The 140879-nt window shown below is 52.7% G+C and overlaps 1 protein-coding gene and 1 long non-coding RNA gene across 3 annotated transcripts; both read left to right on the plus strand.

The window, feature by feature from the left end:
• The first annotated feature begins 3129 nt into the window (after positions 1 to 3129).
• On the plus strand, positions 3130 to 3956 carry LOC123943221. Its single transcript, XR_006818594.1, has 3 exons — positions 3130 to 3204; positions 3553 to 3744; positions 3841 to 3956. It is a non-coding gene; the product is annotated as an uncharacterized LOC123943221 (long non-coding RNA).
• Positions 3957 to 25606: 21650 nt separating this feature from the next.
• Positions 25607 to 100959, plus strand: SMAD6 (SMAD family member 6). 2 transcript variants are annotated; one of them, XM_046008810.1, is made up of 4 exons: positions 25609 to 27569; positions 35202 to 35258; positions 39178 to 39255; positions 99937 to 100959. In XM_046008810.1, the coding sequence occupies exons 1-4, from the start codon at positions 26753 to 26755 to the stop codon at positions 100476 to 100478; spliced, it is 1494 nt and encodes a 497-aa protein (XP_045864766.1). In that variant the 5' UTR covers positions 25609 to 26752; the 3' UTR covers positions 100479 to 100959. The 2 variants fall into 2 exon arrangements, with proteins under 2 accessions (XP_045864767.1, XP_045864766.1); XM_046008811.1 differs by lacking the exon at positions 39178 to 39255 and having other exon boundaries at positions 25607 to 27569.
• The last annotated feature ends 39920 nt before the right edge of the window (positions 100960 to 140879 follow it).

Raw genomic sequence — 140879 nt, forward strand, 5'->3', positions numbered from 1 at the left:
CTGTGTGTCGTCAGGAAAAGGTGCTGGCCAGCCTGTGAGGAGGCCAGAGCTCCAGCTGGGCCCCAGACCCACCCAGAGCCCCCGTGGAGAGCAGCCCTGCCAGCTGCATGGGGAAAAGGGCCCTGGCTGGAGGGTCTGAATCTAAATCCTGCCCTTGCCTTTTATTAGGTCTATGACTGTGGGCGAAGTGCTTAGCTTCTCTCTGCCCCGGTGTCCTTACTTGTGAAATGTGGACAGCAGGACACACTTCACAGGACCATTGGAAAGGGTAAGTGAGTTCGTATAGAAAGCTTGGAACAATGCCTGACATGTGATGCTCACAAAATGGGTTAATATTATTTGTATTAAGATGACACGGCCTAGTTGCTGTTTAGCTGGTGAATGGTCTAGTGGGGAGAAACACGTGTGTGTGTGGTGCAGGGGTGGGATGGGGAACACAAAGCAGGAGGGAGGCATCTTTTCTCTTGGGGTTGGGGACTCAGGAAAGTCTAGAGGTCCACTGAAGCTTAAGCTGAGCTTCCCCATCGCACACGCACATCCCTGTTCTTTTAGTCATTCAACAAACTTTTATTGAGTCCTACTTTGTGCCAGGTACTATGCTGAGAGCTAGGCATGCGACAAGAGAAAGTTCTCATGTAAATAAGAGAAAGTCCTGGGGAGAGGTGGGGGGTGGGGTAATTGGGTGATGGGCATTAAGGAGGGCATGTGATGGAATGAGCAACAGAGAAATGCAAAAGATCAGGGGGCACAAATGTTCTGATGAAACCACGGGAAGTGAGGGGGTGAGGTGTGTATAGGGGACACTTTATACTGGGTGGCGAAGGGAGCAGGAAGCCATTCCAATGGGATCAGAGTGAATCCCAGAGTTTCATATCCCAGCTCTGCCCCTACCATGAGGCCTTAAACAAGTCCCTTCTCTTCTCTATGCCTCAGTTTACTCATCTGCATGATGGGGATGACAGTATCTATAGGGTTGAGGAGAGGAGGAAATGAGTTAATATAGGTGAAGTGTTTAGACAGTGCCTTGCACATTAGCAAGTGCTAGAAGTGTCTGCTTCTTTGACTTCTACTTTTCTAGGAACATCAAGGGTGAAGGCCACGAGGTGGAAAAGGACTTAGAATGTTGTAGGAGGAACAGGAAGGAAGGTCAGGAGTAAAGAAGAGGAGTGTGGCGAGGAATGAAGTTAGGAAAGCAGGGGTATGGGCCATTGTCGCCGGTCAGCTTGGCCCCCTCACTGCTCAGAAGCTTGCCAGGGCTCCCCACTGCCTATCCACGGAATTCCCACCTCCTGGCTCTACATTTCAGCTTCCACCTCCCACCCCACCCTCTGCTCTGCTCAGTTGGAGACTCTTACCTTCTTCCAGAAGTGCTTGGGATTTGCTCATCCAGGCTCTTCCTTCCATAAGGCGAGCCTGGAGCCCAGAGAGGGATGTGTCGAAGCCAGGGTCACACAGCGGATTAGGGACCAGGTCTGGAGCCCAGGTTTTCATGACTGAGCTGCAGTTTCCAGTTTCCTAGGTGGGTCATTTTAGCAGATGTTCTGTGTATCACAGTGTGACTTGAGTTGAGGAAAGGGTGAGAGGCAGGGCATGAGGAAGGTGGAAGCCACTAACGGAAGTCACTTCTCCTGCAAAAACAATTGTGTCCAGGCTCCTTTAATGCTAAGCATACTGTCCCTGAGAAGGAGAAGCCACTCATGAGGCTGCGACACAGAGAGAGTAGACAGCCTCCACCTGCCTTCGCTTGTGTCCCCCCGACTGCTTCACTGGGAAAGCCGGAGATCCCCATGTGCTAACTGGCTGTTGTTCAGGCCCCAGGGTTATGTGAGGGGGGAATGGCAGAGCCTGCCACTGCGGCCCGAGGAGGAGTAAGTTCTAGAAAGGGGAGATCCTTTGAGAAAAATGCCATTCACCATTTGAAAATCTGTATTAGTCTATGGGGTTGCCATAACAAAATACCAGACTGGGGTCTTAAACAATAGGAGTTAACCTTCTCACAGTTCTGGAAGATGAAAATCTAAGGTCAAGGTGCCACAGGATAGGTTTTCTCCGTGGCATCTCTCTGTGGTTTAGAGATAACCTTCTTCTTGCTGCCTCTCACACGGTCTTTTCTTTGTAGCCACACATCCCCTGTGTTCCTCTGTGTGTACAAAATGTCCCCAATTCTATTAGATTAGGGACCACATAGACAGCTTCATTTTAAGTGAATCACTTATTTAAAAGTCCTATTTTCAAATAGAGTGACATTCTGAGGTACTGGGCAGGGGTCAGGTCTCAACATACAAATTTTTGCGGGGTGGGGGTGGGTAGTGGGGGTACAATTTAACGCATAACAAAACCAAACACCAACCAAAGCTTATTTCTGGGCAAGACTGCGAAGACAGGACTCCCAGGAGGGAGGCATCAAGAGCTGGGTATTCTGGGAAAGTTTCCTGAAAGAGAGAAACTTGGAGTTTTGGCCAAAAGAAAGGTAGTAACAAGGGCCTGGAAGTACATGCTGAATGTATTCTTGGGGGCAGCCTGCGGTGTCTCGTCAGCTAAGGGTCCCACTCTTGGTTTTTTTATTTCACTGCCATTTTGCATTGGAAAACAGGTCCCAAAGAGCTGGGTCTCGCAGAGCGTGGTGCGACAAGCAGCTGGGAGCGAGCCCCAGCAGCCCTAAACAGGGGGCGGAGCTTTCCTGCAGCCGGGTGGGCAGTGTGCCTCTGCCCGCTTTGGCCCCGCCCTGCCTCAGACCCCGCCCAGTGTAGCCCCGCCCCACATGCTGCCCCGCCTCCCTCTGGGTGGTGTCCTCAGCCCGGAGCCCTGAGTGTGGTCTCCCGCCCGCCTGGCTCCACTGGTCTGGCTGAGTCAGGCTCTGTTGCCAGTATGGTGACCCTGGGACAGCTGAGAATGGAGACTGGCGACAAAACAGGAGAGAGAGAGGAAGGGGTGTGGCCAGGTTGGGGAAGGAGGGCTGGATCTGGTAGCCGGCCAACCAGGTTTCCATGGGAGGCTTATTTTGAAGGACTGTGGGACCTAAAAGAACTTGCTGAACTTCTCTGAGCTGCATTCATCCAAAGAAAACTTAGGGTAGATTTGGTGTGTGCCAGGTGCTGGGGATATGGTGGTGAACAGGCCCCATGGTGGCGATCAAATCCTGGTTAAGGGTGTGACCAGGGAATCCCAGCTTTACACCCTACTGACTGGGTGACCTTGGGCAAGGTAATCAACTTCTCTGTACTAAATTATCCTCATGGGTAATTTGGGAGTAACACCTACCTCGTAGGGCTGTGAGGATTAAATATATGCATACGTGTAAAATCCTAGGAATAGTGCCTATTAAGCACTATTATTAAGTGCCTGAGAACCTTCATTAGTAGCTGTTGCTATCTTTACCCTCCTGGAGCTGGTATTCACTGACTTTAATTTCAAAATTTCTTTTTCATTATGAACTGACATATAAAAAAGAACACTAATGCTGTGTTCCCACCATCCTATTTAAGAAATAAAGCATTATAAATACATTCTCTTTGCCCTAACTTGAGTCAAGCCTTGATATTTCCTACACAGGAAGCCTCCAACCCATCCTCTACAGAGCTCACCATGTGTGAGAGATCCAGATAAAGCACAAACTGGACCTGGTCATAACTTTGCTTGAAAACTTCCATCTATAAGATAAAGTCAGACGCACCCCCTTGACGTGCAGACCCTTCACCTCTGATCCTCGCTGACACTTCCTGTTTGGTCTCTGGCACCACTTTGGTAAGTTCCTCTTACCATTTCTCCTCTTCATATATGTTGGTCCCTTGGCCTGGGGTCCTGTGCATTCTCGCTCGCTCTCTCCCTTGCTCATTCTAGGAGAAGTGCCATCCTTTGATTCGACCCAGCCTCCCGAGACCTTCCCACTGGTGAGTGAGCGTCTGTCTTCCCCTAGACTGGGAGCTCCTGGCAGCAGGCCGTGTGCTGACTCATTTTCATCTGCTCCTGGTAAAGGGAAGGCATGTACCACACTCCATGGTTGGGTTGGAGCTGTGTCTGGGGCGCCCTGCTAGGGTGTGGTAAGGATAGTCATCCAGTGACTCCAAGGCCATCCTTTTCATGGTGAATTATAGTCCCTCTGTGGTTAAAACCACTGCGGAAGAATACAGAGGTCATTAAATGGGGGTCCCCATTGTAAAGCCACTCCAGCACAGTGCCAATTTCCTTCCGTGCCCACGTCCCCCTCCCATACCCACGTCCCCCTCCCATGCTGTGCTGACTCTTTCTCGCTTCTTGCTCCATCCCTGTCTCCTCTCTCTGAGGACACTGGGTCCCTCCTGATGAGTAGATCTTCCCCAGGGACTAAGATGTAGGCCATGCAGTGACTGTGGCGTGGATCCAAGAGGCTTGTGGTTTTGGGCAAATCAAGTGGATGCCAAGCCTGGTTCTAGGAGCAGAGAAGAGATGCTTTCAGAGCAGAGGCTCCAAGCTTGTTTCTGTCCTGTCAGATATATTTGCAAAGCAGAGTCTCTTCACAGAAAGAGGGGGGGCCTAAGTCCCCATTTAAGTAAATTGGGAATAAATTGGTCAGTGCCCTCAAACTCCAGGGAGGGAGCTGGGAGCTGGGCGGAGAGGGGTGGGGAGAGGAGAAAAGGGACACTTCTATGTCTCTATGGATATTTTGAATTTTGTACTATATTCACATCTGACCTATTGTTTTAAGAAATGAAATCCTACATTGGATGGAAATCAGAAGAGCTAGCTAGCTTCCAGTATTGCAAATACCAATTACCAGTCTGCTCACCTTGGTTTCTCTGAGCCTTGCTTTAATAACCGCCCAGGTCCCAGCTCAAAGGGTAGGCATAAGGGAGACCTTTGTAAACTTGGTGGGGCTGGGTGAGCTTAATTGGTATTTACCCTTCCTTCAGTTTATGTCCTGGACAATAACCGTGCCCTTCTCTATGGCCGCAGTGTATAGGTCTCTCTGTACAAGTGTGGGTGTGTATGTCTGGGTGTGTGCTCTTCTGGACATGTCAGGGTGGCCTGTGGGATGACTATGAAGTTGGCCATTATGGGGTCCCTGCCCGAAGGAGCTTCGGGTACAGTGGAACAGGTGACCAAGTAAACACTGTCCTCTAACACCCTTGAACTCTGTGAAAGGCTGAGTAAAGACATGAAAAATGTGGGTGGACAGAGGAAGGGACATACATTCAAGCAGGGGCCTTTGCATTGGCTGTTCCTCCTGCTTGGAATGCTTTTCAACGCTTTGAGCAGATGTCCGCTTCTCAAGGAGGCCCACTTGACCTCCCCCATTGAAATAGCAACTCCCCTCTGCACTCCCCAAACTCCTTTTATTTTTAGCCAAAGTCCTTATTTTCAATGGCAGTGAAGTTACCTATACTGAAAGTAACTTAAAATACTCTGCATTTTACTCATTTTAATTGTCTGTTTCCTTCACGTCCTTCATTAGAATGCAAACTCCATGAGGGAAGGGACCATGTGTGTTTTGTTTACTGCTGTGTACCACCCCATTCCACCCGGGCCTAGAACAGTACCTGGCCTAGAGTAGGACCCTTGGTTCCTCTTTGGGAATATGGGGGTGAGGGGGTGGGGTGAGGGGTGGATGGCAGAGCGGCCATGGCCATGCCTGGGGAGGTAGCCAGAGACCCAAGGCTATAGCCACGGACAGAAGGAGCGCCCTGTGATGTGGGAATTGATGGAGATGTGGATGGTGGGTCGGGAATGCTCCAGTGGGCATGAGGTGGAAGACGTGACCTAGAGAAATCCTGAGACACCTTGGGGACCATTCTTATGCTCCCAATTGCAGCTCAGTGCCTATCCTTTCCCTTATCCTGAGAAACGGAGCCTATTGCTATGGGGGAGGGGAGCCTATTTGCTCAGGGGCCCCACTGGTTTGTTGGGGAAGGTGATGGTGGACCCATTTGTGAAAACCAAATGCCACTGGCAGGTCCCTTGCCTATGAGAGAGTACCTATGGGGGCAATGGGCAGTGCTGAGAAGGAAAGAGGCAGCGGAAGGCCCTGTGCTGGTCACAGCAGTGGCTGGACTGTAGACTCAGAGCAGAGATGTTTCTGTGAGTGTCAAGAACAGAGAGCAAGACCCAGGTAGAGGGCACTCTTGGGACCAGAGGCCAGAGAAGGAGGGAAGCAGACACTGAGGCCAGGTTGGGAAGGGCCTCGAAGGCCAGGCTAAGGAGTCAGGAGAGAACTCAGGAGGTCCAGGGAACACACTAGCATCTGGAGCTGAGAGCAGGAGGTGGCAAAGGAAGGAAGCCGTCCGGGAAGAACTGCCATTCCGGGGTCTTTACCAGTCTTTACAGAAGGGGAGGAGGAGACATGCTCTCTAAGGCTTGGAGACTGACAAGGGGGCAGAGTGGCCATTTCACCTGGGTGGCCCATTCATTTACTGAATCAGGCACTTAATGAGTCTGCACTCTATGTCAGGGAATGGGGGTGCCATGAGGAGCCCGTCCTAAACTTTGACCCCACACAAGGGAGAGGGTACCCTGGGAGAGATGTGACAGGTTCAAGGAGGCTGTGGTTACGCTAGCTCAGAGATTAGGGAGGGCTGCCCGGATAGGAGGTTTCTGAGCTGGGTCTTGAATGGTGGTGAGGGGTTTGAAAATCAGCTGATCTGTAAGAGAGGACATTTGACTAGGAAGCTACAAACCAGGGGGCTTTGATGGGCCCTATTACACTGAATTCCCCTAGCAACTCTCAGAAGAGGGAGCCAAGGCAGAGGGGAGGATTTATCTTAGGGGTAAGGATATAAGGATCTTGGGACCAAATCTAGAGAGGGTAAGGGCCCAGCCCTCGGTCACTAGCCTGAAAATAGCAGTTGGTTGGAACCCAGGGCTGTTGGACTCCCAGCCAAGTGCTCACCCTGCGGGTCCACAGCCGCTATTTGGCTGGCTATTTGGAGTTTGATTCACTGTGGCTTTCCAAAGTGCCGCGAAGAAGCTGTCGGCTAATCGTCCACCCCCAAGATCTTGATCTGCCTGTGCCTAACCCCAGCGAGGATCCAGGACACAGACCAGTGACCCAGTCTCGGCTCCTCAGTGGTTGGCCAAGGGCAGGCAGAGGCCAGGATGGAAAAAACTTGTCAGACTCTGAGTCTGAGGGCTTGTGGCTTGTTTCGGCAGCATCATGTCCTGCCTGTACAGCCTCCAAAGCATGTCACCTACCTGCCCTTCCAGTCTGCTTCACCGTCAAACGGGAACCCAGCATTCCCCACCTCCAGTGAGTTGAGACACTGAGGACATGGTGGGCGTGGCCATCCCAGAGAAGAATTAGCTGGTATTCCTTTGAGGGACTGGGGGTTCCCTGCACCACTCGAATGATGACGAGAATGCTGTCACCCTCTCTTCTGCAAGCTGACTTTCTCCAAGCCCTCACCAGGCCCAGAGCTAAGGGCTTTCCCCACAGTAATTCATTGACTGGAATGTGGGTTGGAAAACACTGGAAGGAGCAGCACTACTGTCCATATGTACAGTCTGTGAAGATGATGACGATGAGGAAGGGGCCTCCCAAAGCGCTGTGAGAAATGGATTCAGAAGTCCTTGAGAGCAATGGAGAGTTTTGCCGACAACATGGCCCAACCCCTTGGCACAGCTCTGGTCCTTTGCTTCCTCCGTCTCAGTGACTGACATGCTCCCTGCACAGGCAGCCAGCTCCCTACCCTCAGCCCCCGAACCCTGGAGGAGATATTTAGGCCCCGAGCCAGGCCAGCTCTAGGATTCCTATTCCCGGGCAGCCTGGCTGTAGCCCCAGGAGGACAGCCAACAAGGGGCCCAGCGGCTTATCGCGCTGCGGAGAGTCTCCAGTGGGCAGACTGTCTCCGCTGCTGCTGAGCCAGGCTGATAATGAGGACAGACCCTTGTGTTTACTGTGGCTGGGAGAGTGGGGCCTCTTGGGGGCGGCCCCGGCTCCTCTGGGAACAGACTGTCTGTTTGCTGAGATACCATCGCATTCCTGCAGCCTCAGCCACCCCAGGATGGATGGGCGGCGGGGGGGGGGGGGGGGGTGTGTGCAAGGGGAGGGGAGGAGGAAATAGGACAGCTGCTGGCCCTCGGTTCCCCTGGGGCCCACACTAAGAAGGCCGCCGCCCTGGGTCCTCCGGGCGGCAGGTCTATGGTTTTCTGGCCTGCTTGTTGAGTACTTTGTAAAGCTCCTTATTAGCCAACGTGGGCACCCCACTCTACAGTTTACAAAGCATTTTCTCAACAACGATCTATTTTGCTCTTCCAGGTAACCTTCTGTGTAGGTAGTCTGGGGTGATGAAGTTTCACAGAGGAGAGCTGCCTAGCTGACGGCGAGTATGGCCATCGTTGGAACAGGAGCCCTTGAATGAACCCCCGCTGACCAGTTCCAGCCACTGGGAATGCTTACCGTATGGCAGTGACTGTCAAAAGCACGTTAGATGCATTAGCTTGCTTATTCCTCACCAACAGCCCTTAGGAGATAGGTGCTGTCAGTCTTACGGATGGGGAAACTGAGGTGGATCCAGGCAGAAAGTAGGAGAGCTGGGATTTGAACTCTATAGTTAGCATGACTGGGCTACAGATGTGTCCGGCTAAAAGCCAGCTAGCGATAGGTTGGTTTCTAACTGGGTCGCAGAGGCAGGGGGCATTTCTGATGGCAGAGGCAGCCTAGCAAAGCTTGAACAGGCTTTGGGATTAGGCCTGGGTTCCACTCCCAGCGCTGACACTGGTGAACCCTGAGGCCCACCCTCCCCTGAGTCTCCATGTCCTTCTCTGGAAAGTGGACATAAGACCTGCCTTAGCAGTGGGTATGAGACGTGATGGATGAGAAAGTTCTGGCACATGGCAGATTTTCATTAAATAATTACTGTTATGACTTTGACGGCTGAGCTGGGGAGGCGGCCTGCCCAAAACCGAGACTTCAGAAGAATATCTCTTCAAAGAGAGGCCCAATCTTCCTCGGCTATGGGAGCACCGAGGAGGGAGGACCTCTAGTTGAAGGGACCTGGTGACTTCAGAAGAGGCAGCATGAGAGTGTGTTTGGGACTCTGGCTTCAGAGCCTGATAGACGCGAGTTCAAGTTCTGCTATCCAGTGCATGCTCTCTCTGTGGCTCCTTGGGGAGCCTTGGGGCAGTTGCTTAATTTATTTGAGTCTGTATCAGAACACTAATAGAACCTTCCTCATGGGGGTATGAGAACGGGTGGGATCATTCAGGGAGAGGAGACCTGGGTACGCCAGTGGGCACGTAGCATGTGCTCAACAAAACGTGGCCGCCATCAGCATTTGTGGGTGAGGTGGTGGTAGATGGAGGAACGGCCTCTGGGGAAGGCATCCGTGTATGGTGCCTGGAACCTGCGAGTACGTTCGGTTACATGGAGAGGAGAATTGCACTTGCTGGTGGACTTGAGGTTGCTGGTCAGCCGACCTTGAGGTGGGGAGATTATCTTGGCTTGTCCGTGGGGACCCACTGTAATCACAAGGGTCCTTATGAGCAGAAGGAAGAGGGAGAGAGAGAACTCATGTCCGAGTGAGAAGGAGAAAGACCCCACCAGCCATTCTTGGTGCTGAAGGCGGGTGAAGAGGACATGAGCCAAGCCCTGCAGGCTGCCTCTAGAATCTGGAAAAGCTCCCTTGAGCTGCTGGAAAGGCGTACAGTTCTGCCGATGCTCTGATTTTAACCCAGTGACACTCATTTTGGACTTCAGACTTCCTGAACTGTAGGCCATAAAATCTGAGTTGCTTGAAGGCACCAAGTTTGTGATCATTTGATATGGCAGCAAAAGGAAATTAATACAGAGTATAAGTTGGTCCTCAATGACTGGCAGGATGATAACTGGTGGAGGTGGAGCTTAGATGTATGAGAAGAAGAAACTGGACCCAACAGCCTTTAGGCTAGAAAGCACAAAGCATTTTTGAGGACTGGTGGGAAAGCCTGTTTGGTTCTTTGCAAAAATGGACACAGTTCTTCATCCTTGCCCATATCCTCCTTACAATGTAACTAGGCAGCTCTTCTCAACAAGACATGGCGTGTATCTCCCCTGTGCCTCGAATCCGCACTTGGCCCTGTGGCTTGCTTTGGCCAAACACATGCACGTTCTGAGCCCGGGCCACGAGCGGTCTTACACACTTCTGCCCTCACTCTTGCGGTTTGGAAACCAGTCTATGACCAAGCTCAGGTGTGACCTGCAGCCTCCAAAGTGGCTCCTTGTAATCCCCACCCCCTGAGATGAATGCCTTATGTAATCTCCTGGACTCGTGCCTCCCTTCCAGCGCACAGAACACAGCAGAAGAGATGAGTTGGAGCTTCTGAGATGAGCTTACCAAAAGACCGCTTGACTTCCATCTTGCTTTCCCTTTCTTGCTCTCTTGCTGGCTCGCTTGGGAGGGAATCCAGATGCTCTGCCGGAAGTGCCTATGGAGGACCCCATACCCCATCTGGCAAGGAAAGGGTGCCTCTGGCCAACAGCTAGCAGGACCGGAGACCTACCCAAATCCGGGGGAGTGAGCAAGGAAGATCAGGTCTACCCTTGGAGCCTTGAGATGGCAGAAGCCCTAGCCAACACCTTGACCCTGGGACAGTCCTTGAGCCACAGATACCCAGCTAAGTGCCACTAGGCATCCTGACCCCCAGAGTCTGTGAGAAAATACCAGTTTGTTGTTTTTAGCTATGTAATTTGCTCTGCAGCTCTAGACAACTAGTATCCCACCAGACTGGTTTGCTGGGTGATAAGTGACATGTGGCCCAGCCCCTTCCTTTCACCTAGACAACCGCTAGACAAGGGAGTGAGGCCGTCCTAGACCAACTAGCCCTTAGCCCACCTGTCAGCTGCTGGCAGATGCATGAGTGAGCCAAGCCAGGATCATCTGAGTTTGGCCCAGAGCTGCCAAAGTTCCAGCTGACCTTTGACTTGGTAGCAATAATATACATTGTTATTTTAAGCAACTGAGCCTTGGGATGACTTTGTACCCAGCAGTAGCTGACTGATAACCTATCTAGCCCGGGGGTCCTGCGTGCAGTAAGAAATGGGGCTGGGAATCTGTGTAGCAGCCTAAATGCATAGGGCTTTATGGCCGAGTGAGGGCATTTGGAGTGCAATTAGCAGGCCGTAAGGGCAGGTGTGGAGCGGGAGAATACCATCCTGATCAGAGCTGTGGTTGCAGACATTTCTTGGGGCAGTGGCCTGCCTCGGAGGCAGGGAGATCACCTAGGAGGCTGCTGTCATGCTGCAGATGAGCTGTGATGGAGGCCTGAAATTGGGACAAGGCAAAGAATGGGAGAGACCAGTAGAGGTGGGATCAGCGAAGACTGTTCTGGATTGGGTTGGGGGCAGGGCAACGGGAGAGTGGAAGTCAACACCCAGGTTTTGTTCCTGGGCACCTGAATGGTTGGTGGTGCTGTTGCCAAAGATGGGGAGGTCAGCATGGGGGACAGGGAGATGCCAGCTACCGGGATGGACGGAGGGTGTAGTGCAAGAGAGACCTCTGGGAAGAGGCTCAGGAGACTGTCCAGGCTTCAAAGGAAGCTTTATCCCCTGCCTCGTGTACTGTCTGGTCTCGGGAAGGGTAGAGAATGCTTCAGATGGGCAACTGAGAGAAGTAGAGAAAGGCCTAATGAGAAGGGTGTGTGAAGGGTTTGGGCATTGCACAGGGCTGGTGAATGAGCCTGGGCTGGCAATGGGGAGCAGCTGTTCTCACCCCTTAGGTTGGAGAAGTCCCCGAGGACAGGAGGAGGAATGAGAACCAGGAGAGAGAGTGCATGGAGAGGGCTGCCTTACAGGAGTCGTGGGCCCATGCCACCCAGCAAGGAGGACACAGAGGAATGAGCACCCTGGCCCCTCCTTCTTCCTGCCTGGGAGTACCTTCTGATGTCGCCCATTGGCTGAGTCCAACCTGAAGGTCAAAGACAAGGTTGCGTGTTGATGCAGCCCCTGCTCACCAGCCTCCCAGGACACAGAAGGGGCCGGGTGGGGGAGGGGAGAGTGGCAGGCACCTAGCCACCTAACAGATGAAACTCCTGTAGCTAAAGTCCATTGGTGACCTGTTTCTGGCAAAGGAGATTTGAGGGGATATCCGCTAGGAGTTTCTGGGAAAAGGTCCTTGACTTTTAGGAAGGAGGCTGTAGGAGAGTTATTCTTCATTGTGTCTGCTGTGCTGGCCAGAGCTGCAACAGCTCTCTTGGCATGATGGGGGAGCCAGCCGCAGTTAAAACCAACCCACTGAGGATGGAAAAGCAAAGAGACAGAAAGAACCGGGTCCTTGATGACCTCGTGGAATGCCTCTGAGAACCTGGGGTTCTTTTTTTTTTTTTATCAATGAAATAATAAAAGCATTATTATTATTCTTAGCATAAGAACCACTTCGAGTTGGATTTCCCATTACTTGCAGCTCAAAGCTTCCTAAAGGACAGAGCTGTCCCCCACCATCTCCAGGGCCTTGTGCAAGAGCTCTGGCCTCCCACAGTGTGCTGGCCGAGCCCTCCTATTTCCCTCTCCTGACCCTGGGCTTGCAACCACCACAGCAGATTCGATGCAGAATTGCAAGTGGTTTTTCAGTCTGAAAGAGTCTGAAGTGCCATGGGCTCTTCCCTGCGGTGCTGGCCTGTGGGTGCAGAGGACGTCCGCAGCATGTAGACATCCACAAAGGCAGGAGGGATGGGGTGGTGGGGGCCACAGGCCTTGTAGGTTGTCAGAACCAGCTTCAAGGCTGAGTCCACTGCTTTCTAACTGTGTGACTTTGGGCAAATTAGTTAGCATCTTTGAGTCTGGGTTTTCTCCCTGGAGGTGGTAAGGGTTGAATCAGATAGAAGAAAGAAAAACCAGTCAACCCTGACATGAATCCTAGACCTGAGAGGCCACCTTCCAAAGACTTCCTCCCCTTCCCTCCCTATTCGTTTCCACTGCTGGGTTGGATATGAAGGAGGTTGAGAAGGGTCCAAAGGGATATTGGCAAGAGAAACAACCCAGTGAGTTGACCTGCCACACAAAAAGTCCCTGTCCATGTGTTTGATGTATGAATGTATGAATGAGTAAAAGAATAAATGAGGGGAGAAAGAATGAGAGGGCTAGAAAAACAGGGAAATTTCACCCATAGGGAGAAAGACTGATGGAAGGCTTTGTAAAATTCCCTGGGATAAAATTTGCCCAGCTGAAAAGAAATCCTCATTCTGCTATTAAAGAGAAAGAGGGAGAACTGAGGTTGCCATAGGCACCTACGAGTCTCTGCCAGGGGTTCACAGTCCGGATTGTCTAGACCAGAGCAGCAGATACTTCGCTTACACTGGGCTCTCCAATTTGCCACAGACCCCTCTACTCCCTAATGCCTCCCCCAACCCTTCCCAGTGTCAGTTACTATTTATCAATGGGCTCATGCTGGATTTATCTTTTCTTAGTGGAATTAATAGGAAAAAGAAATATTTCCTATGTCTCTATTAGAAATCAAAAGAGCAAAAGATATACCAACAGAGACACATATTTCAAGAAAAATGAGAGTGGAAGCCTATTTCTTTGGGGAAGAGAAAAATATTCCTAGCTGTGTATCATGCAAACAAGGTGTATTGAGAAAAAAATACATCTTAACACCATTAAGAAACAGCTGACTTGCTTCTACTCCCCACTCTGGCCTGGCAGGCATTTTACTGGTTGTGGAGCTCTCTGGGATGAGAGTGGGCCTCAGATCTCCCCACTTGCGCACAGCTCACCCCTCTCCCTGAGAGGAGAACAGCCCCATTTTGTCCAACCCCTCTTACCCTTCATTTGGAATGATGTCGCCCTTCTTTGTGTTCAGGGCTTATTTTGAGCAAGTTCAAAACCGTCTTGCAAAGTTCAAGATCATTATGGCAGGCAAAAATGCAGTGAAATAGCACACCACTGTCAGTTAATTACTAAAAATCCTTTAATAGCTGACATTATTATAAATTATATACCCATTATAACAGGGACAATTGGGCTCTCTGTTTTTCTTGCCCTGCATTGGAACCCCACACAATGCCGGCTTGTTGGGGAGAGTGACCTGGGTGCACTTAGAGGCAAGTTGGGAGTTTACATGGGCTACCTGTGCTGACCACAGCAGCCTGCGGGCCTCTGAGGACACCCTGTCCCTGGGTGGGGGTCAGGCCACTGCCTGACCAGGCCCCAGAACCCACCTGTCTCCATTCCTACCGGCTGCCCCCTGCTTCTATGGCTGGCTACAAGTCCCTTCCCTGTGGGCCTCCCTACTCCCTCTGTCCTGTTCCGTTCTCCTCTCCACGTCTAGGCTTAGCTCAAAAAGCTCCTCCTCTAGGCAGCCTCCCCGGATTCTCTTTCCAAAGCTCTAGACACATGGTAGGCTGGTTCTTGTTTATTTATTTATTTATAATTTTTTTTTTTTTTAAGATTTTATCTATCTATTTGACAGACAGAGATCACAGCCAGAGAGGCAGGCAGAGAGAGAGGAGGAAGCAGGCTCCCTGCTGAGCAGAGAGCCCGATGCGGGGCTCGATCCCAGGACTCCGGGATCATGACCTGAGCTGAAGGCAGAGGCTTAACCCACTGAGCCACTCAGGCGCCCCTATTTATAATTTTTTAATGATTTTATTTATTTATTAGAATGCGGGAGGGTGGGGAGCAGAGAGAGAGAGGAAGAGAATCTCAAGCAGACTTCCCGCCAAGCAGGGAACCTGACACTGGGCTCAATCTCACGACCCCAAGATCATGACCTGAGCCAAAAATCAAGAGCTGGACGCTTTACCGGCTGAGCCAGTCAGGCACTCCAGTATTTGTTTTATTTTTGTCAGGTGCACCTTGAGTGTCAACTTGGATGATTTTTTTATAGCTGTGAGCACTGCAGGACCCCGTCCCAAATCAAGATGTAGAACCAACTCCAAAATGTTCCTGTGCACGGACATCCCCTCCGGAGCTTGTAAAAAATGCAGCTTCTGACTGAACCCAGAGATGCTGAGTCAGTGGCCCAGGAGGGCAGGGTGACTGCATGAGATCTTCAGGTGGAGGGGGCCCACAACCCCACCTTGGGGAAACCCACTTAGTGCTTGGTGGGAAAGTCCATGGGTTTTAGTCTTTCCCCTCCTGTTAGCTGGGAGGCATGCACTGGTCCTTTCCATCAGTGTGTCTGTCTAGCAAGTTTCCAGGCTGGGAGTGGCCCCCACAGGGGGCATCTTGGCTGGCTGCCCTCTGAAGATGCTCAAGATGGGGGCGCTGTCTTTAAGAAAAGCGACGTTTGCCGCACTGCCTCCAGCAGCCACTGAGCGTCCGTGGGCTTGGACGTTGTCAGGGTGAGAAGCTGTCCACTGGATGAGACCGCATTCCCCAGCTCACTCCTTCCATTTGCAGGAATCCCACGAGAGGTGAGATGCTCAGCCCTGCCCCCTGTTAGAATCCCCAGGGCAGGGTTGGGGGGGAAGCTCGAAACAAAAAACCACGTCTGGTCCCATATCAGTTCCAGTGGGGGCCAGGCTCTAGTAGTTTCTAAAGCTTCCAGGTGATTTTTTTTTTTTTAAGATTTTTTATTTATTTATTTGACAGACAGAGATCACAAGTAGGCAGAGAGGCAGGCGGGGGGAGCGGGGAGCAGGCTCCCTGCTGAGCAGAGATCCCGATGTGGGGCTCGATCCCAGGACCCTGGGATCATGACCTGAGCCGAAGGCAGAGGCTTTAACCCACTGAACCACCCGGGCGACCCTCTCCCAGGTGATTCTAATGCCTAGTCAATGACCGGGACCCCTAAGCAGAGAGGCCTGACTCGGGGATTTTAAGCTCTCTTTATCTGACTATGGTAGGTCCTTGATGCCCACCTACAGAGGTCTCCCTCCAACCTGGGGACAAATCATCCAATAACACTGGGCGATTTTCAAGCCCCTAATCCTCATGGCAGCACTGCTTGTTAGCAGTGGGTACGTTGAACTCAGGAAACTTTTGTGATGGTCTTCAGAGCCCCAGGGGGGTAAGGCGGGAGCAAGGATAGGGCCCATGTGGCTTTCCCCGGCCAGGCTACCCCTAGCAGCAGTGCCTGCTTACTGACCACCAGCTAGGCCCAGGGCCAACTTTATCCTTAGGCCCAGGGAGACACAAGGCCTAGGACACCACGGTAACTTTAGGGGACTGATGAAGTGTTTTCAATTTGCATTTTGTCTGAAATCAGAAAAAGAAATGACTAATAGTGAATGTATTATAATGAGTCTAGCCTGGATTACATTTGTCTTTTTGTCTTTATACCAATACTTTTGTAAAACTTACTTCCTTTTTTTTTTTTTTTTTAGTGGAAGAAGGGGCCCAGGAAGATGGAAGCGTCCAGGGCTCACAGAAGTCACAGCACAGCCCTGCACACTGTCCTGGGCTCTGGAAGGCAGGCTCTGGCAACTGTGTCCCTCAGCCCCTTCCCCAACAGAGCACGGCTGGTGTTAGTGGGGCCGGGTGCCAGAAATGTTTATCACACACCTGCTGGGTGCCTAGCCCTGGGGAGGAAAGGAGAGCATCGGGCGTGTCCTGGTCGGCCTAGGAGGAGAAGATGTACATACGGGGAAACCAAGGGCAAGATAAGACAGGACACACTCTCCAACGGTGGTCAGTCTTACTTGTATCTCTTCTTGTGTTTGTCATTTTGTCTGTCACTGGGTCAGGCCCTCTTTGGTTATAGAATTGTTTCATGTTTTTGATTCTTCAACCATTTTTTTGTTGGTTTATTCCTTTCTTCAACCAATGTTTATTAAATTCATTATTCAGGGGGCGCCTGGGTGGCTCAGTGGGTTAAGCCGCTGCCTTCGGCTCAGGTCATGATCTCAGGGTCCTGGAATCGAGTCCCGCATCGGGCTCTCTGCTCGGCGGCGAGCCTGCTTCCCTCTCTCTCTCTGCCTGCCTCTCTGTCTACTTGCGATCTCTCTCTGTCAAATTAAAAAAAAAAAAATTAATAAAAAAAAATTCATTATTCAGGTTTTTAAAAATTTTATTTTATTTATTTGATAGAGAGAGACCACAAGCAGGGGGAGCGAGAGGGAGAGGGAGAAGCACGCAGAGCTTGCTTCCAGATCTGTGGAATCATGACCTGAGTGGAAGGCAGATGCTTAACTGACTGAGCCACCCAGGCGTCCCTTTATTTTTATTTATTTATTTATTTTTATTTTTAAAAGATTTTATTTATTTATTTGACAGACAGGGATCACAAGTAGGCAGAGAGAGAGCGGGGGGGTGAGGGGGAAGCAGGCTCCCTGCTGAGCAGAGAGCCCAATTCGGGGCTTGATCCCAGGACCCTGATCATGACCTGAGCTGAAGGCAGAGGCTTTAACCCATTGAGCCACCCAGGTGCCCCATTTTTTTTTTAAATTTTTAAAAAAAAAATTTTTTTCCAGGCATTCCTTTAATTCAGGTTTTTATAAAAGATTATTTGTTTGAGAAGGAGAGAGAGTAAGAGAGCAGGCGCATGAGAGTGGAGGTGGGGTGCAGGGGGAGGAACAGAGGGAGAGAGAAACTCAGACTCCATGCTGAGCATGGAACCTGACGTGGGGCCCAATCTCGCAACCTGAGCCAAAACCAAGAGTCAGACGCTTAATGGACTGTACCACCCAGGAGCCACAATTCAGTTGTTTTTTTAAAAAAAATATTGGAGGGCGCCTGGGTGAGTCAGTTGGTTAAGCAACTGCCTTCGGCTCAGGTCATGATCCTAGAGTCCTGGGATCAAGTCTCATTTTGGGCTTCCTGCTCCTTGGGGAGTCTGTTTCTCCCTTTGACCTCTCCCTCTCATGATCTTTCTCACTCTCTCTCTCAAATGAATAAATAAAATCTTTGAAAATAATATTGGATTTAATTATTTTTGAGTGGGTAATTCTTCCCACGGTGCAAAGATTGAGGAGGTACTGAAGAGGGCAAACCAAGAGGGCAGGATGCAGGAGAGAGAGGGTGGCTTCTTTTGGACTGAACTTGGGTCTTGCTTAGATTTTGTACCATGTGTAATCAACACCTATATAACAGAATGACTTAAAACAAGCAAGCAAGCAAACAAAACAACCACTTTGGGGCTGAAAAATAATTTCCGTCTTATCTAGCTGCTACCCCCAGCCAACCTCTTCAACCCCACAGACAACCACCTTGATTGGCTTATCCTGCGTCTTCCCAAAGACATTGTATGCACATGCACACCATCCTTGAGAAAGAATTGACGCAAATTGTCGCATCCTGCGGCATTGTTGTTGGTCATTTGGTATCTTTTCATACTGAAGGCTCCCTCTTTTTAACAGCTGGATAATATGCCATCATTCATTTCACTAGCTCTCTATTGATTAAGTTGTTCACAATTGCTTTCTTCTACAGTGACGTGATAGGACATAACTCCCCACTCTTGACGCGACGCAGAGGTATACATCATTTCAGTCACGAGCAAGCACATCGGGGTGCTCTCTGTAGGAAGTCGAACCCCAGGGTCAACAGCTGTGGGAGGGGATGTCGGGACAGCTGCTATGGGGAGGCCGGTTTGGCCGTATCTATCAGAAATGAAATCCCTCCCCCCCATTTCTAGCACCTTCTGGGTGCTAGAGGAGGGCTGGAGAGATGAGGGGCACTCGGCTGAGCTCCTGAGGGGCTCTCAGATGTGGACAAATCATCCCCAGTCCTGGGAAGGAGGGATGGCAAAAGGCAAGGAAAATAGCCTCGGGCCTCTCACTGGGGAGTGAGGAGACACTTGTTTAGGGGAAAGGAAGGAAGGGCATTCTGGGCAGAAGGTCCAGCATGTGTGAAGACTGGACGTCACAGAGGAAACAGGGGAACTGTGGGGTGTTCCGAGGAGCAGGCCGTCTCTTATTCAGGGTCCATGTGGTGGGAGGGGGATGTGAGGTGGGACCTGTGTGGCTCTCTCTGGCCATGGTGGTGTAGAGGAATGGCTGAACGCAGACATGGCTTTGAATAAATTCCTAGTCCTGGAGGGATATCACATAACTGCATGTATTGTCCCAAATGCCTTTGGCTTCTCCCAAGTTTCCAGGAGAAATGTGTTGAAGTCTAACTAAGCCATATCCCTGGGCATTGGACTCTTCGGTGAGGGTCCCTGTGTTCCCCTGAAGGCTGAGGGAGTGAGCCTTGGCCAGGAGGCCCCGGGTCAGGCCTGGGGTGGTGGTCTGATGCTGCTCGTGATGCCATTCTTTGGAAGTCTGCCTTCTCTGTCAAAAGCTCATGGGAATCTTGCATTCTATTTCTTGATATACCTGGGTTAGCTTTAATGTTAAACATTAGCTTTAATATTAAAAATTACAGTGTAAAAATAAATTTCTCCAACATTTAAAAAAAATATTTTATGTATTTATTTGTCAGAGAGAGAGAGAGTGAGAGAGAGCACAAGCAGAGGGAGCAGTAGGCAGAGGAAGAAGTAGGCTCCCTCCTGAGCCAAGTGGGACTTGATCCCAGGACCTGGGAAATGTGACCTGAGCCGGAGGCAGACAGAGCCACCCAGGCGATCCTCTTCAGCTTTTTTTTTTTTAAGTAGGTGCCACACCCAGCGTGGAGCCCAACACAGGGCTTGAGCTCATGACTCTGACATCAGTACCTAAGCTGAGATCCAGAGCCGGACGCTAACGGACTGAGTCACACAGATGTCCTTTCTCTAACATCTCTGAGTCAAATGAACTCTTTGACTTCAAGAAGCCCCCCCAGTCGCCCTGCCTGAGAAGGATGTGGATTACCTAGGGGTGGGGTAACCCAGCTGCCTTGCAGTAAATCCACAGTCCTCACTCTGATCTCTGTGCAGCTAGCTCCAACCCTCTTAACAATCATGAGACTTGCAGCACTTCACTCATTCATGCCTTCATTCATTCATTCTGTATTTCTGAAAGCAGATATTGGGCAGGGCGCTGCCTTCTCTGCTGTGTCATCCACAATTAGTTGAATGAGAATAGCAGCTCTAAATGCTTTGCATAATAATCTGGGTCTATACTCAGATTGGCCCCTATAAATTAGGTCCAGTTATTAAGGATGGGGAGCTGAAATAATAAGTAAGCATAGGCAAAGGGACCAAGACCACTCTGTAAGGGGCAGAACCAGAGTTAGAACCCAAGAAGTCTGACCCCAGAGCCTGCCCTCCTACTTTCGTCACCACATCTGCTGTGCACTTGGGTTGAGACACCTTAAGCCATGGGAAGAGGGGCAGGGTATCCCGGGAGTCAGAAAAGCCTTGGCCGGATCCCTGGCTCCCTGCAACTGGCCGTGTGATCTTGGGTAAGTAAGCCTCCTTGTCTGGTACTAGGTGATCTCTTTAGGCACCCCCATCCCTGCCCTCTTCTGCTCTGTGCTGGTGAAATGCTGCTTGGAGAGTGGTGGATTGGGTGCAGCCCAAGGGGTGTGATCTGTAGCACAGGAAAGGGATGATTCTCTGGGTTCCCTTAACACAGTCAGTCTTCTTTCTCCAGGTCACATCTCACCATGGGCTGCTGGGTCCTACTGTGTGGCACAACTTAACTCCTCTCACTCCCACCTCAGGCAGGTAGGTCCGCTTTATAGAAGAGGAAACTCCCAGGGGCTAGCTTTAACCACCCTGTTTACCCAAGTTTATCCTGGTAAAGACTGACTCCATGCTCATTTCACTAATCCCAGCTACCCTCATTTACTGAGCACTTACTGCGTACCAGACCCTGTGCTAAGCATTTTAATCTTGAAAACAAGTCTCCCAATATTTTTATTACTGGTTACATCTCAGGCTCCCCACCTGGACTCTACCATCTGGGCATGAGCATAGCACCTGGTTAGAGGGGTAATCCAAGGATTACCTGTGGGGCTTGACAGAGCAATGGTGAGGAACCACCACTCTGTGCTTGGTTGCCTGGAGGGGCTAAGAGTAAATCCAGCATTCAGTGCATGGGGGCTATGGGAATGGGTCCCCTAATTTTAGACAGGATCTAATTATAGACAGGAAAAAGAAATCATCCTTTCTGCGAGAAAGTAGTAAAAAAGCAAGCAAATAAATAAGCAAAAAAGCCTGAAAGTGGGTGATTAGCAACTGGCTGAATCAGTGTGCTAAGCATTGCATGGAGCTAGGTGGTCCCCAGGCTAATTCTAGATGATGTGCAAACATATTTTATGTATTTACTTTATTATTTTTAAAAATATTTTATTTATTTATTTGACAGACAGAGATCATAAGTAGGCAGAGAGGCAGGCAGAGGGAGGGGAAAGCAGGCTCCCTACTGAGCAGAGAGCTCGATGTGGGGCTTGATCCCAGGATCCTAAGATCATGACTTGAGCCAAAGGCAGAGGCTTAATCCACTGAGCCACCCAGGCGCCCCTATATATTTACTTTAAAGTGACAAATATAACTAGCACTTTGGGACGCCATGGATATTATTGCTTATGACAAGGCTAAGTAAGAGTGAATTGATTATAAGAAATTAAGCAAATAAGAGTCAGTAACATGTGTTCACCATAGAGATGTTCTTTCACACTCAGATCTGTAACAGCAAATGATGCTGGTTCCATCTTCAAATATGCCCAGGATTCAACCCAAGCCAGCATGGTCTCTCCAGGGACAACCCCCCACCAAGTCCCTGCTACCGGGTCTGTCCCTTGCACTCTAGTCTCCAAATGGCCACTAGAGGGAGCCAGCTAAAACAAGGCAGAACATGTCCCTCCCCTTCTCAGAACCTCCAGGGGTGCTCTAGGTGCTCAGGGGACAGCCAAAGACCCCACAATGGCTGTGTTACCCTTCTATCTGTCCCCAGTATTTCTCACCTATTATCACCTCTCTGATGGTCCTGGAACACATCAGGCACATTCCCACCTCCGGAACCTTGTATTTGCTGCTTTCTGTGTCTGGAACATTCTTTTGCCAGTAGTGTCGTAGTGGTTCCCCCACCACTATCAGGACTTTGTTCAAATGTTACCTTCCCAAGGAAGCATTTCCTGACCACTTTCTCTGAACCACGACTACCCTCTCCTGGCATTCCTCTCTCCTCTTCTCTGCCATATTTTTAACCTCAGCCCCTTTACCTTCCAGAACACCCTATACCTGATTGTTTTGTTTATGGTCTGTCCTCCCACTAGACTCCTTGAGCTTAGGAATTTTGTGTTTTGTTTATTGCAGGATCCCTAGCCCTTTAAGCAGTTGCCTCTTCCCACCACCAAGAATCAAGTGCTGCCTTGTATGATTTCTGCTGTTTCATGCCTTGTGTCTTCCCAGCTAACATGGAAACTTTCCAAGGGCAAAGGACCATGTTTCCTTTTCCAGGACCAGGTGTTAAGAAGATGCAGCTCCAGCATCCCTGGGTTCAACTCTGAACCCAACTCTGCCACTTATGGGCTGGGTGACCAGAGACAAATTACTCAAGCTCTCTGTTTCCTTCTCTATAAAACATGTCTAATAAGAATGATAACTTCTTCACTGTCTTATTTTGGGGGGGAGGAGGAACTTGATGAGATAGTGCATATAAATGTTTGGCACAGGATGTTACGCACAAAGCTTGGCAAAGTGAGAGATTTAAATTCAGCCATCTCCCAGATTCTTACTGAGTGCCTGCTATGTGCCAGGTGTTGGGCTAGGGACTGGCGAGAAGGAATGGGGCAGGGGCTGTCTTGCATGAATGACCTTTGTTGATGGCACAGGGTGGTCTCAAATGAGCTTTGTTGATGGCACAGGGTCTGACTCCCCTCCCTCAGTGTTGCTGCGGGTGGCTTCATAGTATCACCGTCTTTCTCCACATGGGGCTTACGTTCCAGAAACAGAGGAGAATGGACACAGAATTGTGTGGTTATGAATTGTGAGCAGTACTGTAAAGAGAAGCACAGGGTGCTTCCGGAAAACACTGGAATAATGGGCAGGGGTCAGATTGGACTCTGAGGGGCTAGGATTTGTTCTTTGTGAGGTGCTTTCTGAGAAATATGGCTGCAGAGACCTGAGGAGCGGCAGCTGGGACCCCACTCTCCTCCCCTCCTACATCCCCAGGGAACTGGAGCTTGTGTTCCAGAGGGCTGTCTAGGACGGTGCCCTTAGGCCCTAGCTCATAGGCCCTGCCCTACCGGGCTCTCATACACCCTCTAGTGGTTATAGTGCAGGAGGCCGCTAGGCGGGATGGGCCCTGGGATTCCAAGGACAGTGGAATTGTCACTGCCCTTCCCTTCCTGATACTCTCTCCACTAATAGGCATCTTCCTGTAATGACTCTGGGTCCTCATGTCATTTAATTTTGGTAATAGCCTCAAACATGATTCTTATTTCCATTTTTATAGACGAGGACCCAGAGGCTCATAAAGCTGAGGGAGGTTTAGGAAAGTCAGTACTAAACGCAGGCCTCCCAGATTCTGGTTTCAGTGCTCTTCACATGGCATCCAGGAGGTGCCTAATGGCACCCCACCCCTAATGTCACAGCTTTGCCTGAGCAAGAGTAGAAGCCAAACTTTGAGTTATTGCCCAGAGAAGAAGGTAGCCATCCATAGGATGGTAACCCATCTCCAGTCTGCTGCCCCATGACCATTGCTTCCCACATACCTGCAAACCGCCCCCAACTGGCTGGGTTCAAATCCCCCCTCTGCAACTATCTAAAAGCTTGTGCCAGTTAAAGCCTCTGTGCCTCAGTGTCCTTAACTGTAAGGTAGTGGTGACAATTATATCTACCCCCAAAGTGTAAAGTGGCCTGTGGGGCGCCACCCTATCATACTTTGATTCAGCAGGTCCAGTGGACCACATTTGGAAAGTCACTGCCCTGGAAGGGTGTGTTCTGGGAACACAGACCCACATACCACTTTCTAGCAGTTGAGGGTGAGCATACATACTGGTTTAGGCACTCTCAACACTATCTTCATGTCAGTGGCAAATTGAATGGCAAGTTCCTGCACCTCAGTTTCCTTATCTGTAAAATGGAAACAGTAATAGAACCTATGAGGGTTGTTGTGGGAATTCAATGACTGAATCCTTACCACGTCTGAAACCATTGCCTTGCCGGTAGTAAGGAGTCATTAAGCACTAACTATTGTTACTGCAATCCACAGCCAAACCAGTCATTAAGCACGAACTATTGTTACTGCAATCCACAGCAAACCAGCAACTACCCCGATAAAAGGAAATACTTTACATTGCATTGAGTTTCTTTTTGTATCCCCCTACCCCCACCAGGGGCGAGAAATGACTAAAGGGGCTTCTGGGTGCTGGTTACGCAAGTGTTGTATTCACTTGGGAAATTTCATCTTGCTGTTCACTTGGCTTTGTGCGCTTAAAATGCAGTGTCTCCTAGGATCTTCACGGTCCTGCGAAGATCGTCATCTCCGTTTTTCAAACAAGAAGCTGACAGCGATTTTGATTTGGCCAAAGCAGCAGGGGATGGGGGTGAAAAGAAACTCCTTTCGAGAGAACCACCACCTCTCCCGGAGGGCACGGCGCCAGCAGTACCTGACTCCAGGTAAAAGCAGATGGTTCTGAGTCCTTCCTGAATGTACCGCCCTTCCCCCAGCGCTCACGCAGACTCGCGGCCTCGAGGGGTACTTGCAGAGCCGCACACTCAAAGGGCCAGCCCCACACGTGGGCACTCCTAGGGGAGACCTGCGCGCGGGGCCCCCGCGGGGGAATGGCGCCCAGCCCCGGGCCAATGAGAGTAGCGGAATTTCTTTCATTCAGTGCGGGGCCGGGCTCCCGCCCGGAAAGGGGCGGGGCGTCGTGCCGGGGGCGGGGCCGCCGTGCGCTGGGGAGAGGGCGGTGTCCGCCCCAAGGCCGGACCAATCGGCGCCGCGCCCGGTGGGGGGAGGGGGGACCAGGCCTTTTTTCCCTCCGCGCGGGACCAATCCCGACTTTACAAGCTTGAACTTTTGCCACCCTCGGACGAGCTAGCGCGCCCGAGGAGGTACCCCGCCGCGCCGGCTCCAGGGGCAGGAGCGGCCTTAACCCTTCCCGCGCCGAGAGGCTCGCTGCTACCGCCGCGCCCCCCCCCCCCCCAGCCAGCCCGGGGCCGGGTGGGGCGGGACCCTGCCCCCAACCCACCCTCATTTCCTTGGGGAAAGCACGACCCCTACCCACGTTCCTCTCGGTAGTGTATAGAGTCAGTTGGGGAAAGGGGAGGAGGAAGCACCCGGCCTCGAGGGGGCCCGGGACGCCAGACGGTCCGACTGGCTCCGAGGGAGGGCCGTGGAGACCGTGAAGAGCCGAGGGGGGACACTCCCCGCCTCTACCCCATTCCCTGCAACTCCCTACCTCGAGCAAGCCTGGAGCCCCCGTGCGCCAAGCGTCCCACGCCCCCCGTTTGGCCCAGCAGAGCGACCCCTGACTGAGCATGGGGTGTGGAGACCTTGAGCCATCGCGGAAGATCCCGCTACCCCAACAAATCAGCCGCCCCCTGCTCCCAAGGGACTGGAGCCGGGAAGGCACACACGCACACCCGTATTTATTAGCCTTCCCTGGGATGGGGGTTTGGACCAACTCGAAAGTGCAATGTGTGTTTGCAAGTTTGTGCACAAGCCAGGGAGAGGCAAAGCGCCCCGTTTGCTATAAGTCTCAGTGGATCCACCGAGCCCTCGCGCCGCTCACCCCTGGTTTGTGTAACCCGCATGTGTGTGTCTGTGTGTGCGCGCGCGCGGGCGTGTGCGTGTGCTCGCTCGCATCCGTGCCCGCGGCACAACGCGGGCCAGAAAGCGGGCCGTGGGCGCTGTCAGGCTCGGGGCGGGGGTGCCGGGGCGAGCGTGGGGCGGGAGCCCGGGCTCGGCCCGCCCCGGGAGCCAGCCCCTCGGAGCCTCGGGCTCTGCAATGGGACGTGTTCTCCTTTAAGAGTTAAGAAACTTGAAACCTTGTTTGCGCAACAATCAGCGCCGCGGAGCCGCCAAAGTGTCTAGACTGGCATATGATGGGAGGCAGCCAATGACTCCGCGGCGCTCCTCCGGGGGCCCTCAGTGTGCGTTTGAGGAGAACAAAAAAGAGAGAGAGCCGAGCGGGGGAGCGAGCGAGGGAGCCGAGCCGAGAGAAAGAGCCGCCGGGCGCTGCCTCGCCAGACCTCGCAGGGACCGCGGGGCCACCGGGAGGCACTTTTTGTGGAGGGGGAGGGGGACGACCTCTGCAGCCGCGGCGCCCCGGGCGTCCGAGCGCAGCGTGGGGCGGGCTGCGACCTCTGCCTCGGTGGATTGCATTTTTAATTAAGGATTCCCAACAGCTCTTGGGATTTTTACAGTTTCCACTCAAGTGTTGACACCCGCGTTCTGGAGAAACTTGCTCCAAGTGCATCTAGCGCCTGGGACCTGAGACGGAGTTGGCTTCTCGTGCATGCAATTCCAGGATTTTGGTTTTGTTCGGGGTTTCTTTTTCTTTCTTTCCTTTTTTTTTTTTTTTTCCTTTTTGCAGGGAGTAAGAAGGAAGCTGAGGGTATCAACAAGCCTGCCTTTCGGATCCTGCAGGAAAAGCCCATGTAGTTAAGCGCTTGGGTTTTAAAGGCAGGGCTGCCCCCGACACATCTGGGGGGTTCGGCGCGAGCGCTTTGTGCTCATGGACCAAACGCGCAACTTTTGAAGGCTCGCCGGCCCATGCGGGGTCTTTCTGGCGGGGCGCCGCCTGCAGTCCCCCTCCAGCGCCGGGGCTGGAGTTGCTGAGTAGCCGGGCCGCCGGTGTCCATGTAGCCGCTGGTCCCGCGCGGACTGCGGCTAAGCGCGCGCGTGTTCCCCGCCGTTCGGCCCGGCGAGCTCCCTCATGTTGCAGCCCCGCGGCGCCCCTTCGACGACAGGCTGTGCGCGATCTGCACGGCGCCCGACGGCGGAGCTTCATGTGGGGCTGCGGCCCGCGAAGCCGGCGCCTCGCTGAGGGAACGGACCCCCGGTAACCGGAGACCGCCTCCCTCCCACCCCCGGCGCCAAAGGATATCGTATGTTCAGGTCCAAACGCTCGGGGCTGGTGCGGCGACTTTGGCGAAGTCGTGTGGTCCCCGACCGGGAGGAAGGCGGCGGCGGCGGCGGCGGCGGCGACGACGAGGATGGGAGCTGGGGCAGCCGAGCTGAGCCGGCCCCGCGGGCACGAGAAGGCGGAGGCTGCGGCCGCTCGGAAGTCCGCCCGGTAGCCCCGCGGCGGCCCCGGGACGCGGTGGGACAGAGAGGCGCCCAGGGCGCGGGGAGGCGCCGGCGCGCAGGGGGCCCCCAGAGGCCCATGTCGGAGCCGGGGGCCGGCGCTGGGGGCTCCCCGCTGGACGTGGCGGAGCCGGGAGGCCCGGGCTGGCTGCCCGAAAGTGACTGCGAGACGGTGACTTGCTGTCTCTTCTCGGAGCGGGACGCCGCGGGCGCACCGCGGGACGCCGGCGACCCCCTGACCGGGGCGGCCCTGGAGGCGGCGGGCGGCGGGCGGAGTCGCGAAGCCCGCTCGCGGCTGCTGCTGCTCGAGCAGGAACTCAAGACGGTCACGTACTCGCTGCTGAAGCGGCTCAAGGAGCGCTCGCTGGACACGCTGCTGGAGGCGGTGGAGTCCCGCGGCGGCGTGCCGGGCGGCTGCGTGCTGGTGCCGCGCGCCGACCTCCGCCTGGGCGGCCAGCCCGCGCCGCCGCAGCTGCTGCTCGGCCGCCTCTTCCGCTGGCCCGACCTGCAGCACGCCGTGGAGCTGAAGCCCCTGTGCGGCTGCCACAGCTTCGCCGCCGCCGCCGACGGCCCCACCGTGTGCTGCAACCCCTACCACTTCAGCCGGCTCTGCGGGCCAGGTGAGCGCGCGCGCTGGTGGGGTCTGGGGGTTCCCCTTCCCGCCCCTTTCCGAGGCCTTTTCGGGCCGGGACATCGCCGGCCGGCGGGCGGGCGGAGCTGCGGCTGCACCCGCGGGTGCCCCTGGAGCGTGGGAGTCCCGGCTGGAGGCGCCTCGCCGGGCAGGACAGCCCGGGAAGTGGCACACGTGTCAAATGGCACCTTTTTAAGACTTGGGCAAACTCGAAAGAGCATGCATTGGAGTTTCTCTGCAGCTTCAGGGACCTAATGTAGGCTGCAGCTTCATAGACGGTGAAAGAGGAGGGCAGGCCTAGGAGAAACCAAACACAAGTGTCGTCCAGCCCCCCCCCCCCCCCATTTTACCCTCAGTCCGTGCCCAGGCCTGTAGCGTTTGTGTGCATATGCTTATCCCTATGCTGAACTTCCCTATATCCAGGTAGATACAAGTTGTGAAATTGGGCGTAGACAATTCATGTCTAGAATCAGAAATGTTCATAAATTGTCACATTGGTTCCTTTGTACAATTTGGAGCAAAGCTGTCTCCAGGTGGAGACCACCTTCTTGCCCTGATTGCTGCCAGCATCCGTTGGGTGTCAAATATCAGGGCCCCCCACCGGTGGTGGTCATCATTGTCAGTTCTGTGTCCAGTTTTTCTAGAGTTGTGGGTCCTGGAGGCGACCACAGGTGGAGGAAGCAAGGAAGCCAGATAATTTATTTACCTCTGAGACCTGCCTCCCTTCTTTGTTCTCTTCCTGGGATTTCCCCGCACACACCCCACCCCCAGCCCTGCTTACTGAGCAGGCCCTGGGTTCTGGAGCAGAGGTGAGGACAGCTGGAGGCTCCCCTCCACACCCACTCTGACCTATGCAGTGCATGGCTCACACATTTCAGCCCATAGTATCTTAGGGGCGTAAGCATCTTCGGTGGCATTGGGGATTCTGTGGGGTGGGACTTCTAGAAGATTGAAGGCTGTTAGGCCTGGGTAGGCTCTGAGCTCCTCCAGCCTATGTCCCCTCTGGAGAGTCAGCATCCAGCCTGGGGGCACATAGAGGATCAGATCACAGAACTCCAGACTCCCAGTGTGGAAGGGAACGGTGGGCCCAGGATTTGTCCCTGATGTCTTGTTCACAGGTGTGTGAATGGCTGGGGGGAAAAGCAGGTGTAGCTGTCTTGGTGGTTCCTGAAGAGAGAGCACTGATGGGGGTGGGGGGTTGGGGAGAAGCACCATGGATCTGGCTGCCCTGATCCCTGCATGGTCACTCCAGGCCTGACTCGGGGGCTTTTGGTAGTACCTGACCTGTGGCCCATGGGAGGCTTTCTGTGCTCCTGTTCCTCTTCGGGACAGCTTCTTCTGGAAGTGGCTTCCTCTTGTATGGTATCCTGTCTCCTCCCTCACTCTGGGGCAAAGGTCCCTGTTGGTGGTTGCCCTGTCGCCGGTCATTTTGGTGCATGGGAGGTCATTGGTGGGGCCCACTTTGTGCTTTCAGCAGGCCCTGGCAGCTTACTTTCTCTCTTCCCACGTCAGTGTGCACACAGATACATGCTGAGCACTTACTGTGTGCCAGGCATGGTGCTGGATGCTGTATAGCAGAGAGAGTAGAAATATGAGTAGGGTGTATGCCCTTGAGACACAGTCTTCCCCTGGGAGATGGGTCAGCGATGGGGGAAGAAGGGCCAGGTCTTTAGGTCTGAACTATCTGAGCGCTGTGGGATGTGGAGGTTAACAGGATCCCCTCCTGGAGCTCCGTAGTCTGTCTGGAGACAGCCTTGGAGGGTGGGTCGGGGAGGTGGGCAGAGAGGAGGAGGAGGAGAGGGCCTGCTGAGAGTCAAGGTGCCTGGTCTGCTCAGGTGTCTGAGAGCCAGAAGGGATGCACACCCCTCTCTCCCCAGCTTAGATGCCAACTTAGGTGGTGGTTTGAGTTTGGCCAACTTGGGGGCGGGGTACAGGTTGAGGGCCGAGCTGTAGTGGAGCAGTTCTTCCCCATAGCCCTGGTCCCAGGGTCTTTAGTAAGCTTGACCTTGGATGAGTAACCTGCCCTCACAGTCTCCCTACTAGTTCTTGGGAGGCTCTAGGAACATTCTCCATGTCTGATTCTACCCTGAGCACTGGCACTTGACTCCCTCCCTCCTCCCCAAAGGAGGCACTGTTATAGGAGCCTGGTGTCTGTTCCCTGCCTCTTTGCCAGCCCTCTCCCCTCTCCCCATTGAGGCCACCCTGGGGGTAGGTGGGAGGACTGATGGCCCGGGAAGAGTTTTCAGGAGGTGCCAGGTTGACCCTCTTGCTTCCTCCCCTGCCCGATGGTGTGGGCCGCCGGGACTGAGAACTGGGGAGCCCTTTGCTGCCCACTCCACCCCTGCTGCCTGGCCGCCAGCCTGGCTCCTAGAACTGGGCGGGTACATAGCTGGAGCTCAGCCGTGCGCATCCTGATAAGGAGACTGCTCCTTCCAGGGCTCTGGGGGAAGAGGACTGGGGCAGTAGGGCGGGCGGGCAGGCAGACAGACAAGACAGATAGACGGACAGACACACTTGGGGAGAGCAGGCACCTAGCTGGAGAATACAGCAGCATACTCAGCAGGCCAACTGAGGGGCACCCACCAGTCGCCCCAGTGCCCACCTGACCCCCACAGGGAGCCCAGGTGGCCAGGAGGCCCCTTTCTGGGCAGTACTGACTCCTACTGCTCAGAGCAAACCCTGATCCCATCCATCAGCTTGCTCTGGGACCCTGGGGCCAGTTCCCCTCTTTGGACCTCTTTTCACACGAGTAAAATGAGACGGTGGGCAGAATCCTGGGGTCTGATGGGCAGATTCCAGGCGACCCAGGCCTCCTCCCCTGCCTTCTCCCCCATGCTTGTCTGAGAAAGTGGGGGTCCTCCCTCCTTGCACGGCTCTGTCCTGCACCTCTGTCCCTGTGGGAGTCAGGCCCCAGCTGCCCTTCCCTCTTGTGTGTCTTTCTGTCCCGGGAAAAGCCAGTTCGCTGAGCTCGGTGCCTATGTGGACGGAAATGTGGAGAAATACTTTAATCACAGTTCTAACCTGTGTTTATACAGCTCCTTTCTCCTGAAAGTATCCATTAACTTTGGAATAAATCTCCTGCTCTTTGCTCCACCACTTTTTTTTTTCTGTAATTATATTCAGTAAATTACTATTATCCAAATTGCGCCAGGGAAAGAGAGCGAGAGCGAACTTCTGAGCGACTGGAGGAGGCCGCCTAGGAAAACACAGGGCTCCCAGGCCAGGACTATAGGAATTAGAATGGGCTAAAAAGTTTTCCTTTTATTTGGCCTGGCATTATCCCTTTGAAATGAGATCAATTTCAAGTTGGGCTTCCAAGCCCCTGCCCCGCCCCTTTGGCGGCCCCTCTGCCTGCCCGCCCTGCTCCTCAGAGCTCCTCCTTGGAGGTGAGGAAGGGGTGATAATGTGCTGTTTGCCTCTTGCTGGCGCCAGCCGGCCGTGCTGTTTATCTGGCTGCCGGGGGAATCTGGGCAATTAGGCTCCGCCGGCCTTAAAGCGCTAGGAGCTCCTTTTTTTGAAGCTCCCATCCCCGGCTTGAGTTTGAGCCTTCAGGTTCTGGGGGTGGAGGGGACTGGTGCTTGAGAGGCCCCCTCCCCACCCACAGCCACCCCTGGGAGGGGGGCAACCAGGAGGCCCAGGGTGTCATGTGGATCCTTTCCTAAGGGAGATGCTGGGCTGCAGAGCAGGGGTGGAAGGCATTGTCCCAAACTGAAACCTTACCAGGCTCTGGGAGAGGCTGGGAGCTCTTCTGGCTTTAGAATTAGGGTCTAGATCCCAGAAGGCTAACTACCCCCTGGGGGCTAACCAGAGGCTGGTCTGGGCTTGGCTGGGCTGAGCTGAGCACTAACCTTCTGGTACCCTCGGCCCCTGGCTGACTGCTCTTGAACTTCTGAAGGAAGTTGGAGGAGATTCCTGAAGTTGATGCCTGAGGCTGGAGTGTCTGATCTCTCTCTCTCTCTCTCTCTCTCTCATCCAGTTCTTTCAGAGGGCCCCCAAGGGTTCTAGGCGCTCTCCCCTTCGAGTTTAGAGCACCTAAGTTATTACTGAAAAATCAGTATGACTTTTGGAAGCCCTAAGGTAGCTCCTAAAAGGGGACTGGATGGAGGGCCTGGAGGCAGCTCACACTTGGTCTTCTGACCTTTTGTATCCCACCTGAGTTAATGACCTGGGGCTCCCCTCGCCCAGATCGCCCAGACCTCCCAGACCCCCCAGATCAGAGGGAGCTGGAAGCGTGGGAGTGAAGTGGAGATGCCAGTTAAAGGTCCCCCAGGACTGTACACAGCAACATTATTCCTAATAGTCAAAAAATGGAGAAAGTCCAAATGTCCATTAGCTGAGGAATAGCTAACCAGACGTGGTATATCCATACAACAGAATATCATTCAGCCATAAAAATGTTCTACCGATGCTGTTGCACGGGTGAGCCTGGAAAGCATTGTGCTGAGGGAAAGAAGCCAGACACAAAGAGCCGCATACTATGTGAACCTGTTCGTGGGAATTGTCCAGGATAAGCACATCCATAGGGACTGAAATTAGATTTATGGTGGCCTAGGGTTTGGGGCTTGAGGGGATAGGGACTGACGGCTAACGGGACAGTGCTTCTTTGGGATGAGGAAAATGTCCAGTAATTACACGGTGGTGTTGGTCTCACAACTCTCAGTATACTAAAAATCACTGAATTGTGCACTTTAAAAGAGTGAACCTCGGTATGTGAATGAGAACTCAGTTGCTTGAGAAAAGGTAATTCAGAATCGGTCCCCACCTGGCCTCCTGCTTTGTTTCAGAGAAATAAAATAACGTCTCCTGCCTTCAGATGTGGCCTTGGACAGGTCCTGTACCGGGCTGGACCTCAGCTGGCCCAACCAGTTAAAAGGAGCAGTTGAGCTGGGTGAACACGTGACGTTGTAAATCCCTGGGTCTTGGGGTGGAGTTTGTCGGCCTTCCTACTTTTTGCCCAGGATGGAATTTAGCTCTCAGCTCCCAGCCTCTGAAGTTGTTCAGCAGTTCTGTGCAAACCGTTTTGCTGGAGCAAACGGAGGCCTGGTCAAGTCCCCCTAAAAGCTTTGCAGTTTTCACAAGCTGGTGTGAGGGACATTTCTAATTTACAGATTTGCTTTCTGCCTTACTCACATTAGGAGACACCCAGACCGGGAGGAGCCATGGGTGGCGGGAATCTCGGAAGCAACCTCCTATATAGCCTTTCTTCCCCCTCCACGTTTTGGGTCTCAGATAAACAGCCCCTGGGAGAAATGGCGGGGTTGATGACAATGGCTTGACTCCAGCCACCACTGTCCATTGCTGCCAAGTTTCACTTTGGGGGGACAGATCCGGGAGGGCAGTTGTCCAGAGTGCCCCACCGTGTGTGGCCTGCGCCTCAGACAATCAGATTTTTGCAAAAGGAACCCTAACACAAGAATTAACAGGCCTTCCAGTAAGTGAGTGGGGGAGTGGACAGGGCGTGAGACCAGGGATCAGGAGGCCTAGCTTCTGGCTGTGGCTTTGGCTCTACTGCCAGTTTGCTGTGTGGCCCTGGGCGGGGCGGGGGTGGGGGAATCACCTCCTCCTGTCAGGTCTCAGTGATCACTGCATGGGTGGGAGCGCCTGCCTCAATTCTCTTTCCCTGTGGAGCTTTAGGCCTCCTTGCATTTCGCCTCTTGTCCTGAAAGGCTGGTCCTCACTCAGGTCTGGTTTTCCAGTCCCCGCCCCAAGGCTTGAGGATCAGTGGATCAAGTAAGTGGCTGCTACTGAAGGCAAATTGTTGCCTTCCTGGAGCCTTGTTGGGGTCTCCTTTGGGTCTCCCTTTTCAGCCTCTAGGCCCTCATTCTCCGCACCTGTGTCTGCAGAGGCTCCCACTTCTCCATTATCCTGATTACCATTGTCTTTGTCTGCACATGTTGACCAAGCACTTTCTGTGCATGTGATGGACTGATGACTGGGGTGAACGGGTATAATACGGGGGTGCCTCTTGTTGCCTGTGTCCTTGGGATGTAGAGTCGAGTCAGGGCCTGGGTCCAGATTCCAGTTTCATCATGATTGGCTGGAGGGGACCCTGGGCAAGTCAGTCTTCTCATCTGTAAAATGGGAATGAGAACGGCCATCTTAATTTATTTTTGAGATAGGATGAAAAACGAGTAGGCGCCCAGAAGCGTGATTAACCACACTGTACCTAAGATCCCAAAGAATGATATTACTTACAATAAACGAAGGTGGAAATGCCCAGCATGGAGAAAGACACAGGGTGGGCCTTCAGCAAATGTTTGCCTCTGTCCCCGTGGCTCGTCCATGATTCACTTTTCCTTCTCCCAAACTCTGGTCCACAAAAGAGTCCCTGTTTCTAGACCTCAGAACCTTGACTTTGTTGAAGTAATTTCAGGATGGAAAAGCTGGGTGGGGAAGAAGGGAAGCTGCACTGGGCGTACGGAGCAAACCAAATGCTCCTACAACTAATTGTGCCTTATTATAATTGCGAAAAACACTTATTACCCCTTGTGTCATTACTGATACCTGCCTAATAATAGTTATTACCGCTTTACTACCACTGAGAGTTTGTTTTAGTTTGCGATTTGATGGTGTTTAGTTTCATTTAGGGAAAATGAAGGGTCATTTCATTCATGCAAATTGTTACTTAGTTTAGCAAATTGGTACTTCCCCTAAAGCAAGAGGCTAAGGAATTCTTCTGAAGACAAAATATATGTTTTTAAGGAGGAGTATTTTAGGCAAATGAAAGGAAACCAAAAAGAAAAATACCGTAGACAATAAGGAATCACAGAGGGTCTGAGCTGGGAGGCCACGGAGAGCTTGGGGTCCGCCCCTTCTCTTTACAAAGGGGGAGACTGAGGCTGAGAGCTAGCTGGAAGTGACTGGCTTAAGGTCTCGCATCTGGGAAGCTGGGTTGCCTTCCTGGCTTCTAGCCTGTCTTGCCCTTCTGTCCGCCCCAAAGAATGTCAGCTGTAATGCAGCTTATTTGGGAAGGAGCTTCCGTGTCTCTCATGCTCAGTTCTGATTAGAGTTGCCAGATTTAGCAATAAAAGGAGAGAATGCCTAGTTGAATTTGAATTTCTGATTAAAAAAAAAAAAACACACCATAATTTTTTAGCATATGTATGTCCCTAATAGTGCAAGGGACATATGTATACTAAAAATGATGCCACATATATCCAAACTTCAGGTTTAACAGAGCATCCTGTGTTTTCTTAGGCAACCCCAGCTCTGACTTTCCCTGCACCCGTGTGTCACTTGTTATCATGACAGCAGTGTTTGTACAGGTACTTTTCCAGAGGACCAAGAGCTGTTTTACATATATTATCTGTGTTTGCCCTCCTAGCGAACTGGCAGGTCTTTATGATTGTTAACCCTATTTTAGAGCTGAGGAGACAGGCTCCCAGAGGTGAAGGAACTTGCTTGAGGTCATACGGCCAAAGGGAGCCAATGAGGGCTTGAATCTGGGTCTGTACCCCAAGCCTACAATCCTTACCTGTTCGGTAAGAGACGTGCTGGGAGAAGAGAGTTTCCTGGGGGCTGGGCTGAGTATTGGAGGACATCAATAATCAAAAGCAGGTCAAACCCCCAGGTGTGACTTCCCCTGCCCCAGCCGTGACATGTTGTGTCTCCTGTCTTCCAGAATCACCACCACCCCCCTATTCTCGGCTGTCTCCCCGCGACGAGTACAAGCCACTGGGTAAGTGTGTGCTCCTTCCCACCCAGCTCCCTTCTAGTCCGGGGGTGGGGGGTGCCCAGCCTCAGTGCAGAAGGGCTGGAGGGGAGGGCTGGGAAAGCAGGCCTGGCTGCCTTTGCGACAGGACGATTGGATGAAGTTTTACAAACACACCTACAGTTGGGCCAAAGGAGACTCGGGGTCTATAGTGGACTATTTACATCTCGAAATTCCTCCGCTCATTATTAACCTCTCTGTGACCTTTAAACATGGGCCTGTGGGAGATCAATGGGTTTTGGCTTAAGTACCTCACTGGAGATGGGTTGGGTTTTCTCCCTTTTCCTCTCCCCCTCCCCCAGCCCTTGGTTGCTCTCCTTTAAGCCTGCGGTAATTAGCACTATGACAGATAGGAGAGCAGGAAGTCACCTGGAGGGGAGTGGTGTGCTTCCCCCTGCCCCCCACCGCCCCTGGTTAAGCCAAGAAGTTCACCTGGGCAGAAACAACAGTTGGACTGTGGAGAAACCTGTGTGCAGTCCTGTCTGTGTGCTCAGTGGAGGTGGTCATCCGTCGTTTTAGGCGGGTCCCATTTGGAGGCAGAATGGGTTTTCTGGAAAACCTTGGGGCTAGATGGGCAGCTCAGATCCTGGAGTAGAGGCATGTGGTTTTGAAAACAGCAGTGGCTTGTTTTCTGGCCCTGCCGTACCCTCCCCTGGAAGATCCCAGGGGTGGGGCCCATGAATTTGGCTTTACCAGTATCAGGAGGGGGACTCTGTGACCCAGGCCGTTCCCGTGGGATTCAGGCTCTCGAAGTCAACTAGCACGGCAGGGATGCTCATACATTCCACCAAGTGACCACAAGAAGTGGGTTTTGTTTTGTTTTGGGTAAAGAAAGACCTCTTCCCAGTAGCCTGTGTCAGCATCGTCCGGGAGGTCACTTCGAAGTGTCCCAGACTCTCAGGCATCCGGGCCAGTTTGCTTTCCAGGCCCCCCTGGAAAGTCAGAGGTGCCCACCAGGTCCGTTCAGGAGTTTGACCTCTTCCGTCGAGAGGGACAGAGGCTGTCCCATGACGGTGTGTGAGTCAGTGGTTTAATGATGGCAGCTTCCTCATTGTTTCTCTCCACGTCTGGTCATCCCATGGAGGGAGGAGCTTTATTTAGTTCTCCGGGGACCCGAAGAGGTCATCTAGTGGGACCCTGTCACTTCGCAGATGAGGAATCTGGCTGAGGGATGGAGAGGGCCCCCCAGCTAATGAGCAGCAGGGCTGAGGCGGAAACCCACAAGCAGCCCCCTGTTCGGTTTGGCCGTTCCCCATCCCTCCCTCACGGGCCTGTCTCAGCATTTCCCAAGTCAACATAATTGCACTAGTCGCTTAGAAGATCCCTAGTTCCATTAGAGGAAGAAAAAAAACAAAACAAAACAACAACAAAAAAAACAAACCCAAATGTTCTCGGTAAATGTAACCTCTCTGTTTGAAAGTCAAGGATCATTGCCCTGAGGAATTGCGGGTCAGCCTGTGATAAAGCAGCAGAAATCAAGACAGCGCCTGGCCCTGCCGAGTGGCCATTTGGAAATCAACAGGTGTCTTGGTTATTTTACAAATGGGACAACTGAGGCCTAGAAAGAGGAAGTGACACTGGCTGGTAGTCACACAGCTCAGGAGTCTGCAGACTGCGGCCCGCCATCTGTTTTCGTACGGCTCGCGAGCTAAGGATGGTTTGCACTTTTTTAGATGCTTAGAAAAAAAAAAAGTCAAAAGAATACTATTTCCTCGTGTGTGAAGATGATGGGAAATTCAAAGTCTAGCATCCGTACTAATAGGCCTGTGGGAACATGGCCGTGTTCCCTCGTTCCCACATCGTCTCTGGCTGCTTCCGACGACACGGTTGAGTCGCTGTAACAGAGATCTTGTGGCTCGCAAGGCTGAAAGTTTTATTTACGATGGGGGTCCTTTGCAGAAAAAGTTGATGAGCCCTGGTTTTTACGACTGGTGGTGGAGGTGGGACTCAAACCTGTGGCCCCAGCTTCCAGGCAGGTCTCTCCGTGGCGCTTGAACCGTGGTCAAGGTCGGAAGTGTTCTTCTCCACCAGCCACTGCTCTGCTTCCGATGTCAGGGGTCATAAGAAGTAGTAAACGGGAGGCTTTGTAAGAATGCACAATAGGGCGGTCCCACTTCTGGGACCCTCACTCACAAAGCTGGCCACGTGGGCTTTCTAGCGGCTCCCTTGGAAGTAAGGTTCAGCCTGCGATGTTGTTACTTCAGACAGGAAGAGGCAGCAAGACTCAGGGTGCTGAACACTTTGGGACTGTTAGCTATGAAAAGCAAAACCCTCTTTTTTTTTTTTTTTTTAAAGATTTTATTTATTTATTTGACAGAGAGAGATCACAAGTAGGCAGAGAGGCAGGCAGAGAGAGAGGAGGAAGCAGGCTCCCTGCGGAGCAGAGAGCCCGATGCGGGGCTCGATCCCAGGACCCTGAGATCATGACCTGAGCCGAAGGCAGCCGCTTAATCCACTGAGCCACCCAGGCGCCCAAGCAAAACCCTCTTTAAGAAGCTTCCACTTGGGCATTGTGGGTATTATTTTTATTTTAAAGAGATTTTCCATCTGTCCTTATTTCCCTCCTAACACGTTTTACTAGCAGATAACTTTCTCGTGCCCTGATAAACAATCTGAGCTATTTTTTTGTATTATTTTCTTTTCCTTGCATTGTTGCTTTTTCATAAACAAAAAGTCAGTTCACTTCTAAGCCTCTGTGATCACATGAGACCAAAAAAACAAAAAAAAAAAACAAAGAAACCCACCCAAAGTAAAACCCAGAACACCCAGTCAGCATCTGGCAAGCGGGGAAACAACAACAACAAAAAAACAAAAACAAAAAAACCCCAATTGGTTAATGTTTCATCTTCACATTCCTCAACCCGTGTGGTAAAAGGAGAAAAAAGAAAAAAGTCCTACAGGATTGAATGGAATTCTAGCTTGCCAGGGCCTTGGCTAACGGTTTCTGTGCCAGGAATCCCCAGCTTGGAGTGGTTCTCCTGAGCCAGGTGGGACCAGCTGAGCCAGACCTGGGTTGAGCTGGGTAAGAAGGTGACGAGCTGTCAGCCTCCCAGAACATGCCTTATGACTCCTTCACACGGACAACACCTCATGGCTGGGAGCAGAGGAAAAATGTTGCGAGTCCGCCTGCCCAAAAAGGCATGGCCTTGTCTGGGTAGCAGCTCAGTATTCCAGAGAAAATGTGCAAAAGATTCTCCTTTCCCCATCTCACTCACTGCACAGACAGGGGAAAACAAATAACACAAGCCATATGAAGTACTTGAAATTACTTAAAAAAAAAAAAAAAGTCCAGGCATTGCAAGTTGCTTTGTGAGCAGGTCTGGATGTTAAGGAGTGGAGGAGGGAAGAGGGAAAAAAAAAAGTTAATCTGGGAGCAAATGCTTGAGCCGTTAATTAGAGGGGTACAAGTGGGACAGAGTGAGGGTGGCTGGTAACTTGTTAAAACAGAGCTTCCCCAGCTCCAGCGAGGAAGGAAGGAAGGAAGGAAGGAAGCAAGAAGGAACAACTTTAAGAATTTTAATGGTGGTAATTAAGCGCAGCAACTATGAATTGTTTAGGGGCTTAATTTAACCTTACCCACGGAGGCTCCAAGTTGCTACTTGCTTAGTCCCCTGAACTTGGGTTATTTCTGTGGTCAGAGCAGTTGAGACTTTCCAGGTGCCAAGGCTGTAGGAGTCAGCATTTTCCAGAGGAGTTCCAGGGCTGGCTGGCCTGGTCTCGTGTGATCATGGGACGAGGTTACAGAGTGGCATCAGAAAGCTGGGAGGGACACAGTGCCCTTTGCAAGCACTTACGTGTGCATACGCGTGCACGCGCACACACACATCGAAGAAAAGAGAGGAGTGCCCCCACAGCCAACTAAGTTGTCTTTCTCTTTCCTCCGTAGATCTATCTGATTCCACATTGTCTTACACTGAAACGGAGGCCACCAACTCCCTCATCACCGCCCCGGGTGAATTCTCAGGTTGGCATTTCTGTCCTTGCACGGTGCTGTTGTGTTAACTTCACGGAAGGGGACAGGTTGGGGGGGGAGTTTGATGGAGGCCTTTATGATTTCCTCCCTCCTTTTCTTTTCCCCTGTCCTCCCACCTCTTGGATAGGAAGACTCACGGTCTTCGTCGCCGCGTCCTTGGGGTTAAGAACCATCTGTATGAATGGGATCTAAAGATGGTCACTTTGAAAGTGCCTCTTGGGCCACACGCTCACCAGTTGTCTCCACCTTGTCTCTCGTGGGACTGGTGAAAGCCTAGCACGACTCTCCATCCCCCAGTTTAGCAGGGGGAAGCCTCTTCTCCCAGCTGCTGAGAAGCTACAAAACACATGTGTTTGTATACATTTATCTTTGTGGCTTTCTCCTCCTGTCCGCACTCTGGGGAAGGATGGACGTGGAGGGTCAAGAGAAGGGGGAATGGAGTGTGGGTGGAACGAGCTTCGGGGAGGGTCTGGCAAGTGAGGAGTTGGCCAAAGGCTGGTGGTTTCCATGCCTCTGTCTCTGAGCAGTGGATGCTGGGCTAGGAAGCAGAGAGAACCCCAGTTTGGAGTCCCCCAGGCCCCTGCAATGAGGAGTTGGCCACAGGGATCCTCCTGTTCCTGGGAGTAGCTAAACCAGGCTTGCCTTAAGAAATGAGAGGCTGGCGGTGACCTGGGGGCATCGCAGGGCCAGGAAGGACTCTGGTGCCGAGGTCTGTGGGACCCTTTGGGAGCATGGTGGATGGGTGTCCTGGGAAGACAGCTGGGGTTTGTGGCGTGGGTGTGCACTGTGTGGCGTGACAGCCACTGCTTCCCAAGTAGGCATGGCTGGCTGTCTGGGTGAGTGCCTCTGTTTGCGTGCGTCCAAGCTGTCCTTCCCCTGCCCCACGCCCGTGGCAACAGCAGTGACCATAGCTGTTTATGGAGTGTTTCCTTTTGGCCATGTCGTCTGCTCTGGCGTTGTACGTGCATCATCTCAGAATAGCAGTAAAGTACTCGCCCTGCGTCACATAGTAGCAGAGCCATTCGCCACCATGCCACTGTGTTCCTGACCGCTGTCCCGTCCCCTTTTCTGCAAGGGCTGGATGTACCTCCAAAGCCTGCATTTCCCCATATGAAGTTCTGGCTGTCATTCTTGCCATCCCCTCCCCATGACTCTAAGAGGGACGTGATGCTGGCTGCAGCTGGCTGCCAGGTCCTAGCCCTTCGCATTCATTCTGTATTCCTTCACAACCGAGGGAGATCCCACGAGTGCACCCGTTTCTGTGATAGGAAAACGAGAAGCTGGAGCAGGAAGTGACTTGCCCAGGGTCCCGTAGTGGGCCTCATGGCACAGGTACTGGCGTCCCAGTCTTCTGGGTCCCCCTTTCCTTCTGGTCTTTGGTGGCCCCTCTGTTTGGGAGTTTCTTCTATGCCTGTGGGCGCCTACTTGGTGATAATGCCTGAAGGACCTTATCAGATGAGCACAAGAGGTTAATATTTTAATCCATTCTTTTTCTTCTGTGCATATGTGGATGGAAACCACATATAATTTTAAAGCAAGAGGCTTCACAGTGTTTCTGAATGCATGATTCTGTGTCCCTGCGGCCCTCAGAATGTATTTAACTTAGGTGGAGTGCATTGGCATGGGTCGTCTAGATGGATGGGTAGTGTTTCGACATTCTCTGCTCCCCTTCCCCCTGTTAATGGTGGAAACTCCCATTTGCAGAAATGCTTTTGAGGGCCATGGTTTGGGTCTGTTTACGGATATAGTCTCTTTGGATCTCTGTCTGTCCTCCCAGAGCGGGCTGGGTGTGTGGCTTAGGCAGGATCGGAGCAGACCCCCGAGTCCCTGCTAGAACCAGGAGAGAGCACCCTCTGGAGGGACATGTCCGGAGACCCTGGGGGCTGTTAGATTTGGCCTCGGGGCCCAGAGTCCGGGATTGCCACCCAGTCATCCCAGAGCGGTGTGTGGTGTGGCCAGTGAGCAGACACCCCTGGTGCTCTTTCCTATGGGTGAGGCCCGCGTGAAAATTTGGCTTCCAGTGGCTTGGAATTCTGAGGAACTGGGGAGGCAGTTTGGGGTTTCCGGTGTAGGGGTGGAGGGATCAAGTGGGGTCTGCGGGGGCCTTGGTCTGAGTTCAAGGTTGTCTCAGGAGGTGGGTGGAGCATTCCCCATGTAGTCACTCAGGCACCTTCTGGGGACGTCATGCATCTCCTCCCACTCTGGGGGCTCGCTGGCCAGCTTTTCCAGCTTCCTTGAGCTGTGGGATTCAGAGGACCAGTGGGTCGGCACTGCCCTCGCCTCTTGGGAGCTCCTAGGCTCAGGGCTGTGGTAGCTGTCATCCTGGAGGACAGGCTCAGGGAGGGAGGCCCTGCAGGGTGAGGGGAAGGCCTGGAGAGGAGACAGGTCTCCTCCATGGATGGAGGCAGGATTCTTCCGGCTGGGAAGAATGCGGGTCTTGCCCAAGGGCAGGACGGGAGGTGAGGTCAGAAAGCTGAAGGGCAGAATGTGTCGGGCCAGGCCAGGGTGTTTGATGTTCAAGGACAGATAACACCCCTGCTGACAACAGTTGACACTTACTGACACTCCCTACTTAGCTCTTTGCTAAGAGCCGGTCATTCTCCATCTCCTGGACTCCTTACTGCACCCCAGAGATGGATGTGATTCCCCCTGGCTTACAGGGAAACTGAGGCTCTCTGCTGGGCCAGCTGCCCAAATTCCTGAATTGTAAATGGCAGGCTTCAGCTGAGAGCCTGAGCTGTGTGACTGCCCAGCCCTCCTGCCTGAGGGTCCTGCCTGGCATTCCAGCTACGGCTCCCAGCCCCCTCCCGGAGACACACCCTGGTGGGGGATGGGGCAAGGGAGAAGGATCGAAAGAATCTGGGGACAGCCTGGCCCTGTTTAGGAACTGGGGATGGGGTACAGGGATGGTGAGAGGCATAGAGCTCAGTGCCCATTCTTTTCACCACAGGGCAGGATGGGGCAGACTACCCCGAGGCCACGCTGGCCGGCTGCCCAGGCCCTTTCTGACTCCCTGAATCCCCAAGAGCCTGGTCCCTCTCTCGAGCAGAATGTCTGCAGCCCCGGGACAGAGCCCGCTCCTGTTTGCCTTGCACTATTTTTATCCAGCTCCAAGGTCTCCGCTTCACTTTCCTGTACTGTTGTTGAGGCCACGTCAGGGGGATGGTGGGCATTTTGAGGCGCTGTCATTGCCAGGGCAGGCAAGGACACGTGGGTGGCAGGACAGGAGAGGGTCTGGTTGCCACTCTCTGCAGGGTGGTTGACAGGACACTCGTCCGACCTGTTGAGGAGCTCCTCGGTACATGATCCCTGCTGAACGGGAAGCCGGAAGCTGGGAGGGGACTGATGACTCCACCAAGATTGCTCCGCCAGCGGCAGAACCCAGGGCTTTTAGGAGATGGAAAGACTCTGATGCCCAGAGTCTCAAAAGCCTAGAAGTCCCCCTTTAGGGGTGCCTTCAGAAGCTCGACACTTTGGATTCCTGGCCTAACTTGGGGCCTGGGGTGCTGCCCTTGACTAGCTAAGGCCTCCCCTAAGGCTGTCCTTCCACGCCCTCCCTGTGGCAGTACCTCTATCTTTCTCCTTCTGTTCCTTGGGTTTCAGTCTAGTTTGGGGAGGACAATGAGGTTAGCTGGTTAAATTCCTACTAAGGTGTGAGTGGCGGGGAGACAGCCCTTCTTGGCAGTGTGAAGGTAGACTAGGCCATAATTCAAGGAATTGCGGGAGGAAGGGCCAGCCACATAGGCATGGCCATTCCGAGGAGGGTTGAGGAAGGGGATTAGGGTTCTCTTGGCTCTCGGGGGCTCTAGGCTAGAACAGGATGTGCACTGCACAAGGAGCATTAGGCCCTTTGAGGAGCAGCCAGATGAGGCCCTATGCTGGGTGCTGAGTGAGCCTTGGGCTGTTGAGTGAGAGCCTGAGGTGCTATGTTGCTTTGAAAGCCAGACTTGCTTCACCGGGGGGCTGCAGCGCTGGGCCGGCGTCTTCGGCGTCTTCAGAAACCGGTGACTCCTCTCTGGTATCCTAGTGCATAATGGATAACTGTTTGACCGCTTTATTAAGCACCCACTGTGTGCAAGGTGTGGTGTCAGCTGCCAATCATCAGGACTGAGCTGACCCTTCCGCTGACCTTGGACCTGTGTGCCGGTCTCTCAGTCGTCAGAGCATGCTGTTTCTTTAGAGCTGTGCCAGTGAAGGCGAGCCCCTCATTTTTAGGGGGAAGGAAAGGAAGGGAGTTGCATAGGATCATGTGGGGGGTTGGGAGCTCAGCGGCACGTGGGTGTCTTTCCTCTACCAACCAGACTTAAGCTTCTTGAGGGCACAGTCCATTCTCCAGGATTCTTACATTCTGTACATTGGCAGAGTTTGTGAACAGAGGTTCAGAGAGGTTAGGAGAGCAGCTGAGGGCCACACAGCAGGCATAAGCGAGAAGAGCCAGGTTCCCACTTAGGGGGGTCCACACTGCCCAAACGCCTGCCTCCTTTCACCTCCGTGGTCTCCGAAGAGGTACCCTTTGGGGTTGGTGCTATCTGGTGTTCATTGTCAGTACAGAAGCTGGGAGAGGAGCGTTGGTGGGCAGCACTGTTTCCTGCTGCTTCCTCCTTCTAGGACCCAAGATGCTCTCGTCGGACACTCCCGTCTCACAGACCCTAGAGCTCCTTGTTCTCCAAGTTCAGTTCATTCAGCCTGTGCTGAGACTCTTCAGCAAAATCGGCTGAAGAGCGTGGGCTGTGCACCACGAGGCCCTGAGTTCAAGTCCCAGCCGTGCCCCTTCCTGGCTATGGGACTTTGGGGCAGGCACTTCACCACCATGAGATGGTGCCTGTGAATCAGCCACAGCTTGGCACACAGCATGTGGTAGATGTGGCCACGACAACGTGGCAGCCGCTATGCTTACAGCTGGGAGCTCAGAGACACACAAAGTACCTGATCTCTAACCTTGTGGTACTCACAGACAGGTGAAGACATAGTGATAATGAGAAGTAGTAGAAGACACAGTCTAGAAGAGATTAATGATTGACTCTTGGTGTGGTGTGGAGGCAGCCCAAGAAGACTTCCTGGAAGAGGTGATATGCAAGTTGGGTTTTATGGGATAAATAGGAGCCTATACAGAGACAAGGTTTGGGGCTGGGTTGATGTGTTCCAGGTAGAAGAAATAGCAGGTGCCAGGGTCTGGAGGCGTGAAAACAGCCTGAGGCTGAGAAAAGCAAAGGAATTGAGGTTAGGAAGCAAAGCACCAGGTGTTGGTGGGAGTTGAGGCAAGGGGAGGCCAGGGCCTGGGTAATATTTTTTAAAAAACTTTATAATACTATAGAGTGTACAGGTATGTGTCCAGCTCAGCTTTTACAAACTGATCCCACCTGGGTGACAGAGCCCAGATAATGTCGGTGCACATGACAGTACTCATAACCTGTAGATCTGGGGTGCTAAGCAGATGGTTTAGGAGGGAGGGCAGGGAGTGGGGGAGTTTTAGCTGCAAGGGGGTTTCACTTGGTTTTGGAGAGTGGGAAGGAAGTCTTACCGGGGGTTCAAGGCAGATGGTAGCCTGGCACAATTAGGCTTGAACCCAGATGCGTCCCCATGGACTCAGAGCTGGCTTTTGGGTATGGCCCATACTTGCTCTGCCTACCCACCAAGGCAGGCTCCGGCCTGGAGGTGGTGGGCCAGGACTGACGCTGGGCTCCCAGGTCAGGACCAGCTTGCCATGTCCAATTCAGAAATGGCCCCAGATTCCTTGCCCTCTCTCAGGGCAGGGGAGTGGTGAGAAGGACCATTCACCTCTGGTTCCAACATGGCCAGCATTTGGAACTTGCATTAAGCCTCTCCTGTGTGTTTTTTTTTTTTTGTTTGTTTGTTTGTTTGTTTTGGTTTTTTTTTTTTTACATTTTGACCAAAGGGAGGGAAAAAAGCCTTCTTTCCGTAAAAACACCAGGGCAGGTCACCCAAAGACCCATTCTTCCTGGGCTGGTTGTTTGAGGCTGGAGAGGTGGCAGGGGTGAAGAGCAGCAGTGACAAAGGTGATTCTAGCAGTCGCAGGGGACCAGGCAATTGTGGGGCAGGTGGGGGGAGGGGGTCTAGCCAACCTGGTTTGCCAGGAAGCAGGGTTGGATGGCGAGCAGCACGCTGGAGTGGCTTCCAGGCTTGGCTTGGAGATTTCCCCAGGGACGTGACCTCAGGCAAGCACCTCCCCTCCTTGGTCTCAGTTTGCTTAGCTATATATTGAGCCACTGATCTCAAGGGACTCCTTGGTAATGCTGTGTTCCAGGGAGGGTACCAGCTCTTGGACCTCGGGGTTATGCAGGGAGCTGGGGCTTCTGGCCTGCAGTATCCGAGCCGAGCTTCCCATTATTGTCCCAAAGCAAAACCACACCTGGGACAGGGCCATGCAGGAGGAGGGGCTTCATGTCCTGCACCCCACCCCCACCCCCAGAGCACTAAAGCTTGGGGACTGGAGTAGGGGTACACTTGACTGATGAAGAATCCAAGGCCCAGAGTGGGCAGCTGACGTGCCTGAGATCACACAGCCTTATACCCTCTGGGGTCCCTGACAGAGGATCTCAGGGCTGGTGTGTTTCCTTATGGTTGGCTTTGAGATGAGAAGTCAATGTATTGATCATTTATTAAGAACCTACTGCATGCCAGTGGCAGGTGAAATACAGTGAAGAAAGCCCATAACTTCCCCTTTAGGAGCTAATAGTCTAGCAGGAAAGGTAGGCAGCAAGCCGAGAGTGGTGAATGATTGCTTGTGCCAAGTGCGTGGAGGTGGGGGCAAGGCTCAGCACCAGCACAGAAGCAGGAGCAGGGGATGCTTGCTGTTGGGATGGGAACGGGCTGTTTAGGGAGAGCATCAGGGAGAAAGTGATTCTGGGTTGGGTTTTGTAGGATGGCTAGGAGTTCGTCAAGAAGACAACAGGGTAGGGAGACAGCCTGTCGGATAGAAGGAACAGCTTGTGCAAAAGCAGAGAGATGTGCAGTAGCCCTGTGTTCTGAATTTGTTTGTGGCTAGAAGGTTAATATTTGAGAGATGGGGGAACGGGGAAAGGTGAATCCAGAGAGATTGTCCTGAATCCACCATTTGGGTGACCTGCCCTGGAGTTTTTAAGGAGAGAAGGCTTTTTTTCCCTCCCTTTGGTTGGTCAGAACTTAAAAAAAAAAACACAGGAGAAGCTTGATGCAAGTTCCAAATGCTGGAGGAATGGATGGAATAGAGGGACTATGGTCATTGGGGCCAAAGGAACTCCCGGATATACTTGGCTCTGGACCTTGCCTGGCATCCAGCACAGGACCTAGCCCATAGACAGAGATCACTATAGAATAAATGAATGAAAGAATAAATGACTTTTTTTTTTTTGCCTGGGACAAAGGGATCCAGAGTTAGAGAGAACACATAAGATAATGACACATATTTGAGAATCACAGTTAATGCAGAGCTCTGTGCCAGGCTCTCTCTGAGTGCCATGCCTTTATTCATTCATGGAATCCTCCCAGCCACTCTGTGAGGTCGCTCCTTTTGGTAGCCAAATTAAAGGAGAAGTAACTGAGACTCGGAGAGGGGGAATAACGTACCCAAGGTCATCCCGCTAGAAAACGGTAGAAGTGGGATCAGAACTCAGGCTGTCTGGTGTCTGTGGGATTCCCCGTGTCTGGCACGGTGCCCTCTCTGCCCCCACCGGAACCATGCAGGACCGATACGGTTCCTGCTCCCTGTGGCACATCTGTTCCCCCGGGGACCCGAGATCTGGCATGAACAACTCTCACCAGGTCCCAGAGCAGCTCTGCTCATTGGACGGTTGCTGGCTGAACACACGAATGACCAGTGGCATGCAGGTGGGGGTAGGGGGCAGGTGTCTGAGAGGGGGCTGTTGCGGCGAGGGCGGGGCCTTTTCCTGTCCGGGGTGGTTTGGCTTGAGCTAGAGGCAGCCAGCGCCTACCCCTCACTCCACCTCGGAGAGCCTGTATCTCTGGGAGAACCAGCAGGTTTTCGGAGGAGACCTGAAATTCCAGAAAATGCACTTGGTTGCATCTAGCCTAATCACAACCATCTGTCTGCAGGGCTCTGTGGCTCACCCTCCTCCTGTCCCCCCTGGCATGCTCTCCCCGGGCGTCTGTAACAATCGGGAGCCACGCTCGAAAGTTTCCTTGTCAGGGTAGAGTGGCTGTTGCCAAGAGCCTTCTTTGATGCAGAAAATATATCCTGAAGGTACTTTGTCAGATGTTTTTATATTAAACATTCTCCCTCCATGGCCCTTGGCTGCCAAGGGAAGCAGAGATGCATCACTTTCCCAGTTGCCCTTTGTGGAAAGAATTCCTGGTGTTTTATGGGCCCTTTCCTCACACCACCCCTGTCAGGGCCTGGCACCCTCAGCTGGAGAGGGGAAGGCCTTGCGGGTGGCACCCCTGCAAAGCAGGGGCTGCCCTGGCCCGAGGAGCGACGCTACCCTCACCCTGTGGTAGAAGCTTCTGGGTTTGGAAAAACAGAGGTCTCATGTCTGGAGCAGACATCAAAGCCACTGCCCCAGACTGCAAGGTGAACCATTGCCAGGACTTCAACTGATCTTTAAAAGGAGAGGTAGGAGCTTAGAGATAGGAGCCTGGAAACCATTTTAATCTCTCGGAGTCGTCCAGAGTTGTGCCCACGTGGGACTGAGCTGGGAGCCACTGGGCTGGTGGGCCTTCTGTGTGAGGTGGGGGGAGCAGGTGGGGAGGTGGGCTCCCGCACACAGCCTGGAATGGGGGTGGTGGGTAACTGTGGGCAGCAGGGAGTGTCACGAGCGGGGCAGGGGCCGAGTACACCTGTTTTCCCTCTGGCTCTGGCCTCTTGGGCTTAATGGGCTGAAATGGGGGCACCCAGAGGCACCCCTGTAGACAGGCTGTCCGCAGCAGCCCATCAGGATGTGTGTATCCCAGTGAGTCCCAGACTGTGTCTCTCCCCACCCCTCCGCCTGTCTCTGCTCACTTTCCTCGGTCTTCTGGTCTGCCGCTGTCTGGCGCTGAGGCGATAGGCTCCCCGGTCGCTGTGTGGGGTCCCAGCCTTATACTCAGGGGCTGTGTGGGCTTCTGCAAAGCTCAGATCTGCTCTGGGCCTCAGGCTCTGCCCTGCTGGGCCGAGGAATGTGGAGGGTCACTCTAACCCACCCCCAGGATGAGAAGGGGCGCTTTACAAAGCACGGACTCCAGGCCGCTCTCAGGGGGCAGAGGTTGGGAGTGGAGTTTGAGGGGCAGGGCCTGGATCTTCTCTACCTTGTGCCCAGCTCAGGGCCTGGTGTGTAGTAGATACTGGGATTGTGTCTGTGATTCACAGAAACTCCCCCACCCCCAACCCCAGAGGGTTTAAAACAGAACAGATTTCATGGAGATGCCTGTGGCTTCTCCACACCCCTAGACTCTCTCATGTTGTCTGTCTCGGGCTCAAGGAAACCCTGATTTGGGTTGGGGGAGTCCTGCCTCTGGGACACTCACTGCTCTTAGACCTGAGAGAGGAGCCGAGGATGTCAGAGAGGGCCCAGCGCCTCCTACCAGGGTGCGCAGCTCTGTCTTAGCTGCCTGCCCTGTTCCCCACAGGGCAAAGGCTGGAGAGAGCCCCAGGGGTTCCCTCTTGAGTTTAATGGTAGTTTTGTACCTGGCTTGGGGGGCCAGGAAACCCAGCTCCCGGTCCTGGCTCTGTCCCGCATCTCTAGGTGGTCTCAGACTGCTTCCGTTTGGCTTCTCCATCTGTAAAATGAGTCCATTGGTCTGACTCATTGGTTCTCAATCCTCTTTGCACATTAGAGTGCCCTAAAGAGTTTCTAAAAGGCTCAGACCCATTCTGGAGTGGTTGCGGAGGGACCCACCATCAGGATTTTAAAAAAAAATTCCTCAGGTGACTGATATGCCGCCAGGGCTGAGAACCCAGGTCTAGAAGGACTTAGAGCGTCCAGGCCATCTTCCCGTCAAGGCAGTAGCCTGTTCCATAGCTGGGCCCCCAGCCTGTACTCCATCACTTCCGGGGATGGGTGCTCAAGGCGTCTTAAAACAGGTGGTGTAACTCCCAGTTTTTGAGTAAGAAAACTGAGTGTGGGAGGTGGTGAAAATGATGTGCTCCAAGTCAGTCAGCTAGAGGCGAGCAGACGTCTGACGAGCTCCTCCACGAGGCAGGTATAACTTCCAGCTTCTGCAGTAAGGCGCCTTCTCCAGCGGCTGGAGGCAGCCCCACCTGAGCCCTACCCTCGTTGCTGGGACACCTCCCTTGGTGTGAGTAAAAAGGAACACATTCCACTCAGCTCTGCCCAGGCCTGCTTCTGGACCTGGGGGTCAGGTGTGGAGTCAGGTGTATGGGTGATGGGCTGCTCGGGGACCCTGCAGGGTAGGGGTGGAAAGCCCAGCCTTGGGGGCCAGACTGCTGGTACATCACTTAGCCTTCCTTTTGCAGCCTTACTCCACTTCTCAGAAGCAGGCCTGGCAACACCTCACAGACTCCACGGAGGCCCCGTGTGTAGGGTACCTGGTGCGCATTTGATTTTCCGTAAATGGTCATGAGGTGACCTCGTAACCGAGTCTCAGCATGCGGGATAGGATTGCATGAAGGACAAGGTCCCCAAGGTAGGGCCTTCTCAGGAAACGAAGGATGGGGGGTGGGGGAGAATATCACTTCCTAGCGAGGCAGTTACGGTGAATGCTACTTCCTAAGGGAGCAGTGCAGGCTGGGAGATGGCAGCTGCCCAGGGCGGCCGCAGAGGATGCTGGGAGTGGAGCTGGGGCGAAGGTCAGACAGAGGGTTTCATCAGGCCACAGGGGAAAGGGCATCCCAGGTCTCGGGGCCTGCTGGGCGAAGGCAAGGCCATGTAAAATGCTTCTGTGGGAATGGGAGTGACCCTGGCAGGGCGGTAAGAGGTGAGGCCCACGGCAGGGCCTCGAATGCCACTTCAGGGACGGCCAGACTTTTCTCTGGGGTGAGCCATGGCTGCGTGCCCCAGGAATACTTCTGACAGATGGATGGATTTGACTATCCTTCGAGGATAGGTTTGTATGGCCTAAGAGTATTTGTTTAATGTGAACTTTTTATTGATGTATATATGTGCAGAAAACCACATACATCACAAGGTGACAGGTTTTCCAGACTGAACGTGTTTGTGTTACTATCGCCCAGATCAAGAAACATAATGTGACCTCAAAAACCCCCTTTTATGTGCCTTTCCAGTCATTTCCCACCGCCCCGCCCCGTGGGTACCTGAGCTCTGTTCTGATTTGGAATACCACGGGCTCATCTTCCTCTTTCTGAAGCTGGTGCAGATGGAAACCTATACTCTGGGCTCTTCTTTTTTTCCTTTGTTTAATTGAGGTGTAATTGATGTCTGCCATTGTATTAGTTTGAGGTATACAGCATGACTTGGTATATGGATATATTATGAAACGGTTAGTGCATAAATTTAGCTAACATTCGTAAACACCTAGCGACAATTTTTTTTTTCTTGCCATGAGAACTTTTTTAAAATCTACTCCCTTTGGGACTCTGAAGTACACAATCCAGGAACATTAACAGTGTTGTACATTGTATCCCCCCGGGATATTTATCTTCTGACCGGAATCTTGTACCTTTTGAGCACCGTCCTCTACCCCCTTGCTTCTGGTAGGCACCCACCCACAGAGCCTGTGGGCTCTTTAACATGGCAGAATGTTCTCGAAGCTCTCTGTATTGCTGTGAATGCCTGTGGTTAATCATTCATTGCTGGATAGTACCCCACGGGCCCAAGCCACGGCTCTCCTAGGCTGATGTAGCCATCTGACTACTGATAGGCACCTGGGCAGTTCCCAGTTTGGGGCTCCTACCCGTGACATGATAGTAAGGATTCTCGAACGTGCCTTTCTGGGGACATGAGGACATCTAGCTGGGAGTGGGATCACCGGGCTGTGCATTACATGAAGTCAGCTTTATTCCATTTGCTGCCTGGCTGTTGTACCCTTCTCAGTTCATCCCACCCATTTTACAGATGAGACCAGAGAGGGGTGGTGTCTGACCTTGGCCCCCCTAGCTCCTGGTGGATTTGGGGCCCCCACACCCTACCTCCCCGCTTCACCCCTAGGGTAGGATTTTTAGCTCCCTGCCCTTCCCGAAGGGCCTGGGCCGTGCACGCTGGGAAAAACAAAAAGGAGAAAAGAGTGAAAGGAAACCAAACATTGGAAAAGAAGTGTGTTTCCAATAAACTGGGCCTTTCACCGGTAGCCAAACTATTACATTCCTGGGCTCTGGGAGCCGCTGGCTGGGTTTGCTGCTCTGGGCTGTAAATCTTGCCGGGCGTCGAGCTAGGACTCTCGCAGCATCCCTGGGACACACAGACAGGCAGTGTCCTTTGGGGACTCAGTTCTTTGGGCATCGGGGTGACCTGTCGTTGTTTGGGTGGGCTGGCTCTGCCCCAGGGGGGCCTCTGACAACAGAGCAGCCGAGCCCTTCTGAGGGAGCAGTATGTGAGTTACCGTAAGAGATTTTCTCTGCCCGCCCACCCCCTCCCTTTCTTGGGTGCTTTGATGGGTTTGAGGTGTTTATAGGCTTGATTCATGACCGAGTTACCAGGGTTTTCCACGGAAATAACTTATTAAAGGGGCCGTGCACACAGCGACATTGATGTCTGCAGAGGGGTGCGCATCAAAGGCGGCCCTCCTTCTGGAGCCAGGCAGTTTCACTGGCCGCTGCTCAGCCACGGCCCAGGAGGGGCAGGAGGGGGCGGGCCTCAGCTGCAGGAAAAACACTTGGGCTTAAGAAAACACTCCCCAGACAAACCCAAATTCAGGTCCATGGAGAAAAAAACAAAAAAGGAGGGGGAAAGTGAAAGCCCAACATTCCGGGCCAGCCCTCCGTCGGACCCTCCTGCCCAGATGTGGGGACGCATGTGGGTACCCGGCTGACGCATGGTGCCTGGACCTTCTGCTGTCATGCCTGCACCTCCCCTTGGCCCCAGGCTGTTGCTTGGAAGGCAGTGCCAAGGCTGCGGGCTGCTTACTGCTTTTTGCCAGGGATTGGGTGGGGGAGATGTAAGGGCTGGAGGGATCTTTTGGTTCTCCCCTTCCTGAGAGCTCCTTTCCTTTGATTTAATCACATCTGATTTGCCCTTTGAGGCTGACCAAAAGCCTTCCTTTTCCAGGAAGCCTTCAGGGATTGGGCAGCCCGCAGTGGCTTCTTCTTTTTTTTTTCTTTTTTCTCAACATTCAGCGGTTTTCACCTCCATACTGTTCCCTTGCCGGGATTCAACTTGGCTTTGAGTTTATCCCTTGTCCCCGAGCAGACTGTGTGAATGCCTTCTAGACAGGACCTGGGTCTGCCTCTGTCCCTCAGGGGTGTGACCAGGAAACTAGTAGCCCTGGTCCCTGGCCTAGTCCACCTCATGTAGGAAGACATGGTTTGGAGCCATTCCCTGAAATTCAGTCCGGGCTCTTTCACAGAAATAACAATTGTTGTAGAAATAGTAATAATAATGGCCAAAATTTGAGGGTAGAACACGTGGCATACACGGTACATGTTTCTTGAGTTCCTTATGACCTTTCAGTAAGGTAGGTTATGTGACTATGTATCCCATTTTATAGATGAGCAGACTGAGGCTCACAGGGGCAAAGTCATTTGCCCCAGGGGACAACAGGCTAATTAGTGGCAGAAGTGGGCTTTGAACCCAGATCTGGCTGATGTCAGAGTTGTGTCCTTGGACAAGTCACTATCCTTCTCTGGGTGGAACCACCCCCTCATTCTGTCCATGAGTTCACAGACTGGTTGCAGAAACAAGACAAGCCCTCATGGGGCTGCACAGGGTTTAGTGTTTGTTTTGGTTTATGAAGATATAATCTGTATACAGTAAAACTTTTGAAAGTGTACTGTTCTTGGAATTTTGACAGTTAATGTAACCACTGCCACACAGTTAAGATACAACATTTCCATCATCCCCAGAAAGTTCCTTGGTGTCCCTTTGTGGTCAGCCCTTAACCCCAGCCTCTGGAAACCCCTGATCTGATTTCTTGATAGTTTTGCCTTTTCCAGAATGTCCTATGAATTTAATCATACAACAGGTAGCCTTTTGTACTTTTATTCTTTAACTCAGAAAAATGCTTTGAGATTCAGTCATGTTGTTTCGTGGATGGACATTTGGGTTATTTCCAGTATTTTTGTCTATAAACATGTGTGGTCAGGTTTCTGTGTGAAACGTTCATTTTCACTTCACGTGGGTAAATACCTAGGAGTAGGATTGCTGGGTGTTTGGTATAAAAGAAGATTTAACTTTATAAAAAACTGCTCCACTGTTTTCCCAAGTGGTAGTACCATTTTGCAATCTCACCAGCAGCGTAGGAGAGTTCCAGGTACTACTCTGTGTCCTCACCAGTGCTTGGTGGGGTCAGTCGATTTTTGTTTGAGTTATCCTAATAGATGTGTAGTGGTATCTCACTGTGGTATTAATTCACATTTTTCTAATGAGTATTGATGTTGAACATCTTTTCATATATTTATTTGCAATCTGTATATCTTTTTTTTTTTTTAAAGATTTTATTTATTTATTTGACAGACAGAGATCACAAGTAGGCAGAGAGGCAGGCAGAGAGAGAGGAGGAAGCAGGCTCCCTGCTGAGCAGAGAACCCGATGTGGGGCTCGATCCCAGGACCCTGGGATCATGACCTGAGCCGAAGGCAGAGGCTTTAACCCACTGAGCCACCCAGGCGCCCCGCAATCTGTATATCTTTAGTAATTTGTTCAGATCTTTGCGTCTTTTTTTCTATTGGGTTGATTGCTTTCTTTCTTTTTTTTTTTTAAAAGATTTTATTTATTTAACAGAGAGAGAGAGATCACAAGTAGGCAGAGCAGCAGGCAGAGAGAGAGGGGGAAGCAGGCTCCCTGCTGAGCAGAGAGCCAGACATGGGGCTCGATCCCAGGACCCTGGGATCATGACCTGAGCAGAAGGCAGAGGCTTAACCCACTGAGCCACCCAGGTGCCCCGGGTTGATTGCTTTCTTATTGAATTTTGAGAGTTCTTTATGTATTCTGGTTCTCTGTCCTTTAAAAGATAAGTGTTTTGTCGATACTTTCTCCTAGTCTGTGCCTTATCTTTTCACTTTCATTATGGGATCTTTTGAAGAACAGAAGTTTTTAATTGTGCTGATGTCCAGTTTATTAATTGTTTCTTTTCATGCTTTTTATGTTGTATAAAGAACTCTGCCAAACCCATGGTCATAAAGATTTTCTCCTATGTTTTCTTACAAACATTTCGTAGCTTTACGTTTTATTATTTAGGTTTATAATCCATGATAAGTGAATTTTTGTATCAGGTGTGAGATAAGGGCCTGGGTTCTGTGTGTGTGTGTGTGTATGTGTGTGTAAGTCCACTTATTCTAGTACCATTTGTTGAAAAGACTGCCCTTTCTCATTTGAGTCTTCTGAGTCATGTTGGCCCCTTTGTCAAAAATCAGTTGATCTTATGCACGTTCTCCTTCTGGACTCTGCTGTGTTTCATTTTCTACCTGTCTTTCCTTTTACCAGTACCACACTGTCTTGATTACTGTGGCTCCATAGTAAATTTTAAAAGTGGTTAGCATGAATCCCCTGACTGGTTTTTTCCCAGAGTTTTGGCTATTCTAAATATTTGCATTTTTCTGTTAATTGTACCATCAGATGTTGATTTCTACAAAAAGGCCTGCTGGGATTTTGGTTGGGATTGTGTTGAATCTATATATCAGTTTGGGCAGAACTGACATCTTGACAAAATTGAGTCTTTAGGGCGCCTGGGTGGCTCAGTGGGTTAAGCCACTGCCTTGGGCTCAGGTCATGATCTCAGGGTCCTGGGATCCAGTCCCGCCTGGGACTCTCTGCTCAGCAGGGAGCCTGCTTCCCCCTCCTCTCTGCCTGCCTCTCTGCCTACTTGTGATCTCTCTCTCTCTCTCTCTGTCAAAAAATAAATAAAATCTTAAAAAAAAAAATTGAGTCTTTGCATCAATGAATATGGTATACCTCTACATATATTTAGGTCTTTGATTTCTTTCATCAGAGGATACAGATCTTGCACATCGTTGTTAAATTTTACCAATGTAGTTTACATTTCTTGGTACCTTTATAAATTGTAAATAATTTTCCAATTATTACTAATATATAGAAACACAGTTTTTAAATATTGACTTTATATTAAGCACAGGATTTTATTGGCTTGGGTGCTTGGTATTGAGTACCATGTTTCGGAGGGAGAGTTGCAAAATGGAGATTTTTTTTGTTTTCCTGGACTCTCAGGAATGTCACCTCTGTCCCATGACATTTTCTAAGATGGTCAAGTGTGAATTTTTCCTACTAAGACATGTGGCATCTTGGGTGAGTTGCCACAGCATCCGTCTGGGAAATGGAAAGCGTTGGAGAGAACTGGATCAGATGACCTGATGAGATCCCTTCCAGCTCTGAGCTAGATGTTCACACTAACTATGGGGTGGGAGCTTTGGAAGGGAGCTGAGTCCTGATCCAAGGGAACCCTCTCCTTATTGCACAGAACTGAAAGGGGAGGATATGTGCCTGGGGTCACACAGGGGCTGACCCTGACCAGGGGATGGGTCTCCTGTTCCCAAATCCAGTCTCTCACCACCCCCCCACCCCGATTCGGATGGGGAAAGACAGTGCAGCAAGACAGCCCAGCGGGAGATGACTCCACAGCTGGGAGGGAGGGAGAGGCTGGGGAGGTGGCCATTAGTGCTGGCAAGCCATGAAGCTGCCAGGCGCTATGACCCTCAGAAGTGGCCAGTTCACGTTTGGCTGTTTTCAAAGTATAAAAGCACCGTGCTTGGAAATGCGTGTTTTGGCTGACCTCACCCCAAGTGTGGAGTTTAAAGGCCTTTGTAACTCTTTGGTTTGGAACCGGGTCTGGGCATGGCTGAGGAAAACACTGGAACCCATTAGTGCTTGTTCCAGTTGCTCTGCCTTGAGGAGAGGGAAGCAGCCTCCTTTCCCCTTAGCACTGCAGATGGCCCAGGAACCTGAAGGGTACAAGCAGTGGGGAGAAGGGAGGGGAGAGGTGGCAGGTCCATCGGCTATCGAGGACCTAGCCTGGCCTTGGTTGGATAGTGCCAGGAGCAGCTCGGCTTTTAATGCTTGTTTGCTTTGATAGTCTGGTACCTCTCTGAGTTCTCCCATTCTACAGATGAAGAAACTGATACTAAGAGAGGTTTCACTTCTCTACCAGAGTCACACATGGAGCAAGTGAAGGAGCTGTGAGTCAGACCCAAGTTTTTTCTGACCTCAATAGCTGTGGGACCAGGGCTGCTGATGGGCACGGGTTTTCTGTTGGGGTGAGAAAAATGGCCAGGGACTCGGTAGTGGTGATGGCTGAACAACGTGGTGAGTGTGCTCAGTGCCACTGAACTGTACGTTGAACAATGGTTAAATGGTGGTTAATTTCATATTAATGTGTATTTTACGACCATTAAGAAAAAAAAGCTGTGTGTCCTTTTACCCACCCATGCTGCCTCTCTCAACAGCAGGCTCCTTGGCCTGGGCAAGTGTAGGCCGTCACACCTGGGCCTCCTGGTCGGTGGGAGTGCCTGGGCTCCAGGCAGAAGGGCAGGCAGGGGCTTTGGCCAGTGGAGAGCCACAGCTGGGTTGGCTGTTGATGCCATCCTCTCCTTTAAGGATAGAAACTTAGACCCTGGCAGGATCCCCAAGAGGATGCTGGGACACTGTCCCAGAGCTCTTGATCCACACAAAAGAGGTGGGACCTGGGGTGACCATGGCTTGCTGGCCACCAAAGCCGTGTCATAGTCCAGGGCTGGGCTGGAGCCAGAGCGGCTGCCCTGGTGCCCGCTCGGTTGGCCTCTGGTCCCTGTCCCTTGGCACTGCTGACACTTAAAGCTCTTTCCCCCACAAGGGCCTTCCCCTTTGGGAGGGAAGTCAAAACCAGACTGCCCCCATTTTTTTGGAGATGCATAAAGAAGGACCTAGGGGAAATGATCTGCAGTACTTCAGCCAAAACAAACAAATAACTAAATAAAAGGGACTCAATGAAGCCGTATTGGTCATTATTGAATCTGAGTGAGAGTCAGCTTAGGTTGGGTTCCTAGAAGCAGAACCTGCGAGGGGGTTGTGGACACACATGGCTTACGGGGAGGCATGTTCTCAGGAGAAGGGCGTGAGGGAGGCAGGATGGGGCAGCAAGGATGTGGCCTCCACTGGAGGCCAGCCTCGGGCTCGCCCATAGGGAGCTCTGGAGCCAGCACAGCACCGAGAGCCAAGGGGTCAGCCTTCTGTTCCCACATCGGTCATTGGCCATCAACACACACATGTGTGTGAACACATACGCACACATACCCCCATGTTGGGGGGCTTCTAAACGCCTGACCAGGACACTGTTCCCCATAAGGGGCATCTGGAAGCCATTAGTGGCTCTGACCTCCCCGTAGCCAGGGATTAAAGGAGTCCCGGGTGGGACAAGCAACAGCACCCAGTACTTGGATGTAGATAGGAGTCTCTAGTCTTTCTACTTTGGGGGTATGGTTGAAAACTTTCAAAATGGGAAAAAAGAAATCTCTGCTGAAACAAGCTTTTGAGAAGGAAGGAAGAAAAAAAGGGGACTCGTGCCTACTTGTGCTGGCTTTATGCCAAGCACCCCACTGCCTTCCTCCACCCGGGTGATTTTCCTGATCCGAATGGGGTAGTCGAGACTCAGAAACATTGAGTAGCCCTGAGTCTAGGGGTTGCCGGATTGAGCAAATAAAAATACAGGCTATTCAGTTAAGCTGAATTTCAGATCAACAGCAGCAGCAAGTTTTAGTGGAAGCATATCCGACATTGTGTTTGGGGAAAAGTTGTTGTGCGCCTGAAATTCAAATTCTAAGGGGCATCTTGTGTTTTGCCTGATGGCGCTGTCCAGGTCACGTATCTATAAGGTGGGGAGCTAAGAATTACGGTCAAGTGCGGCTGACGCTAAAGGCTTACGTTCTTCAACCCTGAGGAGTACAGCACTCACAGAAGGTGTTTGGGGGCAGCGTCTTGCCAGGGCCTCATAAGGGTGCCGCCAAGAGCAGAGTCCGTTAGAATCCTGTGGTCGGCTCTGGAAAATTCTGATACCTGGGTCCTGCTCCAGATGAACGTAGTCTGAGTCTCTTTTGCACCCCTCCACCTTTTTGAAAGCACCCCAGGTGAATGGAAGGCTCATTGGCCTGGGCCCCCAGCTCCCCATGTACACAGACCTGGAAAGGCATATACCGGAGACCAAGAGGAATGTACCCCACAGCCCCTGCCCTGTGTTGGGCCCAGGAATGCATTTGTGAGAGACAGGGAGCCTGGCCCCGTTGTCCACCTTCCCCACTTCAGCATCCTCCCACAGCTCCCTGTCACCTGCCAGCGGAAGTTCAGCCTGGCACACAGGCCCTGCCTCGGCCTGCCGCGTGCCAGGCCCTGCCTCAGCCTGCTGCGTGCCAGGCCCTTTGACGGCCTCCTCGCCTTGCCGGTCCCTCTGTTGGGAACGCCCCGCCGGGCTGTTTTTGTCCACCTGGCCAAGTCCTCCTGTTCCTTCCCAAGGTGCAGCTCACATACCACCCCATATCGGGAGCTTGCCTTGCCCCCCACAGCAAAGCCTGTCACCCCATCCTCCAGCACCTCGTGACAAAGACTCAGGGATGGTGGTTCACGTCTGCATAGGAATGAGGGAGGGGTCTGCGGGGCCGTCTCACCGCTAGCTTGGTACTTGTCCACGTCCGATGGTGGTGGCGCTTGGCCGGCGAGGCACTTAGTAAATTAGGTATTGAACTGGAGGGAGAAGGAAAGATTGTGTTGAGGGAGCAGAGTCCCATCTTTCCGCATAAGGGTCCCCTCTTTCCTTCTGCTCCTCTCCTTGGCTGACACTTAAGATCATTTGCCTGGAGCCTAGGCCCTGTGCAGCCCAAAGGTAAACAGGTTTGTGATGACTTGAGGGAAAAAAAAGCAAGTGAGCCAGGAAGTTGGCCAGTGCCAGCTATGGGCCTGGGTAGGTGGAAAAAGGCCCCTGTGGCAGGCCCTGAGCCTTGGAGCTGGGCCCCAGTGGCCTGGGCTGAGCCTCTGCTTCCCAGAACTCCTCTGGATAAACACGGAAGGAAGTGAGGGGGGCAGCCTCCCCCTTTCCGAAACAGACCATGGCCCAGAAGGAGACTGAGTGGTTGGGGAGGCGGGGGCCAGGACCCCACTTAGGAGAGGCCTAGGGTGCTTGCACTTTTGGTATTAAAAGAATGTTTTTATTTTTTTAAATTGTGGTAAAATACACATAACAGAAAACATACTGTTGTAACCATTCTTAATTGTCTAGTTCACTGGCATCAAGTACACTCAGGTTGTGATGTAGCCACGAGCACCGTCCTCTGTCCGCCCGCAGAACTCTCTTTGTCTTGCAGAAGGAGGGAGGCTCTTTGAAGCCTCCTATTCACTTCTATTGAAAAATGTAACTGAGAGATGATGTTTTCCACCCCCCGGCCGGGACCTGGGTAAATACAACAGCCCCTGCCCTCCAGGGACTCTCATTCTTGGGCGGGGGGTAGGGGGGAGCAGAGAGGACCAAGGCGCCAGGGGAGGTCACGCAGGAGAGGTTGGCGAGGACGCAGCTGGACATGTGGGCCGGGGGACGAGGCCAGCCTCGGGCTCCGAGTGCGGTTCGTGTGACCCCCATGAACATTGGTGGGTGGGTGCATGAAGCGAGTGTCCCAGCCATCCAGCAAGTTCTGAAGGAGAACAACACAGCCACCTTGCTTAGCGCCCTCTCTGCTCTGGTCTCCTGCCGCGCATGTGTGTGTTCGTTGTGATGCTGTGCCATGGAAGGTGACATTTTTCTTTGCCACCTTCTTCAAGGCCCGTTGGATTAGTATCACTTTCCCACATGGCACCCCTACGCCTCCCGATGTTTCCTGGCCTCCCTGCTTTCCCAGGGAGCAGTTTCTTGTGGGGCTTTGGTTGCCTGTGGGTGCGGAGGACATATTCCCAAGCCGGGCCGGAATGTGAAGGGAGCAGGTCTCCTCGTTTGGAGCAAGGTCACGGACAGTGGCCGTGGGGTGTACTTAGGTGGCGCCTTCGAAGCCGTGCAGGTGCTCCTATGGGGACTGGAGGCCCTCACTTGGCGGCGGATGGGACCCAGGTGTGGATCACTCAACCTGGAAGATTTGAGGACACTGGAGGTGGCCAGTGAGTGTCTGGCATCGTGTGTCCATCTTCCCGGGGCCCCAGATGGCCACTGGCAGGACCTCCTGCAGAGAGAGCCAGGGGTGTGGGTCCCAGTTTGGCTCCCTGGTCTTTCGCCTGCAGACAGAGGCAGGTGGCACTATTTGGGGGCGCGGCTGTGCAGGGTGGAGGGCCCTTGGTGAGGGAGGGGTTTGGGGAGGGCTGCTGGCGGCATCATTTTGGTTAGCTTGAAACACACCTCCTGGCTTTCGTTGTGGCTCATTATGGACAATTTGGAAAGCATAGAAAAACGCAAAGAGACGCAAGGAAGGGGCCATAATCCTACCCTCCAGAGATAATCACTGTTAATATTTGGCCTATTCTGTTTAGATTTTCTTTTCTGTTAACAAAATACAATTTTGTATCCTGCCTTTCCCCCACAGCATTATATAAATATTTTCCCGTGTCGTTAACACTCTTCATAAACATTGTTTTTCATGGCTGCGTTCTATTCCAGCCTGGGGATCTATTAGCGCTGACTTAGCAGCTGGTAAGTCAGACACCTGGCCCCCCCAAGGTGGGAAGATGAACCCCAGCTGTGAGGAGGGCCCTGCCCATGGGGTGTGCTGTGGCTCTGAACCCCTTGGGTTCTCTCTGGCCACTCCTCTGGGCTGCAGTGCCCCTGGCCAACCCTGGCCCCAGGGAGGTAGACGTCCAGCCGGGGTGGCGTGACTCACTGCCTCATTCGAGCTTCAGAAGCCCTGGGCATGAATGGAGAGGCTCATCCAGGAAACCTTCTCTGGTCACCCCAGCCTGGGGTGGCAAGTGGATGTTTGCCCCCCTCTCTGAAAACCCCGTAAGGGGGAGCCTTCGCACACCCTGCCCAGATGGTGTGTTTGTGGGGTGAGCGTCGTCCCTGCCGTGCCTGGCCTTTTTGCTTCACGGATTATTGGCTTTAGAGGAGGGCCTTACCATTCACTAGCTGTGTGACTTTGGACACATTCTATAACCTGAGTCTTGGTTTCTTCGTCTCTAAAATCAGAGTGATAATGTCCTGTTGGCTTGGTTTGTTGGGTAAATGCAAAGAGAGAATCTATCCCAGGTGCCTATCCCTGTCCTAGGGAATATGGGGTAAGGGTTGTTCTGAGCATCAGCCATGAGACCATACTGGCCTCTCGTTTCCCCTTTCACCCGCAGGAATGAGCGGCCCTGTGGGGAACGGTTGACCCGAACTGCCGTTGACCTAGCTACAGTTGAATAAACTATCTTTGCTCCCTTTTCTTCTGCCCACACTTTGGTTGGGGAAACTGAGGCCACCCTGAAGTTCTGCCTACACTCCATGACTCTTGCCAGATCCCTGGAGGGTGGCTTAGGGAACGTCTTTAGGATTCAGGAACACACTGGATACATCAGTTGGTGAGCCAGGGAAATTAGCAGAAACGAGCTCATTTCGATAGCAATGAGCTGAGTCTCCCTCCAGCTGCCAGACATTTATGAGGCTGGCTGGGTGCCGGCGGCCCGAGGCCTCCAACGGCCCCCATCCCTCTGCCTTCCGGCTGGAAATAATTCGTATTTAAAAAATAACAATAATAATAAAAAAAAATCTCCATCTCCTCTGGCTTTCTGACTCCTTCAGGCCCAGGTGGGGAGATGGTGGATGCCTTTGCTCTGTGAACTCTGTGCAGGGTAATCAGACAGGAAAGGTCCCCAGTCACCCCTCCCATATCTGCTAAAAGGTAGGGTCACTCCACCTACCTGAGCAGAACCGCCAAGGGACTTTGTCTCTCAGTGACCCTCCCTGTAGCAAACCGTGCTCTTAGTGAGGGAGGGATTGTTAGAATTCCAGTAGGATCCTGCAAGGGCTTTGGGTCTTTTCCCTGCTCTGGGCCTCAGTTTCTGCATCTGTAAAATGAAGAAGAGATTGAGGGGAGGATGTGTGACTTTCAGGCCCAGCATTATATGGACACCGGAGTCCCAGGGTTGAGTGTTTCCAGTCCTGTCCGGGAACCGTAATTACCTAGGGTGTATGTCACATGCAGGTTGTCTGGCCTACTGAGTCAGGCGCTGGGGTAGGGCCCAGCACTGTACATTTCTGGGGTAATTTTTTTAAAAAAATTTTTTAAAGATTTTATTTATTTATTTGAGAGAGAGAGAGAGAGCATGAGAGGGGAGAAGGTCAGAGGCGGCAGACTCCCCATGGAGCAGGGAGCCTGATGTGGGACTAGATCCCATGACCCTGGGATCATGACCTGAGCTGAAGGCAGTGGCTTAACCAACTGAGCCTTTTAAAACTGATACTAAATTAACCTAATATACAGCTCACCATGGTAACCAGTTCGTTGGTTCTTGGGATGTTTTCCGGGTTATGCAACATCACCCCTATGGAATTTCAGAAGGAATGTGCATCTTGAATAAGGGCCCCCAAGAGATTCTCTTGCCACCCATCCTGCGGGGGGGCCTCTGTGAGCCAGTGTCTTGAGTTGGACCCTTGGGTGCCAGGCAGTGAGGGCCACTCCCTGCTGAGAGAAGCAGGTGTTCGGGACCTCCATGAGCTAAGGTGTGGGGTCCCTTAGGGGAGGAGGCCAGGGGAGGGGAGGGGGCCGTGTTCCCCACCCCCAGCTTCTGAGGGGAGCAGAGGCTCTTCCCCCATCTCTGTCCAGTGCATGTCATACCTTGCAAGCCGGTGAGCCCTCCCTTACTCAGGTCTGGTGACCCTTAAACTCCCAGCTTGGGATTCTGAGATTAGAATCTTGGGATTCTAAGTCAGGCTCCCAGCCTGACGTAAGGAAGCCCTGGGGATCAGTAGACAGTGGCCTTTGCCTCTGGGCTTGGGTGGTTTTCCTGAGTGCTTGCCTCTATCGTCTGCTCTGAAATTCTTTTCCTTGGCGCTCTAGCAGGTCTGGCAGTCCCTCGTGGCTGCTCTTCCATGGTTCGCATATGTTGGGCCACACTACTGCATGACCTTTCTCTCCATGGGTCTCAGTTTCTACATAGGACATCACTGTTCCTTTCTAGCCTGGCCCTTGCATGAGTCACCCCTGCCCTGGATGTGGCAGCTCCCCAGGGAAGGCTGAGCAGCTGGATGGACACACCTGCAGGGCCTTATTCCCGTGGGATTCCCAGAGTCCCCTGCAGTTTGCAGGGAGAAGGGTTGGGGGCTCTACGGGGGCAGTTTTCTCCCAGGGTCCCACCCAAACCCCTACTCCCAGCCAATCCCACAAAGTTGACTGGGTGGCATTCTCTTGGGGTGGCTGGTGGTAGGGCTTGGATGGCGCACAGAAGCCTCTGGGCCAGCATGGAGTCAGTTTCTTCATCCGAAAAATGGGTCTCTACCTGAGAGGGCTTTTGTGAGTGGGAAAAGAGATGATGCATGGGAAGACCCGAGCGGGTACTGTCTTCTTGGCCGTGAATGTCCCTGATGTCCTCCTTAAACAGACGAGCAAGGGCGGCTCCCAAAGTCACCTTGTGGCTTGTTCATACAGCCCGTTAGTGAAGGAGCCAGACCCCAGTTCTGCCCATTGCAACAGTACTTCCTCCTCCTTGCCTTTTTTCTTTTTTTAAAGTAACGTGATTGATACAGAACATTTAGAAAACAAGCATGAGGGAAACCCAAGTTATCCTTCACTCTACCACCTGGAAAGGAAATCATTATTATTTTTTAATTAGCTTGGAATATTGTTTTTCTTTTTTTTTTAAGATTTTATTTATTTATTTGACAGAGATCACAAGTAGGCAGAGAGGCAGGCAGAGAGAGAAGAGGAAGCAGGTTCCCTGCTGAGCAGAGAGCCCGATGCAGGGCTCGATCCTAGGACCCTGAGATCATGACCCGAGCCCAAGGCAGAGGCTTTAACCCACTGAGCCACCCAGGCACCCCGGAATATTGTTTTTCTTGTTCTCTTTTTAAGCAAAAGACAGGCAGCAGAAATCTGCTGTATACCCAGCTGTTGCCAAATGAAAAGAAGGTAGCCACACACAGAGTGCACATAGCTGGGTGCTTGGCAACATCGAGAATGTTTCCTTAACTCGGCAAATATTCCGTGTGCCTTTTAACGGGGTGCTTAGTATTCCAGCTCACGACTGTGAAGCATTTACTCACCGGTCCCCGGGCTTGGACATGGAGGTTGTCACAGCGATTTTGTTTTTCTTTTTTTTTTTTTTAAAGACTTTATCTATTCATTTGATAGAGATCACAAGTAGGCAGAGAGGCAGGCAGAGAGAGAGAGAGGAGGAAGCAGGCTCCCTGCCGAGCAGAGAACCCGATGCGGGGCTCGATCCCAGGACCCCGGGACCATGACCTGAGCCGAAGGCAGAGGCCTTAACCCACTGAGCCACCCAGGCGCCCCTGTTTTTCATTTTTTAATGATCATAAATGCTGTGGCCTGGCGAGCATCCTTGTGCCGATGTCTGTGTGCATCGCTGGCTGCTTCCTTAGGGTAAGTTCCTAGAAGCGGGACTGCCAGGTCAAAGGCCATGCACGTTTAAGGTCAGAGTGCCCTCCGGAAAAGCCATATCCGTTTTCTCCCTCAGCAGCGGTGGAAGAGAGAGGGCCCGGATCTTGTAACTCACAACCCTTGCTATTTCCAAACCGTGAGCCCAGAAAGAGTTGGAAAAAAAAAAAAAAAAGAAAGAAAAGAAAACCACCGAGCTGGGAGCGACTTCCTGCCAGAGGAAGGGAGGCATTTGGTAAATAGACCACTCCCAGTTTTTGAGTAGATGCTCTGAGGCCTGCCTTTGGGCCAGGCCACTTGGGAACACGCAGAAAAGCGGAGAGCTGGTCCGTGGTCCCATCCACCAGGGCAGGGAAGACGGTGAACACGTGAAAGGCCACAGGAGCGTCAGCCCCGGGCAGGGGACAAGTTCAGGCTGAGGGCAGGGCTCCGGCCGGCCACCAGGGGCCACCTCCATCCCTGGCATCTAGTTCAGTGCTTGGAAGGATGAGAGGGGTGGTGAATATTTGTGGAATAACAAAAAGCAGCTTGTTACCAACGGAAGCTGGCGTGAGCTCTTTGAAGTAGGGTTTGAGTCTTCTTGGCAGCTGGCTCTAACTCGAGCCTAGAACGAGCCTAGAACAGTGCCCGTTCTCTATAAATACTGGCTGGGCGAACCAAGGCTCCACGGGGCAGACGAGTCCAAGAAGGTGGTGCAGGGGCAGTCCAGCTCTCGTCACCGGGCTGCTGCTGCTCCATCCCCCAGCCCTCCCGTCAGTGCTAGAAAGCACAGGTCGGGGATCTGGGTGCCCCCACTACTGTGTGAGTGGGCTAGTTGCTCCCCTTCACCCCCATCTGAGCTCGACTTACTGAGTGGCCTGGACTTAGTTCCAGGGTCCCCTCTGGCTCTCCAGACAAGAATCTCGGTGTCTGTGGACATAGGATGGAGGCAGGGAAGGGTGTCACATCCAGTAAGATGGGGGCCTGCACTGGTGAGCTCGACTCAGCCCTGGTCCTGCCCCAGTCCTCCGCAGGGCCCTCTCAGGTGGCTGGTGGCACTGCCCTGAGGAGAGGATCTGGAAATACGGTGATCCAGCCCTTCTCCAGCAGGGTCCTCCTGTTTCGAATAAGGTAGTGGATTGTTTGTTTGAGAGAGGAGAGGCCCTGGCTAAACATCCTGGTTGTAGAGTCCTAAGTGCCAGCCCCTCCACTCCTCGCCCCTGCCCTCCATCCCTGCCCCTCCCCCGTCAACCCGGGAGGCTTCTTGGGCAAGCCCAGGGCTCTGCCCCTCAGCTTGATTCCCCGGCAGCCACCCTACCCTACTCCCCTCCTGAGCCCCACAGTAAAACTGCTCCTGGTGGCTCCCTTCTCCCTTCTGGCCTCTTCCCCTCCACTTGATAACCCACTCTGCCCCTCTGCCGTGAGGCTAAGAGAAGCTCTTCCTGCTGGAGGAATGCATTTTGCCAGCTTGGACTTGTAGCCTCAAGATCTGCGCCCTGAGCCCATTTCATCAGTGAGGACACTAAGCACCAGAAAATCGAAGCTTCTTGTTCAGAGCCCCTGGTGAAGCAGCAGGCTGGCACAGCACAGAGAATCAGCCTGGGGAAGCCGGGGTCCCAGCCCAGCCTTTGCCTCCCGCCTGCGGTGGGACCAGGGACAAGTCCCCTTTCCTCTCTGGGCCTCAGCTTGCTCATCCACGGAGCGAGTGCGTGCATGGTCGATGAGCTCTGAAGCTCCTTTCCGCCTCTGCTGCTCTGTCTCTAGGTGAGGATTACACGGCATCCGGCGCGGGGGGCGGGGGGGTGGCTGGCAGTGCCTCCAGGGCCTCGTGGCACCCCCACCCCTCCCTTGCGCCCCACTTCCTGCAGCCAGTTTGGAGCCAGAGACAAAGGCCTGCTCTGGGTAGAAGGTGCGGCCCGTGGGGATGTGCGCCGGTGCCTGGCTGGCGGGCCCTGATAAGAGCCGAGGCTCCCTGTGAATCAGCGGGAGGTGCTGGTGGGGGGGACGATAGGGTGCGCTGGCGCCTGTCTCACCAGCCTCTGCCCACCGCCCCCAGATCCCCAGGACCTCCCCAAGCCCCCTCATACAGTGAGAGGTTTTGTGGAAACGTTGGACGTGCAGACAGCAAGGGACACAGCAGCTGTGTGACTTTGGTGACTCTTGTCCTATTACCTGTCTTCAAGGCTGGGAGTTCTCCCGCCCCAGCAAACCTGGGATTCAGAAGGCCACAGGACTCTGGGGTTCTGTCCTGGCATGTGGGACGATGTGTAGGACGGGATGTGTGTGGTTTCTGGGAGTTAAAGGCGAGCTGTTTGTTCCACATCCTCAAGGACCCTGACTTCACCCTATTGTTCATGATGCTGACACAGAGGCTCTGAGCTCCTCTCTGGGTTTACCCTGGGGTGGGGGGTTCCTGGGGTTGGCAGTAGGGACTGGGGGTTAGGACTGATGTATACCTGCTAATGAAGAGGCGTCCACTCGTTGGCTCACTGAGGGAGGATGTCATTTGGGGACAACCTCTTGCTCCATGGGAGGTTAAGATAGTAACTGCACAGGCTTTTGTATCTTAAGTTTTGTCCAGCCGAGGCTCGGCCATTCCTGGCTATAGCCGACTTCATGCCCTTGCTGGGCATGGTGATTAAACTGTCCCATCAGCGGTGGGCTTCAGTCTGACAGCAGCCGAGGAAGGAAGTGCAGAGGGAACTGGCCTCCAGACGTGAACTGTGATGGTGACCCTCTAGTGAATCCAGCGTTTCCCCACGGGGGAATTCATGAGACAGTTGAGTCAGAGTTAAGTGTGAAGAATTGAATTCCCCAGAGTTGGGGCGGGGGTGGTGACCCCAGAATTCGAAGGCACTGGCTCTGGAGGGTTCATCTTGTTTGAAAGCATAAATAAGAGAAGGTTATATTCAGGCTACTTTCTGGGAGATGCAAAAGCATGTGGATGTTTTGTATGTCAGTTATCGGTGTGACAAAGTAATAACGCAAAATTCCTCTGGCCTGGTTTTCAGTTTATAAAGAACAATTTAAGGATCCCATTGATCTTCTGTGAGAGGCTCTGGCCAGGAAGACAAAATGCTTAGCTCCACTGGGCAAGTGAAGAGACTGAGGCTTGGCAGAGGGCGCACGGTTTGCTGGGGTCGTGCAGCCAGCCAGTGGGGTGTAGATAGATGGGCCTTGGGCCTCTGGCTTCCAAGGCCTGGCCCTTTGCTCTCCCTGCCCCCCAGGGCCTCATCTGCCCCCCCCCCCAAGAGTCCATCCTTATCCTCAGCCCCCTTGGTGAGCAGGAAGCTCTGACCAGACTTTGTCAGCAACCCCGGGGAGGGCCCAGCCTGCCCATCCCAGCAGCAGGTCTTTGAGGGTCCCTGGCCCTGTCCCCCAGTGGTTGGGGGACCTCATGGCCAGGGGGGCTGGAGATGCTGTTTGCAGAGCGCACCGGGCCACCGGCGTCCTCCCACCCGCCCACTAGCTTTGCTTCTTCACCTGGAGATGACTCACAGCAGGCTCTTCTTTCCAGGTTCTTTTTTCCTGACACCTGGTTTTCCCCCTTAGTCAAGTAGACATTAAAAAAGTTGCAAAGTGGGGCACGTGGGTGGCTCAGTGGGTTAAAGTCTCTGCTTTCAGCTCAGGTCATGGTCCCAGGGTCCTGGGATCCAGCCCCACATTGAGCTCTCTGCTCAGCAGGGAGCCTGCTTCCTCCTCTCTCTGCTTGCTTGTGATTTCTGTCTGTCAAATAAATAAATAAAATCTTAAAAAAAAAAAAGCTGCAAAGTGAGTGGAGTGAATTTGATAGAGGTTAAACAGAACACCCCCCCCCCCTTGGAATGCAGGGCAAATGTCAGTGACTCGGGGCTCATCAGACAGTGGGAGGTTTTCTGGTGGTCACTTCTGCTCCGGCCACCATTCCCTCAGAGGGTTGACTGCCCCCATCTGTCCTGCATGGGAGCCACTCGCCCGCCCTTCTCATCCCTGCAGACATGGCCAAAAGTTTTCCCCGAGAGCCTTTTGGGTCCTCCCCCTCCCCTCTGCCCCAGCGCTGGGCCATGTTTGGAGGGCACACACAGCTACCCCCAGACCCTAAATTGCGCCCCCTGAATCCAGACCTCTCCCCAAATCATGAATCCTGCCCGGGCTCCATAAATCACCCTAAGAGCGCATTCCTTGGGGGATTTGTAAAATAATCAAAATATTTGGGGAAAAGACCTTAAGATTACTTATGGCTATTAGTGGGATCCATATATTTTGGCACCAAGCATGGCTTAATTGAAAAAATATGTGTGCTTGGTGATTTCTTTCTTTCCTTTTTTTTTTTCTCTTTTTTTTTTTATAAGGAGTAATCCCAGAGAGAAGGGTGGTTAGGGGAAAAAAAACCAGGGAGGAATTGAATATCAAAAGGGTTTGTGTGGCGGAGCTGTTTACAGAATTGTGGAAAATATAATGCTAAATGGAAAGTAAGCCCTGCCTATATAGTCCGGGATTATTAATAGAACTGAATTACCACGCACATAATGAACCTTTTAAGAGACCTGGGACAGCTTTCCCCGTTGCAAAACTAGTTTCCTTCGAATAGCACCATTCACGCTGCTAAGGGCATTGGGTTACAACAATAAATAAAAATGAACAGTGCCCTGAGAAATTCAAGGAATGCACAAACGTTTCAGTGATTTAGTATGAGAAAACACTACTTAAACATTTAATTGAATCGCGTACTTTCATCTTTAAAATGTGAGCGTTTGAACTGCCACCTGAACCTTTCTCTTCACTTCATTAGCTTGCCAGCCTCCTGGGGGGAGGGGTCGTGCTCCCACCCCTCCCGGGCTTTTCCCCTTCTCTGCAGCATCCCAGCTCTCTTTGGCCGGAGATCATCATCGGGAAAAGGAGACTGGACCGGGAGCTGCCTTGCAAAGCTGTAGAGAGAGCTGCAGAGATGAGGTGGGCTTTTCCAAATGCCCCGGCTTGGTGTTGGCTTGGGGAGCCTGCATCAGTCACCGCCCCATCCTGAGACTCAGTTTCTCCTCTGTCGAAAGAGAGGCTCAGGGCACCTGGGTGGCTCAGTAGGTTAAAGCCTCTGCCTTTGGCTCAGGTCATGATCCCAGGATCCTGGGGTTGAGCCCCACATTGGGCTCTCTGCTCAGGAGGGAGCCTGCTTTCCTTCCTCTCTCTCTGCCTGCCTCTCTGCCTACTTGTGATCTCTGTCTGTCAAATAAACAAATAAAATCTTTAAAAAAAAAAAAAAAAGAGAGAGGCTCAGATTAGATAGGGGCTCTGGATCTTTGTCCCAGAACTCGTGCCTGGTGCCCAGGTTCCCCAGGTGCTAATGTGATGGCTTCCTGGTTAAAAATGATTGGGGTAGGAGCTCCTGAAGGCCCTCCAGGGTCGAGCGAGGTGACAGGAGGTCACGGACACAGCGACCACAGGGCACTTCCTGGGGCAGGGCTGTGTACTTAGTGCTTGCTACAAGTTGCCTCATTGAATCCCCCTGGATTAGGGACTTTATGACTCTAATCCTGGGAGGTGGGCCTGGACTGATACCTGTGGAAGGAGGCCTGGCCCCACGCCGGGTGCCGGGCATTGAGTCTGTGTGTGTGCACAGTGGTTCCAAGTTTCCGGGACAGTGGATCCGGTGAGGGCCTGCTGACACTTTGGGCTCAGCGTCAGAGAGCCGGGGAAGATCACGGGTCTGCAACACACGTGCCACACTTGGCCAGGTGCTGTGCTTCGAGGTTAATGTGTACAAATGAGAAGCACACGTAGGCACGCCCTTGAACGTTCGCTGCAGGCAGGGCTGCAGGTTGCTCCTCGGAGGTTAACCCATGACCCTTCCCAGGTGCCTGGCCCACCCCGGGCTTGCTCTGAGCTGCTGTGGAGGACGCAGAGAGGCTCTGCTCAACCCTGCCCTTGAGGGTCTCCTTCTAGTCTGTTTTTACAAGGCAGAGGAGCCGTATGACCTTGGCTAAGTCATCTGTCGGGAAGACTCATAACCTTTTTCTAGATGCCTGGGAACCCCCCCTGGTACCAAACATCTCTTTTTTGGTGAGAACCTTCATGAACTGTTTCATGCTTCACCTCCCAGCTAGAGTAGGGGCTCCTTGGGACGAGGACAAGTGTACCATGTGGCCAATCTACTCAGCGAATGAGCACTTACGGGCACCTCTCAGGAGCTTGGCCTGTGCCTGGAACGGGGTGCAAAGCCAAGCAGACCCAGCCCCTGATCTGGGGCACTTCCTGTCTGTCCAGGTACTTGGTCTGGGGAACAGCTCCTGCAGGCTGCGATACGTGTGGTTCCCGGCCAGTGTCTTCTTAGCTTGGCTGTTCCCAGAAGCAGACCCTGAGACAACAGTTCAAGTGCACAGTTCATTGTGGGGGGTGGGGGGTGAGGGCTGGACTCAGGGAGCAGCAGTAGGATAGTGGGGAGGGGTAGTGCGGGGAGCACGAGGAAGCCAGGTGCCTCTGTGAGCACTTGGAGCTGAACCCAGCTGCGAACTTGGGAAACCAAGAACGGTATCCAGCTCTCCTCAGGGTTATCCCGCCCGAGGGGCGAGGGAGCTGGGGCATTCATCCTCCAGGCCTGGGGTGTCCATTTCTAGCCCTTGGCGGTTGTCGGGCAAAAGCAAGGTGGCCAGGGCGTGGGCTTCACATAGAAGCATGTGTTGGGGGCACCTGGGTGGCTCAGTGGGTTAAAGCCTCTGCCTTCAGCTTAGGTCATGATCCCAGGGTCCTGGGATCGAGTCCCACATTGGGCTCTCTGCTCCTCAGGGAGTCTGCTTCCTTCTCTCTCTCTGCCTGCTTCTCTGCCTACTTGTGATCTCTGTTTGTCAAGTAAATAAATAAAATCTTAAAAAAAAAAAAGGAAGAAGAAGCAAGTGTTGGCATGAGGAAGCCAGGCCATGCACCAGCTCCTTGAGGGCAGAGGGGTGGTGGGCAGAGCTCCAACAGAAGCCCAGCTCCTTCAGCCAGCGTTTCCTGAGCATGGGCCATGTGGTGGCAGGTGGGATGGGTTCTGTAGCTGCCTATAGGACACCGGGGTTCGTAGAAACTAAGACTGAAAGCCAGGTCTCCCACATGCCAGGACCGCACTGCCTTCCTGACAGGGCAGGTGTGTGTCCAGGTCAGAGCGGATTTCGAAGCCGGCCTGGGGGCGGGGAGGAGAGGGAGCCCTCCCGGGGTGGAGAGGAACAGGCAGGCTCTCTGGCTGTGGCACCCATCTGTCTCGTGCAGGTTGCTGCATCAAGATATGTAGCTTGCTGGGGGCCTTACACACTGAGCTTGAGCTCTTGGTTTGTGCAGTCTGTATCTTCAGTGCCTGAACCAGGCTGGCCATGGAGCACGATAGCCGTGCTGGAGGGGCTTTGGCTGTTGGCCAGCCCAAAGCTTTGTTTTGTTGAGAAGCGGAAACGGTCCCAGAGACACCAGTGACTTCCCCGAGTCACACAGTGACTTATTGACAGCTACAAGTTCAGCCAGGCCCAGGATGGCCAGCTTGCTTTTCTTCCTACTCCTTCCGTAGGAAGCTGCTGTGTAAAATATGTTTTATTGTAGTTGATTATAAACAATAAAAATAAAAATCTCTTGTGTTTAATGGTGCCTTTTTCTTCTTCTTTTTTTTTTTTTTAAGATTTTTAAGGATGGGGCCTTTTTTTTAAAAAGCAGTTTACAACTCAGCTTTTCATTGGCTCCTTAGGAAACATTAAGGGGAAACTGGCATCGCCCATTTTCAGGCTGGGATAATTGAGGCCCAGGAAGCTCGCCTGGGTCGTGGGAGGCCATGGGCCAGTGCTCAGAAGACTGGGGTTCCAGGCTCCTGCTGGCCCTGGCTTCTTGTGTCTCTGCTGGGTGTCACATCACCTCTGTGCTCTGAGTTCTTTGCTTCGGCTAGATGGTCTCATTCCACTCCCCTCTCCCCGCCCCAGCTCTGGCCTCCTCTTTCCAAAGGTTCACAGTTAATGGAAGCAGATACCTAATTGAAGATTACGCCCAAAAGTGTGTCATAAGGGTCGACAACGGATTGCTGTGGGATCCCAGCAGGGCTTGCCTAGGTGAGCATGGGAAGGCTTCGTGGAGGAGGTGACATTTCTCTCGGGGCAGGGGGCATGTGAGGGGCTCTCCAGGGAGAAGGTGTCAGGGGATAACAGTAGCATTTGCCAGACATGTAGCACAATGCGCCATACTTTATGCATGTTGTCTTACAGAATTCTTACAACAGACAACCCCGGAAAGGTGGTTTAATTACTACTATTTTGCAGATGGGGTCATTGGGCCCCTGAGAGGGGAGATAGCTTGTTCAGGATCTCAGGTTTGGGTTTTAAACCCCCTTGGCTCCCTTCCACCTCTCCCCAGCCTCTCGTGCCACTGCCACAAAGGCCCTGAGGCCTGATCAGACCTTCTGGGCACTTTGAGGGTCTGAGATCTGCAAGAGGTGGTGAGGCTGTGAGGGATGTTGGAATAGGGCATGCCCAGGGCAGAAGGGGGTGGAAGGGCACTGGGACAGTGCCCCCGTTGGTACCAGCCCCCTTGTCTCCTCATCCTAGTTGTGGGATCTGGACAGAGTTGGGCCTTCTGTGAGTTGGGGCATCTCTGAGGAGCCCCAGAACCCTTAGCACCTCCCCTTGGGTACCATCTCTCCACCTGCCTACTCCTGCTTTGGCTCCCTTGGGAGTCTCAGACATACTCCAGGGGCAAGCAGGTATAGCCAGCGTGGCCTCAGCACGCCTGCTCCTCTGCTCAGTCTCTGGGCAGCCTTTTCTAAGGGTCCTGCTTCATGGGCCTGAGATGCCTTGAGCTGATGGCACCTGATATCATCCCACAGACAGGCTACTTGAGGCTCTATGAAGGGAAGTGACTTGCTCGAAGTCCACTATACTGGGGACTGCACCGGAACTACTGGGGATCCCTGGCCAGGAGCGACTGGGGTGGACCTCTAGCCCGTCACCATGGTGGGATGGTTAATGGTGTCCAGGACTTGCTCTTTGTACGTCTCAGGCACCCCTGTTCCAAAGGTCCTCACAGACTCGAGGTGGAAACTTCCAAAATGTTTCTCTCCTCTTCCTGCAAGGGCTTTCTTCCTCTTTTGGACATTTGTGGGGACAGGGTTTTGCTGAGGGAAAGAGCCCCAGCTGGGTGACGCTGGACTTCCATGTCCTCGCCCTGCTTCCTGGCCCTGCCCACCTTCATCATCATCAGGGGTTCCAAAAGGCAGCAGGTGGGGGTGCTTGGGAGCTTGTGCTCTGGGGTCACGTGTCAGCCTTGCTACTCCCCATGGCTGGTCATAGGCTCATCTGTCCTATAAAAGTCGGGATAATGGTCTTTATCTAATGGATAAAAGTCTGACCTCGTGGGAATGAGTTAATAACACATAGAATATAGTAAATGCTCCATAAATAGGCAGTCACCCTTCATCTCTCTCCATCTGCCTCTCGCATTGTGCCGACTCTGTCACCGAGTGGGCGGGCCTCCTGCTTGTGCCTCCTGAAATCAAAGGCAGAGGATGAGCTCAAACTTCTACTTGCAAAAAGGTCGGTTTGCCCGGCTGCAGGGGACACTCCCTGGGGAGCGGGCGGCCTCTTGCTGCCCTGCAGGAGGGCCCAGCCACCCTTCTCAATAGATGGGGGTTCACACTTCGGTCTCCCCTGACCACCTTCAGCTTGCCCACAGACACACACAGCGCACCCGGATTCCTCACAGGAAGTACGACGGGTGGGACTTGGCAGGAGCTCGGTAAATGCAGGTGCCTGCTTTATTTTCTGTCCCTCGGCTGTGATGTTCCTGGGTGGATGCCTTCTTCCCCAGGCATCTGTAGGGCAGTGCAGACTAAGTGCCTGCTGGCTGTTGTGCACTGCGTTGGGCATTTTATCCAGAGTGTCTCCCTTAATCCTTACCACCGTGGGTTGGGGGGAGGGGTGTAGTTCATTCTAATCCCCATTTTACAGGTGAGTTCACTGAGGTTCAGAGAAAAGACCCATGTCACTGCACACATTAAAGGTCAGTTTGAGACAATAGTGCAGAGGACAAGATGAGCCCTTACAGCTCCCTGCAGAGGCAACCGTGAGGAGCTAGGGGTCAGGGGAGCTTCTTTGGTTTGGGGGTGCAGTGTGTCTCACCTTACCCAGGAGATAAGACTTGGGGCTAGGGAAGGACTGCTTTGTTCTCATCCCTCATCCCTCCTCTCCCACTCCCGTGCTGTGTGACCTTAGGCAAGCCGCTTTCCCTGTCTGGGCCTCTAAGGATTATATACTCATTCCGTCCATCTTCTTGGATTTTCTGGAAGCTCTGGCAGCAGATCAGTTGTGTGCAAAAATTGGTTCCAGGGGCGCCTGGGTGGCTCAGTGGGTTAAGCCGCTGCCTTCGGCTCAGGTCACGATCTCAGGGTCCTGGGATCGAGTCCCACATCGGGCTCTCTGCTCGGCAGCGAGCCTGCTTCCCTCTCTCTCTCTCTGCCTGCCTCTCTGTCTGCTTGTGGTCTCTCTCTGTCAAATAAATAAATAAAATCTTTAAAAAAAAAAAAAAATTGGTTCCAGTACTGTCCTTACTCTTCAAAAGCTCCTTAAGGGTGTGGGGGTCATGGCCCAGCCCTGAGGGTCACTTTCCTGTGGAGCAGTCACCTCCAGGCTGTGGATCCGACAGAAATTCCTGTTTGCTCACCAGAAGGTGCCCTGTGGGCCCTCGTGGACTCCCTGGTGCTCTCAGCATGCATGCAGGGCCACGCCCGCCCCGAAGCCCACAAACCACAGTCACTCTTCTGATGCGAGGCCTCAGTTTCCTCTTTGGTCGCAGGAGAGGAGACACCTTGGATCTGTGGGTTTTTGAACTTTGGGGGCACTATTACACAGCATGAAGTGTGGAGGGCTGTACTTGTAAAAGCACCTTCGAACCTGGGCTTCTCTGCGAGATTCTGTTCGGGGGAGCAGTGGCAGGCAGCGTTCTACCACTAAATAGGAAAACACACTTGGGGAACCAAGTAGATGATCCCTTCCTGACCCAGTCTCTTTTGATGATGAGCATATTATTCTGTTAAGCTCATGCTTGGTTGACCCTCCAGGGAGCCCCAGAGCAGGAGGCTGGGGCGCTGGGTAGAGGATGGAGGGCAGGATCCCAGGTTGCTTTCCAGTCTGTGAAATGGCCACAACAGCTGTTGCTCCCCTGCATAAAGGGGAATCTGGGCTTTGCGGGTGCCCACCACTGATCTCCCGGCACCCGCCTGGGCAAGCAGCCACCCCATCCCCCCTTTTAGGGACAAGGGGCTGAGGCCCAGGGAAGGAGGAGCCCTGGCTCAGGTGAGGGGCTGAGTGAGTGGCACCTTGAGGCGGGTAATCCCTCCTCCTTGGGTGCATGGGGCTTGGCCCCCACCTCTGTATGGGGCTTCAAGCCAGGGGAACCCGCAGTGGGGTTAAACAGAAAGGCCTTCTGGAGGAAGGAAAAGATTCCCAGAGTTCTGTGCTTCAAGCCATTTTGGTAAAAAAAACCTAATTAGAGGTGACAATGGTGACTTTGTCTGTGTGCTCACTTTTTCCTCCCTCTCCCCACACCTCCCCCTGCTCCTCTGTCCCTCATTTGTTACATCCATGGGAAAACTAGGTAACGTTATAATTACTGAAAATATTGTGGGTCTGTGGAAGGTAGGGGGAGGGGCATGCCTGGGAGTGCAGGAGGCCCTTTAAAAAAAAAAAAAAATTTTTTTTTTTTAAGGTTTTATTTTATTTTTTTCCTTTTGTTTGGAAACGGAGCCCTTTGCAGTCATGCTGTCACAGTTAAAATAAGGTTTAAATTACAGGCCAGCCCGTGGCTTTTCCCCTTTCTTTCAGAATTTTTGCCAACTTGCAATTTACTTAATGAAATCCTGCTATTCCGTTTAACGGGGATATTTTTTGCAGATGTTGATTTAACTTAGCTTTGCAAAATATGTGAACTGTACCGTTTCTTTTCCTATTTTTAACGGTTTCAGGATTCTAGTTCAGCAACTCCACGGGCTTTGCCATGCCAACAGCGGTGTTTACTCCCATCCCTTGAAAATATTTGTTTTCCATTGCTCTGTCCGCCCTCCCCTCCATCCCACGTATCCACAGAGGGGAGGGGTCCCATACCATGGCAGAATCTTCCAGGGGGGGACTCCATCAGGTTTAGGCATGGGTGGAACGGGACTGATGGAGCTGGGAGGAACATCAAAGTTTCTTCTAGTCCGAACCCCTTGTTTTGAAGAAATGGACACTCAGAGTGGGGAAGCGACTTGCCTCAAGTCACACAGCAAATTAGGAGCAGGGTGGCTTGAGGCATAAGCTGGCTTCCCTGGACACAGGTGAGAGTGGGAGACCGGGGATTCTCGCCTCGTGGCTGTTTCTGCTCCCTAGGAAGAAACTCCCAGGGAGCTTTGGGCTTGCTCCTCCCAGGGAGCTTTGGGCTTGCCCATCCCGAGTTGGGAGGGAAGTTCTGCTTCGGGTCTATCTGAGGCAGCTGTGCATAGTGGGAAAGTCCCCCACCAAGAGTCTTCAGACTCTTGGGGTTTGGGGCAGAGCTTCTGCTGCCAACTAGCTTCTGTGACCTGGGAACATTGCTTAAATCTCTCTGAGCCTCAGTTTCCCCATCTGTACTGTGTGGGCGGTAGTCCTTGTCTCCCAGACTGTCGTGGATGAGCTCACGGAGGTGGGAGGACAGGAGAGGGTCTGGCATATAGCACAACAGGTGTCCAGGGAGTGCTTTTCTACAATCCTCACTCACTTCCAACTTCAATTCCCAGAGCAGAACGTGGGGGGAGAGGTGTCTTTGGGCGTCCGGCAGCTATATCAGAGATGGCAGGAAATGCCCCTTCCCGTTCCACTGGAGACCTCCTCCAGCCACCCTTTCCTTGAGGAGGAGTCACTCAGAATGACAGGGACTCACATGGGGGCAGGAGACAGGGGACAAATTCTTTAGCATAGTGGGACAGAGGCCCACAGCCTGAAGCCAGGGTGTCACCCCTGATGGCTCCTGAGGGGGTGCCTCCCACCCCCTCCATAGGATGGGTCTGTCCCTGATCCCCCAGGCTGAAGATGGGGGGCGTTGCCGAGGTATCTGGACTCTGACCCCTTTCGGGGCCTCGCACAGGGTCTCTTGGAGGTCTCCTGCTTCTGGAGGGAGCCGAAGGCCGCTCTGGGGGTGGGGTTGGCAGGAGAGCAGGGGCGGTAGTTCGGAGCTGGGGGTGCCGGGCCGGGCCTGCCCCGAGCTCGCATTCCGCACACACGCCCTGGATGCCGGAATGTCCGCTGAGCTGAAGGAAGTGCTGGCAAGACAACAGAGCCGCGGGGAAGGCAGTGGGCCGGGCGCTGGGGACTGAGCCCTCTGGAAACGTGGAGATGGCCTGGCTGGGGCCAGGGCGGGAGGGACGGCCGCCGGGGCCACCGGTGACCTCAGGGAGCCGTTGCCCAGTTTCTGGTCAGTCTGACAGGGCCGGGGGACCCTCCCTGAAGCAAACTGCGCATTATGTGAACTCCATTTATATAAAGTTGTTGTTGTCTTTGTGTCTGCGGGTGGAGGTGGTGGGAAGGAAAGTGTGACTGGAACTTTTGTTGACCGAAGAATTCATCATACTGACCCTTGTATGTTCATGACTTTTGGGTCTCTCAAACTTCTTTTGGCTGTTAAATCTAAAATCATGTGTCATTGCATAAGTCAGAGAGTTATATTTTCTTTCTATAAATTTCAAAATATACTGATACAGCAGAAGTCTTCCTCCCCCCCCGCTCCTTTTCCTCCTGGGAGTTAACCACTCTAAAGAACAAACCATGGTAGATTTAAAACAAAAAACAAACAAACAAAAACGAATAACCGTATGGCAAGTCCAGACACTAGTGACAGTAAATGGGACAGACACTTTCAGCTATATGTAAGGAGGTCAAAATGACAGAAAATGGAAAAGGAAAGAGAAACACTAAAAGAAAGCAGGTACAACAGTATTAATATGAGACGGTAGAATTCCAGGCGAAGAGCATTAAAAGGAACGAAGAGGCAAAATTTTACATGGATGAAGGGTTGGCAGACCTCGGCGAAGGGCCAGATAAGAAACATTTTCAGCTTTGCAGGCTCTGCAGTCTCTATCCCACTCTCCACTCAGCCTTTCTGGCATCCACAGACAATGCATGAAACAATGAACATATCTGTGTTCCTGTAAAACTTTATTTATAAAACAAGTGGTGGGCCACATTTGGCTTTTGCTGACCCCTGACTTATATCAAAGCTAAAATAACCAAGAATCTTTATACAGCTAACAGCGTAACTTTGAAATCTCTAAATCAACGATAAACAAATAGAAAAGAGTCTGACAAGCCCTCAGAAGGTTAGGGCTTGATGACACGTTGCTTTCAGAAGTTGACAGATCCAGTAGCCAGAGACACAGAGAATCATGAACAATACCGTAAGCTTGTTGATAAGTACATATTTACAGATGCTTGTCTCATTGTACTATACCAGGTCTTTGCTCACGCCTTGGGTTTTTTTAAACTAGAGTAGTCTGTCTTCTCTCGAAGTGTGCTTGACTAATAAAGATCAGGAGAAAAAGCTCCATATCTTCAGCGCTGAGTGCTTTGTATGGTCCTAGAGTTCCCACTTAGAAAATCCACCTGTCTTCTCGTAGCATTCATAGCCAGTAGTAACCAGTGTTCCTGCCCTTAATGAGTGAGTGGTTTTTTGGGGTGTGCACCCATGAAACAGTGGGGAGCTGTCAGGGCCATGACCCTCCTTGCCCACTACCTTTCCGTGGCTCCCTGTGTCCACACCACAACACGAGTGGTCAACCCTAGTCCGATGGTGAAGGTCTTGCATGGTCTGGCGTCAGCCAACCTCTTAAGCTCTTTTTTCTCCACCAGCCCTTCCATGTTGCGTGGGCTGGCCACGGGAGGCTGTTTTTGCCTTGTCTTCTCCTGGCTGAGTGCCTTGACCCAGGCCATTCCTCACCCCCCCAGAGCATTGCTTTCTTTCCCCATCTCTTCCAGCCCCTCCCGCTCAGCTGTCCTTCTCCCCTAGATGGATATGGGGGTCTGGCCTTCTTGGCCTCACGCCCCTCATTTATAAATGTGTGTAATGATGCTCTTTTGTAGCTGTGTCCTCTCTTCCCTGGGACTTGGAGCTCTGAGTCTGGTCTTTTGACACCCCAGGAGAACAGGGTTGTGCACAGTGTCGGTTCTAGAAGGTGCTGGTGGGAGGAAGGCAGCGTCTGTGGAGAGCCTTGCTGCCTGCTGCACACCACTGGGAGGGAAGAGGTCAGGCTGAATGTTTACGAATCCAGGCGCCACCTTGGATTGGCCAAGAGGCCTCAGTTCTCTCCTCTATAAAATGGGGCACTAAATAGCATTAGCTCCCAGGGTTATGGTGGGAATTAGCTGTGCCTGGTACATGGTCAGCTTGCCAAACACGTCGGCTATTAGTATGGAAGTCTCCAACCACCAGTTCTTTGTCATGGGTGTTCTGGATCCCATTTCGCAGACGGGGAACCTGAGGGCCAGAGAGGCTAAGACCATCTGTCCCGGACACATAGCTAGCTGGGATTTGAACCAAGGTCCCTGATTCCAGGTCTCACGTGGAGGTGCACGCTGACCCGAGGCTCTGTCCTCACACACACCCAGACACACTGAGTCAGGGCCATCCACCGTGGCTCCAGAGTGTCGCCTTTCCTGCCGGTCTCCCAGCCTGGCGCTGGGACCGCCACGTCTGTCTGATGGTAGGAAGTCCCTTTGGTTCGGTCTCCTTCCTGCCCCTGTCATTCCTCCCTCGAGGAAGCCAGGTCTCTCAACCACCATGCCAGGCTGTTGAACCCTCCACTCTTGGGATCATGACATATCAGCCAGAAAAGGGGCCTCTTAAATCTTGTTAAAAAGCGTAGGTTCCCGGGCTCCACCCAGGAGCCATGAATCAGAAACTCCAGGGGCGGGGCCTGGGAATCGGGACACCAGGGCCTAAAGTAGGAGGAACACAGGCTCTTTTAACCCTTTTAGTTTTCCAGGTGGGGAACTGGGGCTCGGAATGGGGTCCGCGTTGTGGCGAGGTCCAGTGAGCCTGGGGAACTGGAAGGCCCTCTGTGGACCCTTATGTGGGCAGTGGCTGCTGCCCCTTCCCAGTCCTGTCCCCACGCCTCCTTCCCCACCCCCAGCCTCTACTCTCGAGAAGCCCTGTACAATGGAAGTGGTTGCGAATGGGTGTGCAGAGACCTTTCTGGAAACGCAGGCTCTCTGCTCGCAGACTTCCTGTGTCTTACAATGTTATCTTCAGAATAGGAAACTTTGCCCCATTTTTGCAACGCACATCCTTTGCCTGAGAGTCTGTGGTGGTGCCGGCCAGCCGGGGCGGGTCACTTCTCAGGCGGGGGCGGGGGGTTGCTCTGACAGCCGTGCGAGGAAGGACTCTCTCCCTGTTACCCACAAGAACAAACAAACGGACCCTTTTGCAAAAATAATTCGTGTTGGCTGGCCTCCTCAGGATTATTTGTTCCTGGAGCCCTGTGGTATCGAGGACTGAGCCTTTCCTCAGAGACGGAGCGCCCTCGCTGTGGGGCCCGGCCCCGCTGCCTGACCTCTGGCAAGTGATTTCTGCTCTCCGAGCCTCAGTTTCCCCTTCTGGAAAAGGAGGGCATTGGGCCGAGTGGTCTGTAGCCCTGAAGCTTAGCAAGTTCCTATGAATCCTTTGATTTCCCCCTCACTTCCTCCAAGTTTCTCTCTGAAATAAGCACGAGGTTGCTCTTAGTATGTCCTCCCCTCCCCCCTGCCCCAGCACTCTGTAGTTTTTCAGAGTTTCCACCAATCCAGGAGTGGTGTGCCCCCCCCCGCCCCCCAACTCCCAGACCGTCATGGGACCCCTTTGGCTGGCAGGTGGCTTCCCCAGGTCACTGAGCCCATCCTGAGTTGGGAGCAGGGCCATCGGGGGTGGGGCCTGTCCCGGGCTTGCCCTCAGCTCCAGCTCCAGGCCCAGGCCCCAGGCTCACCGCCTATAGGCCTGCCGCAAAGAATGTTTATGCTGTTTCTTTTACTTCTCTCAGACTGGAAGTCTTAGGGAGGGCTATTTTGGTTTGAGGGAAGAAATATGTGTGTAGAGCCCGCTGAATAACTTGGAACTGACCAGAAGGAATGATGTTTACAAAAACAAAAGTCTCTCTGATTTCCTTTGACATCTCCGTCATCTTGTCCTCGCTTCTGCCTCCAGCGCTTCCCTCACCACAGAAGGACCAGGCTTCCAGGGAGCCTGTGCTATTTGCCCCCTTGCACACAGTAGGTGCTTAGTGAGCCCGAGGGAGGAGCCAGCCTCCTCAGCAAGGGCTCTTCTCACATCTCCGCGGTACTTCTGTTGGCTGGACCCCAAACCCACAATGAGTGGTTCCTGAAAACATCCGACCCACTCTTTCCCCTCAGGGAATTTGCTTCCAGGGTTTCGGGGTGGAGCTCCACATGTGCGGTTGGGGGGGTGCCCCCCCCCCCCCCCCCCCCGGGCCAGAGCTGCTCTCGTGGCTGGGTGGGAGCGGTCGGGAGGGGGCGCTTTGAGAAGGTAGAGAGGCTCAGACTGGCAGGAATGACCTGCTAGGATGTGGTTCTTGGTGGGTCTCTGTAAGTAGGTGGGTCCATCTGCTGGTTTTACGGGAAAGGCCAAGAAGAGGGCAAGGGTTGAACCAAGTCATGCTCCGATTCCAAACGTCTGGACGAAGATCCTTCATCAGTGGGTCAGTGACAGAACGTCTGTCCGGTGTCTGGCCGCATGCACTTACAAGCCCCTGCCTCAGTGTTTTTGCTGGTCTGAACTGATAGCAAGTTTTGAAGCCCAAGAGGGAGGTGCAGAGGAGTTGGGGCAGCAGAGAAAAAGCGCCCAGCAGGATGCCTGGCTTCCCTGTCCCACAAGCTGAGTCTTCCCCAAGGGACATAGCAAAGAGAGACCCTGCTAGCCTCGGGAGCCTGTCTTGGCTGGTTCCATCACCCAGCGTCTGCTCTCAGGCTCTTGGTGATCCAGAAGACAACTGAAACGCTCACAAGGCCAGTAGCCGTAGGCCCCGTGTGGGCGGTGGTCTCAGGGGAGCTCTGTGGAGCCCTTCCACAACTTGGAGGCAGAAGGTAGAAGGAGAAGAAAAATTTTCTGGCCCGGAGACTGTGCCTGACTCCTGGCCCAAGGTCAGTGCCACTTGCAGGGGCTCTGCATTCCTCAGGGGTCCTTAGGCTGGCGGGCTGCAGGGTAGCGCCAGGACAGAGGCACCCTAGGGAGACTGGCGGCTCTGGGTCTCCCTGGCACGGCTCAAGTCCCCACGTGCCCGGAGACACAGGCGGTTGCTCCTGACTCGGTGGCCTTGGGGACCCGCCCGGCCGGAACCTGCCATTCCCCCATCAGTGCCGCCTCCCCGACTTGGCAGGGCTGACTGCTGGAGCTGGAGCGGCCCTCGGTATTTCCAGCTTGGCCCTCTGCCCGCTTCTCTGGGGCCTTGCAGTCTGTCCCTTGCGGGCCAGGACCAACACACCCTCTCGGCTTGACTGCTTCCCAGCCTCACTCGGGGCCTCTTCCTGCCACCCCGCACTCCCGGGCCTCTCACCTTGCCTGCGCCCCAGAAGACAGTATTGATGTCCCAGAGTTGAAAATGCAGGAAGGCGGCACGGAACCTGGCTTGTGTGTAAATCACTAAGGCCATGAGCGACCTTGGTTCCTCACCTGCCGTGGGCACCCGAGGGGTTTTGACACCAGCTGGGGCCCCTCCCCACCTGCCCTCACGTGCACTTGCTCCAGTTGGCTGGATCCCCGGGCCCAACGCCCTAGGAGACGCTGCTGCTTTAAGATGGGCATGGAGATAACTGGAGGCGAGCTGGTGGGCTGGAGCCAAGGGCCACCACTCCTCCCCAGGCAGCCGCTTGCTGACAGGTCCTGGGGGTGCTAGGGGCTCGGCTGTCCAAGTGGCTTCCCTTCCAGATACCTAGAAAGGCAACAGTGACAACTCGGGGACTCCTCACCAGTGCAGGCAGATGGGATGGTGGGCGACGGACTGGAAAGACTGCTGTCTAAGAAACCAAGTTTGGTGATTTTCAACCAGGGCAGACTGGGAAGCTCATGGATAATGTTTCCTGTTGGCGGTCATTTGGAGATGTGCTTGAGTGGACAGATAAGAGCGATCTGTAATTGGTATGTCAGTTGTTTATACAGTCCTCCTAGGATAAACAGTTCTCCTGAACCTTATTTATATTTTGCATTTGTTTATCAAAACTTCTTCTTTTTTAACTTCAACCCAAGCTGCTTTCAGAATTATTGCAAACTCTGGATTTGCGAGTCCTAATTAATGGTGCTTTCTTGCACGTGCACAATAATTTATCTCGGGAGCATGCGTGCTTTGTCTGAGAGCCTCAGCGCTTAGGGAAAGGGAAGCCCAAAGTGTCCTTTCCTCCTCAGTGTCAACATTATGTGAAGACGCTGGGGACAAATCATGTGTCTTTATCAGATCAAAAGCAGACATGTTACAGAGTAGATGAAGCGTGAGATCTTTCCTAGACCATGCCCACTGGTATTGTCCCTGGAGCTTGTCTGACCTGTGGACACTCCAGGTGAAGCTGGCATATGGTGGGGTGTGTATGGGGCCAGTGGAAGAAGGAGAAAAGGAGGGAGATGACAGACCAAGGGATACCGGATGGTACTTCCCAGCGACAACAGATGTTCTTTCTTTTTTTATGATCTGATGTGTTCCCTCTACTGTTTTTGTCCTTCCCTGGTCTCGTGGCTCACTGTCGATGTTCTGCCAGCCAGCACTGGTGTGAGCCTTTCCACATTACTTCTGATCAGCAATGAAAGATCCTCTTGGTCCAAGGATGCGGCCGTGATCCTAGGAGACCTGCGCTCTCATTTCATAGCCGGATCTCACTGTCATGGGGGGGAGCGACAAGTTCACACCGAGGTTGGTCACTTTGTTCTGTGGATGCCTGGATTTCTTGGGGTGCTTACCCATGCAAAGGCCTCCCAGAGACTTGACCCAGATAAAGACGGGCCCATATTCCCATCCTCTTCCTCACCGTCTTTGCAGACACCTGAATGACTTGAATAAACCTGAGCTTAACTGTAGGGTCCCCTCCCTTGTGTCACCCACCTGCCTGTCATTCTTCCTCCAATGAGGTTAGAGCAAGAGAATAGAGGGAATGAATGAGAAGCAGCACCTACCCCAGCCCAGCCTCTGATGGCCTCTTGGCTTCACGTCTTGGGGTCCTCCTTTCTGGCTAGTGAGAATTAACAGGGGATAATTCGGTGCACACACCGACAGCAGCCTTGCTTGTCAGGGAGGGGAGAGCGTCCGCCCATGGCATAGACGAGAAACTGAGGCATGTCAGTTTTATGGTGACGGGTGATGGTGGCACCCAGCTTGGGATGGAGCCAGAGAAGGAGACCTCTGGGCATTGGGGTTTGGTGCTGTTATTTTTCACTCTGGTTTTAAGTGTCTTTTCTGGCAGCCATGGCCACAAGATAGAGCTGGGATGTTAGGCGAGGCGTGATGCCGCTCAGTGGGCCTGGCCTGCGAGCCCCGGCTGACCGAGGAGGAAGTGGTTAGGCGGCCAGGAATGCAACCTGCGCCTCCCAGATTAATTAATAATTGAGAACTGGCCCCCAGCCAGGCGGAGCTGCGAGAGAGATACAGTGAACAAAGAGTGGTTAACTCCAGTGCGGGAAGGAGAAGTTCAACTTTGCCTGTGGCTAAGAGGGAAATTCACAATGGCCATGATTTATGGGCTGAATTACTTGGGATCCTCCTTAGTGGGCCCGATGTGGGCATGTGCTCCAGGAATGTAGACGCTGGCGGCCTGCACGGCCCTTGGTGCCCACTGGAAGGGAGGAGAAAGGGTGGGGGGCTGTGGGGCCGGCGCCAGCCTTGGTGGAGGAGGCGTGAGGCACACCCGTGGGAGACAGCAAGGAGAGGGACTTGGCCCTGGGCACCTGGCCCAGCTGGGTCTAGGCTGGAAGTTGAGTGCCCGCTGGGACACACTTCTTCGAGGAGGCATGGAGGGAGCGGTCGGTGTGGAGGTTTGGCTGCCTGGAATTGCAGTGCACACTTTTTGGCCGTGTGACCTTGGGCAGGGGGCTTAACCACCCTGAGCCTCCATTTCCTTCCCTGTAAGATTATGCCTGGGATTGTTCTCAGGGTTAAATGAAATGCTCAGGAGCAACTGGATTCCCAGGGAATGACCAGAGATGAGGCCTCAGTGACAGCCCAGCGATGGCAGAGGATGCCTACGGCAGCTGTAGGCAGGGTTGTCACTTTGCAGAGCTCTGCTCGTGTTTGCCGGGCCCACGTGCAAAGGTGCAGACGTAATTATTCACCCTCCTTCTCTAGAGTCCCTTCGCGCCTGCCCAGGTCTCAGCAAAGATACTCCTTTCTCCCACTAGCACTCAGATCCCTGTGACTGCAAGCAGCCCTCCACGGGGGAGGCAGTTCTAGAAGTCCCTGGGCATTGCGATTAGTTGGGTTCAGCCCAGATGTCTCCCTGGGCTTCTTGTCAAGGATTATGAACTTGGTCATGGCACACAAGCCCTACGCCCCTCTGAGCTGAAAAGTGATCCGGGGCAGACCAGTTAGAAGCACAGTTGACAGGACCATTGCTCTCGTGACTTGAGCCCTGCGGTGTAAGGCCATGGGTGCTCAGACACAGGCCGAAGGATCACTTTGAGAAATACGTAACTGTTCCGGAGGCGATGGTTCACCTTCCTGAGGAGCCTGGCAGGAGGCAGTGATGGTAGAAGGAGCCTCAGAAGATGCAGACAAGCCCTGATCCTGCTTCCTTGTTAACCCGTGAGGGCCAGGGGGCAGTCAGCCCACCCACCCCTCTGAGTTTTAGATTTCATAACCTAAAATGGGGTCACTTACGAATGATGGGCTTGGAGGGTCGGAAAGCCCTCCACATTTCCAAAACAGCATCCCGTCACCATTGATGGGGGAGAGCCACCTTTCTTGGCCTGGGCTGTTGGGGCTGCGGGAACCAAGCTTGGCCTCCTGCTGCTGTGGAAACCAGTATTGGACTTGAGGTTGGAGTGTGGGGCCAGGGCTGTGGGACTGTGTCCACCTGCTAGCCTGACATGATGAACAGACTGACTGGCTCCTTCCTTCCCCTGCACCTCCTGCCCCAGATCTGACAAGCCAGCCCTTGACAGGCAGCTCGGAGCTTGGGCCGAGACGGCTTCAAGCCGCACACGGTAGCACGGCCACAGATGGGAGACCTGGTCACACGTGTGAGCTGCTGCCAAGCCTGCGGGTCCTTTTGCAACATTTCTGCAGGGAACATTTAAATCTCCTGTTACTGCATTCTTTACGGCAAATATTAGTATTTAATTGTGGCTTAATGATCTCTCCAGTCAATATTAGTTTTTTTGCTTATTACAAAGCCCTCCTGTTTGTTCTAGAAATACACAAGAGTGATCCAGGCAACCCTCGCTTTAAGAAAACCCAGCGGGTTGGACTCTGTGTTCACTGAAGAGGTGTGGTTTATGTACCTTTGTGTCGCAAAAGGATATCTTAGAGAAGAGGATTTAACGCGGGGATTATTTTTTGAATCGAATGCCCCTGCCTCCAGGTACTTTGTTTTGGGGATGCTTATGGCGACCTGCGCCTGTAGTGTAAAGTCAAGGCAGGTGTGTTTGACTGGCAGAGGTCACACGACACTGTCTTGTTGGTAAATAACAACAGGCTGGTGTTAGATGAGGCGTACTTTTTTTTAAAGATTTTATTTATTTATTTGACAGGGATCACAAGTAGGCAGAGAGGCAGGCAGAGAGAGAGAGGGGGAAGCGGGCTCGGATCATGGCCTGAGCCGAAGGCAGAGGCTTTAACCCATTGAGCCAACCAGGTGCCCCAAGATTGAAGCATATTTTTGAGAGCTATGCAGAGAAGACAACCAGCCTCCCACCCTGTTCTTTGGCTCTTCCATTCAGAGCCATCCCCTCTGTTGCTTTCACCCTCATGGACTTAGCAAGCCAGCGAAGTGAAATCCACCCCCCAGTGCCAGACGGATGACTGTAGGCTGTAGGCGATTTGGGCGGAGGGCACCGAAACAAGCCTTGTGCACAGTGAGCTGGTCTGGGATTCTATTGGCCAGGCTGCTTCATGAGGATCCTCAAGTAGAAACGAAGCCTCGCCCTCCTTGCCTCAGTATCCTGGCCTCTGAGCATCCGTGTTGTCCCCTGTCAACTGGGAACAGGTGTGGCTGCTCACCTTTTTCAGACCCAGGGAAGACTCAGGGGTTTCCCAGTGGCTCCCCCAGCTCCCAGCTGTAAAATCCATTTGGCACCCCACTGTCGAGAGCACCCTATCGGGCTGGTGGCACCAGGGCCCAGGGGAGGAGAGGCAGAGCCGAAGGCAGCCTCATCCAGGGCCAGTCCGCGTGCAGGTGAGTGGGTTGGACACGCGTGCCCTCCTGATGGCAGCATCAGACAGGATGTGGTCCCACCCAGGGTTGGAGGAAGGCTTTTTGAAGGAAGTGACGACGGGATCCTGAGTGAGCAGGAGTCTGACAAATGTTGGGGATTAAGGGAGGAAACTGTCGTGAGGACCTTCGCTAACTCCCCTGGAGTGAGGTACTCTGCAAGGGGAAACCGGCACTCTGTAAGACTCCCTTCTTGGTGTGCATCACGTGCCTCACTCCAGACCCGTGCTTGGGTGGGGGCCTCCGCTCCATCCAGTGCATCCCCCCACCCCTGCCTTCACCACTGACATTCTAAATCCTTTTTTGAAGAAGGCTCCTCCCCCAGTGTGGAGCCCAACGTGGGGCTTGAACTCCCAGACCCTGAGATCAAGACCTGAGCTGAGAAAAAGTTGGACGCTTAAGCGACTGAGCCACCCAGGCGGCCCCAGAATAATTTGTGAACAAGGAACCCTATGTTTTCATTTTCATATTGACCCCCAAAAGTACATAGCCGGTCCTGGCTCTCAGAGATGGAGGGACCTGCCCACAGACCAGTTTTGCAAATTGGCAGTCTCAGGAGCCTGCCAGATCAGGGGAGAGTAGGATGGACAAAGTACACACAGAGGAGGGTGTTCAAGGCACAGGGAGTTAAGGGACCCCCAATGGCAGGAGGTGACAGGGCCAGGGATTTGAGGGGTCCAAGCTGTGGGGGGCTGTTTCTGTACCAGCTTTGGGTTCCTGCCCCTGAGAGCTGAGACAGGCTGATGGAGGGCGATTTTGAGGTACTTTGCTTTTATGGCTTTATGTTGGGTCCAAGCAGAAGTCCGGGGCAGGAGGTTTTCCAGTAAAATTGTATTTGGGATAGGAAAGGAAAGCAGAGGGGTCCCACATTCTCCCAGACCCCGGAGCCCCCCACCATCGGCCATAGACCACATCCCCGCACCTCTCCCACATGCCCAGGTTGTCCCCATCTGAACCCCCTAAAGGGTCGATTTTGTTCTCTGTGGTCTCGGATCCAAAGGGAAGTCAGGTTGGGTTCTATCAGCCAATGTTGGCACCTAAAGCTTGAAGATGGAAACCCAGCTCATGGGATGCCTGGGTGGGCTCAGTTGAAGTGTTTGCCTTCGGCTCAGGTCATAGTCCTGGCGTCCTGGGATCGAGCCCTGCATCCTGTGCGCTCTCTCTCTCTCACACACAAATAAATAAAATCTTAAAAAAATAAGAAGAAAAAAAAAATAGAACACCCGGCTCCGCTGACCGAGAACCCTGAAGACCTGGGAGGGGCCCGGTTTGTGTGTGAATTTGGGAGTTGGGCCATCAGCAGGGCCCACCTGCAGGCAGGGAGGACTGGGGGGCCTTGTCCCTTCTCATAACTGCTGCCTCTTTCCAGGGGACCCAGGTGGTGCGCAGCTTCATGATCTTGCACAAATAGTGTTATTTCAGAATCTTTCCAGGCACAATATGAAAAGCAAGGCTTTCCCACCCCAGTAGGTCTCTGCGTAAGAAAACAAACAAACAGATTCAGAGTCGACTTTGTGATAAGACAAAAGAGGACTTGGAATGGGAGCAAAGTTCAGAGGCTTTTGTTGCAGGAACTAGTTCCTTCTTGAAAATGTGGGCTGATTTTCTAAGCTGCTTATCGCTGTCTCTCCCCTCCGCAGACTTGTCTCGGTCCTTCCCTCGCAGGGCCCAGGGAACCAGAATTCTCCCTGACTCTGGACTGGGTCCCAGGCCCTCCTCCTTGGGGGTCTTCTTCCGCTTCTGGCTTAGGTGACTGGGTTTCCTTTAGGAGGGCCAGGCTGGTCCAGGCAGGTGCACGGTGTTTCTGGTGTCGTCTCGTCCTCCAGGCAGATGGCAGCCTCCGGGGTGGCCGTGGGAGGCTGGAGCCTCCCGCAGAGTGTTGTAAGAAGGGAGCTTGGACCACAGGGCCCAGAGACACAGGGAGAGAAGCCACTGCACCCTCGGTACAGGGAGCCTGAAACAATCTCACCGGGCGTCAGAGCGAGACTGATGCTGATGGCAGCCGGGTCCCAGTGTTGCTCCCCTGGTGGGCCTCCCTGAAGGAAACAGTAGGTCCTGGGGAAAGTGGGGTGGGGTTGCGGGGGGACACGGAGCATGCCTGTGTGTTAGGGCCCGGCTGGGAACTTGTTTTCTGTCAAGGGTGCACCAGGAGTTTGCTTTTCAGGACTTGTTTGAATACGGCACAGGAAAAAGGAGTGGAAACCTTCCCCACCGCGGCCCAGGCTGCCACTTTGTTCCACCAGAGATGCGGGGTCAAGCTGGCCAGGGGCAGGGCGCGGAGGCTGGAAGAAAGGCCTTCCTGCAGGGCCCCACAGGCCTTTCCCTAGAGAAGGCCGGTTGTGGCCTGTGTCCGCCACAGACTCTCATAACACACCGCCCCCCACCCCATCCAGGGCGGAGGCTCTGGGGACCACCCTGAAGAGCAGAGGGAGCCGATGAGGCAGCGTGAAGGGCCCAGCAGAGGGTGTGAGGCCACCACTCAGGACTCCCACCCCGCATTGCCTGTGGCCCCGCCAACCCTGGCTCTGTCCTCGGAGAAGGGGATGATTCCATCTCTTGGATGGAACTGGCAGCTTCTAGAGAGAGCATGGATAAAGAGCCTGCGTGCCTGCCCCCCCACCCCGGGACTCCGCTGGGGTTAGTATCCCTTCCCCAAAACCACCGTTCTGCACTGTAGCATCTAGAAAACGCTCATCGGGTTTTGGAGGGCGGGGGAGGGGGTGTGTGAAAACTGAAACACTAAGAAAGTATGTATGTTTGCGGGACTCCGTAGGGGGCCGTTGATAGCTGTTGTACGTATGCTCTTCGAAAACCCCACTGCCCTCCTGGTAATGATAAGATGGGCAGCACGTGGTGGGGTGGTGGCCCCCCACAGTGCCACATCCAAGGATTCCCCCTTTTTTTTTAAAGATTTTATTAGGGAGAGTGCATGTGCACATGACTAGTGGGGGAGCAGCAGGCAGAGGGAGAGGGAGAGGGACATGCAGACTCCCCACTGAGCAGGGAGCCATGACCTGAGTTGAAGTCCAACACTTCGCTGAATGACCCATCCAGGCACCCCCAAGGACCCCTTTTAGTGTCCATTCTTTATAGAACCTTCCCCGGCCAGCTCGGAGTGGACCTGGCTGGGTGGTCCCTGATAGTGGCATTACCCTGCTCTCCTCCAGGTTGCAACTACCGGGGTAACACAGAGTCCCCTGTCTCAAAGCCCAGATAGTCGAGCTCAAATCCCAGTGTTGCAGCTTCCTAGCTGGGGGCTGCGGAAGCGTTACCTGAACTTCAGGCCTCGGTTCCTTCATCTTAAAATGGGAGTGACTGGGGCGCCTGGGTGGCTCAGTGGATTAAGCCGCTGCCTTCGGCTTGGGTCATGATCTCAGGGTCCTGGGATGGAGCCCCGCATCGGGCTCTCTGCTCCACAGGGAGCCTGCTTCCTCCTCTCTCTCTGCCTCTTGCTCTGCCTGCCTCTCTGCCTACTTGTGATCTCTCTCTCTGTCAAATAAATAAATAAAATCTTGAAAAAAAACAAAACAAAAAAAAAATAAATAAAAAAATAAAATGGGAGTGACTGAGAGGGCTGGTGGACGTGTAAAAGTGACTTGCCAGATGTTGAGATAGTGCATTTAAAGTGCTTCGTATTCTGCCTGGCATTTGGTAACGGTTCATTAAACGGCGGCTGACATATTAGTAGTATTAGTATTATTGGCTGGTTTATTTTATTACTACTACTATTTCCCCTTGATTCTCAACTCCATTGGCATGTCTTATCTCTGTAGACATTATCTAATGCGAAAACCTTTATGAACCAAAGAGCTGACTCAGTCTGTTAAATAATGTATACAAATAATACAGAAAGGTAAGATTGACAGTGGTTAATAATATTAGTAAGAATAGGAACACCTGTTATTTACGGAGTGCCTGTTTTGAAACAGGCATTAATTTGGTGCCCTTGAAATGAATCCCAGCAGCCTGATTGAAGTAAGCGATGATTGCATCCCCATTTCACAGATTAGGAAACTGAGGTACGGGGAGGTAAAGTCGTGTACCCAAGATGTCACAGCTGGTGAGTGGCAGAGCTGACATTCACATGCAGGAAGCACTCATTGCTCCGGAAACCACGTTCTTAAATCCAGCCCTGCGCAGGAGACCCCCAGTGGGTCCTGGCCGAGTGGTGAATTTCCAGTGTGCCTTGGCAAGTCACTTTACGTCTTCGGGCCTTAGTTTTTTCCTCTGCAAAGTTGTCCTTTTGGGCCACACAGCCTGTGTGTTTCCTGGCCTCCCTCCTCTCCTGCTGTCATTCCCCCTTGGCACTCCCATCTCATCCCTGTCTTAGGGGTGGGGGGGGCGGGGAATCCCCAAGCAGAGCAGCCGGCTGGCCTACCTACTGGCTGCGGGGGTGGGGGGCGGGGGTGGCCAGCACAGTCCTCGTTCCCGGAGATTGAGAGAGCCCCTGAGGTGGACCCTGGGCAGGCAGCAGCGGTGGCCAGACCGCCCGTGATGTAATGACCGATTAGGAACTTCCTCTTGGAAGCCTGGCTTCCTCTAGGAGCCAAAGGTGCTGGAGCTGAGGTGGGGGGTGGGGAGGGGCGAGTGGGAGCGAATAAGAGGAAACTCCTGTCAGCTGGGCCCTGCTTTTGGAAAGAGTTCAGCGGAGAGAGGAGAGACTCGTTCTGAGCTGTTGACCATTAACATGACATGGCCCCGTGCGCATTCCTTCTCTGCTTTCACTGCCAGAGCCCAGTGGATAAAGGGCTGGTCTCCCCCTCCCTTAACAAAGGAAAAAAAAGAAGAAAAAAAAGAGCCTCTAATGAATGCTGCATCTCTGAACTTGCTGCAAAACCCAAAGCCATTTCTGCAGCTTAAAATGACAAAGGAAGGTTAAGTGGAAACTCCTTTTTCCCCCTTACGTTTGATTACAAAAACTACTTATCTAATGGGCAAACAGGGCTTTTAAAGGGGTGTTAGGTTAACCAGATCCAGGGCCACATAATTACTCCCAGGCCTGGGAGCCGCAGATGAAAAAGCTGCCGGCTGGACGGGAACTTGAAGCCACAGGCATGACATGGGACAGAAGAAAGGAGCTTTCCCGGAGGGCAGGAGGCCCCAGTGCAGCCTGTGAAAAGGGGACTGGAAAAGCCAGCCCTCTGGGGGCTCCTCTCCGGGCTCTGCTGCCAGCTTACTGGGTGACCTTGGGCAAGTCACTTCACCTCTCTGGGCCTCTGAGTCTCCCTTCCCAGCCCTCGGTGGGGTGGGGGTCTGTCTGCCTTGGCTCTCTCTGCTCATGTGAAGTGTGGCTGTGTCAGCTCTTTCCATCCAACCCTGGGGAGAGGCAGGGAGGCTGCTGTGGCCCCAGGCGGCTGGGAGGCAGCAGGAAAGGCTTTGAACACCGAGGCACATGGGCTAACCCGCCAAGCCCCTAGAGACCAGGAGGACTCAGGGGCCCAGACTGCCAATGCTCTGAGCCTTCCCATCTCACTCTCTTAGAGCCTGAGGGACCAGAGACTTGAACCTGGGCACATCTCTGGTTCCCTTCATAGGATGGCTGGGTCCGAGGCAGTTTGGCCAAACTGAAAGGGGGTGATCACGAGGAAAACAAGCTGCATTGCGTATGCTCAGACTTTTGGAGCATGCAGCCCACGGGGGAGCCCACAGGAACGTTCCTGCCCCTTGTTTTGACAGAAAACTGCTGATTCGAAGAAGCTAAAGGCTTTTCTTGGGATTTCAGCTCTTCCCGCCTCCCCCAGGCTGCAGTCAGCCCCGTTGGTGCCCCCCCCAATTACATGTTGGGAGGCGGAGAGGAAGGAATGCCAGCCATCAGAGGGGCTGGCTTGGGCATAGGGGAGAGTGCCTGTTGTGGGCCAGTCTCCTGCCCACCACAGGTGTCCACCACCCTCTGGTGGCAGGAATGTGGGCACCACGGGGAGGCTGGGTCCCTGGTGCCTGGTCTGGAAACACAAGGGCTGTCCCCTCGGCCACCACCGCAGAGCCCTGCTGAGGCCATTCCAGGGCAGCCATAGGGAACTGCCCTAGCAGCACGTACTCCTGCTTTCAAGGCATCATAGCTACACTTAAATGCACCACTCTTCCGAATATGGGTGGTGCCTTTGGATGTACATGTACACCCCAGTTGCCATGGTACCAATCCAGATGTCAAACATGACCATTGTTCCAGAACGTTCTTTCACACCCCCTCCCAGTCATTCCCGCTCCCCAGAGGTAATCCCTGTTCTGATTTCCATCACCGTAGGTTCGTTTTGTCTGCTCAAGAATGTTATATAAATAGAAACAAACAGCCTATCTTCTGTGTCTGGCTTCTTTCACTTAGCACAGTACATTGGAGATTCACCCGTGGTGTTGTGTGTTTCACTAGTTCGTGCCTTTTTATTGGTGAGTCGCATTCCGTCCTACAGATGTCCCTTAGTTCTGTGTTTCCACGATCTTAGTCTGTTTGGGCTGCTGTAACAACAACGCTGTAGCCTGGGTGGCTTAAACAACACATATTGATTTCTTACCATTCCTGGGGCTGAGGAGTCCCAAGATCAAGGTGCTTCAAGTGTTGGTGTCTAGTGAGGGCCCAGCTCCTGGTTCATAGGTGGCCGTGTTCTCGCTATGTCCTCAGGAGGGCAGAAGGGGTGAGGGAACTCTCCTGGGTCTCTCTTCTAAGGGCATTAATCACATTCAGGAGGGTTCTACCCTCATGACCAAATCACCCTCCAAAGGCCCCGCCTTCAAAGGCAATCACACTGGGGCTTAGGATTTCAGTATTTGAATTTCGGGGGTTCACAAATACTCAGTCCCTAATATCCATTTTCCTGTTGATGGACGTCTGAGCTGTCTGCCAAGTTCAGGTGATTCCAAGTAGAGCTACTGTGAACATTCACTAAATTGCAGCAATCTTGAGCCCATTATTCAGGGGAAGCCAGAGGCCAGGGGAAGGAAGAGGGACTGCCCGGTGCAGGCCCGGAGGCAGGACTCCTGACCCCCCAGCCTGGGGCCACTCTGCCAGGTCCGCCTCAGACACAGCCCCACACTGGGCCTCTCCTCTTCTCCCACCCCTAGCCCAGAGCCCTCCCAACCGGGACCCAGAGTCTGGCTGGGAACTAGGCCAGGCCCCGAGCAGGGGGTAGTGAGCAGGAGTTTCGGTCAGAGCACGGTCATCTTTGATGTTGTTCACTCGGGTCTGACTCCCTGGTATTTATTTGCAATTAAGGAGCGGGTTCCTAATTAGGTTGATGGCGGGACCACAGCCTTGGAGCCACGAAGAGAAAAAGATCTTCTGCAAAAGGCTGTCCCCTTGCGCTGGAGCGGCAGGCGGGCTAAGGACGGAGAGCACAGCCGCGGAGTGGGGCTCTGCCACTGTGGAGAGGGCAGAATTTGGGGGACTGGCCTTCTCACTCACAGAGAGCTGTTCAGCTTCTGTCCGCCACAGTGCATGAGACCCGAATCCGCGCGCGTGTGTGTGTGTGTGTGTGTGTGTGTGTGTGTGTAAACAGCCACAGTGGCCCTTGACTTGCTTCTAGACATTCAGCCATGCCTTGCTCCATTCGTCACTCCTGTGCTGATGAGCCCCCCTCTTTAAGCTCGGGCTCCAGGCTAGAAGCCTACCCTTCCCATCCGTACAGTGCTGTACAGTTAGTGAGGGGCACTGCCATCCACTGTCCTATCATAACTTCCCATGGTTGTGACCCTGGGTTGTGACCCCCTGACACCCCTGAAGGGCCCCAGCCTGTGCAGGGTTAGGGCCAGCACTGGAACCAGTAAAGAGACAGCTGCTTCTTTCTGCACCTGACTGACCTGCTGCTGGGGTTCCCAGAAAACCCGAAGATGAACTGTGTAAATGAGGCGCTGGATCAGGAATAAGTCCATTTTACAAGTGGGCAGACTGAGGCTTAGGGACACTTCAGTGGCTGGTCCATGGCCACACGTCCAGTCAGTGGTGAGAGCCTTAGGTCCGTCTCACTCTGAAACCCTTTGGCTCCTGTGACAGGCATTACATGAGAGTTCTAGGGTCCCAAGTTCTGGTCCCAGTGCTTCTATCCGTGTGTGTGCTTGGGTGCTTCCCACTGGACCCCTGGGGTGCTGTCCGTGGGGCACAAGGACATTGGATTCAATTAGTGGTTCCCACAGGCCAGTCTCTGCACTGCATCTTCACTGGTCCACAATGAAAGAGATGAGAACATTTCTTATATCTAATCATGTTAACTTTTACATTTCTGATTTAAGTCCTGCCTGTTTCATTAGTATCAAATTATACTTTCTTTTGTGCTAGTGGTAGCTGACAGTCTTGGAGTTTTCAGTAAGTCTGTACATGACAAAATAAAACAGTAGTAACCCAGTACATTCACAATCCCTCTTTGAACAATTATTGGTTTGTGAAAGCCCAAAGTGTTAGGGCTCCCTGGATAAGATGACATCAGTGGCTCCCTTAAGCTCTGGGGCCCCAAGACCCCAACAGCTGGGTGGGGACAGGGAGGTCCTGAGCATGGTGATGGGCTCACTTGCTGGCTTGCTCCTAGGAGACTTCAGACCTAAGTCCTCGCCCACAGTCCCTCGGGGTCCGAGACCCCCAGCCCTACCTGCTGGGCAGGATCCAATGGGAGCTGGGGGTGAGGGCACTGGGCTGAGCCTTAGGATGAATTTTATTTCCTTCCTCCTTCCCTTTTAGCACGTTCTGAGAGCACCCTGGGGATACGTGCAGTCTTGGGACAGAGGTAAAGAGGATTAAGGCACACCCCTTCCTCCTGGAAAATCTAGACCAGCCAGGGGCACTGACCAACAGCACAGACACCTGCTCAGGCATCAGGAGTGACTGCATTGAAGGCCGCAGGTGCATGGGAGGGGGAGATCAGAGAGGGCTTCTCAGAGGCAGCACTCCATCTTCTGGAATTTGGAAGACTTGGCCAGGAGCTCAGGTGTGATGAAGTGTTACCCAGTCTGCTTAACCAGAGAGGCTGTGGGAGGTGAGGCCTGGCCCAGGCAGTGTCCCTGAGCCAGACGGTTGGGGCAGGCTGGGCCCTAGGGCCCTAGGATAGCTCTGGGGTTCATCTCCCAAGCACAGGACCCAATCCCCATGAGGAATGCTAGAGCAAGGCTGGGACATGGGTACTGATGACGTGGGGGTAGATGATGAGGGGCATTTGGCTTGGCCGGGGTGGGAGGAGCTAAGAGGAGGGGGTCAGGAAGTATCCTTCTCAAAGGCCTTCAGTTCCGTTCCTCTCAGTGCCCCTCCTCCCCTTCCTGCCCCTCCCCCAGACTGCCAAAGTGCTTCTTTGCCTTTTATGATGGAGGGGCTCCACCCTGGGGTAAAGCTGCCACTTTATGACTGGGTGGCCCTCTGAGCCTTATCTGTAGAGCTGGGACAGTAGTAAGCCTCAGTGAAGCTGCAGTGTACCCTCGGGGAGCGAAGGCCTCTCTTTGTGGGGTGGGGGGTATGACTCACTGGTTTGTGGGTGAGCACCTCTAGGATTCAGACCGTGAGAGCAGTCTGGTTACACACTGCAACACTGAGGCTTAGGGAAGGAGAGGACTTGCTCAGTGCGGGGGCTTCAGCGGGGAGTCTGCCCGGAGTGTGGAGGAGAGCCCCCCACCACTCCAGAGTGTGGCCTGGCACTCCCTCATGTATACCCTCCACCAGCTCATGGCGCCTCCCCGGGCCTCAGTTTTCTCATCTGTGAAAGGGGCTGGTAACAGGAGTGAACCAAGGCTGTTGGGAGGAAGGGGACACGTGTTGCCTCTCCTGTCCCCCAACATTCTCCAGGCACAGATGTTTGCTCCCCTACCTCTCTGTTTCTAGTGCACTAAAGGAACTCTCATGGCTCATGAGAAGACTGGCACTGGGGTTTCACCGCCAGGCTGGGATGGCTCTGCTTTGCTTCCTCTTGGAAACTTCCAGAGCTGTACCAGATGGATGGATGGATGGATGGATGGATGGAGAGAGGAGCCGTGGCTTGCAGTGTACCTGGCTGCCCACCTGCTGGGACCGGCCTAGTTGTTGGCAGCCTGGTCGCCCATCCCATGCCAGAGTTAGTTTCTCTACCTGCTAGCCAAGAGGCAAGTCAGCTGAGGGCAAGGACCAGTGTCTTTCCTCCCCTCCTCCATCCCCCTACTGGCCAGAACCAGGAGGAGCCTGGAGGGGACTAAGAGGCAAAGTAATACATTCTCAGGGAGTGGCCTGGGGACCTGTGTCTGGGACCTCGACACCCCTCAGAGGATGAGGGGCACGCCCTTTGGGGCTCTGCCCAGTCCAAGGCCTCAGCGGAGCTGGCAGCCTACAGGAGGCCCTTCGAGAAGACGGTTTCCTGCTAGGTGGCTAGGCGGGCCTGCCGGGCATAGGAGGATCTGAGGGGCCCTGTCACCCCGCTGCTCTGGGGCTTCTAGGCGGGGCTGGGCTGAAGGCAGACAGTTGACCTCGCCCAGGCTCCTGAATGAGGTTGTTAGCCGTGTTTTCTTCCTGGGGTTTGGTTGGACTTCGATCTTAGAGAAGCTACGCCATAGAGTGCCTTGCTGTGCTCCCATTATAGTCTCGGGGGAACCTCTCCCTCTGAGTATGAGCACCATCCAAGGGCTGTGTGGGAACATGTCCCCTCACGGGGCAGTCACGGATGCCCACCTGCTTCTCAGAGCTCTGACCTCAAAGGAAGGACCAAATGTGGAAAAGCTTCAGAATCTGAGAAGCTGCCCACACACGACAGCAGCAAAGAGGGGGTTGCCCGCTGTCCTTGAGGGGCAGCCCCTCTGACAGGCTCTGGCCTCTGTGTGGCGTTCCGTCTGGTGTCAGAAAATTGTTCATCCAGACATGCACACATGCCTTAAGCTGGAGGGGAAAGGGATTCCAGTCATCCGGGCCACCCCTTTGCTGTCCATGGGGAAACCGAGGGCCAGAGAGGGGCAGCACACACCTTTGAGAGCTGGTGATCTCTGGAGCCCTGGCTTTAACAATTTAACAATTAAAGCAATTTAACAATTGCTTTAACAAAAGCGATTTTGCTTTAACATTCAGAGACCCTCAGCTTCCCCATGTGGCGGAAAGGGCTGCAGTTCGGGTGAAAATCTGTACTTTGTGCCAAGAGAGACTGGGAAACTAGGCATCTTGCTCAAGGCCAAAACTGGGAAGGGATTCTGGGGGCCAACTCCCCCACCCCACCATGTCTTCCTATGCCCGAGTCCCCTTTTGAGTGGTGATGTATGCCCCCCAGTAACTTAATCCCACTCTGTTCAGGTTGAGGCTTGGGCAGGCAAGGCTCAGACCCTGTGTGGCCTTTGGCAGGCTGCTGGCGTCTGCCAAGTCTTGGATCCTCTTGTGTAAAATGAGGAGAAGGTGGCCTTGACCCGGAGTGATGGGAGGACCAGTGAGTCAGGTGTAGTCAGAAGCGCAGTGTGCAGCCCTTCCTTTGGGCGTGTGTGTGTGGGAGGGGGGCGGTTATCCCTCTCCAGCTAACTTGAGCTTGGAAAAATTCTACGAGCAGGAGCCGGCTGCAGCTCCTGTCTGCGTACCCGGAGCCGGAACACATAGCGGGTGACTTGCCTTCTCCGTGGGCTCCTAAACTCGGGTGCCCCCCTCAGCAGGTGTGTTAGGGGTCTGTTTTCCCACGAGGTACAGTTCAGGAGGACTACCCGGCAAGCGGCGGCGCTGCCCTCAGGTGTGCTGAGCACTGCAAACCCCACCATACTTTATATGGAAAACCCAAGCCGCCTGGCCTGGGGAAAGGGCACCCCTGTGCCCCCCTCTGCCGCCCACTTACCCCCTCCCTATGCCCTGTGCTTGCCCCGCAGACGCCAGCATGTCTCCGGATGCCGCCAAGCCGAGCCACTGGTGCAGCGTGGCCTACTGGGAGCACCGGACCCGCGTGGGCCGCCTCTACGCGGTGTACGAGCAGGCCGTGAGCATCTTCTACGACCTACCTCAGGGCAGCGGCTTCTGCCTGGGCCAGCTCAACCTGGAGCAGCGCAGCGAGTCGGTGCGGCGCACGCGCAGCAAGATCGGCTTCGGCATCCTGCTCAGCAAGGAGCCCGACGGCGTGTGGGCCTACAACCGCGCCGAGCACCCCATCTTCGTCAACTCGCCCACGCTCGACGCGCCCGGGGGCCGCGCCCTCGTCGTGCGCAAGGTGCCGCCCGGCTACTCCATCAAGGTGTTCGACTTCGAGCGCTCGGGCCTGCTCCAGCACGGGCCCGAGCCCGACGCCGCCGACGGGCCCTACGACCCCAACAGCGTCCGCATCAGCTTCGCCAAGGGCTGGGGGCCCTGCTACTCGCGGCAGTTCATCACCTCCTGCCCGTGCTGGCTCGAGGTCCTCCTCAACAGCCACAGATAGCGGCGGCCCGCGCCCCACCCCTGCCCCGCGCCCCACCGCCCAGAGACACAGCCCCCCACGGACGACACCCCTCCCCCCAAATATCATCTACCTAGATTTAATATAAAGTTTTATATATTATATGGAAATATATATTATACTTGTAATTATGGAGTCATTTTTACAATGTAATTATTTATGTATGGTGCAATGTGTGTATATGGACAAAACAAGAAAGACGCACTTTGGCTTCTAATTCTTTCAATACAAATATATTTTCTTTCTTCTCCTCCTTCCTCCTTTATTATTCTTTGGTTTTCGTTTTGTTGTGTGTTTGTGGTTTTGTTTCGTTTTGTTTTCGTTTTTGTTTTTTTTAAAGAAAACGATACAGCAGAGCTAGGTGGAAAAGCCTGGGTTTGGTGTATGGTTTCTCAAATATTAATGCCCAAACAAAAAGCTAATACCAGTCACTCATTGATAATAAAGTATTCGCATTATGATTTTTTTTTTTTAAATGTCTTCTTTTTAACAAAGAGGGATGTGCCGGGCTCCCGTGGGTCTCTGACCCATTCAGCATCCTGAAACTTGATCTCAGTCTTTACGAGGGAAAGAGTAGAGGGGATAAATTGAGAAGGAAGGAAGGGCATATATTTACTTTTGAGGCCAGAGAAGGTTCTGGTGCTCCCTCCCGCCCATGGCTGCACTGAATCCTCAGGATGGGGGTGTGTGTGTGGCGGGAAAAGTTCTCCCAGTCTGATGGGGGAGGCACAGGTCCCTGTCTCCCGTCTCTGCATGGTGCACAAGCTGGAAGAAGACACTTATTTTCACCACTCTGGGGTAATGGCCCAAGGAAGAAAAAGATAATGGGCCTCAGGCCCACCTGCTGCCTTCAAAAACCCACCTGAGCCCTAGGGTGAAGGTCCTTTTAAGACCTAGACAAGCCACTCTCCCACCACTCACCAAAGAGCTCAGAACTAGGGCCTTCTGGGGTTGTATTTATGATTTATGCAAAGGCAGGTTGGTTGTTTCTACTCTATAAAAGGGAAAAGTGGAGATTCTGGAAGAGCAAAGGACTAGCTCGTAACAGATCAGGGTTAGAAGTCACATTTAATTGTAGGACCAGAGCCATATTAAATGAGTTTTCTCTCTTGAGAATACTCAAAAAAAAAAAAAAAGAAGGCTTCCTTGGCCAGATAACTAAGGGGCATGTTGCATTGTATATCTTCTTTCTTGGAGATTTACATTAGCATATTAAGTGCTCGGAGAAGTCATGTGTATTATCTATTGCTGCGTAATAAATTATCTTAAATTGTAGCAGCTTGAAACTAACATTTCTTATCTCTCACAGTCTCTGTGTTCAGGAATGCAGGAGCCGCTCAGCTGGGCGGTTCTGGTCCAGGGTCTCGTGAGGCTGTAGTCAAGCTGTCCGCCAGGGCTGTAGTCATCTGAGGCTTGCCCGGAGCTGGACGACCCGCTTCCAAGCTCGCTCACGTGGCTGTTGGCTGAAGGCCTCAGTCCCTCACCACACAGGCCTCTCCACCGGCCTACTCATGACATGGCTTCCCCCAGAGCAGACAACCCAAATGAAAGGGACCAAGAGTGAAGCGGCCATCCTTTATCACCTTGGCTCAAAAGTGACAGGCATCCCTTTGCCACATTTTGTTATCGCTCGAACCGTTCTTGCTGACAATGAGGGAGGGACTGCTGGAGATTGTGACTGTTAGGAGGCGGGATTGTGGCCACCACATCCTCTGAGAAATACACCATTTGGCTTTGTTTCCCAAAGTTATTTACCGATGGACTCTTCCCCACCCCAGCTAATCCTGTCCCCATAATGAGGCACACTGGTGCCTCTGATGTTGCCAAGCCCTAGACACACCAGGACGCCCCACGCCGAGGCCCTGTCCTGATGATGCCCACCGGGGATCTTGGTGTAGGGTCAGTGGGGCGGGGGGCCTTCAGGCTCAGGTAGTTAGCGGAGTGCAAGAAGGAGAAAGGGGCCAGTTCTATGGAGGTGTTAGGCTCTAGTACTCACGGCCAAGTGACAGGCTGAGGGTGGTGGAGAGGACAGGAGCAAAGGGGTGACGCAGTGGGACTGGAAGAGACCACGAGGCATCCGTTGCGTGCAACAGCTAGGAGGCGGGGAGAAGTGTCTCCAGACACTCCTGCTCTGGAGCCAGGTTTAAATGCGGTGTCTGCCATTAGACCGACTCTGGAGACTTCTCCACGTGCCTCAGTGTTACCAGAAGGGGGTATAAGGTGGGGATAAAACTGCTCCTGCCTGAGAAGTAGGTTTGAATTGGGAGAAAAAGGACATCGCACCGTTCCTGGTCCATCGTCGGCATATGTCAGCTGTTAGTAACATAGCGTCGGGACTGGGAAGGGAGGCGGCCCTTAGATGTCAGGATGAGGAGCTGGGGTGACAGGTGCCTAGTTTCTGAGTGGGCCGGGGAGGTGATCTGTGCAGGCCTTTGTGTTTTTTTTAAGATTTTTATTTATTTATTTGTCAGCAGGGGAGCAGCAGGAGAGGGAGAAGCAGGCTCCCTGCTGAGCAAGAAGTCCAATGCAGGACTCGATCCCAGGACCTTAGGATCATGACCTGAGCTGAAGGCAGATGCTTAACTGAGCTGCCCAGGTGTCCTGTGCGAGCCTTTAGAAAGCTCTCTGTAGGGGCTTCCCAGCAGGAGGGCAGGAATGAGTGGGCTGAGCCTTGCACCCACCCGGGCTCCCCAGTGCATAGGACTGGTCCAACACCAGTCTCTTAAGAGGGATTCTTTGTTCTCAGAAGAAGCAGCCTATCACCCCATGATGCCTGGATTACTTCCACAAGTAATGATCACAATCCCCCTTTATCAGGGAACAAGAGGGACAGGGATTGACACTCCCACCCATTTCATAGATGAGGAAACTGAGGCCCAGAGCAGGGATGTGCTTACCTCAATCCCTTAATTGTGGAAGTTTGGATATGACCCGGATTGCCTGCTTCCCACCACAAGGTATACTCTGTGTAGACCAGATAGTGACTTCCTTTTGCCACGTTCCAGATTCTCAGGGTACCCACTCAGCCAGATGACATCGATTCTCCCAGTTCTCCTGCCAGGCCTGACCCTTTCACTCCCAGCTGCCACCCTCAGGCCTGTGCCTCCCTGGGACACAGCCCCCGCTCTGCTCTCCTATACTGTCAGGCCTTGGTCCTCCTTTCGGGCACTGAGCCGAACTGAGCTGTTCTGTGTGAGGCTGGGTGAGGAGTCACTGGGTTTTTCTTCTTCCTTTTCTTTCTCCTAGACAATAACTAGTAACAGGCCCTGTTTGTGAGCCCTTTCTACACGCTAGGAACTGGTCTCCAGGAGCATCTCTGCCGGCATGGTCTCAGTAATGCCCCTTTTCAGATGGAGAAACTGATGCTTACATGAACACTGTCATTTTCCCGGCTATCCCTAGGGGGAAAGAAAAAGGCCTCTGTGTCAGAGGCCAGCTGCAGACTCCTCCTGGGTGCTGGTTATCATCGGCTGCGCGGGAGCCGGCCTGTCCCTCAGGGACAGTCTACCAGAGGAGATCGCTGAGTTCCAGGGCCCTGGGCCATTGACCTCACAACTCTTTTGCTCCCAGGCTTGCCCTGTCCCGAAGCTGAGGACCTCCCTGAGGTCCGTGAGTGTCGGGGCGGGGGTGTGTGTTTGAGACTCCCCTTCCAGCCCCTGAATTTACAGGTGGGGAAACCGAGTCCCAAACACATACTCGGTCGAGTGGCCAAGGTCACAGAGGGGCAGCAGGATCCGCCCCCCTCCCCGCTCTCCCAGTCATGGTAAGGTACTCGCAGTAACTCTGTGGTTTCCCCCAGACCACCCAGGGATCCGGTGACTCAGGCTCCAAAGGAGACACTTTCTAAACAAGGCCGGGTCTCTGGAGAGTGTGGTGGGAGCTTGGTCCCGGCAGGCCCTGGGAAGCGAAGTGGGTGGGGCTCAAACCCAAGCTCAGGCCTGGAAGAGGGGAGGGAGGGATTTCCTGCTATTCCTAGGCTTTTAGAGACCAAAGACTCCTTCCACTGCCCCCTCCGCAGTCCCTCCAGTCCCTCCCCCGCCTTACTGCCTGGGAGTGGGGGGTAGAGGGGGTTGATCTAGGAATGAAAGAAACAGATCTAGGAAAGGGGAGGGGTGGGCCTGGAGGTCTTGATTTCATGATTCAGGTGACAAAACCCAAAGCCCAGAGAGGGGTGTGTGCAATTAGCCTAAGGTCACACAGCAAGGTCAGGGCAGAAAGGAGCTGAAACCTCCAGTCTCAAGACTCCAGGTCAGTCTGTTTCCTGTGTGTGTGCGCACAGCTTCCGTCAGTGCTCTGGAGGGCGTGCACACGCCTCTGTTCCCCTCCGAGAAGTCCCCTCCTGCCCTCCTACCCCTGTCCTGGAAGCTGCCTGCCCCCACCCCCCACTCACACAGTTCAGGGGGCTTAGTGCCCACCGCTGCCTTGTTCCAACCCTGATTCAGCTGCTTACCAGTTACCGGATCTCAGGTAAGTTACTTAAACGTTTCTGTGCCTCAGTTTCCCCATACGAATACTAATGAGAGTACTCACCTCCTAGGATTGTTGGGAGGACAAATGGACCAACGCTTGTTACACGCTCAGAACCGGCGTGTATTAAGGTCTCAGCAAGTACACTTACAAATTGGACTCATTAGAATTATCTGGAGCCCGGAAGGTAGTCCAGGTTGGTCAGGAAAGCTTGGCTGGGGACTGGGCAAGTATTAAGGACTCAAATCCAGGTGCCTTAACTTGCTGTTGGCATCGGGCAGCCGCCCCACCCATGTGAACCTCCGCTTCCCCTGTGAGAAAGGACATCCGCGATCCACTGGGTATCTGTTGGGGGCGGGGGGACACCAGTGGTTCCTCCAGACACTGCTGCGGCCTCTTCACTGGGCCTCCTGCCCCTCTCCTGCCCCTTCCAACCTACTCTCCACCCAGACTGATGCTGCGCGGCCAAATCTGGGGGTAGCCTTCCTCCGCAGGATAGTAGCGTCCCTGCATTCTCGGGATGGAGAATCCCCTCCTAGAGTGGCCTGGGAGACCCCCACCCCCACCCCAAGAGAATCTGGCCCCGCCCCATCCCTACCCGGCCAACCCCTTTCAGACAGCCCACTCCAGACCTCTGTCCCTGGGCCTTTGCCCAAGCCGTGCCCTGCTCCTGACCCGACCCTGCCTGCCCAGTCCGAGCTCTGGCCACACTGCTGCCCCTTTTCTCTTTCTAGGGGGTCTCCTGGATGCCAGAGAACTCTCGTGTCCCATTTGCCGACGCGGCTCTGGTCAGCCCGTTCCAGGCACAGAGGATGGACTCCCTGGATGTTAGTGGAATAAAAGAGTCACAGAGGTAATGGATGGGGCATGTTTGATAAATTCTAAAGGACCCAGTGGGCATCTAGAGGGGTGTGTGTTGTTTATTCTCCTGTGTCTCCACAACAACCCCAGCTGCCTGCTTATAGACCCCTGAGGTTCCAGGTTCTGGGGGTTCCTGTCCTGCAGCCTTATTCTGCCCCCTCAGGGATGTGGTAGCAAGAATTTCTGGTTTGGGGGGTATTCTTTTGATGCCTTAGAATATAGACTCAAAGAACGTCCAAGCTGGAAAGGCCCTTAGAGTGGCTCTGGTTCCGTCACTGTCACAGAACTAAGGTCCAGAGATGGACAGTGTGCTAAACGGGGTCACACAGCAAGACAGTGGCCGATGGGGGCCAAGCCCTTGACTTGGAGCTCCTTCCAGAGCTAGCCTCTTTGCGGTGCTGCAAAAGTTTCTGTGAAGCCAACATTGGCCTGAGCAAAGCAGTTGAGAGGCAAGAAGGGTAGAAACACAGATCATTTTTGGTTCTGTTTGGTTTTATTTGTGGTAAACTAGATACAGCATAAAATTGCCTAGTTAAACCATTCTTAAGTATCCAGTTCAGTGGCATTAAGTACATTGCATTGTCGTACAGCGATCACCACTGTCCGCTTCTAGAATGTTTTCATCTCCCCTGTGCTTTTTTTTAATTAAAAAAAAATTTTTTTTAAAGATTTATTTAGTTGACAGAGATAGAGACAGCGAGAGAGGGAACACAAGCTCAGAGAGTGGGAGAGGAGAAGCAGACCTCTCACCGAGCTGGGAGCCCGATGTGGGGCTCGATCCTAGGACCCTGGGATCACAACCCGAGCCGAAGGCAGACGCCTAATGACTGAGCCACCCAGGAGCCCCCCCCCCCCCGCTTTTTTTTATGTTACTGTGGTAGAATGAGCAGAACATAAAATTTGCCACTTTAATCATGTGTTAAGTCTAAGTTCCGGGACAGTGAGTGCCTGCTCATCGTTGCATTTCCTATGCTTTTTAATAAAAGGCCAATGAAGACAAAGTTTTTAAAATTCCGCACCCTGGGATTTTGAGGCTTTGGCTGACTTCTGGCAGCCAGATGACCCAGAGGAAGCTGTGTGTCACCTTGGCCTGGTTGGGAGGGTCGGCTGCGGGTGCTGGGGAAGGGGCTGTCCAGTCCAGGCTGACCACAGCCTTGCTGACTGTCTGTTTGTAAAGTAGCTCCCAGGGAGGCTGGTGGAGTGTAGATAAAATGCCTAGAATTTACAGCTGTACAACAGGGAGCCTATGGGCCAAGCAGAGGTCGTAAGTGGTTTTTAACATGACCTCCCCAGACTGGAGGAGACCTGGCTGAGTGATGCTGTGAGGGGGCCTGTGTTCTCTTTGGGCCTCAGTTTCCCCTTGAAAACAAAAGGTCCAAACTAGATGGCTTCCTGCTGCACACTGCAAAAATCGTAGGACCCAAGAGTGGCAGACAGAGCCGACTTTCAGATTAGACCTCCTGAGAGGTTCTGGAACAGTTGCTGGTAACAGAATATTCACTTTGTTTGGCAGTAGGAATAATAATGTTATCATTTACTGAGGGATGTACTCTGTACTACACACTTCGCATCATCTCGCCTAATCCTTATCCCTGTTTTATAGATGAGGCTCAGAGAAGTTAAGTAAGTTGCCCAAGGTTAAACAGCTAGTAAGTTTCAGAGCTCCGATTCCTACTTTGATCTCTCTGGTTCCAAAGCTGGTGTTCCTACCCCCTAGCAGACTTCAGCTCGACTTTCCACAGCTGCTAAGAATGCAGGCTTTGAAGGTAACTCCCCAGGCTTCAGGCCCAGCTGTGCCTCCCACTGAGCGACCTGGGGCAAGTCACTTAAAGTCTCTGAGCCTCTGTTTCCTCATTTGTTAGAATGGATGTAAAAATAGAACTCACCTCGCAGCAGCGTGGTTAGGAAGATTAAATTAAATTAATTTCTATGTATGAAGCAGTTAGAACAGGGCCTGACTATAACAACTAGCATTTGTTGAATTTTTAAAATATCATTTTTTAAAGATTTTATTTATTTATTTGACAGAGAGAGAGATCACAAGAAGGTAGAGAGGCAGGCAGAGAGAGAGGGGGAAGCAGGCTCCCCACTGAGCAGAGAGCCCGATTCGGGGCTCAATCCCAGGACCCTGAGATCATGACCTGAGCCAAAGGCAGAGGCTTAACCCACTGAGCCACCCAGGCGCCCCAATATCACGTTTGTTGCCAGCTTTTTTTTTCCTCTTTTGGTCAGTTTTGTTTGAACCAGCAAATTGGAAATGTTTATTTTTAATAGTTTCGCTTTCTATTCCTCATCATCGAGCAATGAACAAAATGTAGCTGTAGGAATGCTAGAAAAACACACACAAAGGACAGTGCAGGCGCACATAGCCCTAAAGGCGTTTTCCTTACTGCTTTAACAAAAACATATTCATGCATGATCTTTTGTAGAGGAGGGAAAAAGTCTCTTCCGCAAGTCACTCAGTGTTGGCCAAGTTCCTTAAATACTCTAAGATGAGGGGCACCTGAGTGGCTCAGGTGGTCAAGCATCTGACTCTTGGCTTTGGCTTAGGTCACGATCTCGAGGTGATGGGATAGAGCCCCACAGCCACTCTGTGCTCAGGGCAGAGTCCGCTTGAGTTCTCTCTGTCTCTCTGCCCTTCCCTGTGTATACTCCCACTTTCTCTTTCTCAGATAAATAAATAAAATCTTTTTTAAAAAATTGGTCTAAGATGGGCAGCATTTTGGGTGTTTTCTTTTTTAGTATTTTATTTGAGAGAGAGCGCGCACGCGCGTGCTTGTGCGCTTGCGCAGGAATGGGGGAGGGGTAGAGGGGGAGGGGTGGACACGGCAGCTCCTTGCTGAGTGCAGCGCCCAAAGCAGGGGTCAGTCTCGTAACCCTGAGCTCAAGACCCTAAAATTCAGGACCTGAGCCGAAGTCAGGAGTCGGATGCCTAACTGACTGAGAGACCCAGACAACCCATTTTGGAGTTTTCCTTATAGAAAGTAGACCCTTTGGAAATGGTGACCCCACCCACTGCTGTTTCCTAGCCGCCTCTACTGGAGGAGTGAGGATGGTTCCATTCCTGGCCCTGACGCAGCAATTTTGACTCTTTTTATGAATCCTCTGCTTTGTGCTGCCCCAAATATAATGTCAATGAATGTCAAAAACCACATCAGATCCCCAGAAAGCCAAGTGGCGCCGGGTCTGCCTTGGTGACAGGCCTCGGCTGGCTCCTGGGCTCTCCTGGCTCTGGGACTCTAGGGGGCTGAGGTCTGACCCCCGGGGCCACTCAGCCTCATCTGGGACCACAGTCAGGATCTCTGCCATGCCCTCACCATGCTAAAGGGTGTCCCCGCCATGGTTTGCAGGGAAGCAGCAGCAGCTTGAGGGTTTTAAGTTGAGGGATTGTCAGTTCACATAGCTGGGATCCCATTCTGTCTGAGTCCGAGCCTGGAGAGTCCCAGAGGTGCTCTGCGAGGGGAGGGCTCCGGCTGGCCTGGCTCCCGCCCAAGCAGGCAGTGTCATGAGACATCTTCTGGGACAGTTTCTAGGCCTTGGGGGTGGGCTCCCAAGGGACCAGAAGAAGCCACAGGCCTTTGAAGTATGTCTGCTCTTGAATTTGCCAGGGTTGGGGAGGGAGGAGATATTTGGGACCCCAAATCCACAGAGCCACTGAAGAACATCTTTAAACACAGAAATTTTGCCACTTTTTGCCCCAAGCCTCATGCCAAAGCTGCTCCTGCGGAGGATGGAGGGCCAGCTTTGGAGAGGAGTGAAAGCCTGCGAACGAAGGTTTGACTCCTGCCTCCATCATTTCCCAGTCTCCGTGAACTTGGGCATTTCACGTGCTTCTTTGGGCGCTGGCCTTCTCATACGTGAAATGGCGAGGATATCCTCTGTCACGCTGGGACCAAATGAAAAAGCATGGAGTGTTGGGAGCCAGTTCTCCATGGGTCTCTCTGGAAATCTTTCAAGCAAAGGCACTGACTGCCTTTGTTCTAGATGATCTCTTCAAAGAGGCACTGCAGCCCACAGCCTTAGAAGGTGCCCCTTTGTGCAAAGGGTGGGCATGTTGACTGCCCACTGTCGTCAGAGTTTTGGGTTCCTGAAGCTCAGGGTTCCTCCCCTCTAAAGCGCCCCAACTGTGCAGGGCTCACCTTCTCTCTTTGCATGAGGAAACCAAGGCAAGTGGCGGGCTCATGCTATTGGCTGTGCTGTAATAGAGACCTGGAGTCTCCGGCTCAGGAATCTGTGGTCCTCCGCCAGCAGGCGTGAAAGGGGGCAAGCAGACTTGTTACGTTGCAAATAGGGCAAAGTCTGAGATCATGGCAGTCCTTGACAGTGATGAGGATGGGGCGCTGGAAGAGGAAAGATGAGGGCATCCCAAGACAGTTAATGGGATTTTGGGAGAAGTCCATGAAAATCAGCACCAAATACGTTGCCTGAATTGTATGGCCAAGTGGGCAATCAGTGACCCTCTGTTTTGCTGCCTTTGGATGAGGAGAACCTGGGCAGGCGGTCGCAGGCTGGGCACTGGGAAGAGGTGCGGAGAGTGACCCAAATCGTGCCCTGGTTGTGCCTGACTCTCCTCCAGGTGGTGGGATCTCCTCACCAGTCTGTGCCCAGTCTCACTTCCTCGCTGTACAAAGAGCTACAACTAGGACCTCTGCTCCTTTAGGATAGCAATTTGGGATGGGCACTCACACCACGGGACAGGAGGGAAATTCATGACTGCTGCGGGCAGAAACCCAAGGTGTTCTTAGAACCTTGGCTGGTTCCCTTGGAGACAAGGGTGTGGGCGCCTCACACCGGCTAAGAAGAAGGATGACCCGGCCCCTCTTGCAGTCCACCATGCCAACTTCAGATCCAGTCAAAGACAAGGAGAGGTCCATCGGTGGGTCCTGCTGCCATAAGGGAATGTTGACTTTCTTGGGGAAATTAGCCCAAGACAGACAAATTCTGAGAGGAAACCCAAGGCTCTGAGGTCAGGTTTGTGCTGATGGTGCCCACTGACTGCTGTGGCTGTTCGACCTCGGTGCCAGCTCTCCAGAACCGGAAGTGGACACTGTCACTCTTCCCCAGGGACAGAAGTCAAGATGATTCTCACAGCTCCAGCCAACCCTCCATGAAGCTCCGCGTCTTTTTCCTGTCCTTTGGGCAAGCCCATGACCTGGCTGTTTCATCTACCACTTGGAAAACTAGAGGCCGGTAGAGCGAAGACACCCCTCTGCCGGGTCACAGACTGTGGGAAGAGGTTGACGCTGTTGACTGAGCAGTGTGGGTCATTCCTGCAGACGCCCACGGGGAAGGGGCATGTTTCTGATGAGACCGACTACGTGGCTGCCTTGCCCAGATGGCCCCCCATGGCTGCCTGGACCTCTCATCCTACCAGATGTGGTCAGACTCCTACCCTCAGAGACCCGTACAAGTAAGGGACTCTGAGCGTCTACGCTGTGCGCCATGCTTGTAACCCTGGCCAAAGGCTGACCTGACTGTCTCACCATGGGCGTGGTCCCTCCCTGCTTCAGGCAGAGTCACTGCCCCGAAACTTTGACCCCATCTTCTGACTATGGGCGGGTGCCTCCTTACTGTTGACACTTTTCCAGGTAATGGTGGCCTTCCAGTCTGCTCAACCAGCCAATTTGAGCCTCAGTATTATGGCTCTTGAAATGAATCGTGTCATGCTTTCAGCTCTCTGGGCCATGTACAGGGTGACAATGGTGTGCCCTTTATCCCACTCCACAGAAGCCTGACCATCAAGGTGTTTGGTGACCTTTCTGGCTCCCTCCCATTCCCAGGGATGGTTTTGGTGAGTCCAAGTTCCCCACTCCATTTCCTTCACATTCCTCTTGGTCCAAACTCCTGACAAAGGCAGGTTGGTCATTGATTGTGGCTATCCCCAGAAAGGGCTCCTCTGTGGGGCCACGTCCTGGGGAATGACCAGGGTAAGAAGGGTGTGGAGTTACAGAGACCCAGTCTGAGAAGGTGCCATCCCACCCTAAGCATTCCTGGACACGCTGCTACTTACATCCCCCCAATAGCCAGCCTCCTTAGCGCGACCTATGCTTGGTAGTCTGGCCAAAGGAGGATTCAAACAGAATTCTGGTTAAATTTTATAAAAATGTCCCATCACTCTTGTACCTGGTCGTTCTGAGAGAAAGGTCTGGGCCTGGGTACAAATAGGTGTGCTTGGAAAAAAGGTGAAGTGTAGGGGCGCCTGGGTGGCTCAGTCAGTTAGGTATCCAGCCCTTGTTTTGGCTCTTGGTATCCGACCCTCAATGTCAGGGTCATGAGATCGGGCCCCACGTCGGGCTCCATATTCAGTGAGGAGTCTGCTATAGTTTCTCTCTCTCCCTCTGCCCCTCCTCGCACTCGCTCCAACTCTTTCTCTCTCTCTCTCTCTCTCTCTCAAATAAATAAATAAATCTTAAAATAACACAAAAAAGGAAAGGTATGTAGGCACTCGAAAAGAAATACCGGCCATGGAGGAAGGGCACGAGCCCCAGCCCCTGGGAAGGGAGCGTCTCGTACGTCAGGACGCCCCAACCTGATGGACCAGGCCCCTGCAGTCCTCCCACACTCATGCTGGCACCTTCCGTTTCCTGACTGCTGGGTCAGCCATCCCCCAACAGGCAGCTGCAGCTCTGACTTGATAGCCGGTTTTCTGAACCTTCCTCCCGAACCACGATGTTAAGAGAAACAGCGTAAAAGAGTCCCAACCCTGGCACCCCCAGATGTCTGCGCCAGTCCACCCCCACCGCCATGCCAGCATCCAGTGGGGGCTGGTGGATGCCACCTGGCACCTGGTGTTGACAGACAGGACATACAGAGCTGACTAGTCCTGGGAGGTAGTGTCCCTAAAATCAAGGTAATTTGTTACACAGGAATAAATAATGAATACACCATCCATGCTCCCCTTTCACACTCACCACAATGCTTCAGCATCTGTGGGATGATGCTGGATGCTGGATGCTGGATGCTGGATGAAGCGGGATGATGCCCGCTTTACGGATAAGGAGCAAAAGCTCAGAGAAGTTAAGCCGTTGCCTAAGGTCACACAGCCAAGTGGCGGTGCAGGTTGTAATCAGGTCTGCCTTCCTCTTGTGTCCATGTGTTCCAGGTTGCACCTTGCTAGTTTTCCCTCCTTCAAGGAGCTGGGATTCTTCTGTGACTTGTGGACACTGGTCCATAGAATTTCATGCCCCTCAGCCTGGCCCCTGGTTCTGGACACCATGGGTGGGAGGCTTAGCAAGCTGGGGGAGCATGGAGTAGCCAGTGGGCTTTCTAATACTGCCTCCGCATGTGGGGGAGGCTGGCCTCAGTTTCTTCATCTGTGAAATGGGTCTGAGACCCCAGACAGGTTGCAAAGAACACATGGACTCAGGAGCTGAAAGTGCTTTGGAAAACTAGAGGTACAGGGGTGCACATTGACGTGGTCTGAGACATGGCTCAGGAGGAGAGCATGAAGGGCTTGGTGGAGGGCCTGGGATGGAAAGAAAGCAGAAGGGGCCAATCAGACAGAGGGTCTGGGCCAGGATTCCCTTATGAACTGTTGTCAGCTGTGATGCCACCTGCCTTCTTGTGCCTGAAATCCTGGGCAATCCTCTGAGGTAAATGGTGCCTTTTCTAGACTCTCCTTTTAAAACACTCCCCCCCTGTAGAGCAGTGGGACTGTACTTACACAGCCCTGAGCCCCTCCCATGCATGGGTAGCTCACATACATTATCTAATGGGATACTCACACTGAAAATGCACTAACCCTTTCATGTATCTGTGTGTCCTGTTTCACAGATATGGACAGATGAGGCTCTGAGGAGCTGTCATTTGCCTCAGGTCTCATGGGAGGTAAGGGACTGAACCAGGGTTTGGAGTGAGACTGCCCTGGATTCAGAGTCTGGTTGCCTTTCAGCTTTTTGGTTTTTTATACACTTGACTTTCACCCCCAGAGAAGCCAAGCTCTCTGAGATTGGGGTCTGGGCAGAGGGGGCCCCAAATCCTCCCCTGTGGGTGGGATTCCAGGTGCCCACAGGCTGGATTTCTCTTCCAGGAGGAACTGAGAGGGACAACCCCAGACCACATGGCTCTTGGCATCATAACCTTTCCATGATGTCGCTTTAACCGTCTCATAATGGGTCCATCCGGGAGCTCCTTTTCCTCCCCTCTATGCCTCAGCCAGAGGGGTCTTCTTAGCAGCCCTGGCCAAGTCCTTCCCCTGCATAAAGCTCTCTGTGTTCTGCCCATGGAAGTCCCAAGCTCCTTACAGCACATATAAGGCCCTCCTTGGCCTGCAGCCCTCCAGCCCCTCTCGGTGGAACCTGTTCCCTAAATAAGAAGGTTCCCTAAATGGCCAAACTGATGTTTGACTCCAAGCTTCTGCCTCTGCTGTTCCCTCTTCCCAGATGCCCTTCACCCACTTCCTTGCTTTGATTGTCAAACTCCTTTCTGTTCATTAAAAGAAGTAATCCTGGGGCACCTACGTGGCTCAGTCGTTAAGCATCTGCCTTGGGCTCGGGTCATGATCCCCGGGTCCTGGGATCAAGCCCCACATCGGGCTCCCTTCTTGGCAGGAAGCCTGCTTCTCACTCTCCCACCCCCCCCCCCCCGCCCCCCGCGCCTGTGTTCCCTCTCTCACTGTCTCTCTCTGTCAAATAAATAAATAATCTTTAAAAAAATAAAAATAAAAAAATGAAGTAATCCTTAGGCAGATTTCATGTATTTACCAGGAGACACGTGCACGTGGAACAAAATGGCATGTGGTGAGGATTGTCTCCTCCCTCCCCCCGCCTCAGCCCAGCCACCCAGACCCCTTTGGGTTACCTGTTTGTTGCCTGCCTTTGCATCCTTTAATGTTATCATGATTGTCTTTTGCTCGGCTGGCTGGGGAGCTGCTTGAGGGCGGTAACTGTGTCGTGTTGATTTTTGGCAGAGAGCCCTGGGGCACGGTGGATATAAGTGGAGGATATGGTGCAAGCAAGTATCTTCTGGTGGTGAGGGTGGAATGTCTAGGGCTGTTGCACTTCCCCAGGTCCCCTGGTGTTAGGGAAGGATGAGCAGTGCTAGGGGCTGGAGGAGATGGTGGGGGGAGGGGACACCAGCAAAGAGCTACATCTTCACCTCGAGCTATAGAGCAGAACAAATTCCAGATGGATGAGACTGCAAAATGTGAAAACAATGAAACCATGAAATAACTAGAATAAAATGTTGATGATTTTGATCTCTGGCTGAGAAGGGCCTCGCTAAGCACAGCGGTAATGGAAGAAATGATCCCGGGAAAGATGTATATATCTGCTTGCTTAAAATTGGGAACTTCTGTGCATCCAAATACGCCCTAGAGGGAATTAAAATAAAAACAAATATGTAAAGAGCACTTGCAAATCAAAAAGAAAGAAACTCTAAAAACCTCAATAGAAAAAACATAGGCAGTGGACCTGAAAAGGAAATTAACAAAAGGAAAACTGTAAGTGGCTTAGTTTAGGCTTATGTTTCAAAGTAAGTAAGAATATGTGTAACCTCGTTAGAAAACACAAGATTCAGTTGAAACAGAGAGATGGTGTTTTTCACTTACTGCTTTACCCAAACTATTTATACGTAGAAAAATAGTGCTCCATGGGGCTGAGATAAAGTGAGATGAACAAGATAAATGTCTTTCTATAGGGGGCGACGTTCAGGAAATCAGTTTCTCAGTACAGCTCAAAAGCCTTAAAGATGTTTATGCCCTTTGTTCCAGCAGTTCTGCCTCTGCGGTTCTTTCCTGAGAAATCGTCTTTTTTTTTTTTTTTTTTTTTTAATAATAGCAAAAACTCCAAAATGGTCTAAATAGCCAATAACAGGGGATTACAGAAATGATGGCGCACCTGTGTGACAAAATATTACACAGCCTTTAAAACTCATGCTTAAGCGGGGCCCCTGGGTGGCTCAGTCATTTGAGCATCTTGGTTTCAGCTCAGGTCACAGTCTTCAGGGTCCTGGGCTCAAGCCCCAAGTCAGGCTCCCTGCTCAGCAGGGAACCTTGGGGATTTTTTCTCTTCTCCCCTAGTGCCCTTGTGAGCTCTCTCTCTCTCACATAAGTAAGTAAATGAATCTTAAAACAAACAAACAAACTCATGCTTAACTGTTAATGGCTTTTGCACTTGGGAGGCTGGGAGGGATACCAAGATGCAACTGGGTTTGTTCTCCTTGCACTTTGTCTTTTTCTGGACTATTTACCAGAAGTCTATGTTTTTTTCATGAAGAAAAATATGTTTTAGAATTATTTTTAATTACTTGGAAAAGTTATCATGTAATAAGACCAGATGGGGAAAAAAAGCAGGTGCTGAACCTACATGCAGATAATATGATACTTAATTTACCTTTTTTTTTTTAAGATTTTATTTATTTATTTGACACAGAGAGAAGAAGCACAAGCAGGGGGAGTGGAAGAGGGAGAAGCAGGAGCCTGGCTGAGCAGGCAGCCGGATGCGGGGCTTGATCCCAGGACGGTGGGATCATGACCTGAGCTGAAGGCAGGCGCTTAAGGACTGAGCCACCCAGGCGCCCCTATTTTCTCACATTTTTCAAATCTTCTGCAGAGAGCATGGATGAGCTTTATTAAAAGCTCATGTTAAACTTTATTATAAATTATATAATTACAAAAACAGAGTCTCCAGAATAAACGTGGCACCGTAAGGGATTGGGCATTGAATCTAAATGAAACGTTTGTAACTGCCAGTGTTCTGCTTCATTGAAATCTGACTGTATGAAAGGATAATGAGTGAAGCCTCACATTTCTGTCACCCAGTAGTGCATTTCCATGCTCCACTGCCTCCCTTGACCCTTACAGCCCACCCTGCAAGGTACTGAGACTACGGGAACTCCGCAAAACACAGTGGAAAAAATGGACATGCGTGTGTACACACACACACATACACACGTCTACTGGACCTTGAGCAAAGCCACAGTTCTGGAGGGCTCCCATGTTGTGTAAGCCCCACGTCATGGCTTTTGATGACTGGGCCACAGCATGACTTTCTAATGGGGCTTCCTGCCCTCCCCTGACCCAGCAGGACACGGTGGGGGAGGGCAGGGCTTGGGGGGGGCGGGGGAGGAGAGAAGGATGCCCCTAGTCCCCAGGAGGTGATGGGGTGCATCTCAGCTTCATTTGGCTCTCAGGACCGCACCCTGACTAGTGAGACTCCTACCCTTCCAGATGGTCCGCAGACCCACCGGGGTCAGCTCAATAGCGGGCTTGGCGACAAAGTGACATGTTCCCGGAAAAACAGAAGACCACGTCCTGCTGATGCCTCCAGGTAACTGCTTTCCACTCGTTAAGTTGTTGGATTCACGTGTGATTTGTTCTGGGGGGCTCTTGGGATGCAGAGGATTCTCTGAGCCTCTGAATAGACACCCCAGATCACAGATAGACTAAGCCCTCCATGGGGGACTGCAGGGACAGCACAGACAAGATTATGGGGCAGCGCTATGTGAGACATATTGGTCGTACACACTGGAGGTCAGGCCACGGAAGAGCATTTAAAAGAGAGGAATGACGAAAAGAAATAATAAAGCAACTATCATTTACTGAGCACCTATTACGTGCCATGTATTATTCCATTAAATTATTCCACTGTCCTTGTGAAGGAGGTAGTTTTCTGCCCATTTTCTTGGTGGTGAAACCGAGACTCGGGTGAAATGAGCTGTCTGGATACCAGGCAAGCAAACGGCAGCGTTAGAATTCAAATCCAGGGGTACCTGGCTGGCTCAGTGGGTTAAGCCCCTGCCTTCGGCTCAGGTCATGATCTCGGGGTCCTGGGATTGAGCCCCGAACTGGGCTCTCTGCTCAGCAGGGAGCCTGCTTCCCCCTCTCTCTGCCTGCCTCTCTGCCTGCTTGTGATCTCTCTCTCTGTCAAATAAATAAAATCTTTAAATAAAAAAATTAAAAAAAAAAAAGAATTCAAATCGAGACAGTTCTCTCTCCCCAACCGATGTTGAGAACACACCTGGCACATGTTGTTCTCCGAGTGAGTTGTTTGAAACAGGTGGACTTAGTGGACACCTACTGAATGCCAAGACCGATGCTTTTATATGGTATCTCATTTAATTCCCAGGACGGCCTCTGTGGGGTACGTGTAATTATTGGCATTTTACAAATGAGAAAACTGGGGCTCAGAGGTGTGTCCAAGATCACATGGAGCCAAATAAAGGCCTTTTTTTACAGAAGCTTTATGGGGAGAATGAGTCAGGAGCAACCGGGATCAGAGCCCCCAGAGCCGGAAGAGACTAGGGAAGGGGCGGGGCTGCTCGTGGGACTCTGTCTCCACCCACAGGAGGCCTTAGAAGGTCCAGGGGTAACTGATTTTGGACAAGCCCCACCCCAGCTACTAATACCTGCCATACAGGGTCATGAGGATTAAATGAGATATGCCAGAGCGACCCTAGGCTCCCGGGAGACACTGGCAAAGGTGAGGTTGTGCTTCTCCTGCCCACTTTCTCTTCTACTGGCCTCCATCAGTGGGTCTCCGCCCCCGGGGGGTTGGAAGGCCACCCTGCCTGTCCCGATCCCTGACCCACACCTGTAGGTCCTAAGGATTCCTGGGATGAGAGCCAGCTGAGCGGCTTCCTGGCTCTTTGACGGCCTACAGCTCACGGAGTCTCTCTGGGCGTCGGTCTGGACAAGCGGGTCGGCCTGGGGTCAGGGGGTGCTGACTGGATGCTTTCTGGGAGCCTCCCCAGACCTAGTGGGCCCCCCAGCCCTGGCTCTTTCCCCCAGCCTCTGCTGCCATCATGCTGAGCCTGGGGATGGGCAGCTGCCCGCAGAGGCTCTGGAGGCCAAGGCAGTCTCCGGACCATGGCTCCAGGAACTGTCCCTGAAGGCTTTCTCAGAGGGACAGCCCCCAAGCACATTCCAGGTGACATACCATTTTCCTTTCTCCCACAGCAACTGGCAGGGGCCCTCCCACTCCAGCAGGGGACAGGAAAGTGACTCAGCTCACCAGCCCCCTCCTCAGACTCTCACACTCACAGCCTTGCTTTGGAAAAAGGGTGGTTTTCATTTCTTTCCTCCCTCCCCCCTGCACCGCCCCGCTTCAAACACTCTTACTTGTCTGTCCCTGGACTCTTTCTCCCATGGGCCTCCCTGGTCTGGGCCAGGATCTGTGGGCAGCCCTCCTCCATCCTCTCCTGATGGAGAGTCCTGCCATCAGGGCGGGCTGTGTGGCCCTACTATGCGTGGTGGGAAAGAGGCCGGACTCTGGAGGCCCCAGCTGGCCTCCTATTATATTGGCTTCTATTAAATTGAAACACATAGCACATCTATTACACAATAAACCACAGCTATTTCATGGATCAAATTAAGTTTTATTTGGGCAAATTACAACCTTTCCTACAGTCGTGCCTTTGTGAGGCCATTCCTTTTTAATAAAAGCAAGCATTTCTGGGGCTGGCCCGGCTGGACCGAAGCTCCGTGGTGGGGTGGGGGCTCAGGCCAGGGCTGGCAAGAGGGTGGGAGTGTGTGTGTGTCTGTGTGAGAGAGGGAGAGAGAGGGATGGGAATTCTTGGGGCCCCCCTCGGGAATGGATTTGTCCATCTTTTCCCGCTGTCACCCCATCCCAAGTTTACCATGGAAGTCTGCAGAGAAGTTCTCATTTAACAAGAGAAAGGCGGCAGCAGCAGCAGCAGCAGTGGGAAAGCATTTCCCGGAATCCAGGAGGAAGCGTGAGTCATGGGGCCTGCTAAGTGAGCCCTGCGTGGCCACTGCGGCCCCGGCCCAGGAGGCCTGGAGCACAGGGCTGCCCGCATAGACATGCCCACTGCCCAGGCTGACGCAGGCTCCAGGAATGCAAACAACGGTGGGTGGAGGGGCCTTCTGAGGGCGGGGGTGCTGGGCCGGACAAGAGGGGGCAGGCTTGGAGGAGAAGCCTGCTCAGGGGCCTCGGGGCTCAGAAGAGCCCTTTGCTGGTATCCCTGGAGCCCAGGTGGGTGGGAAGGCTCCTGCCTCTCGGGGGGACGCGGCCTTGCCCTGCCAGCTCCAGCTTCAGGCTTCCTCATCAGGCAGGAGTTGTCCCAGGTCAGATGGGATCTCAACATGGGTCCCTGGACCAGCAGCAGCCGCTTTCCCTAGGGGAACTGGTTGAAAATGCAGATTCTCAGGCCCCTCCACAGCCATATTAAGTCAGAAGCTCGGGGGGTGCGGTTTTACCAAATCCTGCAGGCCATTCTGATGCAAGGGCTGGTTTCTGGTCTGCTGTGCTTCCTGATCTGTAAGTTACCTTCAAATCTACACCTGCGGTTATTCATTCAAAAAATTAAGAGGTAATGCTTACTGGGTGCCAGATCGCTGCCTAACTGCTTTGCATGGGCGAACCCATTTCATTCCCACATCTGCCTGGTGAGGGCAGGTTCTGTGATCATCTCTCCAGTTTACAGGTGACCCCAGGGCTGCTTTGGAGCCAGAAGCCAGTGTTCGGGGATCTAGGGGTGATGGGAGGCACTGGGCCCGATGCACAGACTTGGCCCGTGCTGGGTAACTGCTTTATGCCACCGACCTTTCCCTGTGTAGCTGGGTAGCTTTTCCTAAAGGCCCTTCAGAGGCTGCCCTGCCATCTCAGAGTGTCTGTGGGGAGAACTCATACTCCAGAATAAGGAATACAGAGGGAACCAGGCAGGTGGAGTGAGAGGAACTAGAAGGCACAGGAGGAAAGTGTGCTGGAGAGAAGTGGGGTGGGGCCTCCCAAAATCTTGTTCTCCAAGCGCGGCCCCTCGACCAGCAGCAGCTTCCCCCGGGAGCCTGTTGGCCATTCAGAGTCCTGAGCCCCAACCCAAACCTACTAAATCCGAATCTGCATTTTAACAAGCTGAGCAGGTTTCCTGCACATCTTCAGGCTTGGGAGAAGCCCCGGGGTGAGGCACAGAGGCATGTCCTCAAACCCCTGCCTGTCACAGAGGGGGACAGGAGGACAGGATCTGGAATCCACACCAGCCTCAGCCCAGCTCCTTTGGGGCCCCCTTAGTACCAACATCCCCTCAGTAAACCCTAGAGCCTGAGGGTGTGTGGGGAGACGTCAGTTCTTAAAACCTGCAGCCCGACCAGGATAGTGGGAAGGACTCTGCCTCTGCCAAGTGTCCTCCTCCCAAGGTCAGGGATCTTCACATCCTCTACCCTCTCTTCCTGGCTTCAAAGCTAGGTTCTGCCATTTACTGATGGTGAGTCTTGCTGTAGACTTCCTGGTGACCCAACTTTCCTTTTCTGTAAAATAAGAGTAACACTATTTCCTAGATGATACATTTGGTGTGTGTGCAGATTAAATCAGCAGATACACATAAAGGACTTAGAGCGTGCTTGGGACATAACTGGCATTAACACAATGTCTTTGCTTTCAGCCTTCCTTTGTTCCCTGGTCTGCGTGGCCCTTGGGCTGGGGGGTGGGGTGGAAGAAAGGGGTTGCTGATGGAGGCATACTCAGTGCCAAGGCAGGGTGACTGGCTTGGATCCTGGAGGTGACAGGGGCTCCCGCGGGGACAGAAGGAAATGTGCCTGTAGGATACCTGTGATGTGCCAGACTTGGTGCCAGGCGTTTCCCTCCTCGCCGCAGTTGGAAAGTACTTTTCCTTTCCGAGCTCGCAGAGGCTGGAGACCCTAGAAGTGCAGTGAGCAGCCCAAGATCAGTCAGTGAAGGGTGGACCTTGTACTTGGCGGTTCAGACCAGCCAGCCAGACCTGCCTCATACCTACTTCCCATGACCCCATCCTTCTACCTCCATTGCAGCCCCATCTGGTCCCTCGAGGAGGTAAGGGGATCCAGAAGACTAGAACTGGCAGAGGAGTGGGAAGGCCAATGGGGCCAGAGGACATGGTTCATGGCTCTTACCCTAGGGCCTCAGTTTCCCCACAGTGGTGCCTCCTTGCAGAAACAGGGCAAGTGTACTGAATGGCCCTGTAGTGGGTTGAGCTGCTCCTGGATTCACTCTGCCAGCACAGTCTGCCTGTCCCCCGTCCCATGACTGGATGGCAGGTGTTTGGCAGATGTATTCAAATGCCAGCAAGGGAGGGGAAGATACCTCTGGTTTTACCTCTGATGCATGAAGAGCTTGGAAATTGTCACTCTCGTCCTCACAACAATGGAAAGCTGAATGAGCTGCAGGTCAAAAGCTTTGAGCTGCTTTAGAGAATGAGGATAAGTGGGCAAACAGCCCCTTGGAAACCTGGCGAGATGGGTTAACACGGAGAATCAACCGCAATCAGCTTACCTGAAGCAGAAGCCACCAGAGCCGGTAGCTCTTAGGCACACTGAAGTGGTAAATTTTTTATCCTCCCTCGGCCAGTGATAATTTTAAAAACACATTTTTGAGGTGTGGTGGACATACAGAAAGCTGTACGTATTTAGCGTATGTAATGAGTTTGCACCTGAGCATGCATCCGTGAAACCGTCAGTGCCTTTTATGCCATAAACATCCCCATCATCGCTGAAAGTTTCCTCCCATTCTCTTTACTTATGTGTTATTGTGTTGTTGCTATTAAATGGTAATTTGGATGACCTGCTGGCAGCTCTGTACGGACGGACTGGGTTGAAAGTTACAAACTTGGCCCACTCCTAGGCACGCCCATACTCTCATGGGCTTTACCCCCAGGAGCCCTACCCAGTTCACATGGTGAAGATCAGAGAAATACCCCTTCTGTTTTGGGCAGAAGAAATAAACACTTTGAAATATGCCCAGAGGTTTTTCCATAACAAAGACCTACCCTTCAGAAGAAACTGCTTTCCCAGAGCCTTGTCTGATCGGGAGAAGGACAATTAGACAATCCCAGCCCTTTCTAGCCTTCCCGTGTCATTTAGGGGGAACACAAAAGGGCTAAGATAGGTTCTGAAGGTCAAGCCTAGGGACTCAGGCAGGACCATAAAAAAAAAAAAAATCTGAGATTTAATGATAAAGAGTACAGAACACTTCGCCTCGCCAACATTTACCACCAACACAGCAGGTCCTCAGTGTACTAACAGTGGATTACAACAGCAAGAGCTGCAAGACCCAGATTCTCTTTCAGAAGAAGTTCTTAGGGAAACCTAAAGACAACAGGGCAGGAAGCAAACAAGAAAATTCTAGGACGCCGGAACCGCTGATACCTAGGGCTACAGCAAACCTTAAACATAGTCCAGTTCCTAGCCAAATTAGCATAAAGCCTCGTGCTAAAATCACCTTGGTTCCTATAACCTGATATATCATGTCTAGCTTTCCACAAAAAATTATAAGGTGTGCTAAAAGGCAAGGAAAATCACTCTGGAGAGTCGAAGCAAGTAATGGAATCAGACTCAGAGATCATAAAGATTTTTGGAATTAAACAGGAGGTTTAAAAGAACTAGATTAATATTCCAGTGGAAAAAGGAAATAACATGCAAGAGCACATGGGTAATGGAAGCAGAGAGATGGAAACTTTAAGAAAGAATCCAAAGGGAATGTGAAAATCAGAAACAGTAACAAAAAGGAAGAATGTCTTTGATGGGCCCAGGAGCAGAGTGGACATGGCCAAGGAAAGAATCAGTGAGCATGAAGATATGTCAATAGACACTTCCCAAATGGAAATGCAAAGAGAAAAAACAATGGGGAGGGGAAAAAAAGAAGAAAAGAAACAATATCTGAGGACCGGAGGACAATTATCACAGGTGTAACCTGTGCATCATAGGAATAACCTGTCACCAAAACTAAGGGGAACTGTCACCAGTGGGTCTGCCTTCCAATGTTAAAAGGATTCTTCGGAGAGAAGGAAAATATGTAGGTCGAAACTTGGATCCACATGGAGAAAGAGTATCAGAGAAGGGATCATGAAGATCAAATAAAATCTTTTATTTTTCTTATTCTTTTTTAAAAAAGATTTTATTTATTTAGAGAGCTAGAGAGAGAGAGAGAGTGGGGGTGAAGGGAGAGGCAGAGGTGGAGGGAGAGGGAGGAGAAGAGAGCCTTAGCAGACTCCCCAGTAAGCACAGAGCTTGACTCAGGGCTCAGTCTCATGACCCCAAGATCATTATCTGAGCCCCAAACCAAGAGTAGAATACTTAACCTATTGAGCCCCTTATTTTTCTTATTCTTTTATTTTTTTAATTTTAAGATTTTATTTATTAGAGAGCACAAGCAGGGGAGCAGCAGAGGGAGAGGGAGAAGCTGACTATCCACTGAGCAGGGAGCCTGATGTGGGGCTCGATCCCAGGACCCTGAGATCATGACCTAGTCCAAAGACCAAGAGTGGGATGCTTAACCTACTGAGCCACCAAAGTGCCCCTCATTTTTCTTATTCTTAATGGATCTAATGGATAACTGTTCAAAGCAAAAACAGTAGCAAAACAATAAAATTATTGGGTGATTGTAGCCTTTGGATAAGTGAAATGAATTCCAGCAATGTTACAAGGAATGGGAGGGAGGGACTGGGAGCATATAGCTATTAGATACTGTGAAGCAGTACCGTGCTATTGAAAGTAAACTTAGATGCAACAACTAAAAATTTTTTTTAAAGAAATTTAATTGATATACTAGGAAGGGGGAGAAAATGAAATCACAGAAAACCAGAGGAAGCAGAAATGATCCAGGAAGGTTAAGAAAAGAAACAAGTGCGACAAACAAAACAGTTAGAAATGTGGTCGATACTCATCCAACTATATTAGTATCATCTTAAATATGAGTGGTTTAAACATACCAATTAAAAACAGAGGGGCGCCTGGGTGGCTCAGTGGGTTAAAGCCTCTGCCTTCAGCTCAGGTCATGATCCCAGGGTCCTGGGATTGAGCCCTGCATCGGGCTCTCTGCTTGCTCAGTGGGGAACCTGCTTCCCTTCCTCTCTCTCTGCCTGCCTCTCTGCCTACCTGTGATCTCTGTCTGTCAAATAAATAAATAAAATCTTAAAACAAAACAAAACAGACTATCAGAGGGATTTAAAAAAAAACAAAACTCAGCTATCTGTTGTCTAGAGGAAGCCTATTTTATTATTTATTTATTAAAGATTATTTATCTGAGAGAGAGAGATTGAGAGCAAGCGAGCATGGGGAAGAGGCAGAGGGAAAGGGAGAGAGAGTTTCAAGTAGACTCCCTGCTGAGTGCAGAGCCCAGCGCAGGTTTTGGGCTCACTATCTGAGCTGAAACCAAGAGTTGGACGAAGCCCACTTTAAAAATAGAGACACAGATACATGAAAAGAAAAGCAGTGGAGAAAGATACACCATGCTACTGCTAAGCAGAGTTGGAGCAGCTGTGGTAATTTCAGACTAAGCCAACTTCAAGACAAGGAAATCGATCAGGAATAAAATGGGCATTGCATCATGACAAAGGGATGGGAATTCTTTAAGGAGATAAAATAGCCCTTAACGCGCATGCACCTCATAAGAGAACATCAAAGCAATGAGGCCAAGCACTGAGAGAACTGCCAAGAGAAATAGACAAGCCGCCATTCTGTTTGGGGATTCACATGCCTCTGTCACTAATGGACGCATCCAGTGGGAAGAACATCAGTAAGGACATAGTTGGAATAAACAGCACCATCAATCGACTGGATTCAGTTTATAGAAAACATCACCCAACAATGGCAGAATGCATGTTCTTCTCAAGTTCACATGGAACCTTCACCAAGGTAGATCACATACAGGACCATAGAACCCACCTTAACAAATGGAAAAGAACAACATCTGGATAACATCTGGGAGATAGGCATGTGGTTCCATTTCCTAAGAGACCAAGTTATTATTCAGGGGGCAGGGCCTCGGGAGCCTGACAGGCCTGGGGTACTATTCTGGCTCCATCACACACCTGCTGTGTGACCTTGGGCCAGCCACTTAATCTCTCTGAGCCCCAGGTTCTTCATCTGTAGAGTGGGGATGATCCTAGTAACTACCTATGGTGTTATAAGGATGAAATAAGACATTCCATGGAAGGTGATGATTAAAGCCTTCCTCAGCTCAAGGTAAGGCCTCAATAAATATTCCCTGCTCACGCATGGTGTTAGTAAGATGGCAGGAACACGGTCCTGCTGTGTACCAGCCCCTGCTGGTCACTGGGAGACGCAGACCTCAAACGCAGGCTCCCCTCCCGGGCTCCCACCAGGAGATGCATCACACTTCCCACCTTGGGGAGCAGGTGTCCCCAGCTCCTGGCAGGGAGGGAGCCTCGGCTGAGTCCAGGGGTGCAGGGTGGGAAGGGTTTCCGACCCTGGACATTTGAGGTAGCCTCCAAAACGCGGGCATCCTTTCTAAACTGAGAACACAGGCGGAGAAAGCAGAAGCATGGTGGGTTCCAGAACCAGTGAGAGCAGTCTGGTGTGGCTCGTGGATCCCAGAAAGGGTCATGGCTGAAAAGGTCAGGGTGCAGAGGTTCCTTGGCCCAATCATCTTGTGAAGATGAGCCCAGAGAGGGAGGAAGACCCCCCACACACACACTTGTCATACTACACGTGTTTCTATCTGGCACCTAGCTGAACTCAGAGAATGAGAGTTTGGATTAGGGAGGAGGATAATTTAGTGACGACTGATACTGATGACAGATAAATATGTGTTCGGCAGTCCTGCAAGGGCTTTCCAGGACATACACAGGACATACATTTTATTCTCAAAAGTAACCCTGTGAGGCAGAAACTGTACTTCCATTTTATAGTAGAGGAAACAGAGGCACCAGTGCTTTTGGGATTTTACTAGACACTGTGGATGCCTCTTCTGCACCCACTCCTGGAGGTCTGTCTCCCTTGCTGGCAGAGCAGCAATGCTGTTCCTCTGTCTTCCATATCCCACAACTGGAGGTTCCCAGAGGAGGTGCTCATCTCAGCCCATAATAGAAATTGGGTGAGGGAGAGGATGGGATGTTCTGGTCCTCCTGTAAGTGGAGGGAAGCTAGGGGTATTCTGGAAGGAGTTCCTGATTGACTGAGAGAGGTGAGGTTTGGTGGGGGAATGCCAAGGAGCACTGCTGGACACTGTGGTGTCTGCATGTGATGTTGGAACTAAGGCAGCCACCTTAAGTCCATGAGGAAACGCATCTCAGAACACTGTGACACTTGGAAGATGGCAGAGCAGAGGCAGGAATTAATGGGGTCCTAGAAGATGTGTTTGAGCTGCTTGAATTATGTAAACCCAGATGCCATTCCTCTCATCTCCTGGACACATGAGCTCCTTTATCTCCTTTTCGCAATGCTGGTTGCATCAGGGTTTTCTGCTCCTGGCCACTAAAAGCCTTCTTGTTGGTGTAAGGATAAACCCTAAACCTCTCCCCGTGTCATGCAAGGCTCAGACCTGTGAGGTGTGTTTCTCGTCAACATCTGCTGTCTTAGCCAGAGTCAGGGACTTGCTAATCCCATGCTGGGCCATGTTCTTTGGGGCCTCTGGGCCTTTGCACATGCTGTTTTCTCTGCTTGAAGCACCCTCCCAAGTGTCGGTTCTACACAATCACCCTCTTCTCTCTCTAGAGCCTCTCTCTCCATCTCCTTCTGTGCGGAGTCCCATAGCACCCATCTGTGTGGCTGTCATCACCCATGTTCTCACCTGCTGACGTGTATATCTGCTCCCTCTCCTGGACTGAGCTCTGGACTGAGGGCAAGACCTGTCACATTCATTTCTGTGCCCTTGTCACCTAGTGCAGGGCCTGGCCTACAGCATACACTCTCTATGTGGCTGTGGAACGAACACGGGTGTGGGGGCCTCTGGGTGTCCCAATGCTCGCAGGGGGCCTGGTGGGGGGCGGCACCCAGCTCAGCAGTCTTGCTAACAGCAGCCATCACGGAGCTGCATGCTCCCTGGGGTCAGATGCCCACAGCCCCTCCCCTGTTCTCTTCATCGTAGCCCCTGTTGCCTGCTTTTACAGATGAGAAAACAGGGCTGCAGAGGGCTGAGGTGACTTCCCCAGAGCAGGGATTTCAGTGCAGGTCTATTGGTCTTTCATGGAGTTAAAAAAGCAAATGTACTGAATTGTGTGTACATATATGATTGTGCGTGTGTGTGCGGGTGTTTGCGGTATGAGGGTAGGAATACTGGCACGTTAGTTTTCCAATTTTCTCGATATTTCTAATTTTGCTTCCAAAGCATAATGGGGAAAAATAAAAAATATATAGCCCAAGGTTTAGAGAATTAATGTTAGACTGGGCTGTGTGCCCTGAGGATGTCACTTTCTTTCTTTCTTTTTTTTTAATAAGATTTTTATTTATTTATTTGTCAGAGAGAGAGAGAGAGTGAGAGCGAGCACAGGCAGACAGAGTGGCAGGCAGAGACAGAGAGAGAGGCAGGCTCCCCGCCGAGCATGGAGCCCGATGTGGGACTCGACCCAGGATGCTGGGATCATGACCTGAGCCAAAGGCAGCCGCTTAGCCAACTGAGCCACCCAGGCATCCCAGGATGTCACTTTCTTAAAGAGCCTTTGGCACAGCAGGGAGCCCACATAACTACTCCCCAGGATGCAGTCTGAACTGTGCAATGTCAAGGTTCCCTGATGCCCTTACTTCTCATCTCTGCTTTCCTGAGTTTGGAAACATTTTCCTTTTTAGTCACCTCCCTCCCTGGCTTCATCCCCTCCCTTCCTCCTTTTTTCTTCTTTCCTTCTTTTCTTCCTCTCTCTCTCTTTTTCTTTAAGATTTTTAAATCATTTTTAAAAGATGTATTTATTTCTTTCTTTGAATGGGGGAGAGAGAGAGACAGTGCATGCCTGAACCCAGGGAGAGGGGCAGAGGGAAAGGGAGAAGCAGGCTCCCCGCTGAGCAGGGACCCCGATGTGGGATCTCAGGACGCTGGGATCATGACCTGAGCTGAAGGTAGATGCTTCACCAACTGGGCCACCAAGGCACCCCTCCCTTTTTATCTTTAGGTTATCCCTACACCCAGTGTGGGGCTCAAACTTACAACCCTGAGACCCAGAATCTCATGCTCCTCCGACTGAGCCAACCAGAAGCCTTTCTCTCTCTCTCTCTTTTTTAAAAGATTTTATTTATTTGTTTGACAGAAACAGAGAGAGATCACAAGTAGGCAGAGAGGTAGGCAGAGAGAAGGAAGCAGGCTCCCTGCTGAGCAGAGATCCTGATGTGGGGCTCGATCCCAGGACCCTGAGATCATGACCTGAGCTGAAGGCAGGGGCTTAACCCACTGAGCCACCCAGGTGCCCTTCCTCTCTCTCTCTCTTTCTTTCTTCCTTCCTTCTCACTTTCTTTCTTTTTTGCCAGACAGTGCAGATGAAGAGTGAGCATTGTTTACCTTTTTTCCGGCATTATTTAAGCTTCTTGTACTTAAGCAAGGTCAGATCATTAGGCTGCTGGGGTGTGGTGGGGGAGGTGGGAACACACTCAGCTCCCCAAACACAGCCCTGTCTTTCTCATTTCTATAAAACTTTGTTCTGAAGGTTTCTTGGGGGCCAAAGTACAAGTACATAAACAAGATCAGGTTATGACCATTGTGCTGTCTGCCCCTTGCCCGGTGGGACCCTGGGTGGAGCCTCAAGACTAAGGTCTGGGAGCACCGGGGAGCAGAGCCAGCACATCCCAGGAGGGGGACCCCACATGCCTTGGCTCAGGCTCAGAAGTAGAGAGAAGCAACTGGAGGGCCCAGCCAGACTCCCCCCCACCCAAGGCCCAGCATCCCCAGGGCTCAGAGAGAGGAGTCCCCAGTTCTCTCCTCTATGAAACGAGGCCATTGTGAGAACCCACCAGGGCACACGCAGGCCCAGAGGGAGGGAGGACCAGGTCCGGCCAGGAGCTCAGGCCGTGTGGGTCCAACCGGCCTGTGAAGGTGGGCCTGGGGTGGGCAGGTCAAAAGGCACCTGTGTGGAGAAACCCTTGTTCTGTTGGCTGCTTGGGAGCCTCCTGCCTTCTGTGAATCACTTCTTACAGCACACTGGGGTTTTTCCCACCTCATGTTGAAGTCCTGTGAACCCCTAATGCCAGCTTCTGCTTCCTCCTGGGCGGGCCGCCAACAGCCGCCTGCCTCTCTGTGCCTTTTCTAGGCCGTGGGAGCGACAGACAAGGAGGCTCAGGGTCCCCCTTCTGGGAGAGGGCCCTGCCCTGGATCTGCCAGACTTCGAGTGCCCCCTCAGCCTTCAGCTTTCACCCTAAGAAGTGGGACATCTGGCCTGAATGCCACGAAGGGCCTACTGAGCTTCGGGGTCCTCAGGGAAGGGCTGGGATGGCCGAGGGGAGGCTAGCGGGGAGCGGTGCTCTGTCCCGCCAAGTCCTCCCTCGTGGTCTCCCCACATCCGGCCCCGCGCCTCGACAGGGTTCGAGGCAGTGGCAGCTACTGGTTAACGCAGACCAGATGCAGCCCTTTCCCCGGACACGCTCAGTGGCCTTCCTCCTCGGAGGCCTGCGGGATATTTGAGACTCCGTGGAGTTTGGCTTTGGAGCCTGGAGTGGAAACCACAGCCCCATTACGCGGGCACATCTGATCTCCCTGGGAGGAGGGAGGCGACTGGCCTCAGACAAGGAGAGACAAGCTGGAGACCACTGACTCTGTGGGGAACAGCTTTGCCTCCCCATGGAGGATGGGGTCTGGGAGCCCCAGGGAGGGCAAACCCAGCATGCTTAGCCAGAATGGAGGCCTGATCTTGGAGGTACTGGGCTCCCTAATCTCCAGGGTTGGCGGCAGAGACCAGGGGCCTCCAGAGAGGAACTCGAGGCCCCTGTGAGAGCTGGACATCCACCGAGGAGCCATTCCAACTCTCGCCACCCCTGCCATGAGAGCGCATATACCAAAAGGTGTTATGTTTGCCAGACTCATCGTTAAAATAGAAAACTTCCATTGAAAGGGAATTTCCTCCCCAGGGCAGACCAAGCAAATGAGTTTGCACAAATGGGCGGGGAAGGATTCCAAAGTCACTGCCTAGTAAGATACCTCAGCTTCTATTACTTGCCCCCTTGGGTGACTTTGGACCAATGACTTATTATCTCCAGCCTCAGATTGCCATTTTCCCAGTGGAAATAATGAGCCTCAGGGGTGCCTGGGTAGTACAGTCTGTCAACTGACCGATTCTTGGTTCCGGCTCAGGGCATGATCTCAGGGTTGTGAGATCGAACGCCGCGACGGGCTGGGTACTCAGCACAGAGTCTGCTCGGGACTCTCTCTCCCTCTTATTCTGTCCCCCGCCCCTCAGCGTGCCAGCTCATGCTCGTTCTCTCTTTCCCAAACAAATAAATAAATCTGAAAAGAAATAACGAGCCTCACCTTGGGGATGGGGGCTCTCTGATGTGCATAGAGAGGCAAGTCAGTGTTACTCCCAAATGACATGGATTAAATCCTCCTTTCCTGTTTCTAAATAATCCAAGACCATTATAACTGCGCATCAGAACTGCAGTCGGCAGAAGTAAGCGAGACACCTGGGGGTGGCCATGGTCCTGACTGAGTTGGTCAATTGGCCGGCTCTGTGAGCATCTCTGGGCTTGAGTGATGGCTTGGGCGGCGGGAGGGGGGTTGGTTCTTTGGAACTGCCTGTGCTCAACCCTGTCATGACTCTCCAGGGCAGGAACTGGGGCTGAGACCATCTGTGTCAGCGCTTCCAGCCTGAGCTGCTTTCTCTCCAGGAGTGAAGGCTCAGGCAGGGCAATGGGTCCCTAAGCTTCTGCTCAGCGCCCACTTGCCCGGGTACTTGGCTATTTCTGTAGGGTGTAGAACTGACTTGCTTGGCCACTCAACAACCTCAGTTTCCTCCTCTGTGAAATGGGACACCAGCCCTGTTAGCTCCCTAAGTGGGGAGGAGTGTTATGGCGGGTAGGGAGAGTGATCTGGTTTGTTCATGTGATCCTTCCTATAGTTGTGGGGAGAGACCTCAGGCTCGGGGCATCAAGGGATGGGAATGCAGAGTGAATTATTGCCCCCAAAGATCAACTCCTAGAAGAAGGGTATATTTCTTTTTTTTAAGATTTTATTTATTTATTTGATGGAGAAATAGATCACAAGTAGCAGGCAGAGAAAGAAAGGGAAGCAGGCTCCCCGCAGGGAGTCCGACATGGGGCTTGATCCCAGGACCCTGAGATCATGACCTGAGCCAAAGACAGAAGTTTAACCCACTGAGTCACCCAGGAACCCCTGAATGGTATATTTCTAGGCGTGGGGTCTTGAAGTGGGGAGAGCAGGTTCTGTATAAGTTTAAGATTTGTGGAAGGAGAGACATTGGGCTTGGTAGTGGATCTTGAAATAGACATAATAAAGCCTTCTCTAGTCTCGCCAAACCCTCCAATGGGTCTCCATCCAAGCCCCCCTTCACCCTCCCTCTCATTTGTCCATGTGTTCATGCAGCCACTCATTCCGCAAATACCCCATGAGCACCCTCTCTGTGTCTGGCAGTGGGGATGCCTGTTAATGTTCTTACCGATCTCATCGAGTTCCTATGAGGATTAAATGAGGTCGTACATACAAACTTTTAAAATAGTGCCTGGCCATGCTGAGTATAGAGCCTGCCCTCATGAAGCTTTTACTTTACATGAAGGACAAAGACTTTTGCCAGTGATTTTCACACATCAGTACAAATGCACCTGTAACAGGGGCCAGGAAGGAAAGGGATGGGGTAGTGAGGGAGTGCCTAACAAGGCCACCTCCTCTCAAAGGTCAGTACTTGCTGGGTATCTGGCAGTGACCTAAGTCCTTGATGTTGACTGACTGGGTCCTTGCTGTGTCCTGGAGGCCCTTGTCATCTCCGTTTTACAGATGAGGAAACAAAGCGGAACCAAGATCTCAGTTGTTCCCCCAAATGCTGTGCCATAGGAGGGGGGCAGCTCCCCTCTTCCCCTTTTCTCAAATGAACCAACTGAGACTTTAGTGAAAGTCAGATTTTTTTCTCAGGGTCCCAGAGTTGGAATGGCTGAGTTTCCTAGTTCATCAGCTCCAACCAACTCGGGACAGTGTTTAGCCCAGTGAAGATAAACCAGCCAGTTAGAGTTGGAAGACTGATTATATTTATGGCCCCACAATTGTTTACCCCCCACTCTGTATCCGCATGCTTTGCTCAGAAAATCTGCAGTGGTCTCCTACCGGGGTAGAATGTTCTCCAGTCCTTGGTTCTGGACTCTACCTGTGATTTGCTGTGGCTGACGGGATGTTAGCCAACTCTGTGCAAGTAGGGGCTTCGTGGAGCGCTCACACATTTCCCCTTTTGCCCGTCTCCTCCGCCGCATGACTTTCCTTGAGGAGGAGAATATGGTAGAAGTGACTCTGTGCCTGTTCCAGGCATAACCTTAAATGGCCTGGGGCCTTCTGCTTTCTCTCTCTCTCTCTCGGCCGCCATGGAAAGAAACTCAGGCAGACAGGACAGGGACCAGGAACCGTGGGGAAGGAGAGCAGAGGAACCCCAGCCCAGGGGCATAAGGGAGGTTCCTTGGACATTTGGGGCCAGCCGATCTCCTGGCTGAACACAGCCACGTGGATCCCACATGGAGCCGGGACTCCACGCAGCCCACCCGCAGAACCAAGAGCAGGACCAGAGAGAGGTCATGTCAAGCACTGAGTTGTGGGGTATTTTCGTTACGCAGCAGAGGTGACTGAGATGGGTGGGCTGGCAGAGGCTTAGTTTCTGGGACTCTCTGAGACTTCTCACCTCCTCGAGAGCCCTGAGCTCTATTCCCATGGTTCCCAGTGAACTGGCAAGAGCTTTTCTCCTGTTGTATTCTTGCTAGGGAAAGGGAGGGAGGGGAGTTGTATGGTTTCCTCACATCCCATTTTGAAAGTGTTCCTTATGACAGGCTAATGGAGCTCCTGTGACAAGAATGACAGACTGTGAGGTTGGACTCTGGCGTCAGTCAGACTCCCGGGATTTAAGTCCCAGCTCTTCCCATTTCTAGCTGTGCAACCTTGGGCAAGTTATACAACCTCTCTGTGCCTCACTCCACGTCTGTAAAATGAGTTTAATGCTTGTGCCGATCTCATCGAGTTCCTATGAGAATTAAATGAGGTAGTATACACAGACTCCTCTGAAAATAGTGCCTGACTCATCGTAAGCCCTCAACAAATATTATCTATTGTTTTACGACGACTATCCCTGCTACTACCACCTTGAATCCCCTGGCTGCTGCTGCTAGGAATTGCAGGGAGTAGCTTCCAGCCATTCTGAGCCAGATATTTCAGTGTTCTTGACCTGAAGATGCTCACAGTCTCACCAGCTAGAAGTAGAGCTAACACCAGATACCAGGTACGTTGAGCTAACACCAACGTAACCAGGTACGTTGCAATACAGAGGGAGAAAAATAAAACCGGAAGAGGGTCAAGTCCGGGAGTGGTTTATCCCTACCTGGGCATTAAGAAGGCTTCCTAAGGCAGCTAACAGTTGAACTGGGTTTTGAAGACTAGCAAAGAGTTTGCTGGCCTTATCAGTTAGGCTGTTGCTTGGCTCTATGTAAAAGCAACCACCACCACCATCACAACAAAAATAATAGGAGCTTAAACAAAACAGAAGTTTATGTCTGAGCCAAGTAGAAATCTGGTGGTGGAAGGCCCGCTCTTAGGCTCCTCCGCAGCAGCAGGTACCCAGGCTCCTTCTAGCCTGTTGTTCCAACATGCATAGCTTCCATCCCATACTCTCCTCCTGGTACAAGGTGGCTGCAAGAGCTCCAGCACCCTGGCTCTTTAGGGACACTCCCAGATGTCTACACTGCACTTACAAGCTATTGTCCAGGCTTCATCCTATAGCCGATCTAACTGCAAGGGAGACTGAGAACATATTCTTTATTCTGGGTGGCCTTGTGCCCAGCTAGCTAAGAAGTGGGTATTCCATTACTGAGGGGAAGGTAGGGACACACCTAGAACCCGGAGGTGTAGGTTCCCATGAGAAGGAATGGCACGTTCAGAGGCCTGTGTACATGGAACACATACCTGGTTCTGTCTCCACCAGGCCTTCAGAGTGCCTCACTCCTTCTCTGCGGAGGCATTTACGGGTCCTATGGACTTGCATTTCCACCCGCACCCCCGCTGGGCAAACACACCCATTTCCAGCTCTCCTGCTACTCCAGAGGCTCCCTCCCAGTGGTGCCTCCTGGGAGAAACTAAGATGCCCTTAGGAGCTCATGCACACTGAGGAGACGGAGCTGCTGAGTGGAGGGGCTGCAGAGAGAAGGGCCATAGCCCTCCCCAGGCCTCTGACCCAGGGCTGGACAGCCAGAACAGGTGGCCGAGAGGGCCCCCAGGCCAGGGAAAGGCTGTAAACAAGGCCAGGAGAGAGCTGGGCGGGGACTTGGGGGGGTCCTCGAGGAGAGCCGTCCTGCTTGTTCTGGGCATCTGAGGCCTGAGGACGAGAGTCCTTGTCCCTACAGATGACATCCCACATATGCGGGTCGTGGCAGGTTGGGACCATGGAGTCGGTGCTCTTGGAGAAGAAAGGGAGTCACAGAGGATGGTGTTTTGGCGCGGGCGGGAGGAAGCACAGCCCTGGCTCGGGGCTCAGAGGCAGAAGAGTTAGAGACTCAGTGGCACAAGGTTTAGGTGTGGAAACTCTGGTTCTGCCTTGGACAGGTTGGGCGACTTAAAACCTCAGTTTCCCCATCTGTCAAGTGGTGATCCACTTCTCAAGGGCATAATGAAGGTTCTGGATGGTGGATGGGAAAGGCTGGGAAAGGCCTTGGCAGGAACTCAGTGCTGTGCCCACACACACGTCCCATGGAGCCTCCCACAGGGCTCCATCCCCAGCCTGTGCTGGGGCCTGGGCTTTCCAGGCCTCTGCCCCAGGCCACCTGCACACCCCTTCCTCACCTCCCAGCCTCTCCTGTCCCCTTGGTCAGAGTTCTGGATGCATACTCAAGCCGGGCCTGGATTCCATGGGCCTGGGATGTGGGCAGAGGTGGCCGGGCAAGCGGGACAGCTGAGGGCTGGGTGAACACTCAGGGAGGACTCCTCACTCACCTGTGCGCGGGGAGTCAGCAGGCAAGCAGGTGAGAAGGGGCTCAGGGTGGCAGCTTCCGGGCCTGCAGCCTGTGCCTGGCTGGGACGCATGTGCTCACCCGATTCTAACGGAGTGCTTTTATACCCTCTACTAGAAAGCAGAATGGCAAGTTGGCGGCTTCGTGATCTGGATTCCCAGTCACGGTGTCTGCTCTGTGTGAGTTAGTGGGGAGGGAGGGTATGTGTCCCACAGACCGAGGACATCGGCCAGCCTGGAGGAAGTGGCCCTCTGCTTTGCTTCTTTGATGGAAAGTGGGGTGGGAGGGTCAGGGTCTGACTGGGTGGGTAGAATCTAGAACAGACAAGAGACACCTGATTTTCTTTCTTTCTTTTTTTTTTTTTTTTTGGCTTAGTATGGTTCCTTTGCTGGAACTGCTCCACACCCTCATTAACCACACGTTTCCAGCAGAATTTGCCACATTGATTCTCCCCAGGTGGTGAGCACCTGACCCATGCTGAGCCAGTCGGTGCCTTCTGCAAAGAACCAAAAGACTTCAGGAACGGCCCGCTGTCTTCACATCTAGAGGCCATGGCAGGCTGGGAGCTGATGACGACCCTGTTTTCCACTGCTGACCCGAGGAGCAGGCAGAGCCAGCACATGGTGGCAAGGTAGGAGGGAGGGAGCCTGGCTGGGCACCCATGGGGCTCTGCGCCCTGATAGCACCTTTTCCTGAGGCCCGCTGGGTCCTGCACTGGGATTCTAGGAGACGCTGCTGGCTCCTATCAGGAACTTTCCGGCTCCTCCCCACAACATTTTCTTTTTCTTGCTGTAGTCAGCGTAGGTGAAAATAATCCCACCTGATATAAGGAGGAGCACAGTGAGATCTGTTTTATGTGACTGCCAATCCCTGAGCCCGCGGCTTCACCTGTTAGCTCCTTATGAGGACTGTGAGGCAGGCCTTGTTTCCAGTGAGAGATGAGAACACCGCGGCCCAGAGAGGCTAGGCAAGTTGCCTAGAGACACACAGCTGAAAGGAACTTGAGTCTGGGCTGGCTGATTCTAGAGGCCAACTAGACCTCTTCCTATGCACTTACCCCTTCCTGCTCTTGAACGTCACTGGCCTGGGAGTTCTGCTAGGCCTCCCGCTCAGCCTGTGAATCTCTGGGTTTATCCGACTCTGATCTATTCAGTAAGATTGTACATCTTGAGAAAGAGCCCACTGGTTGGGCTTTAAGTTTTCAGTACTGGGCTGGAGGTGGCGTCCTAGGGGAGCCCAGGCAGAGCCCAGCCCAACCCAACCCCTAGACCGGGCTGGCTGGTAGAGGAGGCTGATACCATGTTCTGTAACAGCTCTGAGGCCTGCCTGCAAGTCATGGGGCTGGACGGTCTGGGGCAGCAATGGTCCTTCCTCAGACTCCAAGCCTGAGCCAGCCCCTCTGGGAGACCTTTCAGGGCCCAGGTGGCCGTGACCTTTCCTCAGTTCTCCCTCACATTCACATTGCCACGGTCCCATCTTAGGACCCAGGAGCCCACTGAACAGCCATGAAAGACGAAACTGAGACCTGGGATAGGCTTGGATCCCCTCCTCCCCAGAAGTGGCCAGTTGACTTTAGAGGGTCAGATAGAGAGAGAAGACCCAACATGGGCTGGGTCATGGGAAGATATGGGTCCCAAGAGAGATGGCAGGGGGCTTGGCAGCTCCAGGAGGCTCTGGGAAGACTCTCAGGTCCAGGCCTAGCTGTGTGCAGACTGGTAGGCTCCCCAGAGACAGAGACGAGCTGTCCTGGCCCTTTGAAAATCTTGTAAAGTTCACTCATTTGAATTCTATGGATGTACAGTTTTCAAAAGAAATGGAGTCATACTGTATGACGTATACAATTTGTTTTTCCACTAAATAGATTGTGGGTGTTCTTCCAAATGAACAGAGATCTGAGTCATTCTTGTTAACAGTTGCCTAGCAGTCTACAGACTGGACAGCCTCAAGAAAACTTAAGACTGGTTTCATTGTGGATGTAGATATAAGAATTCTAAATAAAATATTAGCCAAAGCCCAATCTATCATGATAATAAATGAAAAGAATTCTTCATAATCCGACAGGAGCTTATTTCAGGAATGCAAGGATGGCCAATATTGGGAATCCACCAACAGGACTTATTACACGGACAGACACTTGAGGGAAACCGTGTAATTCTCTCAGTAGACAGTAGAATAGGTTTTCATGCTGATGGGCAGCCCTTTCTGATGAAGTCAGAAGGAATCCGAAAGATGGGTTGAGTATGTCCCAAACACAACAGCAAACAGAGGGGGATATATACTAAAGACATTCTCGTTATAGTCCAGAGCACCGTTGTCCCAACTAGAGGCCCAGAAGCATGACTGTGAGTGGGGCAGTGGTGGGGAGAAGCTGGTGCCCAGACGCCTCTGGGCAAGGTCCACTCTCTGGAGATGCTCCTACTGGAGGGAAATTTACCCAGAAGCTAAAGAAATCAGCCTCAGGGCTCCTTACTTCAAAGTCTCTGTAACCAAGTCTCCATTCATAATTTGGTGTTCTTATTCTTACAGTCCTTTAATTGTACATGGCTCAGGCCCCCACACCTGGACCCTTCTCTGACTCTAGTTCAGCATGCCCCCCTCCCCAGATTTTCGTCATGGCACCACCTGGAATCCCCAGCAGCCAACCTGGGCCTGGCCAGGTGTGCAGAGCAGACTGTGGAGTGAATGAAGGAGGAGAGCAGAGGAATTTGTCTTGTCCTGGGTTGCTCTGCGGTCATTGGCAGAGCTGAGACCAGAGCTTGGGTCTCTCCCTGCCTTGTGGGGGGTCCTGCCCACTTTGCCAGGCAACTGCTTGGCTTTGTTTTGCCCCGTGACGTCTAGGAGATGCTAAAAGCATAAAAAAGGTTGAGTTGCGACCTTTGGTGAGTGGAGGGACACCCATTGGAGGAAAGATACCCAGGCTGCCCTGTGCGTGGGGCCGCCAGCCGTGGAGATGGAGAGGTGGCGGTCTTGGCACTGGTTCTTGACCTTCCACCTGCAACCTCTTAGGGTCCCTGAAGTCAAGGGGCCTGGGAGCCACCTCCTGACACACCCGCTTACCCCAGTCTTCGCCTTTGGAACTTTAAGAGCAGGTTGAGTTTCTGACACTGCTGGGCAGGCTTGAGGCAGCAGGGACAGGGAGGACAGGGGACAAACGTGGCCCCGTGCCTTCCTCTCTGAGGCCATATTGTGTGTCTTGTTTTTCTTTTTAAGATTTTTATTTATTTATTTGACAGAGATCACAAGCAGGCAGAGAGGCAGGCAGAGAGAGTAGGGGGGTAGCAGGCTCCCCACCAAGCAAAGAACCTGATGCGGGACTCAATCCCAGGACCCTGGGACCATGACCTGAGCTGAAGACAGAGGCTTTAACCCACTGAGCCACCCAGGCGCCCCGAGGCTATATTGTGTTACGTGAAAAGAGCAACTTGGACAACAAGGGGACCCCGTTTTTGTAAAAAATAAATATGTATTTATAGGTATGTATTCACGTGGGCAAACATCTAGGAAGATACCCACAGAAAAGTTAACAAAAGTGATATCCAGGTAATGGCATCCTAGTGGGTTAATTTTTTTTTTTCCTTTCAGCTTTTCTGTGTTTTCTAATTTTTCTTTTTCTTTCTTTTTTTTTTTTTTTTAAGATTTTATTTATTTATTTGACAGAGATCACAAGCAGGCAGAGAGGCAGGCAGAGAGAGAGGGAGAAGCAGGCTCCCTGCTAAGCAGAGAGCCCCATGTGGGGCTCGATCCCAGGACCGTGGGATCATGACCTGAGCTGAAGGCAGAGGCTTTATCCCACTGAGCCACCCAGGCACCTTCTAATTTTTCTATAATGATTATATATTACTTGTGGAGGGGCAGCACAGAGCAGTGTTCAGGAGTCAGAATGGGGGCCGGGCGCCTGGATGGCTCAGTCAGTTAAGCGTCCGACTCTTGGTGTCCACTCTGGTCATGATCTCCAGGTCCTGGAATCGAGCCCCGCGTCGGGCTCCCCTCTCAGCGTGGAGTCAGCCTGATGATTCTCTTCCTCTGCCCAGCCTGCCAACTCACTTGTCCTCTTTCTCAAATAAATATATAATTCGTTTTGAAAAAGTAAAAAAAAAAAAGTCAGGATGGGGTGAGCATCCTACCCTCCTTCATTCTAGCTATGCATGTGCACATGTGCGTGCAGGGGGGAGGTGCCTGCACCCCTCTGAGCTTCAGGTTATTTATTTGCGAAAAGGAAGTGCAGGTAACCTTGACATGCTGCAGGCACTGCGTGGGAAATCCTGTCCGGCCCGACCCAGGGGTCAGATTTCATGGAACCTGTCATGGGGCAAATCCACCTGAGAAGCATTGGATCCTGGGTGGGACAGGGAAGCTATAAAGAACATTATTGGGACAATGGGTCACATTTGCCTGTGGACAGTACATCAGATAAGAGTATGAAAATGTTAAATGTCCTGAGTGTCATCACTCTGTAGGGGTTGTGTAGGAGGATGGCCTCCTTCTTAAGAAATAGTTGCTGGGGCGCCTGGGTGGCTCAGTGGGTTAAAGCCTCTGCCTTTGGCTCGGGTCATGATCTCAGGGTCCCGGGATCGAGCCCCGCATCGGGCTCCATGCTCGGTGGGGAGCCTGTTTCCTTTTCTCTCTCAGCCTGCCTCTCTGCCTACTTGTGATCTCTGTCTGTCAAATAAATAAATAAAATCTTAAAAAAAGAAAAGAAAAGAAATAGTTGCTGGGGCGCTCCTGAGGGGCTCAGTCGGTGAAGTGTCTGTCTTTGGCTCCGGTCATGATACGCAGGGCCCTGGGATCGAGCGCCGCGTTGGGCTCCCTGCTCACCAGGGAGCCTGCCTCTCCCTCTCCCTCTGATGCTCTCCCCACTCCTTCTCACTTTCTCTCTGTCTCTCTCAAATTAAATAAAATCTTAAAAATAAATAGTTGCTGAAATACTTGGGGGAAAATACCATGACGTTGGCAACTAATTCTCCGATGGCTCAGAGATAAAGTAAATGTAGCAAAAATTAAAATAAGTTAAATGAACTAAAGCCGATGCACATGGCAGATCTTAATAATCACAAGCCACTGCTCCATCCAGCCTAGAGCTGCCTCTGCCCTCCCTCCTCCCGAAAAGGCCCCTTTTCTTATCAATCTCTCCCCTGAGGCCCCTTTTCCAGAGGAGGTGACCCCAGAGAAGGAACTGTGAGGATAACAGGAATCAGACCGTGGCCTTCTGAAATTCAAGGCTTCCCCAGACTCATGCTCTAAACAGCCTCATCCCACCTCCATCCACAG

The sequence above is a fragment of the Meles meles genome, chromosome 6 (genome assembly GCF_922984935.1).
Source record: "Meles meles chromosome 6, mMelMel3.1 paternal haplotype, whole genome shotgun sequence".
NCBI lineage: Eukaryota > Metazoa > Chordata > Mammalia > Carnivora > Mustelidae > Meles > Meles meles.

What these genes read in the sequence shown, in the direction of transcription:
- SMAD6 (XM_046008810.1), top strand. Translation starts at nt 26,753, where the DNA reads ATGTTCAGGTCCAAACGCTCGGGGCTGGTGCGGCGACTTTGGCGAAGT. An exon ending in CAGCCGGCTCTGCGGGCCAG is followed by an intron (nt 27,570 to 35,201) that starts GTGAGCGCGCGC and finishes CCTGTCTTCCAG; the next exon opens with AATCACCACCACCCCCCTAT. An exon ending in CGACGAGTACAAGCCACTGG is followed by an intron (nt 35,259 to 39,177) that starts GTAAGTGTGTGC and finishes TTTCCTCCGTAG; the next exon opens with ATCTATCTGATTCCACATTG.